General features: G+C 45.3%; 1 protein-coding gene across 1 annotated transcript; it reads left to right on the forward strand.

Annotated features, from left to right (window-relative positions):
• Positions 1–40,074: 40,074 nt before the first annotated feature.
• LOC308135744 (pituitary adenylate cyclase-activating polypeptide type I receptor-like) lies at positions 40,075–97,235 on the forward strand (the record flags this gene model as incomplete). The annotated part of the gene is made up of 13 exons (XM_080503847.1): positions 40,075–40,116; positions 51,365–51,458; positions 59,271–59,381; positions 59,456–59,556; positions 59,632–59,729; positions 61,339–61,475; positions 66,613–66,762; positions 67,054–67,114; positions 71,189–71,258; positions 71,775–71,866; positions 75,745–75,874; positions 84,867–84,908; positions 97,032–97,235. 13 exons carry the CDS (start codon positions 40,075–40,077, stop codon positions 97,233–97,235), a joined length of 1,332 nt encoding a protein of 443 aa, XP_080359973.1.
• Positions 97,236–144,179: the final 46,944 nt, after the last annotated feature.

Here is a 144,179-nt window from a genome sequence, read left to right on the forward strand (position 1 = left end):
GGTGCAGTGTGTGTGTGTGACTGCGGTAACTTGTCCGTGTGACAGGACCGGACTTCAGTGTTCGGACTTCAGCGTTTTTCACAGACGGTGTCAAGTTAGTGTCCAGAATTTGCTGGAATTTAATTGAATCCATTCTTCCTTCTACCCGTGTTCCCTGTGCCAGTGCATGCAGCACAACCCCAAAGCAAGATGGATCCACCTCCATGTTTAACAGTTGGACAGATGTTCCTTTCATGAAATTCTGTTCCCTTTCTTCTCCAAATGTACTTTTGCTCATTTTGGGAAATTCGATGCCTTTTGGAGATATTTTCAGTTCCTTTGGCTAAATTATTCACATTGATACACATTTTGACCCGGGATGCCCAAACTTTCAACCCCCACACAATATTAACTGCTCCATCTCTATACAGAATGCAGGCCAGTCAAAGTCTTCCTTCAGTGCCCCCGCAAAGCTTCTTGATCCTGTTATGTTCCTTGCATGCAGCCGCTAGGCTGTGATGTCGCTTGCCACATAAGCCTGATCTGCTGGATCGAGCAGGGAGACAAACGTCAACTTTTCATGGTCGTGAAAATAATATAATGGCAAATAATATAATCATGAATCCTGCCATGGAGTTTGTAGTGAGTGCAGTTAAATTGCACCGGATCCCATGCTCTGAGTGCTGCGGTGCGTTCAATGACCTCTTGGAAAAGTCAGTCTTCAAAATTGTTTTGACAATAAATCTGTAATCAAATGAACGTGTGTGAACGCAGGCCCAACATGACCCATGGCAGTCGGTCGACCTAGTTTCTGTCTGTGAGTGTGGCTCGGAGAGCGGCCTTCATCGTGCGATGGAAACGCTCACAAAGTCCATTGGCCTGTGGGTTGAACGCCGTTGTCCGGTGCAGCTGCACTCCCAGGCCTTCAGCCACCTCTGTCCATAGCTCAGAGGTGAAGTGGGAGCCTCTGTCCGAAGTGACGTCCAATGGCGTGCCGAACCGTGCCACCCAGGTGGCTATGAAAGCACGAGCCACCTCACCCAATGTCGTTGAAGACAGCGGGACCACCTCTGGTCACCTAGTGGTCCTGTCCACCATGGTGAGGAGGTGCGTAAAGCCTTGGGAGGGAGGCAGCGGACCCACCAAGTCCAGATGCACATGATTAAACCTCCTTTCAGGAACCAGGAACGGCTCCAAGAGGGCTTTGGTGTGACGCTGTACCTTGGACCGCTGATACGCCACACAGGAGGCTGCCCAGCTCCTGACGTCCTTCTTGAGGCCCGGCCAGACAAACTTTGCCCCCATGCCTGGATGTGATAGGGCATGAACACCATCGAAAACCTGCTGTCTCCAGTGAGCAGGTACCATGGGGCAGGGCTGACCTGGAGACACGTCACAGAGGAGTGTGGAATACCAAATCCTGCAGCTGTAGACCTGTGGTGGCTGTCCTGAAGGCCTGGATGTCAGAGTCTGCCTGCTGGTCACTGGCCATGGCAGTGGAGTCCACCCCAAGGTGCACAGAGTCCACGTGTGCCCAGGAGAGGCAGTCAGCCACAGCATTACTTTTTCCAGCCACATGCTGAATGTCTGTGGTGAACTCAAAAATGGCAGAGAGGTGGCGCTGCTGCCGCCCATACCATAGCTCCGAGGTCTTGGACATATCGAAGGTGAGGGGCTTTTGGTCCACAAAGGCAGTAAACTGCCGACCTTCCAACAGGAACCTAAAATCGCGGACGGCGAGGAAAAGAGCCAAAAGTTTTCCGTCAAACGTGCTGTACTTCCTATCGTTGTCGCGCAGTTGATTACTGAAAAACGCCAGAGGCTGCCAGGCTATTGTTCACATACCGCCCCCACTGTGTAGTCCGAGGCATCGGTGGTGAGTGCTACCGGTGCCGTGGGAAATGGGTTGGCCAGCATGGCGGTGTTGGAGAATGCAGCCTTGACCTTTTCGAAAGTCCACATCCTGCTTGGCCTTTCCGCCCCTCAGTGCTTCATACAATGGCCGCATCAGCTGAGCTGCATGTCTGATGAAGCGGTTGTAAAACTTCACCATGCCCAGGAACTCCTGCAGTGCCCTGGTGGTCTTCAGGCGCGGAAAAGCAGTGATTGCTTTCACCTTAGCCGGTAAGGGCACCACTCCCAGTACGGACACATGGTGGCCCAGAAACTCAATCTCTGAGAGTCCAAAACAACACTTAGTTGGGTTCACGATCAGTCCATGCTCTTGCAGCCTTTCAAACAGCTGACGCAGATGTAGCAGGTGCTCCGCGGGCGAGGCGCTGGCCACCAGGATGTCATCCAGGTAGACGAATAGGAAAAGCAAGCCCCTTAACACGGAGTCCATCAAGCACTGGAACGTTTGTGCTGCACCTTTCAGACCAAATGGCATCCGCAGAAACTCAAAAAGCCCAAAAGGTGTGATCACTGCAGTTTTGGTTACATCCTGTGAATGGACCGGTACCTGGTGGTAGCTTCTCACCAGATCCCCCTTGGAAAACATTACCTTCCCTGCCAGGTGGACGGAAAAGTCTTGGATGTGTGGAAAGGGGTACCGATCATGTGCCATGACCGTACTAAGGCGCTGAAAATCCCTACAAGGCCTCCCATCAGATTTCGGGACCATATGCAATGGTGATGCCCACAGGCTGTCAGAGCACCACACGATACCCAGTCTCTCCATAGTGGCAAGCTCCTCCTTAGCGATCACCAGCTTTGCTGCATCCAGTCGGCGAGGGCGAGCAAAAACCGGCAGCCTAGCCGTGGGGATATAATGTTCCACTTCGTGTTTGACGATGACGGCTGAAAAGGTGGGAACTGTCAGTTGGGGAACTCAGCCAGAAGCTGCTGGTACACATCCCCCGTAGCTAAGATATTAGCAAGGGACACCGCTTCTCCCTTCCCCAAAGTGCAGGAGAAGGAGGAGAATGATACAGCGTCCACCAGGCGGAGATTCACCATGTCCACTAAGAGTCCATGCGCACACAGAAAATCTGCTCCCAGAATGGGCACGGATACAGCAGCCATCACAAAATCCCATCCGAACTGACGGCCATTAAAACACACTTTCACAAACCTGGTGCCAAATGTGCGGATGGAAGTCCCGTTAGCCGCATCCAGAGGCAGCCCCTTTCTGCTGCTCGCGACATCGGTGAAGGAGGCGGAGATGATGCTCCGCTGGGCGCCGGTGTCCCTGAGGAAACGCCTCCTGGATACAGTGTCTTTAATAAAGAGCAGCATTCCGATGCCCACCGGCACTCATGGCTGTTAACGAGTACCGGGTCTGGCGTTTCCCTGCCCAAAGAAGGAGCAGGGCGGCGTGCAGCGCTTGGCTCTGCTCCCGAACAGCCGGTGGAAAAAACACAGCTGGCCGTCATTCTTGCGCCGATCCGTAATAGTCCCGACCGCAAACTGCGCTTCCTCCTCCGGCCAGTGTTCAGGTGGCTCCGGCAGGACTGCATGCACTCCGTACTGCCGTGACGTGAGCAGGATCTTGTCTGCCTCTTCCAGCCCCCGATAGTCCTTCGCGTGCATGAGTGGAGAGCTTGCCAGAGCCGTGCGTACCGGAGCTGGGAGTTGACGTAGAAACAGGTGGATGAACAGGAACTCCGCGTCCCCCGATCCCAGCAGTACCAACATGTTCTCCATCAGCTCCGTGGGTTTGCTGTCTCCCAAGCCATTGAGAGACAGGAGATGCTCAGCTTGCTCAGCGTCAGAAAGCTTGAACAGCCACAGGAGTTGAGTTTTGAGGGCGGCGTACTTCCCTTGCGCCGGCGGGTCCCGAAGCAGCCCCATCACTCAGCGGGTGGTGGAAGAGTCCAGAGCTACGACGATATGGAAATACTTTGTGTCATCTGCCGTGACCCCTCGGAGGTGGAACTGAGCCTCGATGTGCTGGAACCATGGGTCCGGATGATGTGGCCAAAACTCAGGTAATTTGACCGCTGCGGCATACACCACGGGCGCTCCGGCCCCCGCACCGCCGGGGATTGCACTGCTGCTGGCTTCAGTAGACATGTTCTCACGTCAGGGTCACCAATGTGGAGGCGGAGAAAGAGGAGACGGACGAAAGGAGTCGAGTCGCTTTTCTTTATTCCCTCCAACAACAATGACAGTTCACCTATCAAACCAACCGCCCTGTGTCACCGCACTTCCCTTTTAACCCCTCCCCCCTACCAACACACCACACCACGTCACCGACACATCCATTCCATTCTGTTTGGGAGAACCTCCCCCTCAGGTGCACACCACACACAACTATATTTTTGGTCGTGCAGCTAACTCGTGAGGCCTGCTAGAAGGCCCAGATCACCAATATCAAAATCTGCAGAAGCAGCCACGTGTCCGACGCCAGTTTTACACTGCAGACACCTCCAGAATTGAATCTGAAGGCGTCAGGTAGATTTCTTTCGCCTGGCAACAGATGATAGCTAGAATGTGATTGGTTAAAAGCTTTAATGTGGAAGTACGCATCTGGAAGCAGCGCAGCCGGGGAGAAGCGATGAGAAGAAGCGAAATAACCATTTGGAATTATTTAATAAGTATTCATGGACAAAATATAATCAACATCTGTGATTCAGATCTTTTTCTTAGGCCTTCTCTGCAGGCCCAAGAGGAATACATGAAGAAAGACAAAGCGAGAAGAGACGGAGAACAAATGTTAAATGTTTTTTTTTTCATGCTTGCAGAGATAGAAGACATCACAAATCAATTTTAGAATGAGTCTTTGAATTTTTGTGCATATTCACATACAGAAGCAGGATTTCCTATTTCTCTGCATTACCAAAACATATTGCTCGTAGTACCATGGAATTATTGCAAACTTTGGGCTGACTGTTTTTTTAACATTAATTGATTTCCTTCTGGGATCTTCATTAGACAGCACGCCTGGTGGACTCGCAAAATGAAATGTCAAACTGCAAATCTGGTACTGTACACATCGGTTTTGGCCTAAGCTCATTGAAGGTGGTGGAAAATCTTACCCATGTCAGTCCAGTTCGGAGGATTCACCACTGCATCGATTCTGCACTAATTGACAATACAATGTGATTTGACTGCAACAGTCACAAGGATACACAAATAATCAAGTGGTTAATTAAACTGTCTCACAGAATTTGTCATGTCCTCCAATATATCCAATAAAAGATGTTCAATGCTGATGCACTTCAAGGCTAATAACTCCAAAATAAACGCATGTTCCTCTGAAAGTGAAAGATGGTTAACCAAAGTGGATGGGAAATAGAATTTGTCTGGAACTGGAGAACTTCTTACTTATATATAAGTTGCTGTACCTCATAATTCTGCCAGAAAACTATAGTGACACTCCACAGCCCCTCTGGTGATCTGTATTGTAAACAAATGAAACTACCTTGATATAAAGCGTGTGTTTCGAAGTGATAGTTTTGAGTTTTACTGTCACAGGCTTAAGTGCTGCTCTGCCAGTATTGTAAAACATATTCACCCTCAGATGGAGCAGATATTAACCACACCCTCAGATGGAGCAGTCATCTTGTTTCCTTCACTTTATCATTGTTAATCATCAATATTTGTCTAAATCAGCAGACACTACGCTTCATTTGTTTCAATAAAATATTGATACTTATTTGAATATTAGACCACAATAAAAAGTGTAAAAGTCAGGACCCTGAACTTTAATTAGTTGCACATGTTATTTTCATTTTCAGCAACAATCTTGAAACCAGGGAATTTCTCATTTGTCTCTTTGCTGAGGGAATCAGGAAGATGTGACAAACGCATCCAAAAAAACATCTCACAGCCTTTCATCAGATTGAATCAGCAGAGAAACATCTTGGTAGAGAAGATGAAGAATCCTCTGTCTTCTTCATTTTGTCTTCATTTGTATGGACCACGCTCACACAGAGACAGACAGACACAGACAGACACAGACACACACACACACACGCACGCACACACACACACTCACACAGTCTCGAGGACCCCCTGCAGAGCCCCTGCCCCCTCGGGTGTTCGTAATCCTTTGCTCCCACACTAATCGAAGCGCTGCATTACATCATGTGTCATCTGCTGCAGAACATTCTCACTGAGCTGCTTCTGTCTCCCTGCAACACCCTGCAATTATATCAGCACGCTCACTCCCGTCCACCGCCACCATCAGTGTGGCATTAAAGGCAATCAAGGGCTTTTCAGCACATTCAGGAACAAAATGGAGGTCTGAGTCAGTGTGACAGACAGACTCCAGATCACACAAAGTACTTTTAGTTAAATATTTACTATTTAGTAGCATACCTAACTAACTACTACTAACATAACTACTGTAACTATTATCAATTTAATCCAATTCAATCATATTTGCATAGCGCCAAATATAATACCGTCATCTCGAAACACTTTTACAGTGAAAACCAACAATTAAATAAGCAGACATAGAAAATGGAGGAACGAAAAACACCCTTTAAAGAGGACTTTAAACTCTTTAAACTTTAAACAGACTCAGAGATGGAGGAGACTTTGTGCAGAACCAGACAAAGAGAACAGTCCTCCAGTGCACAGACAGCAGCAGGTGAATGGCACTGTGCTGCCCTCCGAGGCCTGCAATTAGTACTTCCAAAGAAGAAAACTACAGCTCATCCAGCCTTTTACGTGTTTAAGACAAGCTTCTAGTTTAAGAAGTTGATCAATATCATCTGGTTTCATAGATAAATATATTTGCTTATCATCTCCATAGCAGTGGAAGTTAATGGAGTGTTTCTTGATAATATTCCCAGCATGTATTATGTGAACAGTATATTGGTCTTGAGACAGAACCCTGTGGAACTCCATGTTTAACTTTAGGCTGAAGCAAAGAGTCATTAACATGATTGAAGTGGAACGTGTCTCATAAATATGATTGAAACCAGCTGAGTATCTTTTATCCTGATGAAATGTTCCAGTCTCTGTAGCAGGATGCTATGATCAATAGTATCAATGCTAGATTTAACAGGACAAGAAGTGAGACCAGTCCTTTGTCAATTCAAGGGGGAAAAAAACATTCTTACGATGGAAAAACTACCTCAAATATTATAATTATATCAAAACCTTCCAATCTGTTCACTGTGCAAAAAAGAAATATAAAAAAATAAAACTCTGTATTATATTCTTGTTGAATAATAACTATTATACTTGCCATATGGCAGAAGTAGGCCCATTGTTAGAAATATGATTGTAGTGTGGGACCAAATAAGAAATATCAGGGAGACCTCCTCTCTCTCTCTGTCTTCAGTCCAATGTGGAGAAATTCCTTTCTCAACCGGAACAAGCAGCCGGGGTTCACTGTTACTTTTATGGCAAATAGATATTTGCAGACCAATTCAGAAGTAAAGTTTGGTTGCTGGAGTGCTAAATCTGCAGCTAAACCTTTCTAAAACTGTAGGCATGTATTTCACTAAAATAAAAGAGTATCACATGACCCCGACATATATGTTAATGGAGAAAAAAATCCAAATTGTCAGCCAATATAAATATCTTGGGCTAATAATAAATTCACAGCTTTCCTTTCAAGCCCATATTGACAAACTGTGTAAAACAATCAAGTTAAATCTCGCAAACTTTCGTGCAATTCGAAATGAAATCTCAACTGAAGCACATTCGATGATTCTCAGTCACTTCAACTATTGCCTAACCAGTTGGTCCCAGGCTGGTCAGAGTGCACAAAAAGTGGAAGTCCTGTACAAACAAGTAATTAAAGCTATGGATAAAAAACCTAGGCACTCTCATCACTGTGCAATTTTTAAAAAATACAGTATTTTAAACTGGGACAGTCTTCACACATTGGCAGACTTAAAATTGATTTATAAAGTACTGCATAAATTGGCTTCTGATCCTCTGGCAGAGTTCATCAGCCGAAGAAACAGTCTTGAGAACGTGTCACTCGAGGCTCTGTCAGAGGTGACTGTTACATTCCTCTGCGCAAGAGCACTTTCAGTAAGTCGGCCTGGTCAGTAAGGAGCACGAGCACATATTGCCGCTTGGGGAGTGTCATCAGGAAGCACGGCATCACCTTTCACAGCTATGCTGATGATACACAGCTGTACATTGCCATGTTTCCTGATGACACAGGGCCATTAGATGCCCTTTTTAATTGTATTTTAGGTTTAAAATCATGGATGGTCGACAACTTCCTCCAGCTCAACAAGGACAAAACTGAACTTTATTTATTGGTCCTGAAGGCCAGAGAGAGAAGCTTTTACCATCACTGCCGGACTGGAAAACCTCACAGTGTTCAAATCTTGGGTGTTCTCTTTGACTCTGAGCTGGATTTTTTTCCCTCATATTAAAAACACAACACAAACAGGATTCTATCACTTGAAAAACATAGCCAGAGTGCACCCATTTCTCTAACTGGACAGTAGGAGGTGCTGGTACATGTTTTTATGGTCTGGGCAGTCCCTGTGACGCCCCCCATAGCTGTAGGCTGTGGCTCCTCTTGGTGTACACAGCCCCCCGAGGATGATGTTTTCTCTCCTGGATCATCAGGGCCTGGCCATTCTTACATTCTTACATCAGTTGTTATATTCTGTTAGGTAGTTGGGGTTAGTGGTGCGTGTGTGTGTGTGTGTGTGTGTGTGTGTGTGTGTGTGTGTGTGTGTGTGTGTGTGTGTGTGTGTGTGTGTGTGTGTGTGTGTGTTCTTTTGAGTTTTTTCTATTTTATGTGAAGCACTTTGTGTTGCAGTTTTTCATTGTATGAAAAATGTTCTGTAAATAAAGTTTAAATTAATTTGATTTGATAATTTGCACAAGGTACCGATGACATTTGAAGAAATAACTGAGAAATTTTAAATACCCCACAACCACTTCTTTAAATACCTACAATTCAGAAGCTTCATTAAAGCACAACATCAAAATCTAACAGAAAAACTAGAGACCATGAATGGTACGGGGAGGAGCCTGATTATAAATATATGGTGGAAATGTATAGAAGAGCTGAGGAGAGGCTGGAGGCATGGAAAAAGGACCGAGCTAAAAATATTTCTGTGGAGGAGTAGAAAGAGATATGTCTTAAAGCACATTCTAAAACTAATACTCGCCTGAGATTAATGCAGATACCTGGATGATGCAAACATACAAGTTTCCAGAAAAACTCAACAGATACAAGAAAAAATACTGGACATCTGCATCAAATCGACAGAGGGAGACTATTTCATTGTATGGCAGAGGCAAATTTTGCTATGGGCAAATTGGGCCCTGGGCGCAAACTCAACAGGGGCACACCGCACACCGGATCGGATACAGTGTTGTATATCCACCCCCCCGTATGCGCAGACAGCTGTCATCTCCTGCAGTTAAAACCAGACCAATATCGCAGCTTGGACACAAACGTTCTCTTTTATTACTGAAACAGTAAGCTGTGCAGTTGAAAAGGTGAGAGCTTCGAGTGATGCGTTCAGATGCATCACATAAAGCTGGACTCTGACATGTTAATGAGCTGCAGGGCAATTACAGTAGTGAGGGGTGGAAAACCAGCCAGGTCTGACCCTGTGTGGCAATACAATGAAATACATTGGCAAGAAGTTAAACAATGTATATAAAAGATTATTATATTAAGCATGTACCATGAGAATATGAAGACACATAGTCATTGATTTAAAAATACAGCTGGCAAAAAGGGTGAAATCACATGCTTATTGTTGAAGCTGTCAACAACTCTCCCTTTACAGAAAATTACATATGCAATAAAACAGCAGGATAAATACCATCTAATATGGAACCTTTTGTTTTGTTTTTATCAGGAACAGACTTGTCACAACCCAGTGTCACTCCAAACTGTCATACCAATGTTTGTCCACAGCACAGAACATAGTCATTTCATCAATTGGCTCAAATCGGCTTGGGAGCATTTCATCTGCCTCTTCTTTTCTGCAGACAGACTTCAGGTCACTTGACTGTTGAGTTACTCCTGACAGGAAGACAGAACATGGTGGAAATCCTTTACTTTTTCAGTGGACATTGCAATTTTTTAATATAGTTTGTGGTTTTAGCTTCAGTTTGATAGCTTTTCCTTGATACAAATATAACTTTATTTTCAAAGTATCCCTTCGGTTTTGGTATACAAGATGTGTTTAGTGTTTTATTCACCTATGTGTCGATTCAGAAGAGCACAGACTGTTTCTACCTCCAACTCATCCTCAGATGAGTGGGTCGTCTTCAGGTTGTTTGAAGTTGTTTTTGTGAAAGACTGAGCGGAAGATCTCAAGTTGCTCCTGATGTTGTCTTGAAGCTGCTTTTTCAGTTTTGAAGCACATTGAAATGAGGAAAGTACACAAAATGTACTGTGTAACATTTATCTATGTTATTAGTTTGATACATTGTCGCTTCTGCCTGCAGAAGCGACAATGTAGATTTCATTGCGAACTTTAACTTATTTTGGAACCGTCACTCTTTCTTCCGTCCTGACGGACTTCATCCCAGTATGCTCGGGAGCGAGATATTAGCTGCTAATATCCTACATAAAGTACACTCGTCCTCTCAAGATAGACTGTTTACATCCCATGGATATGTGGCACTATGAGTAAGGTTACGATGGGAAATAGTTTACCCCCCATTTTATTTTATTCCTAAGGTCACTTTATGTTCATGAATATAATTTCAAGAGCTAATCTGTGTTAATAGTAGTTAATATAGTTAGTTTCACCAGCAGAGGGCGCTCGGTGCGAATCAGTGGCGAATCACTGCTGGATCGGAAGTCAGTAGATCCAGATCAGATGCGCAGCGTTGGAATCACACCGAGCCTGTTCCGTTTGACCAATGTTTTTTCGGTTTTTACAGGTAAGCTTGGTTGTGTTGGAGCCGAAGTCCAGTGGCCACTCATCCGCATGGAAGGGGGGATGTGGGACCACGTTTTAAGAACAAAAAGACCAAATGCTCCGGCCTGGAAAATTTCGCCATTGGCCACGTGACCCTCCTTCCCGCCAGCATGTGCAACTCTGCAAGTCAACGGCAGGGGGATCCAAAACCTCCCTCACCAGCCGGAACCTCCAGGGTGGGCACCGTCAGGATTGGTCCATGTCGCCCTGAGCACAGCGGGAACCCGGAACCTCCGGAGTGGGCCCCATCAGAATTGGTCCACGTCACCCTGAGCACAGCGGAACCCGGTACACAACGCTGAGGTATGAAATCCAGCCACGAAGGCAAAACATGTCTTTCCAAGTCGAACGTGCGTCTGGACACGACGTACCTCTTCGCACGGAGACAAAGGACCACGTGTTAACGCACACCGATCGGGCCCGGAGTTCCTTCACCTCACTGGACGAGCAGAGAATAAGCCGTGGAATTATTCTTTTCTTTCTTCACCTTGTTCCTGAGTGTGTGCTGGAACCTCCACGCGAACCTCCCCTGCATGCCGACCTGAACCCGTTTCTTCTTCCCCCCTCCTCACAAGAAGCGCCTGATCACCCCGGGGAGCACCCTGTGGACTTTTCCCGGGTTCACAGACCAGTTCAGGTTTATTTCTCTGGGACGCCAGAGAAACCCGCCCACGGCCGTAAATTGACGAATTTTAACCGGCCACGGAAGCACGTTCACCCTCGCCCAACCAAGTAAGGCTCAGAGTCTGGGCAGGCAATTACAATAACGTGATTTTAATATTGCTGTGTGTTTCATTGTTGTGCTCGAGCTCTGGACGCTGATCCCGTGTTCCCAAGCAGTCTGTGTCTGCACATTGGATATATATCCATGCGAACCTCTGCACCGTGCAGCTCGCTCTCTCTCTCTCTCTCTCTCTGTCTCTCTCTCTCTCTCTCAGCTTACCCCTCTGCTCCTAGAGTCTAATCCTGCCTAACTCACAGATTTGGACTCTGTGTGCAAACTGAACACACTGCACGGGCTCCAGAGTCCTCTCTCTTTTCTCCTTTCCTCGCTAACCCGGTGCGCGGCTCTGCAACAGCTGTTCCCGTGCACTCCACTCCGCTTCTGAGACCGTGTGTTTCTTTGACAACTTACAATTTATTTGAATCAATGTAGGTTGTACGGAACCTCGGGTCTAAAAGTGTGGCCATATCCAAAAGTTCCTCTTTCTCCAAGTCACAGTATTTACGTTCGAGGTAACGCATGATGTTGGTTTTGATATTTTTTGTTCGCTCCAAATCTTCCTCCTCTGGCAGGAAGAGACTTGTTTTAAACAAATGTAGGACTGGTTTGATGCATTGACACATGATTCCTCTGACAGTGCCTCAGTGAAGTCCCCCACACTGTCCCTCAGATTTCTTGCTCACAAGACCCCAGGCGTGCTCCAGGCAGGCTCATGAGCCGTGTACGAGCCCAGTGACGTCACGCTGACCAGGTGGCTGCATGGGTGACTGCAATCTCTTGAGAGGCAGCCATTTGGTGGACGCGTCGAGTCATTACATTCTCCCTCCATGCGCCGCCGCGCGCCCCTAGTGGTCATTACGGTCACTGACCCGAACCAGACACCTGCCTCCCTCTGGCATCCGTTCGAGATCATTACACACATTCACACGGACCCTCCAAGGTCACCGCCACCTGGTGGACATTCGTGGTCATTACATCCCCACTCAGACTCTCTCTCTCTCACACACACACACACACACACACACACACACACACACACACACACACACACACACACACACACACACACACACACACACACACACATACCCTCTTTCTCTTTCTTTGTACATAGTGTTTGCTGTTTAGTAGATTAGATCTCCGTGTTTGATGACGTTTGTTGCTTCATTGTGTCGGTTTAATAAATAATTTCTGAATTATTTACGAATTAATGCATTTTTGTTAATAAATGCCATTTAGCGGAATTGATCAATTCCTGGTAATTATCGTGTATTTATTGTTAACAATTCACTGGTTTGTAACAGTCTGTGCTCGAATCTCACACCTTCCTTGTTATTTAAGATTGTTATATTTTGCACAGGAATATTAACTAGAAAATTCCCGCGGAAATTTTATTGTGCCTGCCACCTGCCGCCCCCTGCTGCCGAGCGAGGCCGCGGTCGGGTCAAAAGTACGTGGAAACCATGTTACTAGCTAGTGATTCTCGATCGCAGCGCCACCACGAGGCCACCCTCCAAATTTCAGCTCATTTAAACAAATTTGTTAGCATGCGATGCTAACACCTGCGATTTAAGTACGTGGAAACCATGTCATTAGCTAGTGATTCTCGATCGCAGCGCCACCACGAGGCCACCCTCCAAATTTCAGCTCATTTAAACAAAGTTGTTAGCATGCGATGCTAACACCTGCGATTTAAGTACGTGGAAACCATGTCATTAGCTAGTGATTCTAGATCGCAGCGCCACCACGAGGCCACCCTCCAAATTTCAGGCCATTTGAACAAACTTGTTAGCATGCGATGCTAACACCTGCGATTTGCCCAAAAAGTACAGAGGAGACCTCCCAGGTGTGGCTGACCTGGAATCTGGAGTTACGTCACATTCTGAGATGCTGAGCCAATTAACTTAGCGCGGCGGCTAAATAGCTAGTGCGCCATGATCGCAGCACCCCCATGAGGCCACCCTCCAAATTTCAGCTCAATTGAACAAACTTTGTAGCATGCTAATTGGTATGCTAACAAGTGTTGATGCTGAGTCATTGCCATCAGCATTAAAATGCATTGAAAAGTATGGTGCCTAAGCTACTGTGTGTGTGTGAGCACGGTGTGGTCAGCCATCATGTTACTGGTCCAGCCAATCAGAGGAGCCGTGTGTGTTGCCAGGCAGATTGGGAGCAGCTTGTGTGATGTCATGGAGCCGGCTCCTGATTGACAGGCTGCTGCAGGTGGCAGAGACTATGAGACCTTATCTGAGGGAAGAAGGTGTTTAAGCACAAACGCAGGTCCCGAACAACTGCTTATAGTTGGAGAACCGTGACACTTGGGTGAAAAATTCCTTCACCGTGGGCGTCGGGAGAAGTTGAAGGACGAACGGTGTGGTCTTCGTGTCCTCACGAGGTTCTGTCTCCCCGTGAGGACTTGAAACAAATGGCTGAACTTTGGGGATTTGGGGAGAAAACGTCTCCCCAAAATACATAGGAGCGGGTTACAGAAAATCCTGCGCTCCCTGTCAATTAAGTCCCCTGGAGGGAGAACCGTGTCTCTCTGAGACAAAAGTGTCCCCTCGTGAGAAGCACAACGCCTGTAGCTACATTTTGATGTATAATATGTTGAGAAAGACGAAGAAATGTGTCTGTGGTGACGAGATAAAAACTTTTTTTTGTTTGTAAAACGGCAGTTTCTCTCCCTCTGACCGAAATCTTCTCACTCTAACTTTTCACATACAAGGCTCACAATGTAAAATTGGTGAAACTTTTGGAAATTCCGAGAACAAATCTGAATAGAGGACAAGTGCGGCAACGTTTTGCGGATGTAAAAATCATCGCCGTTTTTTATGTGTTGTTCGGAAGCCGTTTGCGATATCCATAATCCAAATGGATGCACAGGATTCCCGATAATTCCCTACGTAGCGATATGCTTTTTGTCTATGTACTCCAAACGGTGCGGGACTAGTAGTCCGGCAAACTTTGTGCGGCAGAGGAAGAATAATAAAAAAAAACGGCGCTTTCCCAGGATTGTAATAATTGTGCGACGCCTCTTAAAGAGGCAGGCACAATTAATTTTAAAAAACGGCGCTTTCCCAGGATTGTTATAATTGTGCGACGCCTCTTAAAGAGGCAGGCACAATTAATTAAAAAAAACGGCGCTTTCCCAGGATTGTAATAAGTGTGCGACGCCTCTTAAAGAGGCAGGCACAATTAATAATAATTTTAAAAAACGGCGCTTTCCCAGGATTGTAATAATTGTGCGACGCCTCTTACAGAAGCAGGCACAATTAAAAACGGCGCTTTCCCAGGATTGTAATAATTGTGCGACGCCTCTTACAGAGGCAGGCACAATTAAAAAACGGCGCTTTCCCAGGATTGTAATAATTGTGCGACGCCTCTTAAAGAGGCAGGCACAATTAATAATAATTTTAAAAAACGGCGCTTTCCCAGGATTGTAATAATTGTGCGACGCCTCTTACAGAGGCAGGCACAATTAAAAACGGCGCTTTCCCAGGATTGTAATAATTGTGCGACGCCTCTTACAGAGGCAGGCACAATTAAAAAACGGCGCTTTCCCAGGATTGTAATAATTGTGCCTGCCTCTTACAGAGGCAGGCACAATTAACTAACTTAAATAACTATTTTTACAAGCCAGACTGATATTTGGTATTAGCTATCTCCAGTTTAGCTGGTGGTGCCCCAATTTCATAATTATTTGATAAATCATCAATTTATTCAAATTAATTATTTTTGATTAATAAATTATTTTTGATGATTTAACTTTTGAGTAATTACTCAATTACTCTTGGAGTTGTTAATGAGTAAATGACCATTTACTTCCATTAAATAATTTACATTTTTCATAAATTTCTTCCAGTAATCTGTTACTTTCAGTTATCTATTACTTACAGTCATTTTTAATGCTAATTACCAACCATTAATCCCAACAGTTGGAAACAGTATAAAAGTAATAGTCAACAGTCAAAATTGATTATTAGTGCCTTAGAGCAGTGTTTTTCAACCTTTTTTGAGCCAAGGCACACTTTTTTCTTTGGACAAATCTCGAGGCACACCACCATCCGAAAATGAAAACTGAAAAACCTGACTTCTTCTGGACTAGTTTGAGTAAAAATTGGTTTTACACCTTCGTCATTACGCAAGAACGTGGTGCGAAATCAAGTTAAAGCGTTAAAAAAAGAACTGAATTTCTCTATTGGGGGCAAAAAACTATGTGGCCCGTACGGGGATCGAAACTGCGACCTTGACCTTATTAGCACAACGCTCTAACCAACTGAGCTAAAAGGTCATTTTTCAGGTGTGGAAAAAAAAAAAAACAGGCATTGTTGGGTTGTCTATATTACAAGTTAATCATTTCGTCTAGTTTGGTTTGCTTTGTTGGATATTGGTGTGCAACCATGAGTGAGAAATGTGTTGTGTGGCGTCTCATCCTGTTATGGAGTTACGGTTGCATGTTTTCATGTCAAAATAAAAGCCTCTGGTGTTCAGCGGGCAGAATAGAATTCAGACTCAGAGCAATTCTTCCGCGGCACTCGCCACAGTATTTATACACGATTACTCTGCACACTGCTCTCACAGCTGACAGCGGCTGTGAGAGTAAATGTTATTTTTAGAAAAAATGTGAAATTGGATAATTTCCCACGGCACACCTGACTATATCTCGCGGAACACCAGTGTGCTGCGGCACAGTGGTTGAAAAACACTGCCTTAGAGTGTAATCGATGTCAAGTTAAACAGTGTTCTGAGAAAGTTATGAGTGTATAAAAGTTACCACGTTGCAAATTCAAGATGGTGGACCTGTACTTCGTAGCGAGTACATGAAGGAACTAAGGAACTGTTCTAAGAGGTTCATGTAAAGACAGGTGAGCTACTGATAGATACATATGACTTTTGTTGAAACATGAGTTTGTGGCCAGAACTTGTGTGAAACTGAGTCAATGTGTCAGGTCAGGAGGGGACTGTGTCTAAACTGAACTTATGAACAAACGGAGAGTACAGCAGTATATAGGTGATTCTTTATCAGTGTTAAACCACGATCAAACTGTATTTTGCACATTGGTAATTTAAGTTCAAGGTACAATGTTTTTCTTTCGTGATCAGTGGAAGGGTTAAAATGCTTTGTGTCTATTTCATTGAATTGTGATTGGGTATAAAATAACAGTTTTATTAAGTTATTAATAAAACTGAGTTTATTAAGGTATTTTGTTTATATAGTAGAATGTTTTGTGGTTTTGTTAAGAATTGTAAATATCATTGTGTTATGATTATACAAGGAATTATTTTAGTATTTGTGTTCTAGGCAGTACAAGTGTATCATGTTGTGGTTATTGTAAGTGTGGAAGTCAGTACGTGATGCGGCAGTGTTGGAATCACACTGAGCATGCTCCATTTGACCAATGTTTTTCTGTTTTTACAGTGATGCAAGCAGAAATAGAAAATAAATATGTTGCACGGGAGATGAGTAGCCCATCATTTTCACAAGTGTAACAGACACACCTTCCTCGTGGACTCCTCAGGCTGCTGTTGGCAGCACCAGCACCCCCTACTGTTCTCCTCTGTCAATTACATCACCATCTGTGTTTCCAAAACTAAACCCTCTTCTTGCTGTCTCCTCACCCTCTAACATCCAAATCTTTCATGTGGAGACTGTTTTTGTTCCACGACCATTTTACCAAAGACAAGATGAATCCCACAGGAGAGGAGTTAAACATAGTAATCTGATAAAAATCAAAACTGCTCCTATCAGTAAACAAAATCCCACAACAATTAAATGTGGACTGTTAAATACTTGTTCACTATCATCTAAATCTTTACTTATAAGTGATTTAATAACAGATCACAAATTTGATTTATTGACCCTCACTGAAACCTGGTTAAAAAGAGATGAATATCTCAGCCTCAATGAAGCAACTCCGACCACTCATATTAATCACCATATTCCTCGAGAAAGTGGACGAGGAGGAGGAGTAGCATATTTTTATAGCTCTCGTCTTCTTCTCGATTCCAGACCTAAAACTAACCAGAAATCCTTTGAAAATCTCACTCTAAATCTTATGCATTCTGACTGAAAAAAACAGCAGCCAGTTCTACTTGTCATAGTGTACCATCCTCCTGGACCATACTCTGAATTTCTGTCTGAGTTCTGTCTGTTTGAAGTCTGAATTCTCAGACTTTCTCTCTACTTTAGTACTGAGCTCAGATAAAGTCATCATAGTGGGTGACTTTAATGTTCGTGTAGATGTTGACAATAATAGCCTTAACATGGCATTTAGCTCATTACTGGACACAATTGGATTTTCACAAAAAGTGATCATATCATACACTTGATCTTGTTCTCACTTATGGTATTGACATTGATCAATTAACGGTTTTTCCCTATAACCCTCTGTTGTCAGATCACTTCCTGATATCATTCAAATTTACATTAACTGGCTTTATAGCCCCTGAAAATAAACCAAAATATAAGAGATATCTATCAGAAAATGCTGTAACCAAATTCAGAGAAGTACTCCCACCAATATTAACTTCAATACCATCTGTGGATCCAGCAGTAAACAGCTGCCACACCATCAGCCCTACTCAGGTTGATTTGGTTGTTGATGGAACAGCAACCTTACCTCGCTCCACACTTGATTCTCTTGCATCCTTGAAGATAAAAGCAACAACTCAGAGGAGGATTATTCCATGGTATAATGATAATCTGTGAACTCTAAAGAAATCGGCACAAAAATTTGAGAAAAAAATGGTACTTAACTGGATTAGAAGTATTTCGAACAGCCTGGAGAGATAGTTTGTTAATCTATTAAAAATCCCTACGCAAAACACGAAACGCCTACTATTCCTGCTTAATTGAAGAAAACAAGAACAATCCTCGATTTCTCTTCAATACGATAGCCAGACTAATAAAAAGGCACAGCTCTGTCGAACCTCATATCCTTTAACTCTGAGCAGTAATGATTTTGTAAATTTCTTTAATAACAAAATTGTAGAGTGTATCCGCAAAAGTTTCTTCACTTTTGGGGGGTCCGTTTACACAGCACCAGTGTGCGCATCCACTGTATCCACAAAGTTTTTATCCTGGCTCCCAAGGTTGAAAGTTTCTTTCACGGCTACTATTCCCTCCTGCAGAGACTGATGGAGGCTACAGAGCCTGTTACTGCGCATGTGCATCTCCCCCCTCCCTTTCCCTTCCATCCAGTTGTATACAAACATGGCGACCCACAGTGGTATTAGTCACGGTCAGTATTCTCATTTTATCATCCATATCAGTCGTTTAATAGTTGAGACTCCCCCCTGAGAGCATCCGATGCATCATTGGTCCATATAAATGTCAGGTTTTCTCTATTTTGTACACATTTATAGCGTATTGATCTCTGCACACATCTGTGTGGTTTCATTACAAAAGCAAGCAACAACACCCTCCCATGGCCCAGCATACTAACTACATCATTGTCTCTGTGTCCACTGCTGCAGTGTAAACATTCCTTTTGTTAACAGATTGGGTGTTGTCACATGAAAGCTTGTCATGCAAATGGGGCCTAAACTAAACTGGATTGTTTCACCTGTCTCTCTTCTACAGATGAATAATAAGTTAACCATAATCTGTGTCCTCTGCTGGAGTGTGAAAATTTTACATTATTTCACTATAAACTGTTTTCGAGGTACAGAGGTTTCAAATTAAAACTTGACCTTCCTGTTGGACAGTGGCGGTAAACACAGATTACTGCAATTTAACCCACAATGCAGTGTTTTCATGCAGTAATAAACATGGTGACACAACTTTAAATATCATTTTTCTAAAGTTGTTCATGGCATTGTTTTGTAATAACTTCTCCACAACTGGAGGTGTACAGAGTGGTCTCAGGAGATAATACCATCACTGTTTTGCTTGCAGTGTTTTCCAGGAGTGTGCTAAGACACAGGAGGTGATTCCAGAGTTGATTTTATTTCTAGGGGAAAACAATGTTAAGCTACAATCCCGCTGAAGGCAGAATTGAAGATTGTTTTTTATTTAAAAAAAAGGTACAACCAAGCAGGACTGCAGGAAGTATCTGACATGGTTTGAGGGTATCAGAGAGGCCGGGGGTCGGGGACGGGATTGAAGGGGGTGGTCCACAGGGGAAGCAGGAGGAAGAGGTGGGGCAAAGGGCAGAACAGGTGAGATTGGCAGGGCTCGGAGGAGGCAAAAACTATGTGATTAGAAATAGCTTTCACAAATAAGTAGACATCCAGACTGGTTGGCCCATTAGTTACCACTGGAAGGTCAACAACACTCTGTAGATGGATGGAGGCAGAGAAACAGTCTCCATGCTGCAGACGGTGAAGGTGGACATCAGAGCTGATGGTCAGCAGGTGTTTTCAGGGGCTGAACAATGAGGTCAACTCCACCAAGCCAAACACAACACAGGAGAGGGAAAAAACAGAAAAACATACCAAACCTGCCTCTAAGCTGCTCACTTAGCTTTTGTGCATCGTATTTTTCCAAAACCATTCATTGATTTTTCATCCTTCTTTGCTCATCCTCATAACTGACATGATGATCGATTGCTCACAAGGGAAATACCTCAGTGGGGGAGAACACATTGGAGTGAGGATGATGGCCTTGCTGATTCCCCACAGCGGTCTCTTCGAGTCGAGGTTGGTGAGTAGGCTCTGTGCTCAAACTACTCGATGCTTCCCTCCCATGTGCTGCCAAAAACGAGTCTCCATGGCAATTTGAAGATCTGATCAGCGTGTGATGGCAGACGAAGTGAGAGAGACTTCCTGTGAAGAACTTCATCGAGTGCTTTTCTAATGAACTAAACACACTTTCAGGAACATGACACTGTGTGTGTGTGTGTGTGTGTGTGTGTGTGTGTGTGTGTGTGTGTGTGTGTGTGTGTGTGTGTGTGTGTGTGTGTGTGTGTGTGTGTGTGTGTGTGTGTGTGTGTGTGTGTGTGTGAATGTAATTAAGCAAATCTTTGTGGTTTGGGTGAGGAGGTAGAGAAGCCAGTTACCATTTCTTCAAATGCTTTCTTTTGGACAAAATCTTTGACCCTCGTCTTTAAATGTCAAGCAACATCTTAATTTTCCTATAGAGTCTTGACAGTAGAACCCTGCTTTACCAATTACAACCAGAGAGTCATATTTTACCAACTCTCTGTTCAATTTGATTCGATTCATCTCAATTCAGTTCAGTTCAGTTTTATTTCTCCAGTACTGTGTCGAGCATCTACCTTGTAAAAGTGAAGCTTATTGCTGAGTGGCCAGACAGTCCTCACATCATACATATAAAGACTCAATTGCCTGAAGCAACTTTATTCTTTATACTCTCTAAACACTTCCCAAGACATATCGTAGAACATGTTCATAGACCTTCTCTGAGTCAACGAAACATATGTAGACTGTATTGGTACACTCCAATGACCCCTTGACAATCTCTGAGAGGGTGAAGAGCTGGTCCGTTGTTCCACGTCCAGGACACAATCTGCACAGTTCACCCTAGATCTGGGGTTCAACTATCAGACAGTCTCCTTTCCAGTACCCCGATATAGACTTTACCAGGGAGGCTGAAAAATGTGATACCATTGAAATTGGCACATACGACGGTACTTGACCCACTGTTTTAGGCTTGACGCACAGGCGTGGCGAAAATTATGTAATTTGGCAGCTCGAAGCCATTCGGAGTTTGCAGACAGCATAAAACAGCCTTTACTGTAGAGTCGTGTCTTCAAGACATTCCTACAATATCAAGAGCCCTCAGCAACTATGCGGAAATATCATCCAGTCTTGGGGCCTTACCACCAATCAGTTTTGTTGATTACCCTGGTGACCTCCACTGAGAAAATGGATGAGGACATCCCAGAAGCCCCAAGCCTGGGCCCCGCTACCCCTCAATTTTAAAGCCAACCTTTGCCACACACATTGCATCCATCTCCTCAAAACACAAAGACACACTCCTACATGCATCGATAGGGGGGGGGGGTCTTATCTGCACTCTCCGTCTAGTGCTTTCGGGGCTCGCTGGGGCCTCCCCAGTCTGTGGGCCTGCCAGGGCTAATGGCTCCGGGCCCTGATCACAAACCACATGCACACACACATTTCCGTCCATGTAGTCAGAAAAAGTTGGAAGTGCACGGAGTGGTGATGTCCATGTGAACAGGGCTGCATGGAGGAGCGTGGTGGGTAAAATTATGTAATTTGGCCGCATGGAGCTGTGTGGAGCTCGTGGACACATCAACTATCAAACAGCCTGAAGACAGCGCAGGAGTGAGTGACTTGTGCAGCCTCTCTGCCATACCAGGAAGTAGTGGTGTTGAGTTATTTGGGCTCAAAAAAGCACAAAATACTGACACTTTCAGCCTGTAGCCAAGTTCTAGTCTGTGATGGTTGCCTGATTGGATGCAGCTTGTGTGTGTTGAAATGGAGAATGCTGAGTCAGCCACACCTGCTGCTGTCACAGACTATGAGAGGCTGTCTGAGGAAAAAAGGTGAAAAAACAGAAACGCAGGTCCCGTACAACTGCTTGTAGTTGGAGAACGTGAGAAAGTGTCTTGGATGAAAAATTCCTTAATCATCAGCGTCGGAAGAGGTTGAAGGATGTATGGTGTGCTTCTCGTGTCCTCATGATGTTCCTTCTCCACGTGAGGACTTGAGACAAATGTCTCAACTTTTGGATGTGAGGGGGAAACTGTCCACCCAAAATACATGGGAGAAAATCCTGCGCTTGCTGTCAATTAAGCCCTGTGGAGGGAGAACCGTGTCTCTCTGGGACAAAAGTGTCCCCTCGTGAGAAGCACAAGGCCTGTAGCTACAGTTTGATGTATAATGTCTTGAGAAAGACGGAGAAATGTGGCTGTGGCGATGAGAGAAATATGGGTTTTTTTTGTAATCACTCTAGCAAAACCCCTGTTACACCCATGTTAAACTCAAAAAACGGGGGAAAACTTTATGACATTTGAAGGCTCACAGTTTAAAATTGGTGAAAGTTTAAAAGGGGTGACAATCTGTGGACATATCTGAATTGAGGACAAGTGCGGCAACTTTTAAGACTAAAATGGAGTCTGTAGCTGAAGATTGAGCGACATGATGTGGCGTGGAAAAAGTGTGATTTTTTTCTTTCTTTCTCGGCTCCCATTCAAAGCTGATGGGAAATTCTTTGCCGTTTTTTACGTTTTGTTCGGAAACCGTTTACAATATCCCTTATCTGATTAGAAGCACACCATCCCCGATAATTCCACACGTAACGATATGCTTTTTGTGTACGTACTCCAAACGGTGTCGGACTATCAATCAATCAATCAATCAATCAATCAATCAATCAATCTTTATTTATATAGCACTTTTTTATACAGTGAAATAACACAAAGTGCTTAAGAAGAATTAAAAACAGTGCAAAGATAAAATGGATGAATAAAAAGCAAATGAACACACACCAACACATGCAGACACACACCGTAAGTGAAGACATGCCTAGTGATATGAAGACATGGCAGGGCACCGAGGACTAAGGTAAGGAAAGGGCCGCATTTTGGGCCCTGCACACTGGGTGTGGCACAACTTTGAACCACATGGGGCACCGCCCCACAGATTTTCCCCCCAGCCGGGCAGACCAGCCAATCCCACCACATACGTGGGGGACCAGCCAGGTGCCCGGGGCAGGGAAACCCATGGGACGGCACCACCAGTGGCAAAACCGGCAGAATAAAAATTCAGTTAATAACCTAATAAAAGTAGAAAAATAGATAATTATCTAAAATAGATAAAAGTAGATAAATACACTGATAAAATATATAAACATATATACATAAATATATAAAAACATATACATACCGTATTTTCACGACCAAAAGGCGCACCGTACTGAAAGGCGCAGTCTCAGTTATGTGTGCCATTACTGCATTTAACACACACATAAGGCGCACCTGCTCATATGGCGCGGGTTTTATATACAATCCATGCCCACACTTCCCCCTTTAACGTTCTCATGGTGTCCGCCTTACAACAACATGTCAGGATGTAGGCTGAGGTCCCCTTTAAGAGTGGGCGGGCCATAGGTCTGGGCTGTCCAGCACCTCACCTGTGGCCACTTGTCTGTAATCACCCTACCCTATATATGTCCTGTCTGTGTGTTTGTTCAGTGTTGGTTTGTTTGTTATTGATGTCCTGTCCGTCCGGTCCAGTGTTCGTCGTCCATGTCTCGTCCGGTCTGTCCAGGGCGTTGGAGTCCAGTCTGCTGCACCCCGCATGTCAAGGAGCAACCGGCGGTTCATCTGTCTGTGCTGTCAGTCAATAAAAGACTTGTTTGAACTCAGCCTGTTTCCAGAGTCCTGCACTTGGGTCCTGTCCATGATCCGTGACACAACACACACACAAGCATACAAGTGTGCATATTTAAAAATAGAGCGGGAGCAAAACTGAGTTTGGTTGTGCTTTATTTAAGTATTGATTACAAAGTACTAACATTTTTTTTACCTGTAATCGTCATCAATCAAACCCATCAAAGTCCTCATCCTCTGTTTCTGAATTGAACAGCTGCGCTAAATCTTGATCAAACATACCAGGTTCACTTTCTTCACTGTCAGAGTCACTTTCCGTGCCGTGCGGCTTCTTGGAAATGATGCCGGCTTTTGCGAAAGCTGGAACAACAGTGCCAGCAGACACGTTAGCCCAAGCATCTACAATCCATTTGCAAATTGTGGCGTAACTCGCCCGGCGCTGCCTTCCACTCTTAGTGAAACTGTGGTCTCCATCGGTCATCCATCGCTCCCACGCCGCTCGCAGCCTTACTTTGAACGGCCGGTTCACACCGATGTCCAGCGGTTGGAGTTCCTTTGTCAGGCCTCCCGGAATGACAGCAAGCTCAGAGTTCATTTGCTTCACTCGTTTTTTCACATCGGCTGTGAGATGAGCACGCATAGTCACAGATCAACAGCGATGGTGATGCGTGGAAAAAACCACCTGTTCTCCTTACATACACCTCCCTCAGCCACTCTTTCATCATTTCCTCATCCATCCAGCCCTTTTCATTTGCCTTAATGATGACTCCTGATGGAAACTTCTCTTTAGGCAAAGGCTTTCTCTTAAAAATCACCATAGGCGGCAGTTTCTGTCCATTAGCATGGCAGCCAAGCACAACAGTAAAAGAAGACTTTTCGTGCCCCGTTGTGCGTATTGCTGGTCCCCTTCTTCTCCACAGTGTGACTCACCGGGATGTCGAAAGCACCTCGTCCATGTTAGTGATGTGGCTGGGCTGGATGTGTTACTGCAGTAGGAGCGGAAGATGGCCAGCTTTTCATTATAATCCGCTGGAAGTTGCTGCGCTACCGTCGTCCTGGTCCGGATGGAAAAATGGCACCGTTTCATGAAACGAAAGCACCAAGACGGACTTCCTTGGAAATGTTCCATTTTCATTTCTTCTGCTAGCGTTACTGCTTTTAGTTGAATGGTGACCGTCGAAACGCTTCTCCCACTCGTTCTTCGCGCGATGATCCACTGCTCGAGTCTTTCCTCCAACTCGGGCCACCTCGCCTTATGTCCGCGGAAACTCAGCTGCATCTTCTTCACCTGTCGGAACTCGTTTTCCATCTTCCTCCGCGTAGCTGATGGCCTTCAGTTTAAACTGCTTCATAAGCGTGTCTCTTTGCCATTTTCAGGGTTGTTAAAACAACGATGTTCTGCATAACGCACATACCCGTTCATTTATATACCTGGTACAATCCACGCCCACACTTCCCCCTTTAACGTTCTCATGGTGTTCCCTACTACGTCCGCCTTACAACAACAACACACACATAGGGCGCACTGCACCATAGGGCATGCCGCACATATTGAAGAAAATCTAAGACTTTTATGTGCGCCTTATAGTCGTGAAAATACGGTAAATAAAATCAGTTAAAAGCCTGTATTAAAAAGGTGAGTTTTTAACCCTTTTTTAAAAACCTCAACAGACTCTGCAGCCCTGAGGTTCCCCAGCAGGCTGTTCCACAAACGGGGGCCATAGGAGCTAAATGCAGCCTCCCTGTGTGTCTTGGTCCTCGTTTGAGGGACAATTAAAAGGTCGGTGCCGGAGGACCTCAGGGCGCGCAAGGGTTGATATGATAAAAGTAGTTCAGATAAATAAGAGGGTGCAAAACCATTAAGACACTTAAAAACTAGTAAAATACTTTTAAAATCGATCCTGAAGCGAAGGGGGAGCCAATGCAGCGATTTTAAAATAGGCGCGATGTGGGCCTGCCCTCTGGTCCTCGTCAGCACTCGTGCCACAGAGTTTTGTAAAAGTTGGAGTGGTGGTAAAGTTTTCTTAGGGAGACCAGAGAGCAGGGCGTTGCAATAGTCAATACGACATGAGATGAAATCTAGTTAGTTGCCGAAGTTTTGCGGCAGAATAATAAGGAAATTTGATTGTGCCTGCCACCTGCTGCCAAGCGAGGCCCCCCTCTGTTGTACTCGTGAGCCCGAGGCAGGGTCAAAAGTACGTGGAAACCATCTAATTAGCTAGTGATTCTTGATCGCAGGGGATTAGGCCACCCTCCAAATTTCAGCTCATTTGAACAAACTTGTTAGCATGTTGTGCTAATTCCTGTGATTTACCTGAAAATCACAGAGGATGCCTCCTAGGTGTTGCTGACCTGGAATCTGGTGTTATCTCACATGCTGACATGCTAAGCTAACTAGGTTAGCAGGCTGGCTAATGAGCTAGTGATTCGAGATCGCAGCACCCCCATGAGGCATAGCATGCCAACAATTGTTGATGCTGAGGCATTAGCATCAGCCTTAAAAGGCATTGAAAATGCTACCTAAGATACTGTATGTGTGTGAGCACTGTGTGGTCAACCATCAGGTTACTGGTCCACCCAATCAAAGGAGCCGTGTGTGTTGCCAGGCAGATTGGCTGCTTCAGTCTGTGATGGCAGCCTGATTGGGTGCAGCTTGTGTGTGTTAAAATGGAGGATGCTCACAACTGCAGGTGTCATAGACTGAGAGGCTGCAGGAGGAAAAAAGGTGAAAAAGGCAAAATGCTGGTCCAGAACAACTGCATACAGTTGGAGAACCGTGACACTTGGATAAAAAATTCCTTCACCGTTAGCGTCGGAAGAAGTTGAAAGACGTATGGTGTGCTTCTCGTGTCCTCACAATGTTCCGTCTCCGCGTGAGGACTTGAGACAAATGTCTCAACTTTTGGCTGTGAGGCTTAAAGTGTCCCCCAAAAATACATTGGAGCGGATGGGAGAAAATCCTGCGCTTGCTGTCAATTAAGCCCCATGGAGGGAGAACTGTGTCTCTGTGAGACAAAAGTGTCCCCTCGTGAGAAGCACAAGGCCTGTAGCTACAGTTTGATGTATCATATGTTGAGAAAGACGAAGAAATGGCGATGAGAGAAAGACGTTTTTTTTTTGTAATCCGGCAGCTTCTCCCACTCTAGTGAAACACTCTAAGACTTTCCAATACACACCCATGTTAAACTCAAAAAACGGGGGAAAACTTGAACATTGGAAGGCTTACAGTTTAAAATTGGTGAATGTTTGAAAAAATCTGTGGACATATCTGAATAGAGGACAAGTGCAGCAACTTTTTAAGACTAAAATGGAGTCTTTAGCTGAATATTTCGCGACGTGATGTGGCATAGAAAAAGTGTGATTTTTTCCCCGTTTTTTTTCTCGGCTCCCATTCAAAGCGGATGGGAAATTCTTTGCCGTTTTTTATGTTTTGTTTGGAAACTGTAAGTCATGGTGCTTATAAAAGTTTTTTCACAAATAAAAAACTGAAAAGTGTAGCGTGCAAAAGTATCCAGCCCCCCTGAGCCAAAACCTTGTGGAACCGTCTTTTGCTGCAATTACAGCTGCAAGTCTTTTGGGGTATGTCTCTACCAGCTTTGCACATCAAGAGACTGAGATTTTTGTCCATTCTTCTTTGCAAAACAGCTCAAGCTCAGTCAAATTAGATGGAGAGCGTTTGTGAACGGTGGTTTTCAGATCTTGCCACAGATTCTCGATGGGATTTAGGTCGGGACTTTGACTGGGCCATTCTAACATATGACTATGTTTTGTTTTAAACCATTCCATTGTAGCCCTGGCTTTATGTTTAGGATCGTTGTCCTGCTAGAACGTGAATCTCCGCCCCAGTCTCAAGTCTTTTGCAGACTCCAACAGGTTTTCTTCCCAGATTGCTCTGTATTTGGCTCCATCCATCTTCCCATCAACTCTGACCAACTTCCCTGTCCCTGCTGAAGAGAAGCACCACCACCATGTTTGACAGTGGGGATGGTGTGTTCAGGGTGATGTGCCGTGTTCGGTTTCCGCCACACATAACGTTTTGCATTTAGGCCAAAAAGTTCAACTTTGGTCTCATCTGACCAGAGCACCTTCTTCCACATGTTTGCTATGTCCCCCACATGGTTTCTGGCAAACTGCAAACGGGACTTCTTATGGTTTCTTTGAACAATGGCTTTCTTCTGGCCACTCTTCCATAAAGGCCAGATTTGTGGAGTGCACGCCCAATAGTTGTCCTGTGGACAGATTCCCCCACCTGAGCTGTGGATGTCTGCAGTTGGTCCAGAGTCACCATGGGCCTCTTGGCTGCATCTCTGGTCACTGCTCTCCTTGTTCGGCCTGGAAGTTTAGCTGGACGGCCGTGTCTTGGTAGGTTTGCAGTCATACTCTTTCCATTTCAGGATGATGGATTGAACAGTGCTCCGTGAGATGTTCAAAGCTTGTGAAATCTTTTTATAGCCTAACCCTGCTTTAAACTTCTCCACTACTTTGTCTCTGGCCTGTCTGGTGTGTTCCTTGGACTTCATGGTGATGTTTGCTCCCCAATATTCTCTTAACAAACCTCTGAGGCGTCACAGAACAGCTGTATTGGTACTGAGATTAGATTACACACAGGTGGACTTTATTTAGTCATTAGGTCAACATTCAATCATTCAGCAGTCATCAGGCAACTTCTGAAGGTAATTGGTTGGTTGCACTCAGAGAAAAGGAGGCTGAATACTTTTGCACGCTGCACTTTTTAGTGTTTTATTTGTGAAAAAAAATGAAAGTCATGTATAATTTTCTTTGTACTTCACAATTGTGTGACACTTTGTGTTGGTCTTTCACATAAAATTCCAATAAAATATATTTATGCTTGTGGCATGTAATGTGACAAAATGTGGAAAAGTTCAAGGGGAATGAATACTTTTGCAAGCCACTGTAATTAAAAAAAACGGCCCTTTCCTGGGATAGTAATAATCGTGCGATGCCTCTTAAAGAGGCAGGAATAAATAATTAATACAAAAAAAAACGCGCTTTCCTGGGATAGTAATATTTGTGCGATGCCTCTTAAAGAGGCAGGCACAAATAATAATACCAAAAAACACTGGCTTTCCTGGGATAGTAATAATTGTGCAATGCCTCTTTAAGAGGAGGCACAATTAATAATACAAAAAAACGGGGCTTTCCTGGGATAGTATTATTTGTGGGATGCCTCTTAAACAGGCAGGCACAAACAATGAACTTAAATGAACTATTCAGTAGCAGAATCCTCACGATTACGTTTGAACCCATGAATCTGCATTATTTAACTGAAAATCCTTCTGCTTCACTCAACTCACAGAGTGTGTGTGTTTTGACATCAGGAGGCGTTTAATAGCTGAAGATCGTTGCTTTGACCTTTGACATGAGCAGATTCCTCGATTAAGCATCAGTGTAATCTTGTCCTTGAGCAAACACTGGGAACCTCAAACTGATGCTGTGCTGTGACCATCAAACAGACGCAGCAGTGGAGATAATAAAAAGAAAATGAATCCACGCATTTGTGAGTCACATGGTCATCATTTGATGTTGTGCTCGCACACATTGGTCAGATTGTCTGTAGAAAGCTTGAACACTGGAAGCCTCTTGAACATGAAGCTGTTTGCCATGGAAACAAAGCTCTAGCTGTCACAGTCACCTGCTATTTTGCTACAGAAATAGTCTACAAACTACTGACTGCAAATTGTACAAGTCTGTTTCTGTACACGTCCTTGAGACCGATCTGGTAGCAGCTTTAAAATGCTCAGGATTAGCTGCAAACATACGTTGCTCCTGCCCAGCCCCTGTTTCAGATCATGTGATAAGGCAAGTATCGTCACTCCTGTGATCCTTTATCTGTGGGTTTAACACTTTTTATGGTCCATTGATGTATATCAGCTGGACAATCAGTCACAGACTCGGCGCTGTTCATGTACCTGCTCCTGCAAACAAAATAGCTTCAGGATGAATGAAAAGAATCACTCGTTTAATGAATGTTTTAACAATTCACACCAGTCAGTTTCTCCTCATTACCTGCAGACCTCCAGCTCCGCCCACACAGGAGCTGCTGATGAAAAGTCCTGCACACCTACAGTTTCATTAAATCATTTTGTTTGTGTTTCTTGTTGGTTTCTCTGTGAAATCCTGTCCTTCACCAGTTTGAGATCATCTGTATTTGTCTTCTGCACAGTTTATCATCAGTTTGTGATCTCAGGTCTTCCTCAGTGTGATTTCACATCCACTTTCAGCTGTTTGTGGTTATTTATGATGGTTTTATAGGGTTCTTTTCTGTTACATATTTCTGTAACGATTTTTGTTTGTTTGCAATTACTTTGTATTTGTGTATTTTCTCTTTGGTGTTTTGCATCGATTAGCATCGCTGCTGCTTTTTTGTGTGTGTTTTTCCATTACAGTATCATGTTAGATCATTGTTCATCATATGTTTGGTCCGTATTATGTTTGATTTTAAAACTTTTTTTAATTATTATTCGTTTTGGACTATGATCACAGAGAGTGACACAAGAGGAAGATTATTTTCCTATATTTAAATATTCAAACATTGTACACCAAACAGAATTTCAGACGTTATTGTGACTAAGCACTGATTGTTCTGATGTATTTGTTTTTCTGTTCAGTGTAACCGATGCTGCTCATGTGATTGTTTTTTCTCAGTCATAGTGGCATGATAACCAGGACCCTATGGAGTTGAGGTGAATTGGGCTTAAACATGTCTGAAGTCTGTGTAGATACTCGAGCCTCCTCGGAATCTTTCTCACGTAGCAGGGGGTCGGACGGAGCGGCTTCAGGCGCTCAAGCTCACAAAGCTCAGAGCTTTGAACACGTTTCTATTTGGAACAAAGATCCATCTCAACACAAAACATCTCTACTTCCTGTTAGTTTGAACATTTCCGTTGCTTCTGGTGCGACTCCAACCCACGAAGGACCGGCCATCTTTATCTCCCCCCTTCTCCCTCTCCTCCTCATCTTTCTCTTCTACCCGTGCTCTTCCCTCTTCTCCTTCTCCGCTTCCTCCTCTCCTCCTCCACCAAATCCCCCCTCCTCCTCATCCTCTTCCTCGCGGTGCGGCAGCAGCGGCATCGCAGTGAGTCCTGCAGCAGCAGCAGCATTAACGACCGACCCGGGTTGAAACGACACTTGTCGTGTCCAGGAAAAGGCAGAAGTGTTTCAGAAGTGGCATCAGGGAGAAGCTATGCGGGCGATGCGGGGATGGCTTCACGCGTAATTTGCGCTTCTGGGAAAAATTACGCATCGGTAAGTTGCTTTGACTTGTTCTTTTTCACGGGGTGCTGCGCTCTTCTCTTTGCATGTCGGAGCGTTCCTTTAGGCATTCCTTTATAAGTCCAGTTAAAATCCCGTCACGGTTTCCTCTGAGACGCTTAAACATAAAATGGGAGAGAGAAAAGACGCATGGACAGGCGAGGAGACGCGAAGGTCACCCAGAGGCGTGATGACTGGAGGAAGAGGATGATTCTGCACCACCAAGGCGGCAAACCAGCCCTGGCTTATTGATTACATTCATTAGACGTTACATAAATCAGATGTGATTGGCTTTGTTCTGTGATGGACGTATCAGCGGGGAGCGGATCCAGCACCCCGACACCCCGCTGGGCTGGATGAAGCGGTGTCGATCATGGAGGGCTGAAAGAGCCACCCTGGACTGAAGCAAAGGAACAAGAGAACAACAACCGAGCGGCTCTGGACGGCCGCGGTGCACCGACACCCACACGCGCTCAGTTTGTGGCTGATTGGAGGCGCGCGCTTGCGTCTCACCGCAACCGCTTCAATCGTGGATGAATATTAATGCAAGGCAATGTGGAGAGATTCGGCGCAGCACTCAGAAGGAAGAGGAGGAGGCTGTGTGGAGACACATCTTTAAAATTCACTTCACAGCCGACATGAGTCATTGAGGAATCGACTCGCACCTCTCATTTCTTATTTTCTCTTTATCTGCGCGCGCGCGCAAACACGTACGTATGTTGTAAAATCTGAAATGTTGCTTTGCAGAATAAACCATGTCATCAATTCATTAGCATGAGCATGACTTCATGTTTTCTTCTAAAATAACCACACTGGAGTACAATATAGGATGACAATGTTTGTCGACTTATCCACATAGGTGTTATTTTTGTACTATTTCTCATAATCGCCGAAACAGAAATGAAATGACTCACTTGCTATAACAAATCACCCCCATTTCTCAGCTTGTGACCTGATTAATGCAGTCAGTCACGTTAGTGTTTTCTCAGATGTCACATTGCATAAACAATACCATTCAACACTATATAGCCCATTTAAAGTTATTTTAATGTTGAAATATATGAAGGAAATAAGTTTTACATCACTTTGAAAAAGATTGTTGTATGTAATATGTAATGTATATTTAGACAGACTTTAAGCTTTTCAGCACAGACATATCCTTGAACAAAACCTTGAAGTGACTTGAAATGTTCAGTACACGTTTCACATGGACTGCTCACCTGCCCAGGTGAAACTACCTTCGATCACTGTTCGCGAGATCAGATTACATGAAGATCAATCTGACCTCCAGTGGGTCTTACCAGTGAATGAGAGCATAATAACCTCCTGATACCAGGAGAAGCTGCAGACCTGCTCTGTGATTTGTGATGCGCTTCAACATCACAGTGAAGCTGAACATCAGTGGACGCTTCCACAAAGCATTACTCTTCACAATGAAAGCAAATTCTGTTTTCCCAGATCTGCTTGACATGCGACAAAACCTTAATTGTATTGTTTTATTTTTCATGTTTAGATGCTCCAATGTACCACAATACTTGTATTTGAGAACCTTTCATCAATCCCCTAACCAGAAGTCTGGATTTCAGCTGTGAGTCCTGGATCAAACCAGGGTACTCCAGTGGAGTGCTGAGCTCTCTCCACACTGCATGGATGCAAAATATAATTGCTTTAAGGTTCCTTTTTTTTTTTTAATTGTGCTGCTGATAATTTATCATCTGTCCTGCGGAAACACTTTTCAATTGAAGAGATTTTGATAATCCTTTGACTCCCTCAAACTCAGGAATGTTTAATTCAGGGGCCACATTCGGCTTAATTTCATCTTGAGTCAGCTGGACTGGTAAAAGAGTGTCATAGTAACCATTGGATTTAAACGTTAAAGGTTTTCTTTGTTGTGGTGCAGGGTATACTCATATATAATATATATATAGTATTCACCTTTTAAATAGTGTCTGCTGTGTTGTTTGTTAGGCTCACTCTGCTCTGCTACAGCATCACTGCTGACCTTAACTCTATATATGGGCAGTTACCTTAATATTACTTAAATAAAAGGATTTCAGCTTTCTGTTTAATTCTATGTGGAGCCATGTCATAGAATTTCCCCCAAGGATTAATAAAGTGCTTCTGATTCTGATATATGTGATGAATCTTTTGATATTTACAAAATATTACTTCAGAAAATGACTCTAATCGCAACAGAAGTCAATTTTAATGAAACCTTCTGGTGTAAAATAGAGTGAAAGATCAAAAATCTTCCTTTAGATTTTACATTATGCATGTTTTTACAAACTCACCCTGACAGCATGGTTTTGAGGCTGATGCTCGTTTCATGGCAGCATCACCCATAACTTAGCTGAGTCTCAGCGTTGGGTTGTCTCTGCAACTCATAAGAAATGTAATAAAATATCCATGTTTTATTGGAAATTTTACCATTTGCTTGGTGGATTGGCCCAATTGGAGCCTCTTGTTGGCTGGTTTTGGCCCATGGACCTGATGTTTGACACCCCTGTTCTAACTGACACACAGCGCCACCACAGGGCCTGAGTCTGTGTTGCCCTCGAGGAAGGGGTTTCCTGCCCCACTGCTTTTTCACTATGGAACCATATGGATGTGTTGTGTGTGTGTGTGTGTGTGTGTGTGTGTGTGTGTGTGTGTGTGTGTGTGTGTGTGTGTGTGTGTGTGTGTGTGTGTGTGTGTGTGTGTGTGTGTGTGTGTGTGTGTGCGTGCGTGCGTGCGTGCGTGTGTTCTTTTAACATTTAAGAATCCATCCTGACAGTTGAGTCTCAGTCCTTCTCGAACTGTGTCGTGGATGTGTGAGCTTTTCCTCTGAGCTGCGACTCTAAAACAACCGTCAGCAGCTTCATTCAGATACAGTCACAACTTTTTAATCTCTTAAATTTAAATTAGATTATTGGCTTCACAAATTAATGCCACATGATTATTTTAACCACATTTTAAACCAGATATCAGTTGAAATGACTCCAAATTACTGAGTTACTCTGTGTATTTCAAGGTTAAAAAACCAAAAAATCTCTCAAATGCAGGCATGTTGTTTAAATTAGAAAGAAAAAAATCAATCTTTCCATGAAATGAGCCATGATTCTCATGAGTCTTGTGGTAGATGTGTAATCAGGATAAAGTTTTATTCAGTTGCTAATCAAGTTACCTCTACTTGCCATACTTGAAATTCTTTTCATTTTTGAAAAAAAAAGGCTCTTTATCTCTTGAAGATGCTTCACCTCCACATGTTTGTCTGAAACAGAGAGACCAGTCGTGACCATTAGTGAGTGAAGTGATATAAAATGTTTAACATGAGGTGGGAATCTAAACAAGCGAATTGTGCTGCTTTTGAAAGCAGTACAATAATGTCATGAAGGCACCATATCTGGTCAAAGATGTTTCAGTATTCAATATTTGAATGTTTCATTTCAATTCAGTCAGAGGTTTTTTCTTATTGTCAGCAGACCTGTGTGTGTGTGTGTGTGTGTGTGTGTGTGTGTGTGTGTGTGTGTGTGTGTGTGTGTGTGTGTGTGTGTGTGTGTGTGTGTGTGTGTGTGTGTGTGTGTGTGTGTGTGTGTGTGAGAGAGAGAGAGAGAGTGAGTGATAGTGTATAATGGGTTTGTGTTACTTTGTGTATTATGCAGTAGTTGGGTCAATATACTGCCAGAGTACCCCTACCCCAAAAATGTTTTTATTTTTGGTGGTTTTGTGCTAGGTTGGGTCTAGTCTATAACATACTAAAAGTTGGACAAAATCGGAGTATGGGAAAGTGTCAAATTTCGAAGATTACTTTTTTCGGTTTACAAGTCATTTTCCATTTACGTGTGAAGCACTGACTTGGTCAGTTTTCATGATGAATCAATAAATCTTGGATTTTTAGCCAGGTTTTCAGGGTCAATCTTTCACATGAAAGGGTTACCAGTGATGCCAAATCACCCCTTATACCACATCTAGGGGTACCCCTACCTCTAACACCTTATTGCACGCGCAGGGGTACCCCTAACCCTAAACTCGTTATTGCACCCACCCAGGTTTGAAGGCAAAGACTCTAGCATCGAGCAAGAATGTAAAAGTTTCTGCAGATCGTAGCATTGACCCAGTGCTCCTATTCCAGAGGTTTCTCGTGGTCTCACAGACGGGTGATCTAAGGCTGGATGATGTCATGTCCTATGAACTCTGTCTCTACCCGATGTCTTTGTTCGAAGGAAAGAGCATCTTACGTCAAGCGGACAAACCGCAGCTGGCAGAGGCTCTCAGAAATTATGTTGGAACAAAATCGGACAGTGCTGTGACACAAACCATTCCAATCACAGAGCACAATGTACTAGACGGAGGATCTCTTCTTCACCGTCTGAAATGGAAGGAGGGGAGTACCTACAGCTCGATTGCAAACGATTATGCCTCATTTACTGTCGAACACTATGGGAGAGCAACTGTCATGTTTGATGGTTAAGAAGTTGGACCAAGTATAAAGGACTGTACTCATTAGCGGCGAAGTCGAAAGCTGAATCCAAAAAAGGTGAACATTAACGCGGTGACAAAATTTGCTGGGAAAAAGGAGGACTTCTTGTCGAATGCGGCAAACAAGCAGGCGCTTATCCAGCTGATCATGGAATGCGGCAGAAAGGCTGTGACGTTATTCTAGCGGAAGGAGATGCCGACGTTGAGATTGCAAAGGCAGCCATCAATATGTCTGCTTTCAAATCGACCGCCCTCATTGGAGAAGACATGGATCTTCTTGTTCTATTGCTGTTCCATGCATATGTTTCCAAATGTACTGCACTTTATTTCTGCTCTGACAAGGTGAAATCCTACGTCTACAATATCAAGGTTCTCAAGCAGGTGCTTGGCGAAGCAGCTTGTAATGATCTGTTGTTCCTGCATGCCTTTACGGCAGGGGTGGGCAATCCTGGTCCTCGAGGGCCGCAGTCCTGCACGTTTTAGATGTTTCCCTGTTCAAACACACCTGTTATCATGATGAGGCTCTGCAGAAAGCTTGATATGGAGCCACTAATTGCTGTCAGCTGTATTGATGTGAGGAGACATCTAAAACGTGCAGCGCTGCGGCCCTCGAGGACCAGGATTGCCCACCCCTGCTTTACGGGATGCGATTCGGTGTCCAGGGTATTCGGAATAGGAAAGAAGTTGGGGTTCCAACGAATTGTCAAGAGAGAAAAGACAATTGCAGACTGTTCAAAAGCATTCTCTCTACCAAAGCAAAGCCAGGATGTTGTGGAAACCAATGGTTGTAAGGCAATGGTAGCTTTGTTCAATGCGGATCAGAAGGACTCCCTGACATCTATTAGATACAATATGCTCTGCAAGAAAGTTGCGAGAGCAAAGACGTTCGTCACACCAGAACGACTCCCACCAACGCCCTCTGCCTGTAAATTTCATTCTTTGCGGACTTACTACCAGGTTATGGAGTGGATGGGATGTAGTGATGAAATGGTGCCATCTAAGTGGGGGTGGAAGGTGGAAGGGGACAAAATTGTTCCAGTGATGACGGACAAAAGCCCTGCTCCAGATGCACTGATTAAGATAATTTATTGCAACTGTTCGGAAGGATGCAATACCCTCAGGCAGGGGTAGGGAACCCTGGTCCTCGAGAGCCATAGTCCTGCACGTTTTCCACGTCTCCCTCCACTGAACGTCCTGATGGTTCATCACCATGTTCAGCACAAAGCCAGATAACGAGCTGCTCATTGCCATCAGCTGTGTTGAAGCAGGGAGACATGGAGAACATGCAGGACTATGGCTCTCGAGGATCAGGGTTCCCTACCCCTGTTCTAAGGTGTACCTGCAGGAGGTATGGACTAGAACAGAGGTGGGCAACCCTGGTCCTCGAGGGCCGCAGCCCTGCACGTTTTAGATGTCTCCTCACATCAATACAGCTGACAGCAATTAGTGGTTCCTTGTCAAGCTTTCTGCAGAGCCTCATCATGATAACAGGTGTGTTTGAGCAGGGAAACATCTAAAACGTGCAGGACTGCGGCTCTCGAGGACCAGGATTGCCCACCCCTGGACTAGAATGTACCAGTGCAGGTGGACATTGCCAAGGTGGAAATTGTGACAATATGAAAAATGATCCAGTGATAGATGATGATGAGGTGTGAAAAGTTTTGAAAAAGTACTGTGACGTAAGTGAATCAGGGTGGGTGCAACAAGGGTAATGGGGGTAGGAGTACCCCTTGATATGGTATAAGGGTTTATTTGGCATCACTGGTAACCCTTTCATGGGTCAATCAGTATATTGACCCTACTACAGTGAAGACTGGTCATTAGTGGCAGGTGGGCCTGAGCCCCACCTGGTGTCATCAGAAAGAACTGCATGTAAAATATGCTATTAATTATTTAAGATTATCTACAATATTTTTTTGTCTGTGAATAAAACTTCCTCTCACATAGTACATAATTACTGTGTGAGGACTGCGCTCCCTGGTTATTGGTGTCCTCTTGCTGCTTCAGGCTTTGTTTTCTCCTGATCCACACCGATGGTGAATGAGTGGAAACTAGCTCCCGCTTGCCCCTCCCTCACTATGCAGTGTGTATTGCGCACAGTAAAGTGTAAGTGCGCATGCTCAGGTTGTGGCTCCATTCATTCAGATCACGTGATTTTGATGCTTCGTGGGGCTTGAAGCCTGAGAGCCCCACAAACATTGTCATTAGAGCTGACTGGCTGGCGCTGATTGAGACACTGCTTTACAGAACCAGAACGAATTGTCACAAACTTGTTCGCAGCTAAAGCTAACAAATGCTTTAGAATCAAAATTGATTAGGTTGATTATTTACGAGTACGAATTTCAAACTTATTTTAGCTGAGAAACTGAAGGTTGAATTAACTGAAGCGGTGATGAAGACTTTGTAAGATTCCCACTAGTCAGCAGTTTTACTGGTGGTGGTCTAGTGGTATAACCTTTACCTTTGAAACTGCATGACCTGGTTTGAATCATGTCAAAGCCTCTTTTTTTTTTTTCAATTGATTTTATTTTTTTGCTGTTGCTTTTTTTTTTAATCAGATATCTCCAAGGCTCAATATTGTTACTGGATAAGTGCCTATATGGTTGTTATAATGTTGTGCTAAAAGGTGGTGCACCCACTTTACTTTGGAATTCAGTGCTGTCACTAAACCTGAAATTAAATATGGCCCACCAAGTATTTACATCTAGAAACGCCACTGGTGGAGTGTAATATTTGTCATTAAAAATGTTTTTTTCGGACATGCTCGAAATCAAATATCAAAGTCAGCAGTGCACCAATCACCCAAAGATATTTCACCAAACAAACAGTGAGTAAGAACAGCAGAACAATATAATCATGTTGCACGTCTGAAAAAGAGTGGGAAGAATTATTGTAAGAATTATTTGTGTATGCTGTATTACATTGTGTTCCGGTGTATTATGATGTATTATGGTGTGTTATAGGGTATAACACCCCATAACACACTGGTGTTATGCTATTGTATGTTGTGTTACACTTTGTTACAGTGTGTTTTGATGTTATGGTGTGTTACGGTGTATTATAGTGTGTTACACTGTCATGGTGTGTTATGGTGTTGCAATGTGTTATGGTGTATCATGCTGTGTTACACTGGGTTATGATGTTATGGTGTTATATGGTGTGTGACACTGTTATGATGTTATTGTGTATTACGGTGTGTTATGGTGTGTTACGGTGTTATGGTGTATTATGGTGTGTTATAGTGTTAAGGTGTATTATGGTGCTGCAGTGTTATGGTGTGTTATGGTTGTACTATGATGTGTTATACTGTGTTACACTGTAATGATGTTATGGTGTATTATGGTGGGTTACATTGTGTCATGGTGTTACGGTGTATTATGGTGTATTACACACACACACACACACACACACACACACACACACACACACACACACACACACACACACACACACACACACACACACACACACACACACTTTACTCCACATTTGTTAAAACCTGCTCATATCTTTGTGTTGGTGTTACAGTAGTTTTTATTTGTGTCTGTTGTAAGTAAAAATAGATACATATAAAAACAACTGTGGTCTAAAACTACTGATGGTCTTGTTACTACATGTAACAAGACCATCAGTGTTACTGTTCAGCTCGACTCCAGTTTGAAATGGTAAAACTTTTTTTGTGTATTTCTTGTTACACACTACAGGCACAAACACAAAGTACAGATGCGTCTCATACAAGTAGAAAAATTAGAAAACATTATTTTCAAGTAATTCAATCTGCTATGTTTTAATGACTTTATCCATCAATATGAAAAGTTCCTAACTAAAAATGAATCTACTGAAAAAAATGGAATTATGTGAAAATAATGGCAAATGTGACTGTGGTTGACAAACAATTAAACATGTTTTACCATCTGATGATATTCTTGCTTTTATGAATAAATTGTGATTTTATTTTATTAACTCACTAAAGAGCTGCAACAGTAATTTGATTTGATTTACGAGACGTCGGGTCCCACCAGAGAAAACAAATCATTCACTGACCTTTATTTATCCTATCGCCTTTTAAAGCACATCTCAAACAAACAATGACACAATGATAATATAAGATAATTACTGTTTAAAGCAAAATAATCAATATATCAATGACAGAATTGTGGAAAAAAGTTTTGAACATTCATTTTAATTGTGACTTCTGTATGGAGGTGAGCTGGATTACATGTTGTAAACATGAGTAAAATTACATTTCTAAAAAAAGATTAAAAATACTATCAGCAGCATTTGTTAGTGACACCCTATTGTGCATTATATAAAACAACCAAACATTAATGCTTCTACAGAACATCATGTTTATTAAAATTATTAAAGAGGATTTTCAGTGTTTTTAATTCTAATATGAAGAAAGTATGTTTCCTGTGTCGCTCTTGTTTCTGTCTGACCTTCTTGCTGATGTTGAATTTCGCTGCTTGGAGTTCAGGCCAGGAGACGCTGAGCTGAGCGGAGCCACTGTGAACAAACCCCAACGTTCTGGAGCTTTGTGGGTCTGAGCGCCTCGCTGGAGATGATGAGAAGCTTCTTGCTGTCCGCGCTGCTTCTGCTGCCTCTGGTGAGTCTGGACACTGAACTGGCCCTGCAGCCTGGATGGACACTCCTCACCTACATGGATGTTTTACACTTCACATTTTAATTCATGCTCATATTATTTATGTGGTCTATACATTTCCTGTCTTTTCCCAAAGTGAGAGGCTCCAAACTTCTTCACTGCATCATTAAATGCAAACAAAGAATCTGGAAAATAAATGTTTAGATTCTGCTCTGCATCATCTGCACGCATTTGAGTAGAACTTATCTCCTATGGTGACCGCTGATATTCCCACATTCTTCACAATCAGACGATCTTCTCCAGTTGGTTGAGGCAACGTGGTGGTGTAGTGGTTAGCACTCACAGTGAGAAGACCTGAGCTCTTTATTGTTTGTGTATTGGTGAGGCTTTTAGAGAGTCTCCATGTTCTTCCTGAGGGGAAAATGCGATATCCAGGCTGGGTTTGGTCCTTCCACATGTTTTTTTTTTTATTGTGAGCACACTTTCCATGGAAACTGATGTATGTTCGAACAAGACAGCAGCATATGCTAGTGATCCTGCCTCTCCATGTGTTGTGAGTCACTTCTGTCGGGTCTCATTGGAACCAGAAAGCAGAGTGGAGCAGTTGTTCGAGCTGCGTGGGAGGAGTGATATTGAGCATAGCAGCATATCACAGCAGCACTCTCCTCAGAGAAGACATGCACGCACACACACACACGAGAAAATAAAACATGGTTGGCTATCTGAAATGTCCAATTGGAGCATTTATCTGCAGTGCAGCATTGATTTCTTCACACTTTGATAACTGCCAGAGGAAAGAGGCAGCAGCAGCTGCTGATGACTGTGGCGGAGGTGGAGTGACCTTGTCGTCACAAACATCCTGTAAACCTTTTAACAGCTTTGCTGTGAATATACGTGGCACTCTGACGTGGAGCACTGACCTTCAGAGGCTGATGGGCTGATATGTCTGTGATGTATTTATTGTGGGATGGTGGCGTGTGTTCCGGCGGTTTGTCACATCAAATGGGAGTTTTATCTTCTTCTGCAGCCGCCGTGTGCAGAGGGAGTGACTGAGTTATCTGCTTCTTGAAAATTGCCTTGGGGAGAGTGACAGTGTGCAGCCTCGGAGTCTGGCCATCTCTTGCAGGGCAGAGCATGCTGGACATTGTTTTTTATTGATCTGCTCTGCGTTCCCCTCAGTGTTGTCATGGTGCCCGTTTTTATGCTGCAGCTCTTCAGCGACACTTTCTGCAAAGTCTGATGACACTGAATCTGTTTTCACCACATTCAGTCGTTCACTGATCTCAGGTCTGGTCCACACGAGACATACTGATGTTTTCTCCATGTGGTTCTTAAAAAGTATCTGCACCCACACGGCATGAAAACTACTGCAAAATATGTAGTATATATGCAGGGGTGCCTTAGAAATACACTAGACGTGGACGAAGACATGGAGCATGTAAAAATCCTCTTATTCCATAAAGCCAACATAGCCTCATTAAAATGAATAACATCTGTAACTTCTGTTGCTCCATCTACAGTAGGTAGTCGCCATTGTTAAGTGATGTCATGGCAAGAGGTGGGGCGATGACATCACTTTCAGCAAATGTACATCCACACGTCAACACCGAGACAGCGTTTTAAAATATCCCGACTCTGGAACACCCCACATGGAAAGAACCTATATGAGGATATATGCACATATATGAAACCTATATGCAGCATATATGCACATATATGACAATATATATGCTGCATATATGCACATAAATGCTGCATATATGCACATATATGACCATATATATGCTGCATATATGCACATATATGCACATATATGCAGCATATATGCACATAAATGCTGCATATATGCACATAAATGCTGCATATATGACCATATATATGCTGCATATATGCACATATATGCACATATATGACAATATATATGCTGCATATGTGCACATATATGCACATATATGACAATATATATGCTGCATATATGGAAAGTCCCACATGGACAGAACCTATATAAACATATATGTTTTAATATAGGTTTTGATATAGGTTTTGAATATATGTGACATATATGAAATTGGCCATTTTCCTATATTTTATGCACATATATGGACCTATATGCACAGATAGGTACATATTTATATATATATAGCTCAGGTGGCAAGGCAATGGACTGGTGCACGGGAGACCCTGGTTCGATTCCCGCTAGGGTTACTGAGCAAATAACAGCATCCAGTATGGGCCCACATGGAAAGAACCTATATAAAGGTTAGGATATATGTGGCATATATAAAATTGGCCATTTTCCTATATTTTATGCACATATGTGTGCATACATGGGCACATATATGGGCCGTTTTCCTATATGTTATATACATATATGTGCGCATGTATGCACACATATGTACATAACATATAGGAAAACGGCCAATTTTATATATGTCACATATATGCCAAACCTATATTAAAACATATATGTTTATATAGGTTCTTTCCATGTGGGACATTCTCAAAACAATCCGTTTTCAGACTCTCAAAGCGCAGTGCCATGTGGATGATCAGCCAAAAACAAAAGAGTACATGAAACAACGTTCTCCTGTGGACAGATTGTCAGTCTGGGTTGGTGCAGAACATGAGCAGCAAGCTGGAGGGCTGTGACGTTGGCGTGGATGTGGTCAGGCATCGAGACAGCAGAGAAAGAAGATTTAAAGAACAAACAAAAGCTTTATTGAGCTGAGAAAGATCTCTGGTGAAGGGAACAAAGCTGGTGAGGACACAGCCTGTGAGATTTAGACAAAAGGATGTAATCACATATCTGTTGTGGACATGGAGACAGGAGTTACACACCAAGTGGACTCCAAGTGGACCAAGATGTTTCAAGAGGAACCAAACAGAAAACAGGAAGATGCAGAAGGATGGCTGACCTGGTGATCCTTCCAGGCCAACTTCGTAAGAAAATGTTGCACCCGATGCTCCTGATCCTTCAAAAGGAGGAGCACTGCACAGAAGAGCAGGACCAAAATGAGCGATGAGACAGAAGGACAAACAGATTAAGAACACAGAACTCATTCCATTGTTTGACATTTTTACCTGCTTCTTATTGTTAGGGCTGAGAGCCGGTTCATGGAGTGTCTGGAACCCAAAAGCAGCCCAGGAGGCAGAGCAGGTACAATTAGCAATAATTTATTTATATTGCAAGACCTGGGAGACTCTGGGATGCAGAGTGCGCAGGCGAAGAGACTGCAGCAGAGAAGCACGCTGCACAGCGAGGGGGGGTGGCCGAGGACACTAGAAGCAGGGAGTCGTGGAGCGCATGAGAGGAGCCGGTGACTCGGTACATAGACACAATTTTCTGGCACCGGAGCCACCTCACTGCAGGGCTTAAGGGGTGGGAGCAATCAATTAGCTGATTACCTGCAGGAGTGTCAGTGAGGGAGGATGTGGTGCTGGAGCGAGGTGTGAATCCTCACACTTATTTCTTTATCACAATCAGATTTTCTTCCTGGGGTTTTGTCTGTTTATCAGTCTGTCGTCATCCTATATGCTCTTTTCCAGGTCAGACTCGTCACTCACTACGCTACCTAGTGGTGTACTGAACAGCAGGCTCTTTACCAATGTATGCTGTAACGACACTCTACATTCAACACTTTAAGGAGAACACTATTTCCACATATGAAGAGCTTGCACAAGGTTGTCATTTTAAAAGTATTTATTGGAAAGTGTTATTGTTGCTGTAGGTCCAGTCGAGGAGCGACAACAGTCTGTGGAGGCAACAAGACAATGACTTCATTGAATGTGGCATATTATATGCGATATGAGAGTAGCCATTTGTTTTAGGTGTTGATGGGCATGAACTGAATGTTTTAAAGTGTGAGTGGAAGTGTTTTGCAGTGTGTGAATGAAATGTTTGAACTTGGCTTCGCCTCTTGTGCTGAACAAACGCCTTTAAAATGGTTCTGGGCTGAACCAAGAGGAAGAGCATACTGGGAGCCGGTGCGTGGAGACACGGGGACCCTCGGGCTTCTTGGGACAGGAACGGGGACTCGGGCTTCTTGGGACAGGAACGGGGACACGGGGACTCTCCAATCGGGCATCTTGGAACGGGACCCACCCCGGGTAGGGCAACACAGACTCACCTGCGACAGCAGTCAACAGGAGACTAACAGCACGGACTGGAGACCAACAATCCTCTGGCCCCGAACCCACCTCACTGCAGGGCTTAAGTGCTTGGAGCAATCAATTGCTTGATTGCCTGCAGGAGCGTCAATCAGGGCGGGTCCGGAGCTGGAGTGAGGTGTGGATCCTCACATCCTAATTGTTTTTGTTTTTTCCGTGTGGATTCTGGGAGAGCAGCTTTAAAAAGATTGTCTCTTGTAGATTGAACATTATGATGTGTGATTGAGAAGATGACTTTGCTTTATTTTAAACCATTTACATACAGTATATTACAGAGGTGCGAAGAGGTGCGTCCGGCTTGGACCACGTTCGACTTGGAAGAGAAAGTTTTTACCTTTGCGGGTTTTTTTTATACCTCTTTGTTGTGGTTTCGGGTTTCCGTTGGGCCCAGGGCCATGTGGACCAATCCTGAAGGAGGGCCCGCCCCAGACCTTCCAGCTGGTGAGGGAGCTCTCGTGCTCCCCCTGCCGTTGGCCTCCAGTATTGCACCTTAGAGGGGGGGGATCCGGGGGGGGTGATCACATGACCAATGGCGAACTTTTCCAGTTCTGACCATGTGATCTCTTTGTTCTCAAAACGTGGTCCCCCCTCCCCCCTTCCATGAGGTTGCGTGGCCCAACACCAGTATTAAGATTAAAGTTCCTTCTCCAAGGACGACATTCTTCTCTGTAAAGCTGCTTAATTACTGAACAGAACCGAGCCGCTCCTTCATTCTCCTCCAACAGGACACACACGTACGTACACACACACACACACACACACACACACACACACACACACACACACACACACACACACACACACACACATACACACCCTCTTTCTTTGTACATAGTGTTTGCTGTTTTAATAGATTAGATCTCCGTGTTTGATGTTTATTACTTAATTGTGTTGTTTTAATAAATAATTTATGAATTATTTTTTAATAAATACATTTTTGTTAATAAACGCATTTTAACTGAATTGATCGATTCTTGGTAATCATCGTGTATTTATTGTTGACAATTCACTGGTTTGTAACAGTCTGTGCTCGAATCTCACACCTTCCTTGTTATTTAATATTGTTATATTTACACAGAAATATTAACTTTACTTAAATAACCCTTTTTGACAAACGAGACTGAAATTTGGTATTAGCTATTTCCAGCTTAGCTGGTGGTGCCCCGATTTAATTATTATTTGATAAATAACCAATTTATGCAAATTAATAATTTTCCATTAATACATTATTTTTGATAATTTATTAACTTTTGAGTAATTACTCAATTACTCTAGGAGTTGCTGATGAGTAACTAACCGTTTACTTTATTAGTAATTCCAATTTTTCCTAAATTACTTTCAGTAATCTATTACTTTCAGTAATCCATTACTTACAGTAATTATTAATGCTAATTACCAACCATAAATCCCAACACTGGTTTGGAAATAGTAAAGCGTTTGACTACTAGTTACTGAAAAAAGTGTTAATAGAGTAACTCCCAGCATCACTGCTCTTTCCTGAGGACGTCAACGCTCGTCTTCTCATAAAACTTCTCATAAAACTTCTCATCATATTTAAGAAAACTAAAGACAGAGAACCGCTTTGCTGAAATCTAATCATCAGTAGTTCCCCTCAGTCCCTCACCCCACTCACTCTCCTCACCCTCCTCACGGTCCTTACCCTCCTTACCCTCCTCACCCCCTCACTTTCCTCACCCTCCTCACCCCCTCACCTTCTTCACTCTCCTCACCTTCCTCACGGTCCTCACCTTCCTCACTCTCCTCACCTTCCTCACTCTTCTCACCCCCTCACCTTTTTTCTCCTCACCTTCCTCATTCTCTTCACCTTCCTCACTCCTCACCTTCCTCACCAGCCTCACCTTCCTCACTCTCCTCACCCTCCTCACCTTCCTCACTGTCCTCACCCTCCTCACTCTCCTCACCCTCCTCACCCCCTCACCTTCTTCACTCTCCTCACTCTCCTCACTCTCCTCACCTTCCCCACCCTCCCCACCCCTCACCCTCCTCACCCTTCTCACTCCCCTCACCCCCCTCACCTTCCTCACTCCCCTCACCCTCCTCACCCCCTCACCTTCCTCACCGTCCTCACCCTCTTCACCCCCTCACCTTCATCACTCTCCTCCCCTTCCTCACCCCCTCACTCTCCTCACCTACTCACCTCCTTTGCCCTCCTCACTCTCCTCACCCTCCTCACTCCCTCACCTTCTTCACTCCTCACTTTTCCTCACTCTCCTCACCCCCTCACCCTCCTCACCCTTCTCACTCTCCTCACCTTCCTCACTCTCCTCACCCTCCTCACCATCCTCACCCCCTCACTCTCCTCACCCTTCACCTTCCTCACCATCCACTCTCCTCACCCTCCTCACCTTCCTCACCTTCCTCACCCTCCTCACCCTCCTCACCTTCCTCACGCTCACCCTCCTCACCCCTGACCTTACTCAATCTCCTCATCTTCACTCTCCTCACCCCCTCACCTTCTTCTTTCTCCTCATCTTCCTCACTCTCCTCACCCTTCTCACCTTCCTCACCCTCCTCACTCTCCTCACCTTCCTCACCCTCTTCACCCTCCTCTACTTCCTCATCTTCTTCACTCTCCTCACCCTCCTCACTCTCCTCACCCCCTCACCTTCTTTCTCTTCACCTTCATCACTCCTCACCTTCCTCACCTTCCTCTACTTTACTCTCCTCACTCTCCTCACCCCCTCACCTTCTTTCTCCCCACCTTCCTCACTCTCTTCACCTTCCTCACTCCTCACCTTCCTCACCAGCCTCACCTTCCTCACCCTCCTCATTCTCCTCATCTTCCTCACTTCCTCACCCTCCTCACCCCTCTTTGTAGCAGCAGGCTGCTGGTAACAGATTATTCTACATCACAGCGTTGTGTGTAAAAGCTGAGGAATTATTTATTAACATTAGATATTAAAAAAAACCTCCTAATATTTGCAGCTTTTTCCATATCTTTGATGGAATCATGATGCTAAAATGAGATGATGAAGTAATGTATCTACCAAAGTAAAAAAAAAACTGAAAAAAATTTATGAACCAATGACAGTTCTGGTTGAAGTTGATTTATAACAGATATTTTTGCCTCCAAATGTTCCCTCATGTTTTAATGTTTCTTTCTTGATTCATTTATCCAAGAATGCTGCTTTATGTCATTCATGTGCTAATATGCTGCAGACCTGAGGAAGTGACTCATGATGAATAAATAAATATTGTTCAATGTAAAACTCTCACAAGCTGATTTCAGATCAACAAAATGAAACTCATTGGATCTGGAGAAGAGGTGAAAATTAAAAACGAACATCTAATTATAGAATAAAATCAATACGTAAAACTAAGTGAATGAATCACTAGTCTCTTCCTGTCATATTCCAGGCTGTCTGCATTCACGTCAAACAAATATTATTCATCCGCATCCAATTATGTTCTCTTTTCTGGGACGCTTTGGCGACTGACTCCTGGCTGCTTACCTGCTGCTTAGCAACATGGATCCTCACTGCTCCCACAAAAGATGCTTTTCTTTCAAACAATGCCAGCACTGCTCGTATCAAACAGTGCCTGCAAAATCATGGAGATGAAGAGGAGGAGGAGGAGCTGCTGTGGTCCAGACACTCTCATGATGTCTCACATGATTCGTGTTTTAAAATTAATTTCATGTCCGGCCAGAAAGAGAAAGGAAGTTAATCCCAGGATGTCTCTGCTGTCCTTCCGCGCTCCATTTGATCTTTTGAACTCAATTCATATCAGGATGATCGGAGTGATGAGTCAGACAAAGCCTGGAATACATTAGACGGTGGAGCAGTGGTTAGCATGCTCCAATCACAACCAGAAGGTTCCCCTGCAGGTTCCCTGTGGGTTCTCCGCTTACCTCACGCTGTCCAGAAACATGTAAGGTTCATTGGTGACAGTAAATTGCCCATGCACATGACCATGTGTTTGTGCATCTCTCCGTGTTTCCACTGCACACGACAGAGCCCTGCAGATGATGGATGGACACTGAGCAGGGTGCAGGAATTCTCAGGGTGCAAACATTCAGGCAGGCTTGGAGTAACTCCATTACCTCCAGAGTAACTGCACCCTGCAACCAGGCGGCTCTTCAAATTTAATTCAATTTCATGTCTACTGCACCAAATACAACACAGTCCTCTCAAGGCACTTTTACAGAGGAAAACCACTCATATGAACAAGCAGAGGAGCCGCTGGAAAGAAGAAAATGTCCCTTTAACAGGAAGAAACCTGCAGAACCAGGCTCAGAAAGAGACAGAGTGTCAGTGACATGTAATAGTGAAACAGTCTGCGGACTGAGAAAGGAAAGAAGCTGGTGGGCTGGGAGACCTTCACTGCACCAAGCTTATTTCTCTTAGGTTCAGACTGCTGGGAGTCCCAGCAGTCTGAACCTACAGCAGCTACACCAGAAAATGGTCCAGAATGGCCTGAACCAACTCGAACCATAAGCTTTATTAAATTAACCCTTGATTAAATTAAACAGAAATGTCTCTAGTATTGCCTTCAAAGTAGAGACTGTCAGCCTCCCTAAAGGTGCAGTTCCACCACACTTTCTGTTACGGAGCGTGGCGGGGCGGGATGGGTTTTCATGTGGTCAGACTTAAAAGTCAATGGTATGGAAAGAACCCGCGACCACCAGGTATGATTTTCCCCCTACCCCTCCGCTGAGGTACCGGGCACCAAGTAACGAGTCTGTAAGGAGGAGCGACGGCTATTAATAATATTTAATTATTTCATCGGCCATTACCCTCCGTTGTTGTTTATATGTGCTGCTTTGCTCACTGGTTGATTTGTTAACTGGTTCATTGAAACATGCAACACAACATCACAGTTAACGCGGTCGTTAAAAGACCGCAGTGTTGTGTCACTCCTTTCAGGAACAGGGGGAGGAGATGCAACTGCTGGACACTGCTGTTCACAATGAGAAAGTTTAACCTGAGTCACAAGAGAACGACTTGACAGCCGTCGGTCGCTTCCGTGTTCTTCGCTGGAGCGTCTCCGAGTCGTTCACAACCCCGCCTATATTTTGACCGTACTTCCTGTTGTGGGACCAGAGACAGAGTTTGTCCTGGGTGCGCTTTGTCATACTGTAACCTCCCGCTCTGCCCCACTCCGCCATGCACTGTGCGGTGGAACAGCGGCTTAACTGAAACTAGGAGCTGGTTCCACATGAGATGAGCCTGAGCGCTGAAGCGCTGCCTCCATTCTACTTGTAGAAAACCTAGGAACCCCCCAGTAAGCCAGGACCCTGAGAACCAAGTGTACCTCTGGGTTGATATGGAACTCACAAGTGATGGAGTCTGGTTGTTAAGAGCTTTACAGGTTAAAATAAGTTGATTTAACAGGAAGCCAATGGAGAGAAGCTCATATTGGAGTGATGTGATCTCTTCTGCAAGTTCCTGTCAGGACTCTCTGCAGCATTTTGAATTAGTAAAAGACTTTTCAGGCAATTATTGGGACACCCTGATAATAGTGAGTTACAATAATAACAAATGCATGGATTAGTTCTTAAGCATCACTCTGAGTCTGTTTCTATTTTTAAAAATATAAAAAAAAAAAAACCTTGGTCCTGGAGATTTGTTTAATGGGTTCAATGATTTAATGGAGTTGAAGGATAAATCCTAGTCAAAAATAACTCCCAGGTTCCTCACTGTGGTACTGGAGGTCAAAGTAAAACCATCCAGTGTGACTATATCTTTAGATAATTTCTCTTTCAAGTGTTGGGAACAATATAATAGCGTCTGTTTTATCTGAGTTCAGAAGCAGAATATTACAGCTCACCCAGGATCTATGTCTATAAGACAAACTTCTAATTTGACATGTTGATCAGCATCATCAAACCAGCAAACAAAGATCAACAGCATGTGAGAAAACATGGTGTAATTTCAGACAATGGTCAATTAGAGATATGTACTGCAGTTAAGTGAACAGCCCTGATCTGGTGATACCAATTTGATGCTGTCGTCACTCGATACTCAAGGTTTTTTCAAGCTAAAAAAGATGCCGTGTGAAGAGGTGGACAAACTGGATCAGAAACATCCACCAGAGAGATCAGTGGAAAAAAAAAACTTGTACCATGAGAAAAAAGGTTCTGAGGAACAAAAAGCTTTCAGTCACATTAGTTTGAAGATGGTTAAAGTGGCTGCCAGTTCACATTTTGGTGTTATTCACAAAGGTTGGACAAACTACATTTAAAAATGGCATTGACTCAAAGTTCCTATAGATTATTGTGTTTCGCTGGTCCGAGTATCAAGGGACAGGAAGAAGTATAGGAACTAAAGTGTCTCATAAGTCAGGCTTTGAATATCCCAACCTTTATGAAATAAATCATACCATTACTGAAAAGAAAAAAATTGGACAGTGTGAGATCGGTCTATTTGGAAACGGTGAGGAAAATTACACTTTTTTAGACCGGAGCGTATGTAAATCATGACATTTTATTGTATCAACACAAATCTTCACATTACTGATATAATGTAAGGAAATAACATCTATGTATTAGGTTTTACAAATAATCAGTACAACTGCAAGTCCAGATCTGTAGTAGCAAGTCTCTCCACAAGGTGGTGCATTGACTCGGAGTTACCAGTTAGTCCTGAACAAAAAGTATTAAAATACTTATTACTTCTGTGCTTACTGTTTAATGTTTGTATTCTCACGTTATTTCTTTATTTACAATATTTATTGACAACATTTTCATATCAGAAAATAACAAAAGATAGCAATTTAAACAAAAACAGAAAGAAATATTAGACTAGTTACAATTTAAGATTATTTTTCATTCAGTACAAAAAACAATAATAATAATAATAATAATAATTTGATCAATATTAATAATATTCAATAAATATGAATAATATGAAATATTCCACATGGTTTAGTTTTATATATTTTATTTATATTACATAGAATTATTGATCTTTCATGTAGTATTGTCTTTCTGTCTTTTCTATCGTGTTGTGTTATTTAAGGGTTAATTTTATTGTGTTCTGCAGATGTTTCTGTGTTTATGTTGAACACCGTTTTTGGCTTCAATCAGAGTTTCTCATCATTGTTTTGTTTGTGTTTTCCACAGGCGACTTCGGAGCCTGAACACTGCCTCATAAAGCGAGAACACGAGAAATGTATGGAGAAGATCTCCACACACAACCCTGAGGAGGAGGAATTCAGTAAGTGTGTGTGTGTGTGTGTGTGTGTGTGTGTGTGTGTGTGTGTGTGTGTGTGTGTGTGTGTGTGTGTGTGTGTGTGTGTGTGTGTGTGTGTGTGTGTGTGTGTGTGTGTGTGTGTGTGTGTGTGTGTGTGTGTGTGTGTGTGCGTGTGTGTGCGCGCGTGTATGCGTGAAGCTGCATTTCATGGCTCATCTGCAGACTGTGATCATTAAACAGGTTGGCTGATGGGAGTCGTACATCATGTAAAACTGAACAAACGACTGACCTGTTTTTACACCCGATATTCCTGAGACTTTTCGGCTTTGATGAAGCTTGTAGTGTTATGCTGTGCCATGCGTTTGCATCTATCCCAAAACGCAGGAAAGCCGCAGTGTGGTTTCTTGGAAGTGGTGATTTTCTTGGCCGGGGACTGTGGTGTTCATTAGTGGCTGCTACAGGACTCCTGCTGCTCACATTCACTCACACTGGAGGTGACTCACTGCTGATGGAGGAAAACAACTGGAAGATGAGTGCAGCTCAGATCTTGCTCTTGAAATGTGTCTTTAGCCTCCTCTGCCCCAGAGTGACTTAAGAGAAACTGCTCCAGACATAAGGATTATCATGCTTTCTGTGGTAAAATTCACACAAATTCTGTCAAAATACATTTTATCAGTTGATACAGTCAAACTTAAAAAAATCTCTTCTGGAAGGGAAACATTTATGTGTGTGAGGTAACTTTAAATCAGAGAGAGAAGACTGATATTCCCCTTATTTGAGAGAATAAATTGTGGTGAATAACTTTCCAATGGGTGTTTGTGGTCAAATTTACTCATGTAGTTTTTTTTTTTTTTCTTTCTCTTTCATTTTAGAGATGATACTAATAGAGAATAAATCAGACAAATCAATGAATCATGGTGTGCATTTAATGTCTAAATGTGCGTGTGTTCATGCAAAGCTACATTCATGACAGTCGAACAAATATACTGTCATCACAAATGTCTCTGCAGAGATGAAATATCTGTCATACGTTTAGGTGGGGTTTTTTTTAATTAAAATTAAAAAAAGTTTCCAGGAACATTTATTTTTCTTGCAATCCACACTTTGTCTAAACATTGTTATGTAAGTTCCCAATTTTGAACAATCTATTCAGGGTTGTGAAGTCGCTTGTTTGTAATGTGATATAAAAAAGATCATGCTAAAAGGAAATCTGTCCCTGAGGCAGATGAGCCAGCCTTTGAAAATGTGAAATGAGATGAGCGCAAGAGGAGTCATCTCTTAATCCCAAACTCTTTTTCTTAAACACTTAACTCTCAGGGTACATCTCACTTATTTCTGAGATAGGGCTGCTGCTGAAAGTTTTATCAAAGACATTTTCCTTTTAAGAATACTAGGTTTTAAAAAATTTTAATGTAGATTCCAGTAGTCAGCCTCTGGTAATTCATCTTTGGTTGAGCATTTCTAAACCATTCGTGTATTTTGTTTTTTAGATTATATTTTGATATTTTGTTTGTCAGTGAGAAAAGGGCACCACACAATTAGAATACAAAAAACCCCCAAAACAATTGTTTAGCTTGCAGATAACATACATATTTACTTATTTTGCTGTGTAAGTTATTGTAAATTGAATTGTAATATCATTCCATTGTCTTACCAATGATTACGAAAACATTATGAAACATTGTAATCCATGCCTGGATGTGGTCAAGCACTTTGTTTGAAGGAGACTGACGACTGACACCTTTAGGATGAAGCTGTTTTCCAAGGGTATGGAGTTTGTGAATTTACCACCATAACATGACTCTCAACCCATCTTTTCCCACTTCTTGTGTGTGTGTGTGTGTGTGTGTGTGCGCGCGCGCGTGCGTGTTCAAGAGTGTATATTCTGAAGCAAGATAGATGAAGCTGTCAGAAGGCAGTAATTCTGACCTCTTTGCTTCTGTCAGGTGGCTGACAACTTAATAATATGCCTTGCCAAAGGACACACACACACACACACACGCACGCACACACACACACACACACACACACACACGCACGCACGCACGCACGCACGCGCGCGCACGCACGCACGCACGCACGCACGCACACACACACACACACACACACACACACACACACACACACACACACACACACACACACACACACACACACACAGAGCAGAAGGAGTAACAGGTCCACTCTTCTTGTTGCTTCTGATTGTCCCTGCTTCTATCTGTCTGACTTTATGACATGCCTGTTCAGTCTGACCAGACTCGCAATACATTTTACACTTTTGTGTCATTCCCAAACTGACTTGTGAGCTTGAGTGTAAATGTGTTGTTGGGTATATCCAGCAGCTCTGCAACAGAGAAAAACCCACACCTCAGCCCTCTATCGCTCATGCTGTTCAGTACACTGGAGTTATTTGAAGTCATTGTAGGACATCCCAGTCTGTCTTCCCAGTGACAGTGTGCAGACCGGTGGAGTTGTGGTGCTGCGTTGATTCAGCCGGAGGCTGTAATGGAAGCCAGGGAGATTGGATGCAAGCCCTCTGATCCAAGCTACATTATAGGACACGCTCACACTATACAAGAAAGTTTTAGATAAGCCACAAAGTGTTTTCTTTTATTTAGTCCAGAGGTTCTCTGATCCAAGCTGTGGTGCAGTGTACTGCCACATTGCATTGCAAATTGTTTGTGAAACTGAGGACCATGTTTTTGCAAAACTCTAAACTTTTAAAACAGAAATGACTACTCAAGATTTAGGGTTGCGTGTTATTTTACAGTTTTTACATTTGACCCAGACTTGTGTTTAGAATCTTTCTGTTTCTGTTTCTGTTTTCTGTTTGAGGCTAGAAGTACTGTCAACATAGTGGATGTTGAGAGAACTGATGAAATAATCTACTATACTGCTCACTCATGTAGTTTTAAGAGTCATGATGCAACATCAACTTCCTTCTGGCTCATTGTTAATAGCATTTGTAGCAACGCCATAGAAACCACAAAGAAACTCAGTTTGTTGAAAAAACTGAATGAATGTATGTTGAAACGAGAAAAAATATGAATCGTATACATGAACCTAATACATACTATGAAAATAAAGTTAGATTTGTTGCTAGAAAAGCTATTGAAATGAACCTAAAGCCACAATCTCTCTGAAAATGTAGTAATTATCACTGAAAATCGAAGGAATGGCTGTCACGTTTTGTCTTCCTGTCGGAGGAACTCGTCAGTCACGTGACCTGGGAAGAGGATCTGCAGATGAAACATTCCCATGTTTCATTTTCAGAGCCGGTTTGTGTCATTTTATGAAACGACTATGTTTTTCTGCTGTGGACAAACATAATATGGTGTGAGACTGGGTGTATATGAGGTTATTCACTGTTCCATGATGTAGTAATGTTCAGCATTGTGTAAGCAACCACAAAGGCCGGTGTGGTGGGGAATATGAGCTTAGAGTCAAATCAAAGTCTGTGTTTGAGCTGGTTTGTTTAGCTGTTTTGGCCATTTTTACCAATATATTGTTAACTGTATTATTATTATTATTATTTTTTTTAATTAAGTTTCGTATTTTTCAGCTGAAGATGTGGAGTAAACACTTGGAGAGGGTTCGTGTTCACGTCCCTTCATAGGGATTTGGGCTGGTGGGAAATTAAAAAAAAAAGCCTTGTCTGCACAAATCTGACAAGAAGAGGCAAAAAAAAGAGAAATGTGAAAAATGAAAAGAAGAATATAACAATTTCAACACAGGATAAATAAACTGTTTGTGGTTTAGGGTTAGGGTTGCTTCTGCTTTTGACTGATGAACATCCAGTCCAGATCTGAGAGCATTTTGTGATTTATTTCCTCAGATCAGTTTCTCTTCCTGTGAATCTGTTTTATGATGAATTACTGTGATCCTCACACCAGCTGACTTCATCTTACTCAGATTGAACGTGTCTCATCAGTTCATGTCTGAATCACCTCCCTGCAGCAGATTCTACGGGATGAATGAGGATAAAGTCGACTGGAATTAGTGGCTGAGATTAAACACTTGACCAGTCTGTCACACAACATGAAATAGCCTTTTATCATCTCAAAGTGGGTTTTTATGTCAGCTTCAGTAAACTGAATTCTTTACATTGTAATATCCATTCACTCCATACTGGATGGTGGTAAACTACGTATGTAGCCACAACTGCTCTGGGGCAGCTGATGGAAGTGAGGCTGCACCATCGGCCCCTCCGACCACCACCAACAACTCCTCACTCTCACACTTCATACACACATAGGTACTTCAGGGTTCAGTGTCTTGCCCAAAGACACTTCGGCCTGTAAAGCAGGGATGGGAATTAAACCTGCAGCCTTCTGATTGTGAAATAACCACTGTACCAACCGAGCCATGAGGTGTCCCTCAAGGCCAGTGTGGGATAAAAGTAGATCTGCACATGTCTGAAAGAATGTGCAAAGGACACTAGGAAAATAAATATTTTTTTCTCAGTTAATGTTACTGGGATACATCAAGTTAAGCATGTTTTCCAACCTCAAATTACTACTTAATTAATTAAAATCAGTGTTCTCAACAGGTTGGTAAAAACTGAGTTTGGTTAAATAATCTTTTTTCATTCATTTGTATGTTAGAATTTACAGTGTACTAATTAATTGTTGGGATTTATTGTTGATTATTAGCATTAAAATTACTGTAAGTAATAGACTACTGAAAGTCATGGATCACTGGAAGTAATTTATGAAACATTTAAATTATTAATGGAAGTAAATGGTCATTTACTCATCAACAACTCCTACAGTAATTGAGTAATTACTTAAAAGTTAGTAAATTATCAAAAATATTTTTGCTATCTTAAATAACAAGGAAGGTGTGAGATTCGAGTGCAGACTGTTAGAAACTAGTGAATTGTCAACAATAAATACATAATAATTACCAGCAATCAATCAATTCAGCTAACAGGCGTTCATTGACAAAAATGCATTAATTCATAAATCATTTAGAAATTATTTCATAAACCAACACAATCAAGTAACAAACGTCATGTAACACAGAGATCTAATCTACTAAACAGCAAACACTGTACAAAGAAAGAGTGTGTGTGTGTCTTGGGAGTCTGAGTGGGGATGTAATGACCATGAGTGTCCACCAGGTGGTGGCAGAGCTTGGAGGGTCAGCGTGAGTGGGTGTAACGATCTCGAACGGACGACAGAGGGAGGCAGGCGTCTGAGGCAGTGACTGTGACGACCACTAGGGGGGGCGTGGCGACGTACCACCTGGTGACTCGATGCGACCACCAGGTGGGCATCAAGAGAGATTGCGATGACACACGTAAACATTAGAGGCTCTGTCTGGGGACGTGGCGGTTGCTCGGCAACGCTCGGAGCAAGCGGTCTCACGGGCCGAATCATTACTGTAACGCCAGAGTTTAACTGAATGTTGAGATATACAGTCAAACTCCGGTGACGATACGGAGGTATCACGGCGGCACAAGTTAGTGGTTCGGATGCTAAATGTGGCTATGTGGAGAGCTTATCTCAGTCAGTTAACACACGGCGGCGCGCACGAGAGGTTAATGAAGGAGAGAGAGAGAGAGAGAGAGAGAGAGAGAGAGAGAGAGAAAGAGAGAGAGAGAGGAGGAAAGAGGGGGGCTGCTTGAAGGAGAGCATGGATTCCGGGCCCAACATAATGATAGTGTTTGTCACTGCCTCGTACTGTGATCGCTCAGAGGTTTTAGATTAAAGAAAATTTTAATTTCTTTAAGATTTGAAAATATTGAAGATGATGCCCTGACTGTAGTTTTGAAATGAGGTGGCAGAGGCAAGTTTTATTGTCTATTCATGCAAAACGCCAATGAAAACATGAGATCCTAAAATCTTAAAAAAATGTACCTGAAAAGAGATGATCCATCCATGCATCTATCCATCCACCCATGGAGAGCACTGAGGAATGTGCACAGAATTTGAATTCTAAAAATTAATCACAATTAATTAAACTGAAACTCTAATCTCAGCCCTAAATGATCTATCATGTTCAGTGTTCAGTGTGATTCCTGGTGAGGTTCGCGTCTCTGGGATAAGTGTGTGATGCAGCTTTATTAGGTTGGTTGCTCTGCAGCTCGCTGAGGCTCATTTAGCTCCGATTTGCCCTTTAAAAGGTAATTATTGTCCTGGTGTCCAGCTGGCCAGACAGAACCAAAACAGATTAGAGAGTCCAGCACAACACACACAGACACACACGCACGCACACACACACACACACACACACACACACACACACACACACACACACACACACACACACACACACACACACACACACACACACACACACACACACACACACACACACACACACACACACACAGCTCTATAAAACCTCCTGTGCAGAAACAATGACGTAAGCCTGGGGGAAGGTGGGGATGGGGTGTGTGATTTCCAGCTGCCACAGATGAAAGATTACAATATTGGGGGAGTCGTGGCAGAATGTTTGGTCATGGCTCTAATCGGTGGTCGTTTGTTGCAGCATAGAGCCGTGGTCCAGGACGGACGACGTCGCAGTCGTAAGTCTGCGACCAAATTCAGACAGTGTCAGATATTTGAGGCGGTGTAGCTGCTGCTGCAACCTGCTTTTGTTTCTTTTACATGAAGTGTGTCTTGATGTGAAATGAAAGACCACAACAGCAAATGCTAACATTATATGCTAATAGATGCTAACAAGTATGAACGTCAAGCTTTCTTTGCAAAACTATCATTCTAGGCTGTCCTCTCTCTCAGCCATGCCTGCAATCATATTGTCCTCCTTTTTCTTTATTTGGGATTTGTCTCAAAACAAGTAAATGCCACAACGACGAGGCTGTTCACTTTTTAAACATCGCCTTTTAACACTTTTTAACACACATTTTATGAACTATGAATTTATTTGTGACTTTTTAACTAACTTATAAATCTCCTAAACTTTAAATGTCTTTGAACTAAAGACATGACACTATCCATCCATTCATCTATCATCCATCCATCATCCATCCATCCATCCATCCATCCTTGTGAGTTTTTATGAAGTTAAAACAGGTTTAAAAGTTGAATTTCAAGAATAATTTAATTAGATGATACTTGACAGGCCGATTGCTCTGCTGTTACGTTACGACCTGTACAGTATGGATGAACTGTTGTCTGACGACAATCTGCAGTAAACTTCTTTCCTCTGACCCTGTGTTGCTTTGTCCCTTGTGTTGCTTTGTATCTCATGTTGCTTTGTGTCCCGTGTTGCTTTGTATCCCATGTTGCTTTGTATCCCGTGTTGTCTTGTAGCCCGTGTTGCTTTGTGTCTCGTGTTGCTTTGTATTCCATGTTGCTTTGGAACCCGTGTTGCTTTGTATCCCATGTTGCTTTGTGTTCTGTGTTTCTTTGTATCCCGTGTTGCTTTGTGTCCCGTGTTCCTTTGTATCATGTGTTGCTTTGTATCCTGTGTTGCTTTGTATCCCATGTTGCTTTGTGTTCTGTGTTTCTTTGTATCCCGTGTTGCTTTGTGTCCCGTGTTCCTTTGTATCATGTGTTGCTTTGTATCCTGTGTTGCTTTGTATCCCATGTTGCTTTGTGTTCTGTGTTTCTTTGTATCCCGTGTTGCTTTGTGTCCCGTGTTCCTTTGTATCATGTGTTGCTTTGTATCCTGTGTTGCTTTGTATCCCATGTTGCTTTGTATCCCGTGTCGCTTTGTATCCCATGTTGCTTTGTATCCCGTGTTGCTTTGCACCCCGTGTTGCTTTGTGTCTCGTGTTGCTTTGTGCCCCTTGTTCGTTTGTATCCCGTGTTGCTTTGTATCCCGTGTTGCTTCATGACCTCTTGCTGCTTGGTGTCCATCTCGCAGGCTGTGGTTGGATGTGGGACAACCTGACGTGCTGGCAGGCGGCGGAAGTGGGCGAGGTGGTGGTGGTGAACTGCCCGGATCTGTTTCATGAGGTCATGACTCCAGATGATGGTGAGCGAACGAATCAGGTGACGGCTGAACTTGGTGTTTCGGGTCAGTTAATTGATGTCGGTTTTCTCTTCCAGAAATGGGTAAAGTGAGTCGTAACTGCACGGAGTACGGCTGGTCGGAGCCGTTCCCGCACTATGTGGACGTCTGCTTCTTCTACGACAACACCACCAAACCCGTATGAGCTCTTGGTCACTTCATGTTCTGCTAACACATGTTTGCTGATGACTGACTGTGTGTCTCTGAACGTCAGGACATGTACTTTGCATCAGTCAAAGCTCTGTACACAGTGGGCTACAGCACGTCGCTGGTGTCTCTGACCACTGCTATGGTCATCCTCTGCAGGTTCAGGTGAGTTCTCCTCCGTTCAGGATCTACTCACTCCAAAAACACTGCGATACAAAGACATTTGTTCTGCCAACAACAAATGAATCTGGTTTTAACCTTCACACAGCAGCAGGTCTTCAAATGATCAACTTTAATAAGAATCAGAATCAGCTTGGAGGTTAGAAGAGCTAGCAGACTTGGGATTGGAGATTGGCAAGTTTGAATCCCAGATCTGACCACTGCGACTGTTGGAGAAAGACTCTTGAGCCTCAGCATGAAGGGATGAATGCAGAGAAACAATTGAGAAATTCCCCAACAGGAACTAAAATAATTAAGCGCTGCTGACTGAGAATAACAGCCATTGGATGGAAACTCGAGGTCTGCAGACTTTCAGGGGAACTTGCAAACCACACAACGTCAATTTTTATGAACTTTGTATGTAATACAGGTGTCCTTCTCTAAGCAAAATATATGGGTATAGCCCAGTAGTGGGTGCTATAATACCAATAGCTTAATGAAAATGGTCATGTTTCATTTTTACATAACCGAGCAAAACAAAACTAACTTTTGTTAGTTATAACTATATTCTATCCTGTTAGACAGTAACCTATGTATAAAAAGCACACGAGCTGTACTTTCTATTGATATGCTGGTTGTTGTTACTTTGAAAGTCCCGTATATGTTCCTGATGTCTGCCACAATATTACAGACATCATGGTAGCTTGTTTCCATGGCAACCCAAATATGTTGTGACGAAAAAGTATTTATTTTTGTCTGAATTAATCAAAAGAAACACAGATGCAAAGTTTCATTGAAATCTGCCAGATGTCACTTCTATGGTTTATGGCTGGTTTTCTCAGGCAGCAGCTCTGAAGATGGAAGCAAATGTAATTGTCCTGTGTATTAATGTGACTGTGTGGCTGCGATCAGAAACAGAATGGATTCATTTTCAAGAAAAAAATTCATAAAGGGAACAAAAAATGAAACAGCAGCTATACTGGAATCAAGCATAAAATAAAGCTGTTAGTTCAGTAATGAATTATTTACAATAATTATATCTTCTGGAGGTTTTGGGGATTCTGGGATTTTTGGAGGTTCTGGAGTTTTTGAGTTTTGAAACACTGATAAAAAAAATATTTTACAACTGAAAGAAAAAATGTATTCATGTTGATCAAGCAAGATGGTTCTTTGTTTGAACAACTTCTTTTTTTAAAAAAGAAAAAGAAAATCCAAGTAAAGTGAACTTTGTGTTTTTTCTCCCTAAGATACTGAGATAAACTGGAGTGTATGTTTGATAGATTGTTCGAAGTCCATCTTCCACTAATACAGCAATATCCTGCCTCTCATTAGTATTTAGGGTATTGTAGTATTTGGTGTTTCGAAATACTGAATGAAACAATCAAGATAACAAGATTTTGCTTTGTTGTGTGGATGAATTTAAAAAGAATTGGTCACATTACTGAAATATTCATGATCAGAAAATCAGCCCCTCAAATTGTTTTCTATTTTGAACATTTATACTCGATATATTTGGATAAAGATACAAACTAAAATTTTGGTTGTTGCTACCACAGATTCAATGAAGTTGAAGGAGTAAATTTGATGTGACGTCTGCTCTCTGTGATCTCTGCAGGAAGCTCCACTGCACCAGGAACTTCATCCACATGAATCTGTTTGTATCCTTCATCCTGAGAGCCATCTCTGTCTTCATCAAGGACGGAGTACTGTATGCCCAGGAGGACAGCGACCACTGCTTCACACACACAGTCAGTAACCACAGAGTCTCATTGTGTTGCATCTGTGGGTGTGAGCTCACTTCTCACGGCATTTCACACTTTCACACCATCAACCTTTTATGAAACTTGGTTTGAAAAAACTTGGTTGCAAGTTATATTTCAGAGATTTTTTTTATACTTACAGTCACATTAAGAAAGTTTAGGACATAGTAGATGTAAGTACTTCTTTTTAAAAAACAATTTAAATTGAAATTTTGCATTGTGTTTCAGTATCAACTGTGCTTTATTTGAATAGCCATGTTTGCCTGTAATGGGTCAGCTGTACATGTTGAGTTATGAATACTTGTAAACCATCCATCCATCCATCCATTTTCTGCCACTTATCTGGGGCCAGGTCGCGGAGGCAGCAGTCCGAGCAGAGTTGCCCAGACTTTCCTCGCTCCAGACACTTCCTCCAGCTCCTCCGGTGGCACCCCAAGACGTTCCCAGGCCAGCCGAAAGACATAGTCCCTCCAGCATGTCCTACGTCTGCCCTAAGGCCTCCTACTGGAGGGACATGCCCAGAACACCTCCATGGGGAGGCATCTGGGGGACATCCGAAACAGATGCCCGAGCCACCTCAGCTGGCTCCTCTCAATGTTGAGGAGCAGCCTTGTCGGGGTGGGTGTTGGTCCCCGTGCTCCAAGCCGGCCACTTGGGGGTGGGGTGGGGCGGTGCGGGGGGTCCAGCTGGGCCAAATCCTAGCGACGGGGGGACCTTCTCCCTCTCAGCCCCCTCTACCTTACCTCACCTTACCTCATTCAACAATAGGGGCCAGTGGACGGGGCCTAGGGTGGGGGGTCCAGGACATTTAACTGTGGTCTGCCCCTCCCCCGACTTTGCACCGCCCACAATTTTAACTACACTTAGTCACGCAGGGTCTTGAGGGGATTAGCTGGCTTTTGGGGTTCTTCAGCTTGGCAGTTCTGCGACAATTGCTCCAATTGTGGCAAGATTTTAGCTTCCCAACCGAGTTCAAATATCCTCCAAGATCAATCCAATTTCGCGTAAACGTTCAAGAGTCGTACTCTTGAGTTCGTTGATCACATGAGTCTGAGCGTTCAAAGCTCGGCACAGTCCTTCAGTGACGATAGGCAGCCTTCCCAATGCGGCTGTCCGCGTCTTCTCAACTTTGCGATAGATCAGAAAGCCGCCAGTTCCAATCAGCAGCATACCTGCTATCATGAATCCCAATATGTAGAGGTCTTCCACATCCTCGATGGAAAGAATGGCCAAACACAGGGACCTGCCGGTACCTGTCGACTGCCTTGGGAGTCCTATGAGCTAACAATGCCCGATAGGACTCCTTCTTCAGCTTGACGGCATCCCTTACTTCCGGTTTCCACCACCACGACAGGCGCCAGAGACCCTGCGGCCACAGCTCCGTGCAGCAGCTTCGACAATAGAAGTGGAGAACATGGTCCACTCGGACTCAATGTCTCCAGCCTCCAGGGATAGAAGAGAAGAGAAGCTCTCCCGGAGGTGGGAGTTGAAAACTGCATGGACTGAGGGCTCGGCCAGCCGTTCCCAAAAGGCTCTCATAAAACGTTTGGGCCTGTCTGTCTGGCCTCCTCCCGGTCCAGCGCATCCAACTCACCACCAGGTGGTGATCAGTTGACAGCTCTGCTCCTCTCTTTACCTGAGTGTCCAAGACACGTGGCCGGAGATCAGATGACATGACCACAAAGTATATCATTGACCTCCAGCCTAGGGTGTCCTGGTGCCACATGCACTTATGGACACCCCTGTGCTCGAACATGGTGTTCATTATGGACAAACTGTGACGAGCACAGAAGTCCAATAACAGAACACCGGTCGGGTTCAGATCGGGGAGGCCGTTCCTCCCAATCACCCCCTTCCCAGTCTCGCTGTCATTGCCCACGTGGGTGTTGAAGTCCTCCAGTAGAACAATGGAGTCCCCAGTTGGAGCACTATCCAACACCCCTCCCAGGGACTCCAAGAAGGTCGGTACTCTGAACTGCTCTTCGGTCCAAGGCCAAGACAACAGTCAGAGACCTGTCCCCTAATCGAAGGCATAGGTACGTGACCCTCTCGTTCACCGGGGTGAACTCCAATACATGGCAGCTGAAGTGTGGGGCAATAAGCAAGCCCACGCCAGCGGGCAACTCCAGGAAAGTGGAGTGTCCAGCCCCTGTCGAGGAGCTGGGTTCCAGAGCCCAAGCCGTGCGTGGAGGTGAGCCCGACTATATCTAGACAGTATTTCTCAACCTCCCTCACAAGCTCGGGCTCCTTCCTCCCCAGCGAGGTCACATTCCATGTCCCAAAAACCAGATTCTGTGTCCAGGGATTGGGTCGTCGAGGCCCCTGTCATCGACTGCCACCCAGTCCACACTGCATCCGACACCTACGGTAGCCTCTGTGGGTGGTGGGTACACAGAAGGAAGAGGAGGAAACATGCTAGCAAACATGCTATTGATGACAAATATGCCCTGATTACAAAGCAGAGCCAGCTCTTGGCCTTCATCTCTGCTCCCGTCATCAGGCACCCATGATAAATAAACCTTATCAGAAATGGACATGCCTCCAGCGAGGCCATTGAAATCCCCTCGTACAGGCCCATTAACATTTCAATGGGGACGTTGGCCTTTTCGGTGGTGACCGCTGACAGGCCACCGTCAGCACGCTGATCACAGCTCTTTGTCCCAGCAGCTCAGAGGACGAGATCACTGCTGTCCCCGATGTGGACGCTGCTCATTAGCATCAAGTAATTTGAATACATTCACCTGACATGAAGGTGGCGGCAGCTCCTGTACGTTTGTCACACTCAGCTGAACTTTTCCGGTAATTAGAATATGATCCATAGACGTTGTCACAACCCCGTGACACCTGTTCACATCCCGGACAACCAGACGACGAGACAAAGGACGTAGATATGCTGTCTCAATCCCTCAAATTTGTATTTGTTTCATCAATCCAAATCCAAAATGTAAAAAACGTATTTAAAGTGCATTAGATTTAAGAAGCATATTGGCTGAGCAGTGAGTATCTGTGGTGTCTAGGCTTTTCTGCTGTGTTCATCTTGTGTCTGATTACACCACGTTGTGGCAAGAAGTGGAATTACAAGTCAAGACATGATGGGTCAGATCTGTTAGCATTGTAATCTTTGTAAATCTCTCCACAGCACAATTAGACCCTTCATAAGATTTGGTTGTTTTCTGTGGCGAGCCATAAAGAGCATTGTGAACAGGCCCAAAGCGATTTCACTCAAACCACTTCCTGAGGCGGTCTGGGGATCTGACCACAGAAGCTTTGTAGTGTGAACAGAGTGCATCACAAATGCGTCCCAGGATGGTGGCATCACAGGAAAATACGTCAAACGTTAACAGCATCAGTATGCATCGTATTTTGGTTTAAGAAACTGCACCAGTCTGAGTTTTACAGTCTGTCAAACTTTCCAAAGATGCTATGGAAAAGAACTTGGATGCCTGTGCCTAGAGGTCTGCAGAGACACAATGCCATATTGTGGCCTGGGCATACGATCTGTCTTAACCTGTGCCTGCAGACAGACTGAGGTCATATCTACATCTGCATGACGATGGTTTTTGCGGAAGTAACGTAGATGTAAACAGTCAGGACTCTCCACATGTGATTAGATCAGCGAAACTCAAGTGAATGCCAGTAACGGGCCCTGGAAGGAGCATGCAGACTAGATGATAGAGTGATTCACCACGTCATCCTGTGGTACAGGGCTGGTATGACGCTAGACATTAAAGGGAGTCACTCACTGTAACATCTTGTCTCACAAATGATGAGAGACAGCAGTCACCAATCCGTCACACGTCCTGACAGTTTTATTGACTCTAATTGTTCCACTGCCCATGTTGATGCAGGACAGAAGACTCATAATGAAATCTTGTTTGTTGGGTGGATCCAGAATCTGGATCAAAACCTTCTACTCTACTCATTCAGTTGACTTTTGGCTCTGGTTTAGAGGAGACGTGTGCTCTGAAATACATTCCTGGGTCTTTGACATGAAATATGTTTCAAACATGTTTCTCAGAAGAATCAGCAAAATCATTTTCTCATTTGTTGGGAGTTTGAAGCAGCTCAGACAAGCTGCATCCTGATATTTTGCAATCGTGAATTTCAAGCATTCGTAGATCACATGAAAGAAAAAGAGGAAGTCTCAGGGTGTAAGTGGCCGTACAGCAGTCTAACAACACCAACCATACCTCTAAACAGTAAACATTACTACATTACAAACATTGCAAACTACACTTCGTCACGCAGGGTCTTAAGGGGATAATCTGGCTTTCGGGTTTCTGCCGCTTGGCAGCGGTAGAACGCCCGGGCCCCCGCGACCCCTCAATTTTAAAACCGCACCTTAGACACATACATTGCATCCACCTTATCAAATCACAAATACACACCTCTGCATGTATCCAACACCCCATTGAAATCAGGGTGTGGCGGGTACATGGGGGTTGGTGGGTATTGAGGCTCCTGGGGGTGGGTGGGTGGCTCTTATCCAGCCAGGCCCAACTGGGCCGTTGCTCTTCCTGGTCAGGGGGGGTTGGTCCCGGCTCGGCGGCTGCGGCCTTCTCTGTCCCGCCAGCTTGGGGTGGTGGTGGTGGGGTCGGCCTGGGGCTCTGCACCCTTTATCCTTCTCTTGTGGGCGCCTCTTTCCTCTTACCTCTTGTACTCTCCGTCTGGTGCCTTCCGGGTTGGGGCGTGGCTCTCCATCTGAAGGGGGATGTGTGGGGCACCCCCACTGGTTACAAGTTCTGCCACCCCCAGTGTGGACAGCCTAAAATGTGGCCCTTTCCTCACCTTAGTCCTCGGTGCCCTGCCATGTCTTCATATCACTAGGCATGTCTTCATTTATTTGTGTGTGTCTGCATATGTGGGTGTGTGTTCATTTGCTTTTTAATTATCTGTTTTATCTTTGCACTGTTTTTAAATCTTATTAAAGCACTTTGTATTATTTTATTGTCACATATCATATTGTCTGCCCAAGCTGCCAAACAGATCAAGGGTTAAAAATAAAAAGAAAGAAAGAAAAAACCCAGTAAACAATTAAATACAGTAAACTGCGTTAAAGGTCAGTGTTCCAGATGTGAAATCACAGAATAAGCCCTGATGGGTTGATTCCTCCTCTTGCCTGCAGGTAGCGTGCAAAGCAGTGATGGTCTTCTTCCATTACTGCGTCATGTCCAACTATTTCTGGCTCTTCATTGAAGGTCTGTACCTCTTCACTCTGCTGGTGGAGACTTTCTTTCCAGAGCGACGTTACTTCTACTGGTACACCATCGTGGGATGGGGTGAGTAACTTCTGCATCAGACTGTGTTTTCGAAAGAGTATTCAGCAGATATTTGTCAACACATGTAATCCATAAAGAAGAATAAAATGAGTATGTCACAGTCTCTATACAGAACGTCTTCATGGTGTCAGTTAAATATTTTGTCTGTTTGAGTATTTTTAATATAAAGTATTTTTAATATAAAGGCTACAACCACTAAAATATCAATACTTTTTAAATAAGAGGTCAACATTCTGTACACTCTGTTTTAATTCATTTCTATTGCTTACTGTTTTAATTTGCTTGTTACAGGAACTCCCACGATCTGTGTGACTGTCTGGGCCGTTCTGAGGCTCCATTTTCATGACACTGGGTATGTATACTCAAAATTCTTTAAAAAATACCATCCACTCTTAGAATATATACCCAGGTCTTTAAATATTCTCCCAAATCTATAAATATCCCCAACCCTCTAATACGCCCTAAATTATTTATTTATCATCAAATATATGAGCACACATTAGAAATACTCCATTGAGGATAAGCTGGCTTTCGGGGTTCTGCTGCTGGGCAGCGGTAGAACACCCGGGACCCCGCTGCCACTCAATTTTAAACCGCGCTTTAGATACCGTATTTTCCGCCCTATAAGGCGCACCTAAATACCTCAAATTTTCTCAAAAGCTGCCAGTGCGCCTTATAGCCCGGTGCGCCATATATATGGACGATTGTTCTACTCAAGACTGCTATTTGACAGCTGAACAACCAGAAGCTTTTATTTTGACAACTCTAACTTCGCAACCGGATCTTCAGAGCGGACGACACTCCGCACAACACCTTAATCACTCATGGTTGCACACCAACATTCTAACAAACCAAAATAAACTAGATGAAATAATTACTCCCTAAACTGGGGAACAAAAACACAGCATAAACACAATCAACACAACATTCACGGTTGAATTGGTGGAGGATGAGATCTTGTAGTGGCCTGGTGGGGGCCTGGCTGGCGGCCCGGGGAGTAGGGGGCTTCCCCCTCCCCACCAAGTAAATGTAAGTGTGTGCGTATGTGTGTCTGTGTGTGTATGCGCATGCTTAGGTGTGGGTTGGGATTAGGGGATGGGACGGGGCGGTGGGTGGGGGTGGGGGGTGGGGGGGGTGTTGGTTTTGTTGGCGTCTAGCCCTGGTGGCCTCGGACCTCAGGCACCTGGGTGGTACTGTGGGCCCCTCCCCCACAACAGTTCCATTCACACCCAGTGGACAAACCACACACACACACACTCTCACACTCACACACACACACACACACACACACACACACACACACACACACACACACACACACACACACACACACACACACACACACACACATACACACACACACTTCCGCTCCTCATTGATGAGATTTGCTGCTGATTTTTCTTATTTTCTGCTATTGTTCTTTCAATTATCAAAATCATGTTTTTTGTTCTTTGTTTTGTGTCATTTTGTTTTTGCATATGTTATCATTGTTGTTTTGCTTTTTGTTTGTTGTTGTTTTGTTTTTTTTGCCTTCCTGCTAATTTATACTCTTACTAGAAAATAATTTTAATATCTAGATAGTACTGCTCAGGCTGCTTTAATCTCATGATAGTTGCGCACGTCGCTTAGACGCGGAGAAGCTAGCTATAGCTAAAGAGGAGTTTGCCTATATGGAGCGTTTGGGCATCGTGAGGCGTTCCAACAGCCCGTGGGCCTCGCTGCTTCACATGGTGCCGAAGGCAGACGGGTCATGGCGGCCATGTGGAGATTTTCGCCGCCTTAACAATATCACTGTGCATTATTGCTACCCCATTCGGGCTTTCTGAGTTCCTGCGCAGTCCTTTTGGCCTTAAAGGGGCAGCACAGACTTTTCAGAGGTTGATGGACTCGGTGCTGCGCGACCTTGCTTTCGTGTTTGTTTACCTGGACGACATCTTGGTGGCTAGTTCTTCAGCTGAGGAACATTTGTCACACCTAAAGCAAGTTTTTCAGCGCCTTGGGGAACACGGCCTTATTGTCAATCCTGCTAAGGGCCAGTTTGGTCTGCCTGTGATTGACTGTTTGGGTCATGGTATTTCAGCTCAGGGTGCCATTCCGTTGCCTTCTAAGGTGCAAGCGGTGACAGATTTCCCTCGTCCAGCCTCGGTTAAGGCCCTGCAGGAGTTTTTGGGCATGATTAATTTCTACAACCGCTTTCTTCCGCGTGCCGCCCACCTTCTGCAGCCACTTTATGGGGCTCTGCGATTGAAGAAGGGCTCCGACCCAGTTGACTGGACACCGGATCGTGTCCAGGCCTTTGAAAGCGCCAAGTCTGCTCTTGCTGATGCAGCTCTTTTAGCCCATCCAGCACCTTCAGCACCCATCTCTTTAATGACTGATGTGTCTTATATAGCGATGGGGGCTGTGGTAGAACAGCAGGTGGCTGGAGTTTGGCAGCCTCTACCATTTTTCAGCCGCAAGTTACGGGATAGCGAACGCAATTATAGTGTTTTTGACCGTGAGTTGTTGGCGTTATATCTTGCAACTCGTCATTTCCGTTTCCTTTTGGAGGGCCGTTCATTCACAGCTTATGTGGATCACAAACCGTTGACCTTTGCGATGTCTAAGGTGACGGAGCTGTGGTCTGCTCGCCAGCAGCGCCATTTGGCATCCATCTCCGTGTTTACGACCAATATTTGGCATGTTGCTGGTAAGGCGGAGTGTGTCGCTGATTGTCCGTCTCGTGTGCTTGTGTGTCCCGTGCATCTGGGGGAATTTTTGCCTGTGAGTTCTGCGCCGCGACCCCGGTCAGACGTCGGTCCATTTTCCTCCAGCAGTTTTTCAGCTCCGGGCCCCCATTCACCACTGTTTTCCACGGTCGTTTGTTCCGGCGGAGCTCAATTCGGCCCGTCTTGTGTTTGTGCGACATGACGCTCACTGCTCGCCCTTACAACCCCTGTATGATGGCCCCTTTAGGGTCCTGGAGAAGGGTCCTAAGGTTTTTGTGCTGGATATGGGTGGGCGTAGGGAGTGCATTTCGTTAGACAGGCTGAAGCCCGCTCATATGATGGCTGATGAGGTCATGTGTCCGGCCCAGGTTCCCCGTCGTGGTCGCCCTCCTTCAAGATCCCCAGTGTTTTCTCCTCCTCATGGACGCCCTGCTCGCCGAGTTTCGCCTGTGGTTTTGCATGAGGGACAACGCAGCTGTTTTGGCCGACCGTTACAGCCTCCAGTGAGGTATTGACTGGTTTCCCAGATTTGCCTTCTGGGTGAGAACTCATCTCTCTCACCCAGTAGCATGATGGGAAAAGGGGCTGTTGCCGTACTGTTCAGTCGAGTTTTGGCGGTTGCTAAATAAAGACGTGTTCCTACCTTCAGCTCTGACTCATCCTTCGTCCTGCCACACTCCATTGCTTTATGTCTTAAGCCTTTTGAGTATTCTGTATACTTATATTTAAGGTACAGTATTTACACAGCAGAACACTATGTTAGTCGACACCCTGCAAACACAGATGTTCTGCCGTGATTTTAAATCATGGTAACCACTGGCTTCGTTCCATGTAAGTTAAAGATGCACTGACACCAGTGTCTTAAAAGACAAGTACGAGTACAAACCTTTAGTTACTTGCTGATACTGAGTGGCAATATGTACTAATTGTTTTCTAAGTGTTTCAAGTCAAGTACTTTTTTTGTCACAAACAACAATTATACATACTCTATATGTAGTGAAATGATTTAAGTCACCTGTTCTCCACCAAATCAAGAGTTTTTTGGAGATGATATTAATAGTAATTAATTAAGAAAAGAAAAAAGAAGTTTCGAACTTTGATCTGATTAAACTAAATTCTCCATAGCATATACAGTGGTTTGCAAAAGTATTGATCCCCCCTTTTCTACATTCAGCCACATTACAACCACAAATGTAAATTAATGTTGTTGATTTTATGTGATAGACTAACACAAGGTGAAGTGGTAGGAAAATGATACGTGGTTTTCACATTCAGTTGACTTAGCTTCACCTCATGTTTATACTTTGTTTATGTGTAAAGTCATCAATACTCAATACTACTGATCTGTGTCCATAAAAATTATCTGCTTCATACCATCATGTTTCTGTACTTGCTTCAACATATTTCTCTTTTAGATGGATAAATAAGTTCAATTAAAAAGTTACATGGAGCTGTTGCTCCTTTTTTCAAAATATGGAACATGATTTTAGCGATAGTAAGCACACCGATATTATATTAGAATAGATATCAAATACAGACTACATTACAGTAACCAAGTGAAATATATATAATTTGATATGAAACAGAAGGGTAAACTCTGTATTACTGCAGTATTGAGTTGCAAATCTGTTTCATGTGTTCAAACCTGTCCTTGACAAATAGTGAGTAACTGTATTGCTCTCCTGTGATTATTAAAAGTCCCTTTTGTCCTCCGGCAGATGCTGGGATACCAATGAGCACACTGCCCTCTGGTGGGTGATCAAAGGACCTGTTGTGGCCTCCATCATGGTAACTGGAACACGTCACTGTGCAAAACAACAGACTGAAACAAACAAACACACACACACACACACACACACACACACACACACACACACACACACACACACACACACACACACACACACACACACACACACTTACTGAATTCCTCCTCTTCATGGTTGTGTGTGGAGATCTTCTCCATACATTTCTTGTGTTCTCGCTTTATGATTTATGATTTATGTTGGCTGAAGTAGTTGTTAAAGGATTTATTTCTTTATTTATTCCTTTATTTATTGGAAATTAATTATTTAAAATGGTGTGGATTGTTGTTTTCCAGTCAATTTTCCATTCTTATATTGCCCACCTTTAAAAGAAAAAAAAATGTATTGCTGGTACAATTAACTGCTGCTAAATATGTTTGGCTGAGGAAGATTTCCTACAATTGAATTCTGAGACACTTTACACAAAGTCTGATTCAGTGGCAGATCTCGAAAACTGCAGAGGAGATGGTAACTGTAAATACTACTTTGTTTTGTACAGATAAACTTTGTCCTCTTCATCGGAATCATCATCATCCTGGTGCAGAAGCTGCAGTCTCCGGATATTGGAGGAAACGAATCCAGCATCTATCTGTAAGTGAGTGTCGGCTCGTTCAGTGTCACGACACTTCAGTCTGTGTGTGACAAGTTCAGGGGTGCTTTCCTTTATGTTCGGCTCAAGAATTAATGTCTTTTTATGTATTGTCAACAGTTCCCCTCAAAATACTAGAATACTCAGGTACACACACACTGCAGATTCTCTGCTTTAGATTATATTGGTCAAAATACTGTGAGAGCTCGATTTGTAACAACAACCTAAAATATTATAATAAAACAACCAAAATTGTTATAAAACATAATGTAATAAACCCAAAATGTTATAACTGGTTGACAATTAAATAATAGTACTGAGCCTGATATGCAATAAAAAAAATTACAAAAAGATTGAATAAGAATTTAAAGTCCTAGTGAAATAAAAATTCGACCTCCAAAACACTCTGGCTATCGCTTCTAGGGACGTTTTTATGCTAACTGGCCCAAGGGTAAAATGTTAAAACACGGCAATCTGCGAGAAAATCGCAGATAAAAAGCGCTATTTTCGCTGCTCGGCGGAGCTTCTGACAATAATAGAGTGACATCACTAGTTGTGCACACGCCCAAGTTGTGTTTACATTATGGCGGATCAGCGTTTTGACCACGAAGAGGCTGAATTTAACGATATTTCATCATCATCGGGCATTTCAAATGCAGTGATTGATGAAGAAGACACAGAATGGGTCGTTCTGCCATTGGTGACCCCGTTTTGAACATGTTTGAGGAAGAAGACTGTTTGTCCTCGTCTCCTCGCCTCAGCAGCCGCCAGTTTTCACCTTTGAGGCTTTGAGGCTCCTGACTTTTGGCAGAACGACCCGGCTTCGTGGATCATGTCGAAGCGCTTTTCCGACTGCGCGGAATCACCGAAGATGAGTCCAGGTATTACTTGATCGTCTACTAGCCGCCCGAGCTAGCGGCTCCCGCTAGCCGCCCGAGCTAGCGGCTCCCGCTAGCCGCCTGTGCTCCTTTTCTCCTCTCTCGGGTCTCTTCCAGGCTCAATCTTTCGTCAAGGCTCATAAAACACCGACTATAACTTCAAACCACTGTAAAAACGTCGATATTTAAGAGGGAAACAATGCAAGCCAATATAAACACAACAGATCAAGATCTGCACAACTCTTGATGTCACGCCCACAAAGAAGGATTCCCCCGATTTCGTCGGCTGGAGATTCAAAATTCAAATAACTTTGTTATGCGACAACAGTGGTGGGGCAGAGTCGGAGGAACCTTATAAGTAGTACCCCAACTATCGTTTTTTGCAAAGTAGTGTTTTACATTTCACTAGGCCTTTAAATGTAACCTAAATATGTTTAATGGTTCTACATTATTCTATACTGATGATTGGAGAAATAGATTACAGATTATAAAGAACAGAAGGTAAATAAGAATATAAATGACTTGGGAAACAGTAATCTTACAGAAATACCATAAACTGTACATAGATATATGTATAAACAAATAGTCCAAACTTTTACAACTTTCAGTGTTTTTCAAATTGAAGTAGGTCAAATTCAAGTCCAAACCATAAATCAGTGACTCCCTTTATGATGTAATAATTTTATTACGCTGTTATTTTTTCCTGCCCCACAACGTAATAAGAGTTTTGTTACATGATGGACCACCGATTACATTTCAGATTTTATTACATAATTTTTTATAACAATTCCGGTTGTTGTTACATTTCAGGCTCTAACAAGCCCTCATGATAAACCACATTATATTGAATTTGTCTGGGAACAAATGTCTTTTTGGAGATTTTTAAATGAAGCATTTGAAGCTAAAAAGCTTTAAAAGAAAAGCGTGTTTTCAGAGATAAATCTTAATCCTGCTCCATTACATGAGGGAGTCACTTCAGCTGAATGTTGCTGGCTGAGCGTCGCAGACTTTCCTCCTGCAGGGTGGCGACGTCCAGCAGATGATCTCAATCTGATGTTCAGACCGAGTGTGTGCACAAGAATGAAGCTGTGTGTGAAGCTGTGTGTGTCTGTGTCCCTAAAGGCGTTGTCTCTGTTGTGTTGTGTGTTGTCTTTTTGTCGTGTAGCAGCTGTGCTCAGAAATGCTTCAGTGAGCCCACTCAGGCTGTTCAGCATTCGTGCAGGATGTCAGAGTTATCCACCATCACACTGTAAGTGTGTGTTTGTGTGTGTGTGTGTGTGTGTGTGTGTGTGTGTGTGTGTGTGTGTGTGTGTGTTTGTCCCATGACACACTTGTTTTGTGTGTCTGTCTTTTGTGTTTTGAGGTATTTTTTTATTAATATCAATGGTTCAAGCTCCCAAATGACAGTAAAACCACAACATTTAATTTGGACAGTTTTTAAATGATTTACCAGCAGAATTCTTCATTTGGTTTGTTTGTGTCTCTTGTAGGTGAAGTGTTTCCACAAGTGTTGGTACAGTCGAACTCTTCTTCTCTAGTTTGAAAAAAGGCTTGAGTGACGCACCACACAAACTTATAGGACAAATGACGCTGCCGCAATGGATAATGGATAGTTTAAATATATTTAAAGAATTTCCCTTTGGGATTAATACGCTATTCTATTCTGTTCTGTTCTGTTCTGTTCTGTTCTGTTCTGTTCTGTTCTGTTCTGTTCTGTTCTGTTCTGTTCTGTTCTGTTCTGTTCTGTTCTGTTCTGTTCTATTCTATTCTATTCTATTCTATTCTATTCTATTCTATTCTATTCTATTTTATTTTATTTTATTTTATTTTATTTTATTTTATTTTATTTTATTTTATTTTATTTTATTTTATTTTATTTTATTTTATTTTATTTTATTTTATTTTATTTTATTTTATTTTATTTTAATTTAATTTAATTTAATTTAATTTAATTTATTCTATTCTATTATCTTTTAATTTCAGGAGGTCTACTGTGCTCAAAAATGTATTTCAGATTCTGATGGGTTTGTCTGTGAAGAGTACAGTTTATTCTTTTTTCAAAGACTTCTCTGATTATGTTGTTTATTACTTGTGGCTCATGAGTGATTTTTACCATTTAAGAGTTTTAATGGAGGATATTGTGCCATTATCAGAAATAAATAGTAGCTGACTAGCGAGATATTTCAGTCATTTGAACCTGTCGGAAAAGAGCAAAGTTTCATGTGTTTACGAAAACCTAATGTATTTCTATATTTACTCAGCATTTCCTCAAAGTTTTTGGGATCAAACTGAAAGTTTGTTCACAAAGTTCTTCAACTTTATGAGATAAGTTGCAGTGACCAAAACAATTTTTTTTTTTTTTAAAGATGCCATTGATGTCATTGAAGTTCTGGCCGTGTGTGTGTGTGTGTGTGTGTGTGTGTGTGTGTGTGTGTGTGTGTGTGTGTGTGTGTGTGTGTGTGTGTGTGTGTGTGTGTGTGTGTGTGTGTGTGTGTGTGTGTGTGTGTGTGTGAGTGCAAAAAATAAAAGTTAACAAAACAACTAGTGCAAAGTGGAGGATGTAAACGACAACAACAGAGAATTGTAACGTCACATATCTGCATAGCTCTAAGCCCCGCCTACTTTTTAAGCTCCTCTCTGCAGTGGAAACGAGTACCGGACTTGGCTCCGGTTACGCTTTGCCGTACCGCTCCGTAACGCTCTGTTCCGTCCCTGCACTTTTTGTGCGGTGGAAGCACAGCTATAATGGCCGTCTGATCAGTGCAGCTTTTTTCTAGAAAATCTTCCTCATGAATTGACGTTTAAGGTTTGAGGATTGATTCAAACTAAACCAGTGTCCAGGTTGAAGAAGGACTTCATGGGCAACAATAAGGAAAAAATGTGTCATTTCAACAGCCTGCTCCTTGACAAATTGATGTTTGACCCACATTGATTCCAAACTGTGAGGAAGAGTGTTGAAGCTGCGTCTTTTTAAAATTATTAAAATGTTGTCTTGTGTGCAGGCGTCTGGCTCGCTCCACCCTGCTGCTCATCCCGCTGTTTGGGATCCACTATACCGTGTTTGCCTTCTCGCCCGAGGACGTCAGGCAGAGGGAGCGGCTGGTGTTCGAGCTGGGACTCGGATCCTTCCAGGTACGCTCAATCCACAGCCCTGTTCCACATCCAGGTCCAGGACCAGATCCAGATCCAGATCCAGACCCAGACTACAAGTCTTTCAACTGGATCCAGGTTCTCTGAACTTGTTTCAAAAAACAAAATTCAGTTGCCTGTCCACACCTGGACTCATTAGACTGGATCCAGACTCTTTAGATCAGCGGTCCCCAACCCCCAGGCGGCGGACCAATACCGGTCTGTGGGTCGTTTGGTACAGGACCACACAGAAAGAATAAATAACTTATATAATTTCTGTTTTATTTATTATCCGAGTCTGAACAATCTTTTATTTTGAAAAATTACCGAATTCTCTCCATTACAACCGTCTATGACTCACATCTGTGTTGGTCACATATAGCACTGATATTAAACTAATATTAAACCCACAAGCAGAAAAATTAGTAAATACCAGTCTTATTTGGAAAGTTTCTTTGCAAAGGGAAAAAGGTCCAGTGAGGAGACAGAAGAATAATACACAAGTAAGTAGAAAGACATACAAGTACACAGTGGATTCAATTTTATTATTGTGGCAGTACGAAGGATGAGTCAGAGCTGAAGGTCTTTGAGGCCCCAGGGAGCCTCAAAACTACACCCCTTTTCTCATCATCCTGCTGGGTGAGAGGCCTGAGTCCTAACGGCCACCACACAGCCCCCCCCACCCGAACACCCAGAAGGCAAATCTGGGAAACCAGTCAGTATCTCACAGGAGGCTTTAACGGTTGGCCAAAACAACTGCGTTGTCCCTCATGCAAAACCGCGGAAGAAACTCGGCGAGCAGGGCGTCCACGAGGAGGAGAAAACACTGGGGGTCTTGAAGGAGGGCGACCACGACGGGGAACCTGGGCTGGACACATGACCTCATCAGCCATCATACAGGGGTTGTAAGGGCGAGCGGTGAGCGTCATGTCGCACGAACACAAGACGGGCCGAATTGAGCTCCGCCGGAACAAACGACCGTGGAAAACAGTGGTGAATGGGGGCCCGGAGCCGAAAAACTACTGGAGGAAAATGGACCGACGTCTGCCCGGGGTCGCGGCACAGAACTCACAGGCAAAAATTCCCCCAGATGCACGGGACACACAAGCACACGAGACAGACAATCAGCGACACAATCCGCCTTACCAGCCACATGCCGAATATCGGTCGTAAACTCGGAGATGGATGCCAAATGGCGCTGCTGGCGAGCAGACCACAGCTCCGCCCTCTGAGACATCGCAAAGGTCAACGGTTTGTGATCCACATAAGCTGTGAATGAACGGCCCTCCAAAAGGAAACGGAAATGACGAGTTGCAAGACATAACGCCAACAACTCACGGTCAAAAACACTATACTTGCGTTCGCTATCTCGTAACCTGCGGCTGAAAAATGGTAGAGGCTGCCAAACTCCAGCCACCTGCTGTTCTACCACAGCCCCCATCGCTATATAAGACACATCAGTCATTAAAGAGATGGGTGCTGAAGGTGCTGGATGGGTTAAACGCTTATATACGATGACCGAAAAAGTCAATCACAGGCAGACCAAACTGGCACTTAGCAGGATTGACAATAAGGCCGTGTTCCCCAAGGCGCTGAAAAACTTGCTTTAGGTGTGACAAATGTTCCTCAGCTGAAGAACTAGCCACCAAGATGTCGTCCAGGTAAACAAACACGAAAGCAAGGTCGCGCAGCACCGAGTCCATCAACCTCTGAAAAGTCTGTGCTGCCCCTTTAAGGCCAAAAGGCATGTGCAGGAACTCAAAAAGCCCGAACGGGGTAATCACTGCAGTTTTAGGCACATCATCTGCACGCACAGGAAAGTCTTGAATATGCGGAACGGGATAGCGATCATGCACAGTGATATTGTTAAGGTGGCAAAAATCACCACATGGCCGCCATAACCCGTCTGCCTTCGTCACCATGTGAAGCGGCGAGGCCCACGGGCTATTAGAACGTCTCACGATGCCCAAACGCTCCATATTGGCAAACTCCTCTTTAGCTATAGCTAGCTTCTCTGCGTCTAAGCGACGTGCTGCCGCAAATACCGGCAGGCCCGTGTTAGAAATGAAATGCTCAACACCATGCTTTGTCACCATGGTGGAAAATACAGGCTTGGTCAAAGACGGATACTCCCCCAACAAACGCTGAAACACATTCTCTGGTGCTAAAAAATTAGCGCAGGTTAACAGCTCAGGTCCCCCGGTCTCACACGGATAGGTAGCAAATGACACTACATCGATCAACTGGCGGTTCGCGACATCAACCAGCAAATCATGAGCAAAGAGAAAATCAGCACCAATAATGGGAACAGTAATGGAGGTGATCACAACGTCCCTCTTAAACTGGCGTCCGTGGAAACATACAGTTGCTGACCTACTGCCAAAAGATGAGATGGGGGAACTGTTGGCCGCGCTCAACGGAAGTCCTGTGTCCCCGGCCGACAAATCCGTGCCGGCTGGAGGGAGGAGGCTCAGCTGCGAGCCGGAGTCCACCAGAAAACGTGTCCCTGACACCAATTCTTTGACGAAAAGGAGCTCACTCCGTCCACCAGCACCCACAGCTGCTACTGAGTGCTGGCCCTGGCGTTTCCCGGCGCCTCGAACGTGCAAGGAGGGACGCAGCGTCGCGCCTTGGCGCCAAACCGCTGATGAAAAAAACACAGGCGGGTCCCGCGTCGTCTCCGGGCGGAGACTCCGGCCACCACCGCAGGGTCTGCGTCCTCCGTCACCAGCTGGGGGGGCTCCGCTTTCACACCTTGTACCGCAAATCTCCTTGTCGCCAGCAGAACTCGATCCGCCTCCTCGGCTAAACCACGGCAGTACTCCTCGGCCAAGCAGCGGGAGTTAGCCAAAACTGCGCGCGCTGGTGGCGGAAGCTGGCGCAGAAACAAGTGGGGGGAAAAGAATCCACCCTCATCCATGCCCAACAGCGACAGCATGTTGTTCATCAAGTCCACGGCCGATGCTGTCCACTAAACTAGGCAGGGAGAGGAGTTTGTCCGCCCTCTCGGCGACAGAAAGACAGAATCTCCGAAGCGGTAGTTTGCGGTGTTTGAGCATGGTGAATTTTCCGAGCCGCAGGGTAGCGCGCAGGAGTTGCATTACCCGCCTGGTGGCCTGCTGGTCCAAGGCGGCGATGATCAAGTAGTACCTCTGCTCATCCTCAGTGATTCTTCGCAGTCGGAAAAGCGCTTCGACATGCACAAACCACGAAGCCGGGTAATTTTGCCAGAAGTCGGGAAGCCTCAGAGCCGTGGTGAAAACTGCCGTCTTGGGCGGCTGAGGAGAGGTGGACGAATCAACGTCACAGTCTTCTGCTCCCTCGAACATGTCCATAACGGGGTCACCAATGTGGCAGGATGAAGGATGAGTCAGAGCTGAAGGTATGAACACGTCTTTATTCAGCAACTGCCAAAACTCGACTGAATAATATGGCAACAGCCCCAGGCGCAGGAGCCTCAAAGCCCCGCCCCTTTTCCTATCATCCTGCTGGGTGAGAGGCCTGAGTCCTAACGGCCGCCACATTATTATATTTACAAAATACCACAATTTTTGTGTTGGTCATATCATTTTATTTTGTTGTATTTTTCTACCACCCTTTAAGGCCGGTCTGTGAAAATATTGTCTGACATTAAACCGGTCCATGGTGCAAAGAAGGTTGGGGACCGCTGCTTTAGATTAAAAAAAAGAAAAGAAAAGAAAAGAAAAAAATTTACTATAAAAACAGCAGTTTTTATAGATAACTAAAAAAAAAAAAAGAACAAATGGAGTTAAAAACTGTGTTGGGATTTATGGTTGGTAATTAGCATTTATAATTACTGTGAGTAATGGATTACTGAAAGTAATTGATTACTGAAAGTAATTTGGGAAAAATTGGAAGTACTAATGAAGTAAACGGTCATTTACTCATCAGCAATTCCTAGAGTAATTGAGTAATTACTTTTTAAATAAATTATCAAAAAGTATGTATTAATGAAAAATTATTAATTTGAATAAATTGATTATTTATCAAATAATAATTGAATTGGGGCACCACCAGCTAAGCTGGAAATAGCTAATACCAAATTCCAGTCTCGTTTGTCAAAAGGTTATTTAAGTTAGCTAATATTTCTGTGTAAATATAACAATCTTGAATAACAAGGAAGGTGTGAGATTCGAGCACAGACTGTTACAAACCAGTGAATTGTCAACAATAAATACACAATGATTACCAAGAATCGATCAATTCAGTTAAAATGCGTTTATTAACAAAAATGTATTCATTAAAGAATAATTCAGGAATTATTCATTAAAACAACACAATCAAGCAATAAACATCAAACACGGAGATCTAATCTATTAAACAGCAAACACTATGTACAAAGAAAGAGGGTGTGTGTGTGTGTGTGTGTGTGTGTGTGTGTGTGTGTGTGTGTGTGTGTGCGTGTGTGTGTGTGTGTGTGTGTGTGTGTGTGTGTGTGTGTGTGTGTGTGTGTGTGTGTGTGTGTAAGCCTGAGTGGGGATGTAATGACCACGAGTGTCCACCAGGTGGCGGCGGACCTTGGAGGGTCAGTGTGAGTGGGTGCAATGACCTCGAACGGACACCAGGTGGCGGCAGGCGTCTGGTTCAAGGCAGTGACCGTAACGACCACTAGGGGTGCGGCGGCGCACGAAGGGAGAATGCAATGACTCGACTTGTCCACCGAGTGGCGGCCTCTCGAGAGATTGCAATCACCCACGCGGCCACCAGAGGCGCTCGGCGCACTCTTTCTGGACGGCGTGACGTCACTGTGCTCGTGCACGGCTCGTGAGCCTGCTTGGAGCTGCTTGGGAATTCCCAGGGACAGTGAACTACACACGGTCTCAGACACGCATGGAGGACAGCTGTTGCCGAGTTGCGCGATCGTTTGTGAGGAGAGGAGAAGAGAGAACGGAGGGGGAGAAAGGATCTACTGTGTGTCCAGCTCTGCACACTGTCTCGGTTTGCACACGGAGTCTAAAAATGAGAGTGAGACAAGATCCAGGCTCCAGGAGCAGAGGGGCAGACAGAGAGAGCCTCCCTCTGCACAGTGCGGGAGGTTCGCGTGGATGTGAATCCAACGACCAGGCACAGATTGGTTGAAAATACGGGATCGGCGTCCCTGAGTTCAAACACAATAATAAAACACACAGCAATATTAAAGTCACGTTATTCTAATTGCCTGCCCAGACTCTAAAGCCCCGTCTCCACCGCACACAAGTGCCGGGCCGGAGCGGAGCGGTTTGGAGCAGTTCGGAAGCACTAACCCCGACCGAAATTTTGGATCGCGTCTCCACTGCAGAGAGGAGCGTAAAAAGTGGGCGGGATGTTGAGCGCCGCGTAACGACGCAGGGGGTGACGTCATCACGCAAGAACACGCAAAGGATTGTGGGAAAAGCTCGGAGCAACATGGAGGATAAGTGGTGGTCGTTGCTGTGCTTGCATGGTTGTTGTTTTACGTGCAAGAACACGTTTTGCTCGAGGAAGCAGTGCTGCGCGCACACAGGAGAAGAATGACATTGTTGCGGTCGATAGCGTTCCCGACGCACGCGGTGGACAGGAGAAGAAGGAGACGCAACAGGGTAAGCAGCCTCACGACAAACAAACATTCTCTGTGACTTTCCAACAATGTAACTGGTGCTATAATACATGTTTAACCTTTAATGTGAGCCAGACACAGCTTATGAAGTGTAATATGACCTCGTGATAAACGTAGTGAGTTCATAGAGTTGACGCTACAATTCACAAAAGTGAAATATTCATGACATGTGACTAGTTTCATTACCTGATTATAGCACGTTGGCTCCTGTTTTTACAGTCATTACCTGACAATCTAAAGAATGAGGTTGTTATGACCATTGTGGCTCGTCCACAAGTTGTGCATGTTTGTTGTTCCATGTTTCTTTGTAGTCATGTCCGTGCATCAGCGTCATTTTCACGTGTTTTGTCCATTGCGCGTGTTGTCCTCCACATCATTCGACCAAGTGTTTGTTGTATTGTAATTGTACAAAGCAAATTGGAGTAGTTGTGTATTCAAACATGTAGCATGTGTGTACAGCTTATAATATGTTGTTATGATATGAAAATATGTGCTCTGTATGTGTTTCAGCTCATGTTGTTGCTGCCTTCTTAAGAGGAACGACAGTGACATCAGCCTGGTGAAGTCGATGGTGGTGGTGTGTTGTGCTCTGCACAACCTGTGAGTCCCATGGAGACTACAGCGACCAGTGGGACACACCAGTAGCTGCAGCAGACCAACCTGCAGAGGCACTGGCTCCGGGTGCAGATGAGGATGGCAGGACGTCAGAGAGGCTGTAATGCAGTATTTAAATGCATAAAGACCTCCTGCAATGTACATAGTTCCTGTAAATAGTTCCTGTATATATATGTTCCAAACACAGTTGCCTCCTTGTTGTCCCTCCTTATTTAAAGTGTTTATCCTTTCTGAAGACAGCTTGTAATATTTCAGCTTATAGTTACTACACAGAATACTCCAATATTTACATTGACACTGGCTAACACCATGCTCAGGAGCCATTATAAGGGCATTCGTTTCATTCTGCACATATGGACTTGGTATGTATAGTCAATATAATTATAATAAATGTGTTTCACATAATGGGGGGGGGGGGAACAATATCCTATGGAGCAAAGTGCAAGATTTGATTAAATTAATACACTTACCTTTACTTAACATATTCAGCATCACAAATAAATGACATGTCAGTTTCACTGTTGGCACAGTGCCATATCTGTATTGATGGCATGATATGGAAAGTTGCTACTTCTGTGCTGGTATTGATTCAATGAACACAAACACGTATGGAAAATCAAAATTGTATTAACAACACAATAACAACTATTTACATTCACAACTATGTACACTATTTGGAGCAGACGGGGAGGGGGATGGAGCAGACGGGGAGGCTGATGGAACGGCCGGCGAGGGGGATGGAACGGCCGGCGAGGGGGATGGAACGGCCGGCGAGGGGGATGGAGCTGACGGCGTCGGGGACAGATGGCGGGCGGCTCCGGCGTCACTGATGCCGGAGGAGGTGGACGCTGGCTCTCCCATACTCCCACTTCCTGAAATGTAGCATAGCCCACATGCTAAATACACGACAGGCTAGCGTAAAGACCGCGCTAGCGGCTGAAGCTAACCAAAACAAACAGCATTTGGCATTGTTTTCAATGCAATTGTTAAAAGAAAGGCTCTGAGGAAAGCCGCGGATGAATGCATAGTCACACGGGTTTATTAATTACAGTGAGCAGAGGTTGTCAGCACATTTTGGAGCATTCAACTCACCATTCTCCTCCATCAGTGACTCCAGCAGCGCCGTTGCCGTGTCCACGCCGTCTTCACGTCCCTGACTCGCCGGTCGGTGGCCATAAATGGCGTCCATGGCTTCATACCACCGCCAGTGCTTCCGCTGGGATCCACTCCTGCCGTTGTGGTCCTTCACCCGGCGCAGCTTCTTTAGCTTGCAGCAACATTGCGCTGGCGTGCGGACGAAGCCATGTGCCGCCATCCGTTCCACCACCACTCGAAATATATTTTCATTCCGCACCGCCCCGTCAAGCTCCTGCTGGACCCCCTCCTCTCCTATAATGGAGAGGAAGAGCTGGACCACCGGTCCACGTATTTTCTTTCGCCATCTTGTGAAATGAAACCCGTGTGTTGCCGTGTGTAGAGGCGGGACTTCCGAGAATGACGTAAATCACTGACCAATCAGCAGACAGCAGCTCAAGCTCAGACCCGTTCCATGGTCCCCGGCACCCCAACGGATGGGTAGCGAAAAAGCGGTCGCCTTTGGAGCGGTCTGGAGCGGTTTAGACTGCATTACATGTCGTGAGACGCGAGCCGGAGCGGTTTAAACCCGTCTAGGCCGGTACTTTTTGTGCGGTGGAGACGGGGCTTTTGCCTTACTCAGTTGGACGAGGGTGAACGTGCTTCGTGGCCGGGGAAAGTCCGTTGATTTCCCGGCTGCGGGCTGGTTTCTCTGGCGTCCCAGGGAAACAAGCTGAACTGGTCTGTGGACAAGGAAAAGTCCACAGGATGATCCCAGGAGCGCTTCTTGTGAGGAGGGGGTAGAAGAAACGGCTTCAGGTCTGCATGCGTGAGGAGTGTGCGCTGCCACTGCACACTCGGGATCCGGTGAAGAAGGAAAAAAGGAAAAAAAAGAAAAAGAAAAGTAGTTCCACGGTGGTTCTCGGCTCGTCCAGCGAGGTGAAGAACTCCGGCCCGGTCAGCGTTAATACATGCGGTACTTTGTCTCCGTGCGAAGAGGTGCATCCGTCTTGGAGCACTTTCGACTTGGAAGAGGCAGAAGTTACCTTTGCGGGTGTTTTTATACCTCTTGTTTTGGTTCCGGGTTCCCGCTGTGCTCTGGGCAATGTGGACCAATCCTGAGGGAGGGCCCGCCCCGGACATTCCAGCTGGTGAGGGAGCTCTCGGGCTCCCCTGCTGTTGGCCTGCAGTGTTGCACCTTGGACGGGGGAGATCCGGGGGGATCACATGACCAATGGCGAACTTTTCAAGTCCTGGGCATGTGGTCTCTTTGTTCTCAAAACGTGGTCCCCCCTCCCCCCTTCCATGCGGTTGAGTGGCCCAACAACTGAAACTGATTTTCCCAGAAAGAAATGTGTTGAAGATGTTTAAAATAAAGATTGATAATGACAATCATTACTGTTTATGTTTAAAATAATCCATGTTCCTATAGATAAACTCAAATTTAACAACAACATAAATAAACAAACTGTTTCTCTTGTTTAAACGTTCCTACTGTGAAGCTGCTTCATTCTGTCTGACAGAAACAAGTTAGTTGATATTTGATATTTAAAGTGTTTATCTGGTGAAACTTTTGACATATTTTATAAATTATCCTCTGATCAGTTTTGGATTGAAGGAGTCAGACCTTCTCTAATGTGTTGTTCTGCCTGTGTCCCCCTTCTCGTCCTCGTCCTCTTCCTCCTCCTCCTCCTCCTTTCTCATCCTCAGGGTTTTGTGGTCGCTGTCCTCTACTGTTTCCTCAACGGAGAGGTAAGTCTCTGATCTCTTTTCTTTAAATCACTTTTATTATTCATGTTGTGACATAAACCTAAATCAACTCAGAATCCAAGAATCTCTAAACCTTTGAAATGACAAATAAAACAATATCCTTCACTCTGACGTTGTATTTTATGATAATTTTTCAAGTTCTAGTAAATTAACTGGCTGAATCCTACTGGTTCAGAAAGAACAATAAATATTAAGCCGGTTTCTATTTTTTTTCTAGTTCTGCTTTGCATTTGCCAGATTGCGCGAACTTGCCCAGAAGCTGGAAAAAAAGTGATTTAAAAAAAAAAAAAAAATACACATAAGATTTGTCCAGAACTGATGACCCCTGTGAAATTATTCAAAATTTCACGATTTCATGATGAGCAAAAGGCTTTTAAATAAAAAAAATTTAGTTACAGATGATTTGGCTTATTTTAAAAGTTTACTTATTTTCCCTGATTTTACAATATAATCCTAAATCTAGATTTAAAAATCTTATTTCAAGATTCTGTATCAAATACCCCTTGAACTTTTCCACATTTTGTCACATTACACGCCACAAACATAAATATATTTTATTGGAATTTTATGTGAAAGACCAACACAAAGTGTCACACAATTGTGAAGTACAAAGAAAATTATACATGACTTTAAATTTTTTTCATAAATAAAAAAGTGAAAAGTGCAGTGTGCAAAGTATTCAGCCTCCCTGAGTCAATACTTTGTGGAATCGCCTTTTGCTACAATTACAGCTGCAAGTCTTTTGGGGTATGTCTCTACCAGCTTTGCACATCAAGAGACTGAGATTTTTGTCCATTCTTCTTTGCAAAACAGCTCAAGCTCAGTCAAATTAGATGGAGAGCGTTTGTGAACGGCGGTTTTCAGATCTTGCCACAGATTCTCAATGGGATTTAGGTCGGGACTTTGACTGGGCCATTCTAGCATGAATATGTTTTGTTTTAAACCATTCCATTAAAGCCACTCCCCTGGCTTTATGTTTAGGATGGTTGTCCTGCTGGAAGGTGAACCTCCGCCCCAGTCTCAAGTCTTTTGCAGACTCCAACAGGTTTTCTTCCAAGATTGCCTTGTATTTGGCTCCATCCATCTTCCCATCAACTCTGACCAACTTCCCTGTCCCTGCTGAAGAGAAGCACCACCACCATGTTTGACAGTGGGGATGGTGTGTTCAGGGTGATGTGCCGTGTTCGGTTTCCGCCACACATAACGTTTTGCATTTAGGCCAAAAAGTTCAACTTTGGTCTCATCTGACCAGAGCACCTTCTTCCACATGTTTGCTATGTCCCCCACATGGTTTCTGGCAAACTGCAAACGGGACTTCTTATGGCTTTCTTTTAACAATGGCTTTCTTCTGGCCACTCTTCCATAAAGGCCAGATTTGTGGAGTGCAGCCCAATAGTTGTCCTGTGGACAGATTCCCCCACCTGAGCTGTGGATGTCTGCAGTTGGTCCAGAGTCACCATGGGCCTCTTGGCTGCATCTCTGGTCACTGCTCTCCTTGTTCGGCCTGGAAGTTTAGCTGGACGGCCGTGTCTTGGTAGGTTTGCAGTCATACTCTTTCCATTTCAGGATGATGGATTGAACAGTGCTCCGTGAGATGTTCAAAGCTTGGGAAATCTTTTTATAGCCTAACCCTGCTTTAAACTTCTCCACGACTTTATCTCTGACCTGTCTGGCGTGTTCCTTGGACTTCATGGTCCTGTTTGCTCCCCAATATTCTCTTAACAAACCTCTGGGGCGGTCACAGAACAGCTGTATTTGTACTGAGATTAGATTACAGGTGGACTCTATTTAGTCATTAGGTCAACATTCAATCATTCAGCAGCCATCAGGCAACTTCTGAATGCAATTGGTTGCACTCAGAGAAAAGGGTCTGAATACTTTTGCACGCTGCCCTTTTCAGTTTTTTATTTGTGAAACAAATTTAAAGTCATATATAATTTTCTTTATACTTCACAATTGTGTGACACTTATTCACATAAAATTCCAATGAAATATATTTATGTTTGTGGCGTGTAATGTGACAAAATGTGGAAAAGTTCAAGGGGTATGAATATTTTTGTAAGCCACTGTATATATATATATATATATATATATTGTGGTGTGCACCTGAGGGGGAGGTTCTCCCAAACAGAATGGAGTGGGTGTGTCGGTGACGTAGTGTGGTGTTGGTAGTGGGGAGGTATTTATAAGGGCAAGTATGGGGTTGGTTTTGACATGTGAACTGTCAGTGCTGTTGGAGGAAATAAAAAGAAAGCGACTGCCGCGGCCGTCAAATTACCTGAGTTTTGGCCACATCATCCGGAACCGTGGTTCAAGCACATCGAGGCTCAGTTCCACCTCCAGTACGCACGGCTCTGGCGAGTTCTCCACTTGTGCGCACAAAGGATTATCGGGGGCTGGCTGAAGAGGCAGACAAGATCCTGCTCGCGTCACGGCAGTAGGGAGTGCATGCAGTCCTGCCGGAGCCACCTGAACACCTGCCGGAGGAGGAAGCGCAGTTTGCGGTCGGGACAATTACGGATCGGCGCAATTATGACAGCCAGCTGTGTTTTTTCCACCGGCGGTTCGGGAGCAGAGCCAAGCACTGCATGCCGCCCTGCTCCTTCTCTGGGCAGGGAAATGCCAAACCCGGCGCTCGTTAGCAGCCATGACCGCTGGGGACATCGGAACGCTGCTCTTTATAAAGACACTGTATCCGAGGCGTTTCCTCGTGGATAACGGCGCCCAGCGGAGCATCATCCCCGCCTCCTTCACCGACGTCGCGAGCGGTAACGGAACTTCCATCCGCACATTTGGCACCCGGTTCGTGGATGTGTGTTTTAATGGCCGTCAGTTCGGATGGGATTTTGTGATGGCTGCTGTATTCGTGCCCATCTTGGGAGCAGATTTTCTGTGTGCGCATGGACTTTTAGTGGACATGGTGAATCTCCGCCTGGTGGACGCTGTATCATTCTCCTCCTTCTCCTGCACTTTGGGGAAGGGAGAAGCGGTGTCCCTCGCTAATATCTTAGCTACGGGGGATGTGTACCAGCGGCTCCTGGCTGAGTTTCCCGAACTGACAGTCCCCACTTTTTCAGCCGCCGTCGTCAAACACGGCGTGGAACATTATATCCCCACGGCTGGGCCACCGGTTTTTGCTGGATCCAGTCGGCGAGGGCGTGCAAAAATCGGTGGCCCAGCCGTGGGGATATAAAGCTGGTGATCGCTAAGGAGGAGTTTGCCACTATGGAGAGACTGGGTATCGTGCGGCGCTCTGACAGCCCGTGGGCGTCACCATTGCATATGGTCCCGAAATCTGATGGGAGTTGGAGGCCTTGTGGTGATTTTCGATGCCTTAATACAGTCACGGCACATGATCGGTACCCTGTTCCGCACATACAAGACTTTTCCGTCCACCTGGCAGGGAAGGTAATGTTTTCCAAGGTGGATCTGGTGAGAGGCTACCACCAGGTACCAGTCCATCCACAGGATGTAGCCAAAACTGCAGTGATCACACCTTTTGGACTGTTTGAGTTTCTGCGGATGCCATTCGGTCTGAAAGGTGCAGCACAAACATTCCAGCGCTTGATGGACTCTGTGTTAAGGGGCTTACCTTTCCTATTCGTCTATATGGATGACATCCTGGTGGCCAGCGCCTCACCTGCGGAGCACCTGCTACACCTGCGTCAGCTTTTTGAAAGACTGCAGGAGCATGGACTGATCGTGAACCCAGCTAAGTGTTGTTTTGGACTCTCAGAGATTGAGTTTCTGGGAGTGTGTCAGCACTGGGAGTGGTGCCCTTACCGGCTAAGGTGAAAGCAATCACTGCTTTTCCACGCCCGAAGACCATCAGGGCACTGCAGGAGTTCTTGGGCATGGTGAATTTTTGCAACCGCTTCATCAGACAGGCACCTCAGCTGATGCGGCCGCTGTATGAAGCACTGAGGGGTGGAAAGGCCAAGGCGCCTTTATTTCTGCCATGGCCAGCGACCAGCAGGTGGACATCGACATGCAGGCCTTCAGGACAGCCGCCACAGGTCTACAGCTGCAGGATTTGCGGTTCCACGGCAATGGTGCCACACTCCTCTGCGACATGTCTACAGGTTTGCCCCACCCCATGGTACCTGCTGCATCAGTGAAGCTGGTGGGGGCAAAGTTTGTCTGGCCGGGCCTCAAGAAGGACGTCAGGAGCTGGGCAGCCTCCTGTGGGGTGTGTCAGCGGTCCAAGGTACAGCGTCACACCAAAGCCGTTCCTGGTCCCGGAAAGGAGGTTTGACCATGTGCATCTGGACTTGGTGGGTCCGCTGCCTCCATCCCAAGTCTTTACGCACCTCCTCACCATGGTGGACAGGACCACAAGGTGGCCAGAGGTGGTCCCGCTGGCTTCGACGTCGGCAGAGGTGGCTCGCGCTTTCATAGCCACCTGGGTGGCATGGTTCGGCACGCCATTGGACGTCACTTCGGACAGAGGCTCCCAGTTCACCTCTGAGCTGTGGACAGAGGTGGCTAAAGGCCTGGGAGTGCAGCTGCACTGGACAACGGCGTTCAACCCACAGGCCAATGCACTTTGTGAGTGTTTCCATCGCACGATGAAGGCCGCTCTCCGAGCCACACTCACAGACAACAACTGGGTTGACCGACTGCCATGGGTCATGTTGGGCCTGCGTTCGGCTTCGAAAGAAGATGTCCAGTCGTCATCTGCGGAGCTGGTGTTGGGGCAGCCACTCCGGGTCCCCGGGGAGTTCCTGCCAGAGCCATCAGAACCCTGGGGGGTCGCAGCGGGACGCCCAGTGTTCAACGGGGCAGTCCACACCTTCGACCTGGTTCCAGTTCATCACTGCCTTCCCCGGTCATATGTCTTTATTCGACATGACGCTCACCGTTCCCCACTTCAACCGTCGTATAACAGCCCCTTTCATCTCCTGGAGGCAGGGACAAAGAACTTTGTGGTGGACATGGGGGGTAAACGGGACAGGGTTTCAGTGGACCGCCCGAAGCCGGCCCACACCATGCTGGAGCAGCCGGTGAAGATGCCACAGCCCCCAAGACGTGGGCACCCCCCCAAGTCGTCAGCTGCCACAGCACCTGCACCTGCATTGACCCCGGTGCCGGTACCTGCACCTCCTCCTGACTGAGCTTATGTTTCTCCTTATGTGACCCCTGCTTGTTTACTTACCAGATCAGTGTGCTAAGCGCAAGTCATCCCAAAACCCAGATGAAAAGTAAAATTGTTGGGAGCTCCAGGTGGCTGTAGATGTGTGTGGACACACTGTGGGGCTGACGCTGGAATGCTTCGGCCTCAGTCTCTCTGTACTGACCCTTGCTTGTGTTGAATAAACTCTCAGATGTGCATTGCTTAGGATAAAAAGTGTCTGTTGAATGACATTGCAACACTGCCGGTTTCTCCCCACCTATTAAATAAATACTCACAATAGAAGGATTCTTCGTTCAGTTTATGAGGCGTTAAGTGAAAAACTTTAATTGCTGTGACGTGGGCGTGTGAGGACAACTGACCCGTCTGCTTCAGCCTGAAATAGGGACAGTGAAATAGAACATAAAGTTAAAGCAACAAGTTCAAAATACAGACACACATGTAGCCAACCATCAGCACGCCAGGTTGTTGTAGCATTGCATATAATTAGGGCTGCAGCTACCTAATATATTTTAAAGTATCAAAAAACATTAATAAACACTGCTTTTTAAATTGTACACTGTCACATTCAGAATGTGATAAAAGTCACAAGCCCTGTCTCAATCAGACAACGTAATGGTTTACAAACAGAGTACAATGTTTACTTACCAGATCAGTGTGCTAAGCGCAAGTCATCCCAAAGCCCAGATGAAAAGTAAAATTGTTGGGAGCTCCAGGTGGCTGTAGATGTGTGTGGACACACTGTGGGGCCGACGCTGGAATGCTTCGGCCTCTGTCTATCTGTACGGAGTCTTTCTACAGATTCAGATCCGAGTAACGTCGGGTGTTGTAAGCAGTGAATATATCTCCACAATGTTGTTTTCAGTGTACGGTTAAATCCTTCAAACACGGAGGCCTTTAGATTGGTGGCTGTGGAGAAATGTGTGATACTGTGTTTCTTGTAGAGAAGTTACTCCTTCAGTAGAGTGTACCATGTTTGGGGAGGGGTAGACTAATTGACAGCTATCCGTGAACCACCCCCCCCCCCCGCAGCTCAGTGGCCTGGGCCAGCTCCACTTGAGCGAGTGTTGTTTTAACCAGGGACAGGGTGACATAAACCCCTGGTGACCAATCTGCTCTGCATACGTGGGAATGCTCAGGCCTCTGTCTGTCTGTACGGCTTGTCTTCAGTCAGTTCCACTTTTTGTAGCTCTGCCTCGTAGAACGAACCGTCGCTAAGTTCTCTGTCATAATCTTTGACATTGTATACGGCGGGAGTACGGAGCGACGCATTCTGACATGGTAAATACTTTGTCCGTAAAACTCTGCTCAGATTTCTTTATCTAATGTTCCTCTCACTCTGGATATTCTGGCGAGGTGGCCCTCCTTAAATCTAAACTTTCTTTTCCGACCATTGCGAGCTGTCGGTACACCATACAGATTCCGAAAAAGTTGGCGTGTATTTCAGACGTCACCTCCGTGAGGGTCATCTTTATGCCTCGGTGAAAATGTTGTTGTAACTTCTAACCAAGCCTTGCAAAACTTCGAGGTAATGCCTGGTGTTGTGAGCCCCGAAATATCTCCACATCCTCGTTTTACCGTACTGTTAAATCTTTCAACCATTGAGGCCTTTAGATCGTTGGCTGTGGAGAAATGTGTGATGCCGTGTTTCTTCATCAGAATCTCAAATTTATTGTTAAAAATTCCTTCCCCCCGACATCATTTTGTAGTTTTTCTGCTTTCTGGCTATCGCAAAAGATAGCCAGAAAGCATCTTGTTTTGAGTCTGTCTACACCCCATAGCTGCCAGGATTTGGAGTTGTAATATTGCTGTTTCACAGACTTATCTTCAACAGTTACAAGGTTTAACTGGTCTTCTGTGGGAGAAATAAGTACTTTATTTAATTTCATCTAAAATCCTAAGTTTAGGCTGTAAGCTGTCGTTGTTGCTTTTTGATGTTAAAGTTAAATCTAACGTTAAACCCCGTATTCAGAGAATCAAACAATTAAAAAAAAAAAACCTACTACCCCTGAATTAAACATTTAAACTAAACCTTCCACTAGAAGCCCGCATCTGTTCACTTACATACGCGGAGGTTGTATTTAAGATTTAAATGTAAGTTCTTCAAAGTAACCGTTCAAAGGTCGACTATAACATCTAACTGTTTAAGACCATGTATACAGAGAATTAAACAATAGACTGTTTAAAAACATCGCCTAATACAGCTATTAAACATTTGAAACCATCCTTAATACAGCTATTAAACATTTAAATTAGACCTTACATTAAATGTCCACATCTGTTCAGTTAGAAAGTAGTATTTAAGAGTTAAATTTAAACTCTTTAAAGTAACCTTTGGACAGTAAAAACAAAACAAAACAAAAAACTCTTTGAAATTGTCTTCAGAGCCTTATAAACTAATTTAGGAAGTTGTAACGTACCTGTTAAGTTCTTCAAAATAACCGTTCTATGGTCGGCATAGACGTCTGCTTAAGGCCCTGTATCCAGTGAATTAAACATTAAACATTAAAACGTTTCTCAGCTATGTTATCTTCAACAGTTACGAGCTTTAACTAGCCTTATGTGTGAGTGAGAAGTATTTTATTTAATTTCTTCTAAATCCTAAGTCGAGGCTGTAAGCTGTCATTGTTGTTAGAATGAAATCTAACATTAAATCCTGTATTCAGAGAATTAAACAGTTAAAAACCCCTCCTCCTACTACTACTACTACTACCCGTGAATTGAACATTTAAACTAAACCTTACATTAAAAGCCCGCGTATGTTCACTTAGGAAACTGAGTTCAAGAGTTAAATTTTAATTCTTCAAAGTAACCTTTAAACAGTAAAACTCTCCAGCACGCCTGCTCATTTCTGTAAAGAATCCATTCAGCGGTCGGCTCAGACACCTGTTTAAGGCTCTGTATACTGTGAATTAAACGTTAAAACGCTTCTCAACCATGTTATCTTCAACAGTTACAAGGATTAACTAACCTTATGTGTGAGAGAGAAGTATTTATTTAATTTCGTCTAAAATCCTAAGACTAGCATGTAAGCTGCAATTGTTGTTGTTGTTGTTGTTGTTGTTGTTGTCATTTGACGTTAGATCGAAATCTAACATTAAATCCTGTAATCAGAGAATTAAACAGTTACAAACCTCACCGTCTACTATTATCTCTGTTAGTACTACTACACTTTGTGAATTAAACATTTAAACTAAACCCCAATTAAAAGGTTGTGTATTCTTCAATTCTTCAAAGTATCTTAAAACAGGATTTGGTGCTGCTGATGTTAACAAACCAGTGGTCCCCCTTCCGAAGCTCTGGGCCGATCCAGCTGGAGTAACAGTCATAAATGGGGGTGTCGAATCTTCAGACACTTTGCACAAAGACAGAATGTTTTAAGACTATGTCTGCCGAGAATTAAACATTAAACTGTTTTTAAATACTCCTATCCCTCGTATTAAACATTTAAATTAACCCCCTAACACAGCCTTTAACTAATAAAGCCTTCAGGATTAAACGTTATAACCTTAATTCTGTTTAAACCCTCTTTATTCAGAGCATGATCTTCCCACGACCCTAAACAAATGTTTCTTCAGAACAACAACAACATTGATTACACCTGTTGCAAACACCTGTTGCAAACACCTGTTGTAAACAGTCATAAAAAAGCCATAAAACCATAAAAGAACAACTTTACGACCTCCTCCCCCCTCAGAAAGGGGGATTTCCGGCTCTACTTCAAAGGCTTAGGGGTCATAAATTTAGAATCTGACATATAGCACCTTGATACTTCTCTCTGGCTGCTAAAGAGAGGGAGGCGGCGTGGATGAAGATTGCTGCTCAAGTGAATGCGTAAGTTCAAATGTCTTTGTCATCGCAACATTATTGCAAGGGAATACTGCTTGGATGGTAGCTTATTAATTTATTTCTTTTGGGTGCAATTCCGCGGGGGAGAAGCCTCTTGGCAGCAGCTGAAAATGAATATAAAAACATTGTCCAATCGGGTAAGACCGCTGCTAGTGTAATTGTTAATCAATACATTTCTTAACGTAATTTCGATCATGTGTGACATTGTACAGTAAATATCAAGTGGCCATTTGACTGTGCAGGTGTTTTATTCCCAACATAATGCTGTTTTCAAACACATAAATGTCTTCTCACCCATATCATGTGCTGTCAAATAATTAAGGCTAAACTAACGCAGACTTTACTCAGCCAACAGAAAGAAGGCAGATGTAAAACGGGTGGTGGCCCAGCACCTCCACCTTTAACAGAGGCAGAGGAGCCCTAAGCCAGAATGTTGGGAGGCCAGTGGCTGAGGGAATCCCTGGAGGAGCTCCTCTTCAGAGCTCACCCCTCAAGATACCACTTCCTTCATAATATATAATATTCCGAGGCCTATATATCTCTTTAAGCCTATTTTTGTTCATCTTTATTTCCCCATCATGTCTTTTTTTTTGTCACCCAACAGATTGTGATGGTGCTCTCTGCCTGCTGGACCCCCTCATGCCACAACGGACCTTGTAAGTAGGCAACACTCCAAAGATCTTGCAAAATGGTAGTTTAAATATACTGAAACTTATTCATCTAGAATGAAGAGTACGAGGAAATCCTGTCTGCTGCCTTTACAGAGGAGGATCCACAAAGGCCTATAGAGGTATGATAGTTCTCATCCTGTTTACATTTCTGAAACATTGTGGTGGAATAAAGAGTGATATTTTGTCTACACTGAAGTATTGACACATTATTTTTAACAGGGCCTGGCTGGGCAGCAGCAGGAGGGCCCCTCAACATCCACTGCAAGGACTGACAGTGAGACAGATGTTCAGTAAACACCAGAGGTTCATTCTGTGGAATTCATGTCCAACTGTAATAATTGAATGTCCTCCTTATGTCCTCCCAGTTATCTGTAAAACAGATCTATAGATCTTCTGCTCCAGAAGATGGAAAACACTGCTAAGGAAATGCAGATCTGTAAATGGAACTACTGGAGCACAAGTTAAGGGTGGGTGTACAGTCCCAGGTGAATTATGCTAACTACTAACTACATTAACTAAACTAGCTCTTGTATTTGTAGGAAATAAAGAAGACCAAATGAATTGTGCATCATGTCTTTATTTGGTGGTGGTGGTGGTGATCAGACCCTGAAGTGATGATGGCATATGGTGTCTCTGACAGCTCTGCCATTTGCGAGGAAACTCAGCGCAACTTACAATATCTGCTATGACGTCAGGGCAAGGCTCAGCTGGTGATGTTGCTAATGTACAGAGCGATTAAACTGTGGATGTACATAATGGTCTCGGCAGTAAAACGGTACCGCTCAAAAAGGAAGGTGTCTGCAAATGCCAGTACATCTATGGTCTGATGATGCGAATATTATCTGCGAATATTAAATTCTCGGCGAAGTAATACTGCGCCTTCATCAATCGGATTATTATCAAAAGCACATTCCATAATGAGGGAATAAAGTTCACGTCTAATTTGCCTCGGGAATAAGGCACTGCAGAACTGTTTCGCCAAAACTCCCCCGCTGAATGAGGAAATGAAATCACGTGTCCGTCTGAAAGGGGGCGGAGCCAGAGCAAAACTCCATGTTCACTGACAAAAACCTGCTCCCGACCAGGTTATTTCTAGAGCGTCTGTTGCCCCGGTAACTGACCGGGAGTTGACGTTACACCGCTTCGTGAAACAGGCTTGAGTTACCCCGCTTCCTCTGGTTGGAGTTACCTCCCTTTGTGAAACGGAAAATCCCGCATTTCCCTCAACTCGGTGTTCATTAACCTGGAGTACCGTATTTTCTGCCCTATAAGGCACACCTACATTGATTGAGATAATTTACAACTTCATTCATATGTAAGGTGCACCACATTATAAGGCACATGGAATAGACCAGTGGTCAGCAACATTTATAGTCAAAGCCATTAGGTTACATTTTCCACTGATTCTAACACCCAGAGAGGTGCATATGCTTTATTTTGATAGTCCTACCTGCAGCCTATGCCAGGAGGACACTACACACAAAACCTTCTTCACTACTGGTTGACAACTTACAACTACCGGTAATAATAATAATAATAATAAACTAAACTACATGAACTAAGCAACAAAAACACAACACAACACAATTATTACCGACACCACAAACCAAATATAACCCCCAATAATTGCATTTAAAACACCACAAACAGCTGCAATGAATTATGGGAGTTTCTATCGGCTGCACTGAGGAGCTCAGGTTGAATTTGTCGCTGCAAGGCATGATGTCCCATCATGCCTTGCAGCGACAAATTCATGTTTTGTGTTGTTGGAGGTTATTGTGGGTTGTTGTTGGGCTTGGTGTTGTGTTGATTGTGTTTATGCTGTGTTTTTGTTCCCCAGTTTAGGGAGTAATTATTTCATCTAGTTTATTTTGGTTTGTTAGAATGTTGGTGTGCAACCATGAGTGATTAAGGTGTTGTGTGGAGTGTCGTCCGCTCTGAAGATCCAGTTGCGAAATTAGAGTTGTCAAAATAAAAGCTTTTGGTTCTTCAGCTGTCAAATAGCAGTCTCGAGTAGAACAATCGTCCATATATAAGGCGCACTGGGCTATAAGGCGCACTGGCAGCTTTTGAGAAAATTTGAGGTATTTAGGTGCCTTATAGGGCGGAAAATACGGTAATCCTTAAACCTGCTTCGTGAAACGGACCTCTGGCCTCTTTACCTGGAGCCTTACTTCCTCCTGACAATGACCCAAGCTCCACCTAGTGGCTAAATATAGGAATTGCACATGTGACCAGTCTATGGTAAACAAAGAAAATAGGGATAAGCAGTAGATTTAATGGGCTCTCCAGCTGTTTGCATGATGTGTGGATTTATTCGTGACCGTTGGTATGCTAATTCTGTCTCTTTCTACAGTGGTCCGTTGTCCGTGTGTGAATTACACGTTACCTTTTGGAGGAGCTTGCGCAGCTGAAAGTACATTAAAAATGACCTTGTGAAGTTTCTCCCTGAAGGTGCAGTCGGAGATCAAGAGGAAATGGCGCAGCTGGACGGTGAACCGGTACTTTGCGGTGGACCTGAAGCAGCAGAGGCATCCGTCGCTGGCGAGCAGCGGCGTGAACGGCGGCACTCAGCTGTCCATCCTGAGCAAGAGCAGTTCCCAGATCCGCATGTCCAGCCCGCTGGCGGAGAGCGCCAACATCAGCCTGCCGACCTAAGCGTGTGAGAGCGCCGCTCCACTCCACTGCGCCGTCCTTCACATCAGACTCGGCGAGCAGGCCAGCAGCATTCCATCCTTCAGCAAACCTCTCTGAGAGCATTTAGTGCACATTCATAGATGTCAGTTATTTCATCACTTTAGTGTTGCAGTTGATCTTGTAGGTCACAGATGTTGTGAATGAATGAATGACAGCACTTGTAGAACATTTAAACTCCCTCTATGTTACTGTGAATCATCTTCAGAATGAGCCGGTGCCAAAAGCATCGACGCTGCTGGCGGAAGAGTCAACCCGTGGGGTCACGTTTGGTCACATTTGGTCCTTGGTGTCAGTCAATGTGCTTCAGAGTGTGTGCCTGCAGCTGAGTGCAGCCCAAAGCCCACATCCAACATCCAACATCCAACATCCAACATCCAACATCCAACATCCAGCAGTCCGCTGACGCCTGTACAAACGCTCATCTGTGTGTGTGTGTGTGTGTGTGTGTGTGTGTGTGTGTGTGTGTGTGCGTGCGTGCGCGTGTGCCTGTTCCTGTGCCTGTGCATGTGCGTGTGCGTGTGCGTGTGTGTGTGTGTAAAACAGCTCACGGATTGTGTAAATATGGTGTCTTCTTCAGTATAACGCAGCGTTGCAACAACCTTTTTCAAACAAAAGGAACTGGAGCCCAAATCTGTAGATTTCATCACAGAACATCCTGGATAATGCGTTATGATAGATAGATAGATAGATAGATAGATAGATAGATAGATAGATAGATAGATAGATAGATAGATAGATAGATAGATAGATAGATAGATAGATAGATAGATAGATAGATAGATAGATAGATAGATAGGATGACTTCTGTAGATGTGTGAGGATCAGTTAAACTTTGTTTCCTATGAATTAAAAACTTTGCAGTGGTTTTCTCCTTAAAGAAATCTTGACAATTTGGAAGTGCCACTGTGTAGAAAAAGGAAAAAGCTCCAAACTTTTCTGGTTTCTAACTTGTTTTGCAGACTGTGAAAAGAATGGCGGCACCTGGGCTCCTCCTGACCGGCCCTCAGCAAGTCAATGAAAACCAACCAATCAGTGTACATGATGCATGCAGCGCCACTTCCTTCAGTTTTTCATTTGAATGTGTAAACATTATTTCCTCATGTGTGCACTTTGTTTCTTAGCAATGGAAAGGTGCACTATAGAGATGAAGGATTTTTCCACTGCACTCCAACATACAGATGTGTGTTTATCTAGTGGAGAGAAGGATTTAAATCTGAGCCCTCAGACTGAAGCGGGGAGATTAATTTATATAAAGAGTGAACTCCAATTGAGACACCGTCAGTCGCTCCTCATCCTTTCTTTTGAACAATTCATCTCCTGTGCTCATTCCCAAAGTGCCTTGTCCGTCAACAGCCTCACTCCATGTCCATCCAGTCAGCAGCTGTGAAAATATACAGTGTGTTCATCATGTGACAGCTGACTTCTTCTTCACGCAGTGTTTGTAATATTTAAAAGATATTTGTGCATTATTGCTTTTAATTTTTTGTTGTTGTTTTTTCTTAAATCTTTTTGGTTCTGTAACACCTGATGTAAAATTGTGACAGCTCTTGACAATCCCAACTGTTGTTTGCTTTTCTCTTTTCTTTTGCGGCAGTTAATAGAAAGTGTAAAGTGAATTTACTAAACAAGCTGTAATGCTGTGTATTCGTCTGAGAATGTAGCGTCTTAAAACAATGAACTCGGATGAGCAGAAAAGGATGTAAACATATTTATTCTGAAACAGTGCCATGTGTACAGCGGACGTGGTTTTTCCTTTCTCTGTGTAACTTTGTGGTGCCATTTCATTGATGTTGAATTTCTTGGTGAAGTGCCCAAAAAAAAAAAAAAAACTGGTGTTGTGAGAAGCTGTGGTGCATTTTGTAACTCTCAGGAAAGATGGAAAACAGTAACTGCTGAGTGGCTGAAACACTGAAAAAATAAGAAAAGCCCAATATGGAAGCAGAATTTGTTCTCAGCTTATGGTGTTTTGGAAGAAACACCAAAATATCAAAATGGTTTCTATCACCACCCGCTTAGATGGAAACAGAGCTGTTTGTCTGTGATCAGAAGAGAAGGAACTTCATACCTGATCCTCTCTCTTTATTTCTCCCACAAGGAGGCAGCGAGGGTTGATTGGAGGGTGAAGCCTCGGTTTGGACTCTTGGTTAAAACCCTCGCTCATCCCAGCTTGACGGGATGGTTCATCAGAGGCACTTAAACGTTTTTTTTTAAAGATTTTATTACATATTAGTTGGGTTTTTTAAACAAATCCCAGCTCAGATATTCAAATTTTGACAAGGACCAGCTAGATTCAGTCACTTTACACTTCAGTCAGAGAATTAAAACTGTGAATTTTCCAAAAATTGACTGTGGAGTTGAGAGGAAATTTAAGGAGTCGTTGCACTTTGTGGCACTAAATGACTCTGTCGTCTCTCTTCACAAGTACCTCTGGCACTTATTGGAGTATCACGGGAACATCTTCATTAACCTCAAAGGCAAAATGGGATAAATTACTGATAACTATATTTATTTACTTTCCTGCTGAGATTCATGTGGAAGGTTTGATCTGTGCTGGACTTGTTGGCTTGAGAAGCAGCCGCTGATCTTGCAATGAGAACAATTCCTCAAACTGATTCATGCAGTTTGTTCCTCGTGAGTTTGTTGGTGTGAATGTTGGTTTCCAGTCTCCTCAGTGATTCTGAACCTTTATTGAAACAAACCACCGCTTCACGTGTTGAGATGATAAATGATATTAGCGCACGACCATCAAACTTGCAGTGAAAAATACCAGAAATTATTCCACTGCAGTTTTGTTTTAATGTGCTGGAGGATGCCACATGATTCCTTCAGTTTTTACAGATTCTCCTTCACAGTTTGACTGGCGGTCAAAGCTGCATCGCTGTTTTGCTCAGTGTGTTTGACTAAATAAATCACAAACAGCAGTAACATTCAGAGAGAAATTAAATACGATGGTTATTTTGTCACTATTCAACCTGTGGAGCAGAATGGACCTTGTTGGAGGGTCACATCTTTAACTCCCCATTGTTAGTAGAAGTGTTTTAATGTGTACGTATAGCTGCGCGAACAGCATGTATGTATGAAACCAATCTGATGTGAAATGAAGGCGATCTTTTGATTTGTAAACACTGAAAGCAAAGTTTTATTGGACACAATCAGGATGTTAAGGTATCAGCTTCACCATCTCTCCCTCATGTCCGGGATTACAGATTACCTTTACATCTGGATCCCAGTAGGAAGAGTCAATGGATCTGTTCATGAGCCTGTCTTGTTCCCAGGGGGCTTGTCTCTGTGGTTAGGTTCCCGTAGCTGTGCCTGCTACATTGGGTTTGAATCCCTTTTCCTTGTGTGTGACTTCTATTTATTGCCAATGAATCTCTGGACGTATCGTCGTTCGCTCAGCTGCTCCTAAGTGTTGCCTGCAATGGATTTGCCATGATGTACAAAATGATGTCTTTCCTTGATCATATATGAAGTATTTTCTGCACACAGGCAGACCTCTTGACGACGACCTGTAATGTTTTGTGACTGTGTTTTTGTATCTTCATGTTTCTGTACCAGTCTTCAGCGTGGGGAAGCTTGAGAGTGGGTTTTGTATGCATGTGTTTGCATTCATGAGGATAGAACTTAGTTGGTTGTTATGAGAAAAATGTATAAAGTTTAATCTGAACCTCGTCCTGTGTGTGACCATGTGTCATGTGCGACAAGTGTCCCGGTGTTCAACATTCATGTGGGGAAAAAAATAAATAAATCTATCTGTGCTGAATTGTACTTTGTGGACACTGATTATATTTAAAACATTTTTATGGATAAAAAGTTAAAGAAATTTATTTGTAGGCATTTCTCAGTTAATTCACCAATTGAACCTGCATTGATTTGTTCTAAGTTCAATGTATATTCTGCTGCTTCATCAAATGAGCACAAGAACAAAAGAAATAATATTTATGACTCAAATACTATTTAAAAATTTTTTTAATCTCCTGCAAATATGAGATAAATCTTGTGCCAGCAGGAAGGAATTAAATCCGAGTTTCAATATGTATCGTAATGCATTTGAAACTGTATTTCATTGAATTGAAAAATACAGCTTCCGAATTCATTCATTATAAAGAACCCCAGGTCAGACCCCAATGACAATCACCCCCATTCAATTTCTAATCTATCCCTCTAGAATTCTAGAAAAAAAGTGTAGCATTACAAACTCACTCTCACCTCTCCAACAACAATTTCATTCATTTCATTTATGAATTTGTTTGAATGGGACAATGTATATTGATGAAGAGAGACCAAGTGCTATAAATATGCCTGATTAAGTTCAGAGATCATTTCTATCTGCAGTCTCATGGGGTAAAACCAAACCACTAAACACAAACATACATACTTTAATACACGTAAAAATTACCACATATACATCTAAAGATGGTTTGTAGGACATCTTCTCTGTTTAGTGTTACTTATTTGTTGTACATCTGAGATGGGTGGGCATATGCCTGAAACTCTTCGAACAGGTTCAGTCTGGTTTCTGTCCTCACCACATCACAGAAATACCTCTCATTAAAGTCAGCAATGACCTTCTGGTGGCAGCTGACTCTGCACTCTTCCATCCTCCTCCTCCTTGAGCTGAGTGCAGTGTTTGAGACCATCTCTCCTCCACCCTCTTCCACAGTTTGGCAACCATTGGCTTATCTCACAGACCTACGGTAAATGGATTCAGATCACACCTCTCTGGCCGCACTCAGTTCGTTCAATTGAAATCTTTCAAATCCCAGCTGTCTCTCTCTCTCCTCTGGCTCCACATGGGGCCCCATCCACTTCATCAATTACCTCCTCCCACTTGGACATATTCTTCAGACATAGAATGTTCAATTACACTGTTATACGGATGACATCCAGCTTTACTAATATGTATAGTAAATACGACATGTCCAATGGTGAACTGGCCAGCTGCAAACTGGGAAAAACCCCAGTGGGACAATGCCCAGTTTTGGGTTACAGTAACTGGTTTCCCTGTTAACCGACTTCTTCTAGCATCAGTCATTGATGCTAGTAACGGCAGCAGTTAAAGTAAGACTCACAAAAGGTAACTACAGCAAACTGAACATTGTTCTTTGTTCTCAGAGTGCTGGTGAGGTTTTCTAAAAGTAGAATGGGAGGCAGAGCTTTCAGTTTTCAGGCTCCTCTTATGGGTAACTAGATGCCAGTTTCAGTAAGGGAGACTTATGCAGCCAGCCTAGAATACAAATGAAAAAAATCCAAGTTCACGTCTCTTCTCCTGCTGCAGCTTAATAAAAAAGCGGCTGCTTTTCCCAAAACTTCTGGTGGTGGAGGAGGGTGATAAATGTCAGCTTTTCATGGTCTTGAAAATAATATAATGGCAAATAATATAATCCTGAATGGATTATATTATTTGCCATTATGTGGAAGGCCATGGTGTGTGCAGTGAGCACTAGTAAATTGCATCGGACCACCGAGCACTCTGAGTGCTGTGGTGCGTTCACAGACCTCTTGGAAAAGTCCTCTTTAAAACTGTTTTGACAATAAATCTGCAACTCTTAATCTTTATCTTCTTTATCTTCTCCTTTAATCATTGTAGGTTGACAAAACTACTATTAAATAAACACAACTATATTTTTGTTTGTGCAGCAGATGCAGCCAGCTGGCACTGGAGAGTGAACTCTCTGACCATCCAATCAGAGGGCTTGAATACACTGACTTCATGCCTTTTGGAAGGTCCAGCCTCCCCAATATCAAAATCTGATTGGTTGAAGCAGCCACGTGACCGACACAAGTTTTACACTGCAGATACCTACAGGCCAAAGGCAGATTTCTTTACCCGGCAACAGGGGATGGCTGAAATGTGATTGGTTTAAAGCTTTAATATGGAAGTGTATCTGCAAGCAGCACAGCTGGGGAGAAGCAATGAGAAAAAGCAGAATGGCCATTTGGAATCACAGCGGCCATGGCATACACAGTATAAGCAAATGGTAGGGGCACTGCCGTCATAGGGGGCAGCAGCAGTGCCCCCCCTATGATGGTAGGGGCACTGCCGTCATAGGGGGCAGCAGCAGTGCCCCCCCTATGATGGCAGGGCCCCCATGAGTAATTAAGATCAATGGAAAAAAAGAAGAAAAATAAGGAAACGTGTGTTTTAATTACTTATTAGGGTCATCCTAATAAGTAATTGACCAATCCGAATGATTGTAATTGTAGTAATTGATCAGAATTTGCTTTATTTATTGTTTATTTGAAAACTATTTACATGAACAGCCATATACATTAAACATATTCATATAGGCTACTTTGTGTGTTCAGCTATATGTTTGAATGTGTGTAAGTGGTCTGTAAGACTATTTATTTTTTAATGATCTGTGTGAACCTGGTGATTCATGTAAACACCCAGTGGGGGCAAACAGGGAGATAATGTCAGCCTTGTTCACTGTATTCTTGTCAAATGCACCGCGTACGTTACAAAACAAGTTCACCAAGTAACATTCTTTAAATATCCTTGTGTAATCTGTTACACAAAAAGTATTTTTTAGTTTTGTGAGCTTGTTCGGGTTTACAGTGTACTTTAAGGCCAGGCTCAAGAATTTTCTCTTTAGTAGAGCTTACAGTTAGTGCTGTTTTAAGACACTAACCCCCACCCCTCTCTTTACCTCCCCTACTCCAACTATCTGTCCTATCCTTTGCTGTCTTTTGTCATCTCTTCCCCCACCTCTTTCTCCACTTCTCTCTCTACATCCCCCTACCCGAACCAGTCTGTTTCTTGCCCCCGACCTCTACTCAAGGTTTGTAACCCCCCCAATCTATCTATCTGTCCGATCCTTTCTTCTCGTCACCCCGCCTCTCTCTACCTCTCTCTCTGCCTCCCCCTACCCGAACCAGGGTCTATATCCCTCCCCCAATCTATCTATCTGTCCTATCCTTTACTCTCTTCTGCTTCTCATCCCCTACCCAAATCAAGGTTTGTATTCCTCCCCCAATCTATCTCTCTGTCTACCATGTCCTCTCCTCTCCTCTATCCCCTGTTGGAATTCGTACCTGTGTTATCCTGAATTCCTGCATGTTCGTTTGATCCGGGAGAGGCAGAAAGAGAGCGTTAATTTCTTCAATAATGTATTTAATAATCACACAAACAAGAGATTACAAAAATGCATATCAGATTATATAATGCTACAAAATTCCATATATCAGAGATTACATCTATACGAGCTCGGACCATTCTTCTCTGCAGACCCAAGAATACAGACCAGGTTTACAGTGAAGAAGGGCCCCGTTGCAACGTGGGGTTCATATTTATACATTTGTATATGACACCTCAGCCTCACATCGGTCAGTTCCTCGTGATGTATGCGTTGCTATGGTGAAGTTGCTATTCCTTTGTCTCCAAAACTGCTTGAAACTGATTTTACTCAGAGCTTGTCGTTCTGTGGGACCAAAGTGACCTCTGACCTCTTATCTGTTCCAATCTTACCTTAACCATAAAATGTGCAGAATGGAGCACTGAGAGACATCGCCAACCAACTTGGGATGTCCCTGAACATTAATTTACAGCTTTGTTTTTCCCAACTTTAGCAGTGGGAGAAATCCCAGCTGTGTAGGAAGATAACAATACAATGTGTTCAGTTGTCTCACAGAAATCAAATGTTTAACTTGTATATTCCTTCACCCCTCACCCCAACCAGTCAGCAGAATGCTGCCACCTCTGAGTCTGGTTTCTGCAAAGGTTTCTTCCTGTGAGAAGGAGTTGTTTTTTTTCCACAGTCACAAATAAACCTGCTTGCTCATGTGGATCCATTGGGTTTTTCTCTTTTCTCTGTTAAAAGCACCTAGAAATAACTGTGTTGTATTTGGTGCTGTATAAATAAATATGAATTGAATTGAATTGAATTGTTCCCCGACACATTTATGGATTTCTGTCAGGTTTTCAACATCTGCTCTTACTGGCCATAACAACACTGAAAGAATTTGGTCACCAGTTAACAGGGAAAAAGTTGATCCAGAACACTGGTCTCCGGTGCCAAAAGACTAAAATCCAACCAAGTTCTCCTCTTGTAAAACCATCATTCAGTCAAATGCTCATGAACTGAAAAGTTGCTCTGTGTGTCATTATTTTTGACAGCTTGCAACTGCAGCTGGATGTCTCTGGGTCAGTAGGCACTGCAGGTAGGTGAAGATACTTATCAGGTGCCTTGCTGCCATGGCAACCTCAGAGCTGTCGCTCTGTCATACCTAAAAATAAAACAATGCATTTGAAAAGAAAGAGTGCAGCTAATTGCTCTGCCTGCCTGCAGGGATTTGTCCCAGTAAATGAACTCGCCAATACACCACTGGAACCTTGTATTTCCAATGAATAGTTGTATCAGAGGTGCACCAGGTAAAGAACATAAAGTGGGTTGCTGTTGTAAAATCATCTTCCATCTGCAATTGACATGTTTTGTCTGACACAATTTAAATGAAGAGAATTAAACTGAAAAGGGAAAATGAATTAGGAAGCTGAATTTTTTTAATTCAATAAAATACATTTTGGATTTTATAGGTTTTTATTCTGGTTTTTTTAATTTAAAAAAGACATTTTTAAAAACAATACAGTCATTCCAATGTGCTTTTATAGAGAAAACAGAAAAGCCCAACATATCCACATGAGCATGATGCAATACTCTTGTTAGTGCTGCATATATTTCTTTTTTTTTAATACAGTAATCACAGTGATCCAAATATTTTCCAACTACCATGAGATTAAACCAGCCTGAGCAACAACAGAGCAAAAAGCAAAACAATCACAACAATGATAACAAAAGCAAAAACAGCGAAGGCGGACGCTTTTTTTCTCCTCTCCTCTCCCACTCGCCCTCCCCGCTTGCTGCTTCGTCCTGTACTGTCTTGTGTCTGATCTATCAAGAGAATCTCTTCAGACCCGCATCCGAATTTAACCGGAACCATGGAATTGATCAGCTGGTCTCTCAATGCCATCGACCAAATTTTTACGACACGACGACCGGGCAAAGGAGAGCCCACATGTCCCGATGGGACGTTTGCAGCTGGATACATGCTGGATTCCTGGGGTTCCTGGAGGCAACTGTGTTTGGCCATTCTTTCCATCGAGGATGTGGAAGACCTCTACATATTTGGATTAACGATAGCAGGGATGCTGCTGATTGGAGCTGGCAGTTTTCTGATCTATCGCAAAGTGGAGAAGACGAGGGCAGCCGCATTGGGAAGGGTGCCTATCGTCACTGAAGGACTGTGCCGAGCTTTGAAGGCTCAGACTCATGCGATAAACGAACTTAAGAGTACGACTCTTGAACGTTTACGCGAAATTGGATCGATCTTGGAGGATATTTGAACTCGGTTGGGAAGCTAAATCTTGCCACAAGTGGAGCAGCATTGGAGACCATAGACACTCAAGGTCGACAGATAAAGCTGAAGTACCTGAACGAAAACAATCCTAATCTACATTTGGACTCCCAAGACAACCAGTCGCCAAGGCTGTGTTTTGTCTTCACCTCTCCTGGATGTGTGTGTGGAAAGAAGCCCTGCCCCCCTCCCGCCCCTGGCCTTCCTAACCTCCTCCCACCCTCCCTCCCCAGACATTTTTGCCTCTGGAATTTTACCAGGACCTTCACCACATTCGCCATGCCCCTCCCCCCAACAACCAGCAGAGGCCGCTGGAGAAGGCGTTGCGCCTGGAAAAACCTTCTCCTAGTGGCGGGCTGCAAAACTACCCTTCACGTATCCCAAATGCTGTCTGGAGAAATGTTGCAACCTGTTTGTTTTGATGCTAAATGTGCCTGAGGTGGGTTTTTTCCCCCAATTACAGACTGCACTCCTCAGAACACAGTCTTTAATCTGCCTTTTTTTCCCTCCTCTCCTCACCTCATGTGTCCTTCTTTCCCCAAAACTTTCTATGTGAATGTAATTTTGTTGTACCTGTACCTGTACCTGTACAATGACAATAAATGATTCAAATTCAAAATTCAAAATTCAAAGAACAAAAAAAAACATGATTTTGATAATTGAAAGAACAATAGCAGAAAATAAGAAAAATCTGCAGCAAATCTCATCAATGAGGAGTGGAAGTGCGTGCGTGCGCGCGCGTGTGTGTGTGTGTGTGTGTGTGTGTGTGTGTGTGCATGTGGTTTGTCCACTGGATGTGAATGGAACTGTTGTGGGGGGGCCCGCAGTGCCACCCCGGGGCCCGAGGTCACCAGGGCCGGACACCGCCACTCCGGCACCCAGCAGTCCACCGGACCCGGGGAGGCCCCAACAAACCACCACGGAGAGCCACGTCCCAACCCGGAAGGCACCAGATGGAGCGCACAGAGAGGACCCCCCCCAGGCCAGAGGGGCCCACAAGAGAAGGATAAAGGGCCCAAGGCCCAGACCCGAGCCGCCCGGACCCGAGCCGCCAAGCCGGGACCGGCCAGTGCAGAGTCCCCAGGCCACGCGGGCAGGGAGCACCCCCAATCCCGGCAGCGGAGCCCGCCGCACCCCCGGGGGCCATTCCTCCCATCCCGACAGAGAGGGGCCCAGCCGCCGAGCCCCTGACCAGTCCCCCCCCCCCCCCTCCCCCAAGACCAGGAAGAAAGAAGGCCCAGCCCGGCCCGGCCAGAGGACAGCCTCCAACCCCCAGGAGCCCCAATACCACCGCCCCATCCCCTAAACCCAACCCACGCACACACCCATACCAAAGCACCCTCCAACCCCCAGAAGCCCCAATACCACCCCCCCACCGCCCCATCCCCTAATCCCAACCCCCACACACACCCCAAAGCATACACATACACACACAGACACAAAGACACACATGAACACATACACACATACACACATATACACATACACACACGTATATATTTATTTGTATATATATATCAGGCCGCCAGCCAGGCCCCCACCAGGCCACTACGAGATCTCATCCTCCACCAATCCAACTGTGAATAGGGAGGGAGAACCACTACCCGGCCCCCCCGGGAGCGCCACACCCAAGCGAGCGTGCCGCGCGTACTCAACCGCACTCACCCCGTAACACGGTGGGACCACAGCGGGAGGTGTTGTGGGGAGCCCCCCCCTCCACCCTGTGGGGTGTTGGATGTATGTAGAAAGTGCGGTTTAAAATTGAGGGGTAGCGGGGTCCCGGGCATTCTACCGATGCCCAGCGGCAGAACCCCGAAAGCCAGCTTATCCCCTCAAGACCCTGCGCGACTAAGTGTAGTTAAAATTGTGGGCAGTGCAAAAATCGGGCCCCGCACACTGGCCCCTATTGTTGAATGAGGTAAGGTGAGGTAAGGTAGAGGGGGCTGAGAGAGAGAAGGTCCCCCCTCGCTAGGACTTGGCCCAGCTGGACTCCCCGCGCCACCCCATCCCACCCCCAAGTGGCCGCCTTGGAACACAGGGACCAACACCCACTCTGACAAGGCACCGCAATAGGACCCGGGCAGGAAGCCCCCCCACCCCATCCGACGGCCGAAGAGCAGAGTCCAAGACCTGCATGGCCCAGCACGAGCCTGGCTGGAGGCAAGTGGCTAGGGAACATAGATCCCCCCACACCCTCACATACTCACACAAGACGACACCCATACTTATGCACACCCCCACACACATACACCCACACACACTCATCCACACTCACACCCCCCCCCCACACACACACACACACACACACAAACACACGCAGAGACTTAAGCCCCGTTTCCACCGCACAAAAAGTACCGGCCTAGACCAGTCTAAACCGCTCCGGTTCGCGTGTCACGACAGGAATGCGGTCTAAACTGCTCCAGACCGCTCCAAAGGCGACCGCTTTTCCGCTACCCTTCCGTTGGGGTGCCGGGGACCATGGAACGGGTCTGAGTTTGAGCTGCTGTCTGCTAATTGGTCAGTGTAGGGATTTACTACCTCATATGGATCACTATTTATGTTTTGGTTGGCTATCGATAATGATTAATAATTATCAAAGATAGTTATTAATAATGTTATTGAAATTTAATCTGATCTGTATCAGATACCTCGGAGCACCACCTGTCTTAACAGGAAATTATAGCCCATTCAGTTATATCAGTCTCATAAGATATACTAAACAGTTAATCAGGAATTTGAATTAATAGTTAAATTAATTACAATTACCAGAATTAACAGTCAAGGTTGAAGGATTTTGGAGTTCTTGACACAGAAGTGTCAGGGTGCAGGTTGAGGTCCCCTTTAAGAGTGGGCGGGCCAAAGGTCTGGGCGTTCCAGCACCGCACCTGTGGCCACTTTCCTGTTATCACCCTGCCCTATATATATGTCTGTCTGTGTTTAGTCATTGTTGGTTTGTTAGTCTTCCATGTCCCGTCTGTCCTGTCCAGTGATTGAGCTAAGTACTGTCAACATGAAATAAAAGACTTGTTCGAACCCAGCCTGCCTCCAGAGTCCTGCACTTGGGTCCTGTCCGTGATCCGTGACAGAACAAACCAACCAACATGGACCCAGCGGACTCTGGTCACCAGCTGCTAGGAGCAGTTGGTCAGCAGGGAGACCGGCTCACGGCACACGACGAGCAGTTGTCTGGTTTAACGGCGGGTCTCCACGATCTTTCTCATCGACACACGTCAGTGGAGATTCAACTGAACCAACTCACCGGTCAGCTCCAGCAGCTCATCACTCGCCTCTCGGTCCCAGAGGCTCGGGCTGCCGCTGCCGCTGCCGCCGCAGTGCCACCAGCTGCCGCTGCCGCCGCAGTGCCGCCAGCTACTGCTGCCCCCACCGTGATGCCGCCGTCACCGCTCTCAAGCCCAGCGCGCTTCTCGGGGGACTCCGAGGATTCGCGACCCTTCCTGGTCCAGTGTGGTCTCCACTTCGAAATGCAGCCGGGCGCATTTCCAACAGAGAGGTCCAGAGTCGCGTACATCATCTCCCACCTGTCCGGCAGAGCGGAGGCTTGGGCCACCGCTGAGTGGAACCGCCAATCCCGGCTGTGTGACTCGGTGGACGAGTTCGCAGAGGCGCTGTCGAAGATCTTCGATCGGCGTCCCGGCGGGCAGGAGGCGGCTCGAGTGCTGGCAGCGCTGCGTCAAGGCAGGAGGTCGGTGATCGACTATGCGATTGAGTTCCGCACTCTCTCCGCGGACTGCACCTGGAACGATGCGTCACTGTGGGACACCTTCCTCTACGGGCTGGCCAGCCTGGTTCGCGACCAGCTCTTCCTGGTGGATCTCCCCGATGACTTGGACTCCCTCATTGCCCTGGCGGTCAAGATGGAGAATCGTCTGACGGTCCGTGATCGCCTGAGGCAGACTGACCAGCAGGGAGGAGAATCCAGGAGCGTGCGGGAGGAGCACGCCCCTCTCCGCCCCGCCTACCAGCAGGAGCAAGTTCCGAGTGCTGCACAACCTCCGGAGGAGCCGATGCAGCTTGGCCGCACCAGCATGTCCACGCAGGAGCGGCATCGGCGCCTGACCGGCGGCCTGTGTCTGTACTGTGGTCAGCATGGGCACAGAGCTGCAGCGTGTCCTCTTAAAGGTACAGGCGCACCTGGGTTAAGGAGGGCCCCGGTGAGTCTTAAGAACTCCTCCACTGCGCCTTTAAGAAGACTCACGCCGGCTAAACTGAGGTATGCCGACACCACCTTGGACATTGAGGTTTTCATTGACTCTGGTGCAGATGAGAACTTTATGGACCTTAAGTGGGCTGAGAGACAAAATATCCCCACTGAACTGTTGTCATTGCCCCTAAAGGCTTTTGCTTTAGATGGACGCAAAATATTTTCTATTGATAAAAAGACTTTCTGTTCAGTTATTGTTTGGTCCCTCCCATTTTGAGGAGATTTCATTTCATTTAGGTTTAAGTCCGTCCTACCCAGTTATCCTGGGCCTCCCTTGGTTATGTTTGCACAAGCCCCATATTGACTGGGAGTCGGGGGTTATTTTGAGTTGGGGAGGGGATTGTTCCGAGCATTGTCGGTCAGTGTCGGGAGTTAAGGTGGCAGCTGTGGAGGTTCCTGTGTATCCGGATCTCGAGCGAGTTCCCAGCTGCTACCATGATCTAAAGGAGGTGTTCAATAAGGGGAAAGCAACATCTCTGCCACCGCATCGTCCGTATGACTGTGCCATTGACTTATTGCCAGGTACCACTCCCCCCAAGGGTCGCATTTACTCGCTGTCACAACCCGAGAATCAGGCCATGAAGGATTATATCGAGTCCGCCTTAAAGGCTGGGATAATCAGACCCTCGTCCTCCCCTGCTGGGGCAGGGTTTTTCTTTGTAGCCAAGAAGGACAAGACCCTTCGACCGTGCATTGATTATAGGGGCCTCAATGCGATAACCGTTAAGAACCGCTACCCACTATCTCTCATGACTTCGGCCTTTGAACGCCTGCAGGGAGCCAAGCTTTTTACTAAGCTGGACTTGCGCAATGCTTACCACCTGGTCCGGATTAGGCACGGGGACGATTGGAAGACGGCGTGTAACACACCTTCTGGCCACTACGAGTATCTGGTGATGCCTTTCGGGTTATGTAATGCTCCTGCAGTTTTCCAAGGTCTAGTCCAGTGATTCCCAACCGGGGGTACGCGGACCCCTAGGGGTACGCGAGGGTATTGCAGGGGGTAGGCAGAAAGATTATAAATTAGCCTACAGTATCCACACACAAAAAAAAATTATACTATATTATATTGTATTATATCATGAATTTTAGTAAGGCCATACGTTTATTTTCCATGAGTAGCAGTTCGTCCACAGTGATTGTAACATTACAATGCACATAATATGAAAAGACTATAAAGTGGCGCGCTTTAAAAAAAAAAAAAAAAAAGGTTCACGTTCTTGCTGCGGCCGCGCACGATTCGCGAAGCTAGCTAACTCTAGCTGCATACCGACTGTAAACATGGATGCATGGCTAGGCAGGAGTAAACGTCCAGCTACCGCTACTGCTACCGTCGCCTCGGACACAGGCACAGGGGAGCCCAGTGAAAAAAGGAATTATGAAAGACTTATGAAAGACAAGCAAGCGCAAGTGTCTCATTAAAAGGTATGTTTTTATACTCACAATAATTGTTTTATTTAAATGAGCAGTTGGATAGATAGAAAGACAAAGGGTTAAATATAAGTACACATTAAGGCGAATAATCACACACGAGAGAGGGGGTACTTTTCACATGGAAACCAGCTCAAGGGGTACACTGGTCAAAAAAGGTTGGGAACCACTGGTCTAGTCAATGACGTGCTGAGAGACGCATTGAATAAGTTTCTGTTCGTGTACCTCGATGACATTTTGATTTTTTCGTCAGATCTAGCCAGTCATGTCAGTCATGTTCCTTATGTTTTGGAGCGTCTTCTGAGCAACAACTTGTTTGTCAAAGCCGAGAAATGTGTTTTTCATGCTCCCACAGTTTCTTTTCTCGGACACGTCATCTCAGAGGGGAGGGTGGAGATGGACAGAGAGAAGGTCAGGGCTGTAGCTGATTGGCCAACCCCGGGTAACCGCAAACAACTGCTCCGTTTTTTGGGGTTTGCTAACTTCTACCGGCGGTTTATCAGGGGATTCAGTTCCATCGCGGCGCCACTACATACCTTGACTTCCCCCAAGGTCCCGTTTTCTTGGGGTCCCTCAGCTGAGCAGGCGTTTTCGGAGCTCAGGGCCAGGTTCACCTCGTCTCCCGTGCTTGGTGTCGCAGACCCTGGACGGCAGTTTGTGGTGGAGGTGGACGCATCAGATGTCGGGGTCGGGGCAGTGCTCTCTCAGCGCAGCAGTAAGGATGAGAAGCTGCACCCTTGTGCCTTTTTCTCCAGGCGGCTGACCCCGGCTGAGGAGAACTATGACATCGGCAATCGAGAGCTCCTGGCCATCAAGGCTGCGTTGGAGGAGTGGAGGCACTATCTGGAGGGCGCAGAGCACCCGTTTGTGGTATGGACTGACCATAGAAACCTCGAGTACATCAAGTCTGCCAAACGGTTAAATTCTTGGCAGGCACGGTGGGCTCTGTTCTTCACCCGGTTCGACTTTGTGGTGTCGTATCGCCCTGGGTCTAAGAACGTGAAGCCTGACGCCCTTTCCCGGGTCTTTGAGCCGGATCCTGCTCCTCGTTCCCCCACGCCAATTTTACTTCCGACCTGTGTGGTGGGGGCGGTGACGTGGGAGATTGAGGAGCAGGTTCGGCGGGCTCTGGAGGGAGTGACGGTGCCGCCAGGTTGTCCTCCCAATTGCCTGTTTGTGTGTCCCCCGGTACGGTCTAGTGTTATTGAAGGGGCCCACACTAACCTGCTGTCATGTCACCCAGGAACTCAGCACACACTGTTTGTGGCAAGACAGCGTTTCTGGTGGCCAGAGATGAGCAGGGAAATCCGGGAGTATGTCCGGGCTTGCCCTGTCTGCGCGCGTAACAAGACCTCACCGTCTCGCCCCTCTGGTCTGTTGCAGCCGCTCCCAGTACCCACCCGACCATGGGCAGACCTGTCCATTCATTTTGTCACTGGTCTCCCGAACGCGGAAGGGTTTACCACCATCCTCACCGTAGTGGACCGGTTCTCCAAAATGGCCCACTTCGTGCCCCTAGCGAAACTCCCATCGGCCAAGGAGCTGGCAGAGGTCATGCTCACGCAGGTGTTCCGCCTTCACGGGTTTCCGCGGGACATTGTCTCTGACAGGGGGCCTCAGTTTGTGTCTCGGTTTTGGAGGGAGTTTTGCAGGCTGTTGGGTACTACGGTGAGCCTTTCGTCCGGGTACCACCCAGAGTCTAACGGCCAGACAGAGAGGGTGAACCAGGAGCTGGAGTCCATCCTTCGTTGCCTGGTCTCTGACAGCCCAGCTGCTTGGTACAGGCAGTTAGTCTGGGTGGAATACGCACACAATTCCCTTCCCTGTTCGTCCACTGGGCTGTCTCCCTTTGAGTGTGTGTATGGTTACCAACCTCCCCTGTTCCCTGCCCTGGAGTCGGAGGTTAGTGTCCCGTCAGCTCTGGCGATGATGCGGCGATGCAAGCGCGCTTGGCTCAAGGCCAGAAACAAGCTCTTGCAGTGTTCTGCTGCAAGCGGCTTGCAGACCGGCGCCGGGTTCCCGCACCAACTTACGATGTTGGTCAGTGTGTGTGGCTCTCCACCCGGGACCTGCCTATCCGCTCAGACGCGAAGAAGCTGGCGTCAAGGTTTATTGGACCTTATCCCATAGTGAAGCTGGTTGGTCCCTCTGCAGTCCGCCTTCGTTTGCCCCGCTCGCTTCGCGTCCACCCCACCTTTCATATGTCGAAGGTTAAGCCTGCCCGGGAAAGCCCCCTGGTGCCCTCCTCAAGAGCCCCTCCTCCCCCCCGTATTGTAGAGGGTGAGGAGGTTTTTACTGTCAGGCGGCTCCTGGCAGCTCGCCGGCGTGGACGGGGTTGTCAATACCTGGTGGATTGGGAGGGTTATGGCCCTGAGGAACGTGCCTGGGTACCTGCTAGGGACATCTTGGACCCAGACATGATCCGGGATTTCCACAGGCAGCATCCTGAGATGCCTGGGCCGTCTGGAGCCGGTCGTGGAGGGGGGGGTACTGTCAGGGTGTAGGTTGAGGTCCCCTTTAAGAGTGGGCGGGCCATAGGTCTGGGTGTTCCAGCACCGCACCTGTGGCCACTTTCCTGTTATCACCCTGCCCTATATATATGTCTGTCTGTGTTTAGTCATTGTTGGTTTGTTAGTCTTCCATGTCCCGTCTGTCCTGTCCAGTGATTGAGTTAAGTACTGTCAACATGAAATAAAAGACTTGTTCGAACCCAGCCTGCCTCCAGAGTCCTGCACTTGGGTCCTGTCCGTGATCCGTGACAAGAAGAGGTCGACATTTCATTCACCGTTGTGCACATTAATAAAACAGCAAGTATGATTCCAAAAATTATATTTATTAACAATGAAAACAAATAAAACACAGATGCTAACTACCTATATACAGCTGGGTGTGTGTAGGTGCATGTGTGTGTGTGGAGAGAGAAAGAGAGAGAGAGAGATTTGGAGGGAGTGTGTGTGTGTGACGTGTGATGGAACTACAAAACAAGATGGCGGATCACAAGAAACTACATTCCAAATGGAGGTTGTCAGAGAACAGGAGGTCTGTCCCTTGTCTCGGCCATGTGCTGATAGCAATGGAACAATAGAAGCTAGCCACAGCATCTGCTTCTGGTGTGTCTCTGCTCAAGGACCATTTCTAGAATGAGTTGATGTGAATGAGATTTGTCTTGTAAAACGTCAGGAGTCGTCAGATGGTGTTCAGTTACTGTGTGATGTTGTCTTTGATGTGATATGTGTAGGGTTGTGAGTTAACAAGTTAGTAAAGCAAAGATTAGCATGCAGACCCTGTGTCTGTGGCAGAGCTAACGTTGGTTTACAAGTTGATAACTGCTCCTAATATCATTATCAACAGAACGCGATCACTGTAACAGAATCAACACATCTTCATAAAGTTAAACAGTTCTATCATAGCATCAGGTTTAACTAATCTCAGGTAAAGCCCAGTTGTTGTTACCACTTCCTTGAAGGAGTTCAGTTGTTGTCCTGCTGGAGGGAAGCTGGTGTCTTCTCCTGTAGTTAGCACCTCCTGCTAACTGTGGTTGCTGGTTCTGCAGGCTGAGGAGAAGAAGATGAAGTTGATGTTTCAGGAGTCCTTCTTTGCAGCTCCTGGTTGTTCCTTTTGTCCAGACTGAGGAGCTGGTCGCTCAGGTCTGTGATGGTTTTCCTGCTTGTTCAGGAAAAACACAAAGAAGTTCTGTGAGGCGTCTTTTCCCTGGTTCCGTCCTGGAGGAACCGGGTGGTTCTCCTTGGAGATCAGACTCTGGGTGCTGGTCTCTGGATCAGGGGAAGGTCTGACCCTCGTGGTCGGATCAGCAGATGAGTTGAGGAGTGGAGGCCCCTGGTTTGCAGGCCTCTGGTGTTAGCTGTGTGCTAACGCTGGATGAGCTGCTCTCCAGCAACTCACCTTCTTGGAGTTTGTTTTGCAAGAGAGCGAGAATGGAGGCTGGCCTTTTGTTGAACGTGTGAATTCAGAGGTGTCAAAGCCTGAGCGCTTCAACCAATCAGTGACTGGCTGATTGCATGGGGGAAGAGTCTTGTGAGCAGAAAGGGGGGGGGGGGGGTGAAGGTCCTGCGGAAGCCCTCCACCCCTACTGGGTGTGATGGTCAATCACATTCCTGGGTCAGAATTCATGTCATGACTGCGTCTCATGACAAATGAATATTGTCTCTCACCAGAAATGAACAAACTTTCTGTGGTCCTGTGAAATCCCAACATCAGTGATTTACTACACGCCCTCAATATTTTAATGTGTCTGTCTGCTGATTGGTCAGTGATTTACTACACGCCCTCAATATGTTAATGTGCCGGCTGAATCCTCTGCTGTCAGTGTGGCCAGCTGTGCACTGGTTGTTTTTATTTTCATTTTATTTTCTTTGCTGCTCAACTTTAGTGTTTGTTGTGAAAGAGCGGACTTGAGACAGGGGGAGACCGGGGCTCAGGACTTTGCATCGCGTTGTAGTTTTCTGTTTGCAGCATAGCGCTCGCCGTGGCATGGATGCGCGTCCGGGACACCGGAGTCTGGAGCTCTCGTCTCCGGCGCTCCGGCAGCTCCGCTTTCCAGAGGCGGTCAGCGTTCTGTTCAGCCACGGTCAATGGCGCTTTATCGCGGGGACGGACCGCGGAAGCGATGAAAAGGAGCTCAGAGCTCGGCGCCTCCGTATGGAGAACCTCCTGCATTTGAGCAGAAAGCTCAGACTCCCGTTCAGAAATAGTTCAGCAAAATGCATTTTTGACAGCACAGGAGTTGAGAAATAAAATGTGCAGTTGAAAAATGAAAATGCTGCTTCATAGACGTATGGATGCTGTCAAGGGGCGTGGCCTCTGTGTTCAGCAGCGTCTTGCAATCACCTCTTCTTCATTTCATCCGCCAGAGCATTCTTCTTCCTCCTTCCTTTGAACATCTGTCTTTCTTCATCCTCTTCCTCTCTCATCAACTCGAAAACTACTCTCTCCACCATTGTCGCACTCTATCGCTGTCTCATCCAAATGTCTGACTTGTCAAGATGGGTACATGCCAAAAGAGTCGTGGTCTGCGAGTTTGGCAGCGTCTTGTGGAGTATGAACAGCCCTGCCGAACAAACGTTTTTTTTTTTTCTTTCGTCTTGCTCTTATGGCTTCAAAAAGGGAGTATGCAGGGGCCTTTAAGGTACTAATAGAGGTTATATTACAATACAAAGAGGAAAATGATAACGGGGAAGATGATCCAACAATCTTATGGGACACCTTGAAAGCAGTACTGAGGAGGAGGCTGATTTCATCACAACAGTCACAAGGAAAGCCAAGTCTGAAAAATACCACAACCAAACAGAAAAACTAAAAGAATTGGAGCAACAATACAAACGTACAAAAGACCCAGACACTTTAAACCAAATTGAAGAAGTTTGGAAAAAATAGACGAGATCTTATGAGAAGAGGTATAAAGGAAAACAAGATTTAGTTAAACAGACCAATTTACGAGGGAGCAGCCAAAGCCACTAAATCCTTGGCCAGAGACATTAACAAACAACAAGCATTACGTAATATGTGAATAAAATAAGAGACCCAATAAGCAATACAATCCTATATGAACCTGAAGAAATAGAAAAGGTGTTTGCGGACTATTACACTACACACACAGCCTTTCTCAATCGGAGAACAGGAAATGAGAACCTTTTTGGACAAATTTGATGTACCAACAATAGGTTTAAACCAGAACACAATACTGACACTGAGATTCTTCAAACCCACTGTCTGTTAAATTGCAGTTGTTAAAATTCAATGAGTTAGTAGATTTCAAAATGTTGCAGATTATGTATAAAGCTCATAAGAACATTTTACAAACCAACATCCAGAAAAAAAAAAAGAGGAAGTTAATTTAAAAGGATTTGAAATATTTAAAAAGCCAAGATTCTGAACTCGACTTGAGGAGCAATGTGTTACAGTGAGATGAATCAGTTTATGGAATAATCTGAACAAAGAAACTAAAGAAATAAAATTGTGAAAAAAAAACAACCTTAAAATTGAAGTTCATGGCTGCTGTGGCGCAGCAGCGGGGAGCAGTCACTACAGCAGTGGTTCTCAATTATTTTCTGTCATGCCCCCCCGAGAGGACAGAATTTTTGTTCAGCCCCCCCCCCCCCCGAATTGTACTACCATTGAGAACCTGATAATATTTATTTGTTTATCTGTATAAACCACTGTATGAGTTGCTGCACCAGCATTCTGCATACAATCGCCTGATTGTCAAAATAAATTAATAAAATGAGCTGGAGGCCCTTTTTTTTATCATTCAAGCATGAATAAAGACACTAATACTGAAAGTCGCGCCCACCTCACGCCACCCCTGACACCCCACCACGCCCCCCCAGGGGGGCTCGCTCCACCATTTGAGAAGCACTGCACTACAGGGTTGAGCGAAGGGCTGGGTTATGGTGGTTGTGGGTGGATCAGGCCCAAGATGTCAATCCAAAAGCAATTGGTGCTTTAAAAAGGCAGCCCTGGTGTCTGTGGAGGGTTGGGACCCTCAGTCTTGGTGGGACCTCTCATTACTCATCTTTTTATCGCCTGAAAACAGAAAATACTTTAATAAGTAAGCTGATTAAAAAAAAACAAAAAAACAACAACAACAACAACTAGACACCTTTTGAGCAGTTTTAGTGAGGTCTTGTGAACATTTGTGAGGGGCATAGCACGCAGTGTCTTTATTTTTATTTATTTATCTTTATTATTTATTCGGGACAGTACCTCTGGACTGGCAGACTGGGGTGGTGGTCCCTGTTTTTAAGAAGAGGGATCGGCGGGTGTGTACAGAGGGATCACACTCCTCAGCCTCCCCAGGAAAGTCTATTCCAGGGTACTGGAGAGGAGGGTCCGGCCGTTAGTCGAACCTCGGATCCAAAAGGAACAATTCGGTTTTCGTCCTGGTCGTGGAACACTGGACCAGCTCTTTACCCTCCACCAGCTGCTTGAGGGTTCATGGGAGTTCGCCCAACCAGTCCACATGTGCTTTTTGGATCTGGAGAAGGCGTTCGACCGCGTCTCTCGAGACGTCCTGTGTGTGGGGGGGAGGGGGGGTTGTGCTCCGGGGGTATGGAGTCCCTTTGTTAAGGGCTGTTCAGTCCTCATATTCCCAAAGCAGGAGTTTGGTTCGCATTGCCGGCAGTAAGTCGGACCTGTTCCCAGTGCACGTTGGCCTCCGGCAGGGCTTTCTCACCGATTCTGTTCCTCATATATATGGACAGAATTTCTAGGCACAGCCAGGGGCCAGAGCGGGTCCAGTTTGGGGACCACAGGATCTCATCTCTGCTATTTGCGGATGATGTGGTTATGTTGGCTCCATCAATCATGGACCTTCAGCCTACAATGACACAGTTCGCAGCCGAGTGTGAAGCAGCTGGGATGAAGATCAGCACCTCTAAATCCGAGGCCATGGTTCTCGACCGTAAAAAGGTGGCTTGCCCCCTCCAGGTCGGTGGAGTGCCCTTGTCACAGGTGGAGGAGTTCAAGTATCTTGGGGTCTTGTTCACGAGTGTGTGGGGGGGGGGGGGGGTGGAGCGTGAGATCAACAGGTGGATCAGCACGGCATCTGCAGTTATGCAGACGTTGTATCGGTCTGCTGTGGTGAAGAAGGAGCTGAGCCAAAAAGCGAAGCTCTCAATTTACCGGTCGATCTTCGTTCCTACCCTCACCTATGGTCATGACCGAAAGAACAAGATCCCGGATACAAGCGGCTGAAATGAGTTTCTTTCATAGGGTCGCTGGGCGCACCCTTAGAGATAGGGTGAGGAGCTCAGTCACCAGGGAGGAGCTCGGAGCAGAGCCGCTGCTCCTCCACATCGAGAGGCGCCAGCTGAGGTGGCTCGGGCATCTATTTCGGCTGCTCCCCGGACGCCTCCCAAGGGAGGTGTTCCGGGCATGTCCCTCTGGTAGCAGGCCTCGGGGCAGACCCAGGACATGCTGGAGGGACTATGTCTCTCGGCTGGCCTGGGAACGCCTTGGGGTGCCACCGGAAAAGCTGGAGGAAGTGTCTGGGGTGAGGGAAGTCTGGGCAACTCTGCTCGGACTGCTGCCTCCGCGACCCGGCCCCGGATAAGCGGCAGACAATGGATGGATGGATGGATCTTGAGGACATGGGCCAGGATACTCCGGGTCTTGGGTGTCTTTGGTCCCTCCCAGGATTCTCTCAGCACATCCAGAGGACCCCTCACCTGTCTTCGATAAAGCAGTTCAAGTGGTGAGAAGCCCGTGGAAGCCTGAGGAACCTCTCTGTAAAGCAAAGAGCAGGTAAGGCAGCCAGCAGTCCCAATCTTTTCCCTTAGCAGCCACGAACTTCCTTAACATGCTCTTCAACGTTTGGTCATATCTTTCGACAAGGCCGTCGGACTGGGGGTGGTGCGGAGTGGTTCAGATGCCCTTGATACCTAACCATCTATAAACCTGTTTCAGGGTTTTGGACAGGAAAGCAAAATCTGATCAGTCAGGATTTCTTCTGGAAAACAACTGCAACAGGGCCTGAGCTATGGGGCGAGCATAGATCTTCCAAAGCTTCTATGTAGCGCGTGGCATAGTCACATATCACCAAAATATATTTAGAACCATTTTGGGATCTCTCCAGGGGTCCTACCAAGTCCATAGCTATGCGAGAGAAGGGGGTCTCAATAATGGGCAGTGTCTGAAGGGGATAAGGGCTGGTCTTCTTCCTGCTGGTCAGCTGGCACTTGGGGAAACTCTTACAAAACTCCTGCACCTCCCTATAGAGACCTGGCCAAAAAAACCTGGCTGTTATCCGGGTCTTGGAATTGCTCAGATGCCCCGACCACGGGATCTCATGGCCTAATACTAGCACCTTTTCCCTGAGCTGCCTTGGAACAACCAGCTGCTCTGCTCTGCCCTCAGCTGGCTGATGGTAAAGCAGACCCTCCCTCACAAAAAAGCTTTAGAAATCAAGTCCTAGATAAATCAAGATTAAACATGATGGAATTAACAGGTGCAAGCAGTATCAACCTGTTTTTTATTTATTGGATTGATTGCTATTATCATTTCATCAGTTGTGACCGAAAAGATGCTCCATCTTTTGAAATAAAGTTTTTTTTTCATTACACAAACTCGTACTTTCTCAATTCAAGTTTAAACATGTTAGAATTAACAGTTCAAAGCAGTTTGAACCTGTTTTATTTATTGATATTGACTGCTATTATCATCTCATCAGTTGTGGCCGAAACGATGCTCCACACGAGATACAGTGTGATTTTGGAAAAAACGTTTTTCTTTAACGAGAACAAACTCCTACTTTCTCAATTCAAGTTTAAACATGATAGAATTAACAGTTGCAAGCAGTTTCAGCCAGTTTTATTTGTTGGATTGACTGCTATTATCAATTCACCAGTTGTGGCCGAAACGATGCTCCACACGAGATACAGTGTGATCTTGGAAAAAACGTTTTTCTTTAACGAGAACAAACTCCTACATTCTCACTTCAAGTATAAACATGATGAAATTAACAGGTTCAAGCAGTTTAAACCTGATTTATTTATTGGATTTACATCTATTATCACTTCATCAGTTCTGACCAAAGGATGCTCCACACGAGATACAGTGTAATTTTGGAATAAAGTTTATATTTAACGAGAACACACTCGTACTTTCTCAATTTAACATGATGGAATTAACACGTTCAAGCAGTTTAAACCTGTTTTATTTATTGGATTGACTGCTATTATCATCTCATCAGTTATGGCCGAAAGTTTGAGTTTGTTTTTAGAATAAAGTTTGTACATGCTCGTGCTTTCACTATTCAATTAGAAACATGATGGATTTAAATAAGTTTCATTGATTTGACATTTTTAACTTTAATTAATTTGAGACTAAAACGTGTTCCGCAGGAGAAACTTTAGTGTGATTTTAGATTGAAATGTTGAAAAAAAACGTTGAAATGTTTTAATTGCAATGGCACATATGTCTCATTCAAGCATAAACATGAAACATGAGTTAAAATTGTTGGCGGGGAGGGGCCAGACTACAGTTAAATAGTCCAACAAGGCACTGCAAGAGGACCTGGGGCCTCATTTATAAAACTGTGCGTAGGATTGACATCAAAATTGGCGTACGCACGAAACACAGAAAGTGCGTACGCACAAAAATATCCTGATTTATAAAACAGTGCGCACGCACGTCCTACGCCGATTTCCCTTTATAAATCACAATCCACTCTAAATGTGGCGCACCTGTGTGCGGGTCATACCACGCCCATATTTGCCTATAAATATTCAGAGAAACGCCTCTCATGAATATTGATTCACGACTGACAGCATGCCGAAAGCAGAAAGAAAAGCCAAGAAACGCAATTTGACCCAGTGTGAGGTGGAAGTTCTCGTCGGGGAGGTGGAGAAGAGGAAGGCGATATTATTTGGTGGACACAGTGTTGGGGTCACCAACGCCAAAAAAGCTCTAGAGTGGCAGCATGTGGCGGATGGTGTCAATGCTGTGGCCTCAGAAGGTCGGAGTGTGGCTGAGGTGAAAAAAAGTGGTCCGACATCAAAGTAGACACAAAAAAGCGCCTGGCGTCACACAGGCAGAGCGTCTGTGCCCCGGGCGGGGGAACGGGCCCTCCGGAGCTCACCCCACTGGAGGAAACACTGGCGGGGGTCATCGGGGAATCCCTCCTGAGTGGAGTGGTGACGGAGGTGGAGGGGGACACCCAGGCCCGCCCCTCCCTACACGCAGAACACGCGCTGTGCGTCGGGCCCCGCGATCCATGGGGGCCCCATTTTGCGCAAGTGAACTGAATTTCCCTCGGGATCAATAAAGTATCATCATTCTCTGCAAATGCGCAAAGGATGCGCTGCATTTTGCCGAGAGGCGCGTAGAACACCGCCACCAAGTCAGCCCGAGGCCGGAGAGAGAGAGAGAGAGAGAGAGAGAGAGAGAGACAGCTTCCAAACGTCAATACGATTCAGGAGCTAGCAAAAGAAAGAAACAGTCCAAACAAGAAGAGGCTCGTGCTTCACTTGAAGGTGGGATGTTGTTGAAATAAAAAAGATTGTTCCACTTTTGATCTATAAAGTTCTTGTTCCACTGTTGATAGAGGCTGTTCATTTGATTCGTTAGTAATTAAATGTATTGTTATTATTATTATTATTATTATTAGTAGTAGTATTATTATTAGTATTATTAGTATTATTAGTATTATTAGTATTATTATGTTATTGGAAGGGGGGCCCCAAAATAAAATCCTGCTTAGGGCCCCCACTTGGCCAGGGGCGGCCCTGGGGACACCGCCGCCTGCCCTTCAGGAGCCCGATGGTGCGCTCCACAATACTGCGCGCCTGGCTGTGGCGCAGATTCTAGGTCCTCTCCTCTGCGCCTTGTGGGTTAGGAAAAGGGGTGAGCAGCCACCGCTTGAGGGGGTCTCCACTGTCGCCTGCAAGGTCGGTGAACGGGTTAAACACTCCTACAAAATTGCAAGTCTCAGGATTTCCACATGAATTCTCCGTACCTAGAAGCCACCCATCACGTACAGCGCCGGCCTCCAGTCTGCGCCCAACACTGCTATATGGGCTATATGATATAGGATGTTACACTGCATTCATATCAGTGTAAACATAATTTACCCTACTGTTGTCTTACTATTGTCTTAATCATATGTTTCCCGTGTGCACTCCAGGGAGTATGTTTGTTTATTCATTGTAGAAATTTTATTTTTTACTATCCACTTCTTGCAAATAAACTGTCCATATATGAGAGGTCATATAACTATTTATTTTACACGATCGGTTTCACACAGTTTCTCCCGTTTCTTTCTTCTGCCATCGGTGGCGCAGTTTCTCCTTCACCCAGTTATGTGCGTACGCATGGGTCAGAGTTGGCGTGGAGGACCGCACATTTTCCCGTCAAGTTCTCTTTTTATAAATCCCACGGTTTGCGTAGAGAGTGGCGTACGCATTCTTTTGTGCGTACGCAACGTTTATAAATGAGGCCCCTGGACAGGAACCAGACTATTCAGCAGCTGTCCATCCAGAACCCCGAGCCCCACCATCCCCCAACCCTCTGTGATATGGGAGAGAGGCCCACCAGAAAGGGGAGGGCACCCAGCCCCCAGCTTTGAATGATACCATATGTTTCTATTAGATATTCTAAATTGTGACATGAGGTCATTACTTTTAAGAAATTGCAGGTTTTGTATCGCCACCCCACTCTTCCACAAATGGGGTCAAAAATGATCCCAAGCAGTTCCTATGGAATCTTCTATGAACCTTAACTTAAAGCCGCCTGTGTGAGGCTCTTTTGAAACCAGTATTGTCACAATATCTGCATAATTTATCCAGAATGGTATGGACACACTCATGAGGAGCAAGGTGACGTCGCCCGGTTTGGCGCAGCCGGGGCCACACCCTGGAGCCAGGCCCGGGGTGGAGGCTCGCACGCGAGCGCCTGGTGGCCGCGTTCTTGCCCGCGGGACTCGGCCGGGCTCAGCCCAAAGGGACGACGCGGGCCCCTCCTCCTCATCCTCCTGTGGACCCACCACCAACAGAGGCTGCCGTAGGGGTCGGGTGCAATGTGGATTGGGCGGCAGTCGACGGCAGGGGCCTCGACGACCCGATCCCCGGACACGGACTCTGGCTTTTGGGACATGGAATGTGACCTCGCTGGGGGGGAAGGAGCCCGAGCTTGTGAGGGAGGCTGAGAGATACCGTCTAGATATAGTCGGGCTCACCTCCACTCACAGCTTGGACTCTGGAACCCAGCTCCTCGACAGGGGCTGGATGCTCCACTTCTCTGGAGTTGCCCGCGGTGTAAGGCGGTGGGCTGGAGTGGGCTTGCTTATTGCCCCACAGCTCAGCTGCCATGTGTTGGAGTTCACCCCGGTGAACGAGAGGGTTGCGTCCCTACGCCTACAAGTAGGGGACAGGTCTCTGACTGTTGTCTCGGCCTATGCACCGAACAGCAGTTCAGAGTACCCAACCTTCTTGGAGTCCCTGGGAGGGGTGCTGGATAGTGCCCCAACTGGGGACTCCATTGTTCTCCTGGGGGACTTCAACGCCCACGTGGGCAATGACAGCGAGACTTGGAAGGGGGTGATTGGGAGGAACGGCCTCCCCGATCTGAACCCGAGTGGTGTTCTGTTATTGGACTTCTGTGCCAGTCACAGTTTGACGATAACGAACACCATGTTCGAGCACAGGGGTGTCCATAAGTGCACGTGGCACCAGGAAACCCTAGGCCGGAGGTCAATGATAGACTTTGTGGTCGTGTCATCTGATCTCTGGCCGCGTGTCTTGGACACTCGGGTAAAGAGAGGGGCAGAGCTGTCAACTGATCACCACCTGGTAGTGAGTTGGATGCGCTGGACTGGGAGGAGGCCGGATAGACTCGGCAGGCCCAAACGTGTTATAAGGGTCTGCTGGGAACATCTGGCCGAGCCCTCCGTCTGCACAGCCTTCAACTCCCACCTCCGGGAGAGCTTCTCACAGATCCCGAGGGAGGTTGGAGACATTGAGTCCGAGTGGACCATGTTCTCCACTTCCATTGTCGAAGCTGCTGCTCGGAGCTGTGGCCGCAGGGTCTCTGGTGCCTGTCGTGGTGGCAATCCCCGAACCCGGTGGTGGCAACCGGAAGTAAGGGATACCGTCAAGCTGAAGAAGGAGTCCTACCGGGCTTTGTTAGCTCATAGGACTCCCGAGGCAATCGACAGGTACCGGCAGGCCAAGCGAGCTGCAGCCCGGGCTGTGGTGGAGGCAAAAACTCGGGTCTGGGAGGAGTTCAGAGAGGCCATGGAGGAGGACTTTCGGTCGGCCTCGAGGAAATTCTGGCAAACCGTCCGGCGCCTCAGGCGGGGGAAGCAGTTCTCCACCAACACTGTTTACAGTGGAAGTGGGGAGCTGTTGACCTCAACTGGGGACATTGTAAGGCGGTGGAAGGAATACTTCGAGGACCTCCTCAATCCCACCACCACGTCTTCCTTTGAGGAAGCAGAGGTTGGGTTCTCAGAGGTGGACTCGTCCATTACCCAAGCTGAAGTCACCGAGGTTGTTGTGAAGCTCCTCGGAGGCAAGGCACCGGGAGTGGATGAGATTCGCCCAGAGTTCCTTAAGTCTCTGGATGTGCAGGGACTGTCGTGGCTGACTCGTCTCTGCAACATCGCGTGGTGGGCAGGGACAGTACCTCTGGACTGGCAGACCGGGGTGGTGGTCCCTCTCTTTAAGAAGGGGGATCGGAGGGTGTGTTCCAACTACAGAGGGATCACACTCCTCAGCCTCCCCGGGAAAGTCTATTCCAGGGTACTGGAGAGGAGGGTCCGGCCGTTAGTCGAACCTCGGATTCAAGAGGAACAATGCGGTTTTCGTCCTGGTCGTGGAACACTGGACCAGCTCTATACCCTCCACCAGGTGCTTGAGGGTTCGTGGGAGTTCGCCCAACCAGTCCACATGTGTTTTGTGGATCTGGAGAAGGCGTTCGACCGCATCCCCCGAGATGTCCTGTGGGGGGTGCTCCAGGAGTACGGAGTCCGTGGTCCCTTGTTGAGGGCTGTTCAGTCCTTGTATTCCGGAGCAGGAGTCTGGTTCGCATTGGCGGCAGTAAGTCGGACCTGTTCCCTGTGCACGTTGGCCTCCGGCAGGGGTGTCCTTTATCACCGGTTCTGTTCATCACATATATGGACAGAATTTCTAGGCACAGCCGGGGGCCGGAGGGGATCCGGCTTGGGGACCACAGAATCTCATCTCTGCTATTTGCGGATGATGTGGTTCTGTTGGCCCCATCAAGCCTGGACCTTCAGCGTGCACTGACACGGTTCGCAGCCGAGTGTGAAGCAGCTGGGATGAGGATCAGCACCTCTAAATCCGAGGCCATGGTTCTCGACCGGAAAAAGGTGGCTTGCCCCCTCCAGGTCGGTGGAGTGCCCTTGTCCCAAGTGGAGGAGTTCAAGTATCTTGGGGTCTTGTTCACGAGTGGGGGAAAGATGGAGCGTGAGATCGACAGGCGGATCGGTGCAGCGTCTGCAGTCATGCCTGACATCTGTGGCAGAGCGACGGACACTGAACAGACTCCTGTCCATAATAGACAATCCACAGCATCCACTCCACAACACCATCTCCAGGCAGAGGAGCAGCTTCAGTGACAGACTGCTGTCACAGTCCTGCTCCACTGACAGACTGAGGAGATCCTTCCTCCCCCACGCCATCAGACTCTTCAACACCTCTCGGGGGAGGCCTTAGCGGACACAAAGCCCTGGACTTACTACACACACACCACGCACCTTGAGATACACACACACACACACACACACACACACACACACACACACACACACACACACACACACACACACACACACACACACACTACTTATCTTAATTATTGTTTATTGCTTAATTATTTGCTTAATTAATGTATATACTGAAGGTATAGTCGTCTATTTTACCTATTGCTTTTTTTTTTTAACCCTGCATGCCCCTGTCTTTCCATGTTGCTGCTGCTGGAACTGTGAATTTCTCTTGGAGATCATTAAAGTATTTATCTATCTATCTATCTATCTATGCGGACGTTGTATCGGTCCGTCGTGGTGAAGAAGGAGCTGAGCCAAAAAGCGAAGCTCTCGATTTACTGGTCGATCTTCGTTCCTACCCTCACCTATGGTCATGAACTATGGGTCATGACCGAAAGAACGAGATCCCGGATACAAGCGGCTGAAATGAGCTTCCTCCGTAGGGTGGCTGGGCGTACCCTTAGAGATAGGGTGAGGAGCTCAGCCACCAGAGAGGAGCTCGGAGTAGAGCCGCTGCTCCTCCACATCGAGAGGAGCCAGCTGAGGTGGCTCGGGCATCTACTTCGGATGCCCCCCGGACGCCTCCCGAGGGAGGTGTTCCGGGCATGTCCCTCCGGTAGGAGGCCTCGGGGCAGACCCAGGACACGCTGGAGGGACTATATCTCTCGGCTGGCCTGGGAACGCCTTGGGGTGCCCCTGGAGGAGCTGGAGGAAGTGTCTGGGGCGAGGGAAGTCTGGGCAACTCTGCTCGGACTGCTGCCTCCGCGACCCGGCCCCGGATAAAGCGGTACAAAATGGATGGATGGATGGATGGTATTAAAGAGAGAACTTAGTACAAAAAACTAAAAAGTTGTCCAACCGATTGTTTCTGGCGTAGAGATAAATGTACACTAACACAGCTATTGCGGACCCAAGGTGCTAAAAACACTGTGTTACAGTTGAGAGCTTACAGTTAGACCAATTTACATAGACTACAGGAGTGTAAGTCACAGGTTCAGCTCTCACCTGTGCATCAGCAGCAACCTAACGAGTTGTAAGCCACACCTGTGCATTAACAACATTTTCGCACTTTTCAGAACACAGCTTTCACATGACTCCTACCATGATATCAAAATAAAGACACTGCGTGCTATGAGCAGAGATTCCTCGGGAGCCACATGACCCAGTCCTGCAGACTGTAGTCGCCAATCTTCTATGCCTCTCCACACAGTAGAGAAGAAATCTCAACAGCGAGTTGGTCCCGGCGTGCTATGACACACATCCATCAGTGCTCAGCCGCACCACCATCCGCTCTCACAGCTCTTTCACTCCTTTTCAGCACAAGGAAAAGAGTACTTTTCCAGCATCTCAGAATGCAATCAGCTTTGGTCCTCCACTCACTGGAGGTCATTCTCTCCATCGGATGGAACCAGGCCCTGCTCAGCTCAGATGACTCGGACCATTCCGGTCCCCCAATGGAACGTGGTCTTCGGACCCGGCAACTGGAGTCCCTTGCCGAGGACATAGAGCAGTTCGACCCAAGCAACCCGGAGATTCATATAGAGGACTACTTCGGGGAGGTTGAACACTGCCTCCTCGACTTCCTCATCTTTCGTCCCGAGAGAAGCTGAAGCTTCTCTGGAAGACAACATCCAGGAGCGTCCATGTTTACATAAGAGTCCCTCCCATCTGCCATCAGAGACCATTACACAGCCCTCTGTCATGCACTTAGGTAAGAGTATGCTCTGTACAATGATCCTGCCTCTGCAAACTTTGGTGCATTTGCAATCACTCAAAAGGGGGTTGAGCCTCCCAGAGAGTATTTGCGCGCAGATGGCGTGGGAGCTGCACCACCATTCAGGTGAAAACTATGATGGTGATGCAGGTGTCCTGAGATCGCAGGTGACTGGAAACACGATCCTGGTACCTGTAGGCCACGAGGTCCCCTCCTCCGCACCTTTTGCATATGGGGGACCCGTTAGATGTTTACAACCTTGACCACGAGGTTGGACAACCGCACAGAGGTAAGCGATCAAGCAAACCAAGATCTCACCACTCCCAAAGGAGAGGTAAGTCTAACAACTGAGACTGAAGTCAGACTCAACCACTGGTTTTTTAGTTTGTAATATAATTACTATTGCAAAAACCACATCATCAGTAGGGTTGACAGGATGGACTGGATGGCAGCGACTCTACTGTTAGAAGCTGGGTGGCCTGGTTCTGAGCCAAGGGCAGTCAGGCTGATGACTTGGGACCAAAGGCGCCGTTGGTGGCAGTGAGTCGGTTCAGGAGGTCCTGACCAACAAGCAGTTCCTCCGTGACCAGATCAGTGACGTTGATGGGATGCGTCACTGACATGTCCTGGAAAGCTTGTCGACCCAGACACGTTGAGCGATGGCGTGCGAGTCCCGAGTGAATCTTCGGATGTTTATGCTACACTCTTCCACCTGCAGTGGCTTTCCTGTAGTGGCATGTTTAAGCATGGTTCTGGCAACTGTGCGAAGGTGTCTGAACACATGAGGGTGATTTCTGACCCAGTACCAAGCCGGGAGGGAGTGTCAACACCCACTACCACCACTGAAGTGTATCTGTGGGTGGCATCGCAATCGCGCACAAGATTACCCAGGAATGTCAAAGGGGGCCTCTTTGTTGGTTCTGGGGGCCTCTTTGACCTCCTGGATCTTCTCCTCCTGCCAAAATGAACTGTGTGTGCGGAGGGGAGGGGCCAAGTCATGCGGTCAGGGGCTGGGAGTCCGGTTCCTCGGGGGAGCCGGGTCCCTTCTGACCAGGCGGGTTCAGGTCCTGCGTCACCTCTTTGATGCAGGTTTTAATCCACCGTGGGACGTCTAAAGTTGGGTTTTAAGCAGGAGGTGTCAGAAAAGTTACCACAGGGATAACTGGCTTGTGGCGTCCAAGCGTTCATAGCGACGTCACTTTTTGATCCTTCGATGTCGGCTCTTCCTATCATTGTGAAGCAGAATTCACCAAGCGTTGGATTGTTCACCCACTAATAGGGAACGTAAGCTGGGTCCCTTCTATTCTCCATCCCCAGCTTATCCACCTCAGCTGGAAACTGCTGCAGGCGACGATCCAAGACCCATTTCAAGCACACCACTCTTTACTCATGTCACTGAAGGACGTGAGTTTGCACGCCCAACACACCGTGGGGGCTTCACACATGAATGGATCCTCGTTTCCAGAGACACCGTTGTCGGCCTGGTCAAAGAGATCTGCCACCGACACCGATCTGCTCAAGGGTCTGAGACACCGCTCACTCTCAGCAGAGTCACCTCAGACCTTAACCCTCTGGGGCCGACGGACGCTCTGGAGCGTCCTCGTCACATGACCGTTTGAAAAGGCAGTAACGTCACAGCACAGCGTCATCTGGTCCAGTGTTTCAATCCGTGTCGAAAGTGCAGATATAAAACTACAAGCTCGTTTTTAAATTATGTTGATAGCCCAAATAAAAGCGGAGATATGAGGAAGACTGTGGCCGTGTTTTTCCGCAACATTTTAGTGCGTCAGGTGCAGAAGACCGGTCAGGAGTGAAAGTGAAAGTAACTGAGCAGCAAAAAAAAAAACAACACTTGTAATGTGCCAGTATACCTTTCACTCATTGGTTGAGAAGAAGAGCCCATGTCCAATCAAAAGTTTCCATAGTGGGAGGTGTCATTTTGTTTAGTTCACCCGTGAAAAAGTAAACAGAGAGACGGAGACAGCGAGAGTGAGTTGAGATTCATATCAGAGAAAAAGCGATTATTATCATGATTTGACTATGGAGCTAGTGTGTAGTGAGTGTGTAGTGAGTGTGTAGTGAGTCAGATTAGTGTTTTTTAGTTTCAAGTGAACTCTTTTTTTTTTCTCCTATCAAAACAATGACGCGCCTTATGAACGTCGATCAGGCGCTCCGACTTTTTTATTTCTTTTTTTTGAAGGAGAAGAGCATCGAGTCTGACACTGAGTTTGAGAGTGATTCTGATGACAATATTGAAGACCTCAGCTTATTTTTGTTAGAGGGGAGAGAGGTGTCCCCCAGACCAGGACAGCTGTCCCCCACCCCTGTCCCCATCATTCCAGCCAAACCACAACAGCCAAAGGCTAAAATGTAAACATTGCCTGCAGGAACACAAGAAAAGGAAAAACACTTCATGGAAATGCCATGTGTGATGTGTTGTGTTGGACAGAGTCTGTTTTTTTGAGTGGCACAAATAATTTGTCTTCACCTGACATTTTATATGTGACCTTTTGTAAATGGTTTTATAAAAACGCCTGAGGCAGTGCTTCTATTTCACTGTGAATATCTGTATAGAACTGTTTTTTTCAGTCCTGTTTTGATACATTTTAGTTAATTATAGTATAGATTTACTATACAAGTAAACAAAATGATTCGTTAACCATGTCTGTGAATTTTAGAGTCAATAAATCTATGTTTTTACCACCCGAATTTGTAATTTTATGGTGTTTTTAGATCCACTGTTTTAATACAGTATGCCAAAGTGATGAAAATACTTCAGAAATGCATTTATGAGGTTGTCCTGAACAAAATGACACCAAAAAAGGCAAGGTTTAAGGATTTTATATCTGAGATATTAAGGAAAAATCAATTGTAGTGAAAAACGGCACAAAATGCTTCAGGCCCCAGAGGGTTAAACCAAGGTCCCTGGCTCACGCGCCTCCTCGACTCACCATCCAGATCTCGACCCAGCTCTGTGACACAGCCCTTCTTGAGCTGAACAATCGTTCAGCCAACCCACGGGTCCAAAATCGGACACACGGTCAGATTAAACTGACCACTTTTCTACCTTGAGAGAGGTTAACTGACAGTCCATTCCACAATCTTGAACTAATTCTCATGTCATTGACAATCTGCCTTCGTCCCTCACCAATGACGATGTGCATGACACCGCTCTCCTCATTTCCACAACCAAAACCATCACCAGCACTCACCATGTTAACCTCGAACAGGTTCTTCATGGTACAAAACAGAGTCCTGAAGGTGACATGGTTGTGCACGCTCCGATTATTCAACATGAGAATACCGACACTTCAGGTAAACAGACCATGTCTGTACCAGAAGAACCTTATTCATGTTTCGAGTCAAAGACCAAGCAACACTCTGCTCAAGCTCATGCTTTACCACAGCAGAAACAATGAGATGCATTTGCATGAGGAGGTCTCCCACGATTATCACACGATCTTCGCGCAGGACTCGCACGAAAGGGGAGAAGTCACAGACCTCCACCCGGTTGCGCGTCCCCACTGACCTAGAGGCACCGCCATCCCCAGTACATACCCTTTCAAGCTGCATACACGATAAAGCGGTCCTGGACCTGGATTCACTGGTTTGAAAATGGCCTACGCTCGAATCTCACACCTTCCCGGTTATTTAAGATTGTTATTGGTATTATCTATGTCAAGTTTAGCTGGTGGTGGCCCAATTTCATTATTATTTGATAAATAACCAATTTATTCTAATGAATACGTTTTCATAAATAAATATTTTTGGATAATTTATTCAAATTAATAATTTTTCAGAAATACATTTTTTTGATAATATATTCACTTTTAAGTAATTACTCAATTACTTTAGGAGTTGTTAATGTGTAAATGGTCATTTACTTCCATTGATAATTTTGATTTTTCATAAATTACTTCTAGTGATCTGTTACTTTCAGTAATCTATTACTTACAGTAATTGTAATGCTAATAACCAACCATAAATCCCAACATAAGAATTAAAGGTTCATAGAAGATTCCATAGGAATTGCTTGGGGTCATTTCTGACGTAAACATACAAAAGACCCAGATACTTTAAACCAAATTGAAGAAGTTAGGAAAAAAATAGACGAGATCCTATGAGAAGAGGTATAAAGGAAAACAAGATTTAGTTAAACAGACCAATTTACGAGGGAGCAGCCAAAGCCACTAAATCCTTGGCCAGAGACATTAACAAACAACAAGCAAGTACTATGTGAATAAAATAAGAGACCCAATAAGCAATACAATCCTATATAAACCTGAAGAAATAGAAAAGGTGTTTGTGGACTATTACACTACACACACAGCCTTTCTCAATCGGAGAACAGGAAATGACAACCTTTTTGGACAAATTTGATCTACCAACAAAAGGTTTAAACCAGAACACAATACTGACACTGACATACAAAGATCCAGAGATCCTTCAAACCCACTATTTGTTAAATTGCAGTTGTTAAAATTCAATGAGTAAGTAGATTTCAAAATGTTGCAGATTATGTATAAAGCTCATAAGAACATTTTACAAACCAACATCCAGAAAAAAAAGAGGAAGTTAATTTAAAAGGATTTGAAATATTTAAAAAGCCAAGATTCTGAACTCGACTTGAGGAGCAATGTGTTACAGTGAAATGAATCAGTTTATGGACTAATCTGAACAAAGAAACTTAAGAAATAAAATTGTGAAAAAAAAACAACCTTAAAATTGAAGTTCATGGCTGCTGTGGCGCAGCAGCGGGGAGCAGTCACTACAGGGTTGAGCGAAGGGCTGGGTTATGGTGGGTGTGGGTGGATCAGGCCCAAGATGGCCCAAAAGCAATTGGTGCTTTAAAAAGGCAGCCCTGGTGTCTGTGGAGGGTTGGGACCCTCAGTCTTGGTGGGACCTCTCATTCCTCATCTTTTTATCGCCTAAAAACAGAAAATATGTAAGTAAAATAAGTAAGCTGATTAAGAAAAGAACAAAAAAAAAACAACTACAAGTTGACACCTTTTGAGCAGTTTTAGTGAGGTCTTGTAGTGGCTGATCCACAGCACTCTGTGGAGGACGTTCTCCTCGCTGTTGGAGATGTGGTGGGTCATATTAATATACTGTATGGCTCCAGGATGAACAAGGCCGTGTTGGCTTTTCTCTGTGAGGAGAAGATGGTTCACTCACTTGTGGAGCAGGGAATTGTACTAGAAGATCAATATTTACCGGTGTCACCGCTGTTTGTCCCGTCCACCCGGGTCACTGTGCCCCGGGTTCCCCTGTTCATCCCCAACCAGCTGCTGGAGAACCAACTCACCCGTTTCGGGAAGTTCTCCAGCGGCTTCAGAGAAATTAAATTAAATCGTAAAAACAACAAACTGAAGCACGTCCAGTCCCTCCGCCGACAGGCGTTTATGTACCTGAATGACCCGGAACAGACGCTGGAGGTGTCATTTAAAGTAAAGTACTTAGACGGGTACTACACGCTAGCTCGGGGAGCATGAAATGTTTTGACTGTGGGGATGTCCGACATAAACGTCTGACGTGTCCACACGGAGAGTAGCCTGCACGCTGCGCCGGCCGCCACTCCACGGGCAGCGCCATGGGGTGTGCCGTGGCCTGGGCCGGAGTCTGCGAGTCCTGGGTCTCCCGGTGGACTACGGTCGGAATGGCCGACCCCTGGTGCCAGCGCTCCCACTCCGTTTTTTCTGCCTGCGGCTCTGGCGCCGATACAGCGCCAAAGCCGGAGGAAGAAAAAACCGAGGTCGAGGAGGTCGAGGAGATACAGGAGGTGGAGGAAGCTGTAAACAGCTCTCCACAACAAGAGAAAAGTACCAAGAGAAAGTTACAGGATGACAGGGAAATAAACACAGGCAAGAAAAATAAAGAGAAGACAATGGACTGATAGAGACTGAAACACACACTGAGCAAACTGACATCCCCAGCACACACACACATACACACACACCCCACACTGACACCCCCAGCACACACACACATACACACACACCCCACACTGACACCCACAGCACACACACACATACACACACACCTCACACTGACACCAGTGACCTGACAGGCAAAAAAACACCTGGATGACGACATGGAAGACGACGACTCCCTCTCCCAGTTCTCTGACTCTCCCTGTCAGGACGACTCAGCTTCATACACATTACAAGAAATAAACGACTTTCTGGACGAGACTTACGGACGACAATCAGTGGATGTGAAGGACTTTTTTTCGGACGTGGACAAATGTATTAATTCTGTTTTAAAAATTAAAAACAAGGCCAGCACTGAGCAACTAAGTAGACAGAAACAATTCCGGTTAAAGAAACTCCTGACAAAACTGAGGAAGGAAAGGAGAGGGAAGACTCCTTGAAATACAAAAACAACATGGCTCTTATTCTGAAGGTGTTTTTGTCTCATTGGTGGTGGTTCACTGTTCTGCTTTTCTTCTCTCTTTTCATGGAGACTCTCAGAGTGTCTACTCTTAATATGAATGGAGAGCTGCTTTTATTAGGATTTACAGCTATAATGTACACAGGGTTGGGTAGTAACGGATTACTTGTAAGGGCGTTATGTAATTAGGATACAAAAACTGTAATCTGTTACAGTACATTAAAAAAAATTGTATTCTCATTACATGTATATTCAAAAAATACTGGGATTACTGAGCAGGATTAAAATTGCAGTTGTCACGTGCGCCGTCCACTGGCATTGCGACACTTCCCGATGCTTTCAGGCTGGTCGGCACTGGCGCGTTGCCATGGATACTGCAGCCAATGGCTCTCATCACTATGTTTAAAAGTCGGAGAAGTCTCTTAACCTCTCTGTACAAGGCTATTGAGGCCTCCCAGTTGTGAAAGTGCTGTGAACATCCAGGAACTCGACGACTCACCTGAAGAAACATCTCATTAGGATAAAACTTGCTCACTTTCACTGATACACACTTGGACTCTGTCAACTTGTCTTATTAGCTTATAACCTGCCAGTAACCTGCCAATACCAGCACTGGTGCTGCTGGTAGGAAGCCATTCTCAATATGTTTAGAGCAGTCATTCTACCAGTGGTACTTGGGACTTCCTCTAGTGGTATGCCAAAGAATCACTGAAATAAATATATATGCGCTGACTACAACAGTTATTCACAGAAGATGCCTTATGACCTGAAGTATGTGCTGGACTCTGCTGTAAAAACTGTGAACTTCATCGAGGCCAGACCATTGAATGCTCACTTATTTCATGTGCTCTGCGAAGAGATGGGTAGTGAGCATGTCCAACTCTTGCTCCATACTGAAGGAAAAGGTGCTTTCGAGGCTATTCAAATTGCACAGATAGGTCCAGATGTTCTTTCAGGACACAAATTCCCCCTTGTCAGACATTTTTGAGGATGCCATGTGGCTCAGTCAGCTGCCATTCGTGTCTGATATTTTTTCACGTTCAAAGGAACTGAATTTGGGACTGCAGGGACTCTCCATCAATGTTTTTGATGTGCGGGAGAAAATGTATGCTCTGCTGAAAAAGTTGGAGTTATTTGAAATCAAAGTCAAGACAGGTGATGTTTCAGCTTTCCCTGCTTTGGAGAGTTTTCTGTCTGATGCTTGGTGCTTGATGATGGAGTCAGGGAGAACATCGCTGCACACCTCGCATCAACAGTTCAACAGTTATTCCCAGTGATGCTTGAAGCTCAAGCTAGCAGCTGGATGAGAAACCCTTTCAACATTGACACCTCTCACATGGCCTCAATGGATTTAACTGTTGTTTCATCACAGGAGTCATTAATGCATCATTGGAGATCAAATCAAAAGCACAGAGAATCCAGACAATCGCTAAAATGGCAGCAAATCTCTTTAAAGTTGGCTAACTTAACTGGGAGGAAATCAGAGATGAACTTGATGCATAGGCCGATCGAGACTCAGTGGGATAGGAAACTGGTCTGTTGATTAGAAAATCCTACACTGGAACGCAAGAAGTTTAATCGCTCATGGACAAGAATTTAAAAGTGTTATTGCACAGCTCCCAGAGGCTCCAGTTGTCATTTGCGTGCAAGAGACATGTCTTAAAACCCAGATAGATTACAAAATTATTAATTATACTGCAATTGTATGTGATAGAGTGGAAGGTAGTGGAGGTTGGTGTGTAACCTTTATTAGGAAGGTGCATCTTTCAGAGTAGTTAAGAAGTGGAAAGAGGAGGAATGTATTGTGCTTGAGGTTTGGATAAACGCGCGGGCTGTGACCATTATTAACTTCTATAAGCCATGCCAGAGGCTCCAATTAGAGAAGTTGATGGAGATTCAGGGACAGAACAACAATAGCATAGTTTGGTGTGGAGATTTCAATATATACAGCACCTAATGGGAAGGTTCATATGAGAGGTCGTGGAAGAACTATTAGAGGATAGTCACTTGGTGTGCATTGTTGGGATCTCACAAGACCACAGAAAGTTTGTTTATTTCTAGGGAAAGACAATTTTTATTTCTCATGATACACAGTCATGACATATGAAGTCGGACCTAGGAATGTGATTAACCATCACACCCAGTAGGGGGGACCATTTGCCACAGCAGACCCATGCAAATCCTCATTCCTCAACAAGCAGGAAAACCACCACAGACCTGAGCGACCAGCTCCTCAGTCTGGACAAAAGGAACAACCAGGGGGCTGCAAAGTACGGCTCCCGAATCGTCAACTTCATCTTCTTCTCCTCAACCTGCAGAACCAACCAACCACAGTTAGTCGGAGGTGCTTAACGACAGGAGAAGACATGAACTTCCCTCCAGCCAGGACCGAACTCCTTCTTTAAAGACACCAAGGAAGTGGTAACAAACAACTGGTCATAATTATATACAAGATATATACATTACATTACAGTGATATGTCACCAATTCCCACTATACATATTTACACCCAAAAATACAACAGTGCACCCCTACACCCAGTGGACCTTTCCACCTGCCGTCTGCCCACTGAAACACCGCTCCTTCAGCTGCGCGCGCTCCGCCGAGGAATAGGCTGATGGGCCGTAGCAGGAAGTGCGGTAGGTGAGCTGTGTGGGGAGTTTTTGACTTAACAAAATACTGTGTGCCACGGATACAAGGTGTAGTGGGTACCGCACTACTGACCTGAGCTATTGTTGTCCAGTGTCCACATTTATGGCAATGCGCACTCTGTCCCAGCCACGTCAGTGTTGCTGACGCGACACCACCACTCATCCCCAACACAATCTCCAAATGTTCACAAGCACCCCCTCCCTCATCAACACTGGGTGCTGGTGTCCTACAGTTTTTGTGTTAAGGTGAGAAAGGGATATCACTTTCTCACATTTCCAATCCCTTCTGGAGTCTCGCAAACTGAGACAAAAAGTCTGCAACAATGTTCTGTTTGCCAGCTCTGTACCGGACTGTAAAGTGGTACGGCTGCAGAGCTAAGAACCAGCGGGTGCGCCCTCGCCCCTGCAAGGCGCGGTGATCAGTCTCTAGGGTGAAGTCTCTGCTCTGCAAGTAGTATTTCAAGCTGTCCAGCGCCCACTGGACAGCTTGGCATTCCAGCTCGACCGCTGCATACCGAGTGTCTCTTGGAAATAATATCCGGCTGATGTATGCCACCGGTTTCTGGTCCTCCCCTTTTCCCTGGAGGAGCACTGCCCCAAGACCAACCCCAGAGGCGTCAGTCTGGACAGTGAAGGAGTGAAGGGCTGTTCAAAGTCAGGGCTCTGCAGCACAGGGTCTTTGCAAAGAGCCTCCTTCAGATCTTGGAACACCAATTCCTGCTCCTCTCTCCACTGGATCCGAGTCAGGTCAGACAAGGGGGCTGCTCTCCAAGCAAAGTCTGGCACAAATCGACGATACCAACCCACCAGGCCCAGGAAAGACCAGACCTCCTTCTGGGTTTGGGGCCTTGGGCAGTCAAGTACCGCCTGCACCTTGTCCTTTTGTGGCCGGATCACACCTCGGCCTAAAACAAGAGCGAGTTACTACACTTCCTCTTTGGCCAGGGCACACTTGAGCGGGTGGATGGTCAGACCCGTTTATTGGATGCATTGCAGTACTGCACCTAGGTGACGCAGGTGTTCCTCCCAGGTGGTGCTGTACACTACGATGTCATCCAGGTATGCTGCTGCGAAGGAGTCCGTGTCAGCCAAAACAATGTCCATTAATCTCTGGAGACTGGCTGGTGCACCCTGCAGGCCAAAGGGCATTACTACAAATTAAAAAAGTCCCTGGGGCTGTGTACGGCCTGGCCTCCTTGGCCAGGGGCACCTGCCAATAGCCTTTGCACAAGTCCAGTGTCGTAATATAGGCCGCTTTCCCCAACCTCTCGATCAGGTCCTCGAGCCGAGGCATGGGATATGCGTCAAAATGGGACTGGGCGTTCACCCGGCGAAAGTCAATACAAAAGCGCATGGTTCCATCTTTCTTTGGCACCAGCACCACTGGGCTGCTCAACTCACTCGATGACCTCTCAATCACCCCGAGTGCCAACATCTCCTCCACCTCGGTCTTCGGGTGCGGCAAGAGACTTTCGGGCACCCGATGCATCCGCTGGTACACAGGGGCTGTGTCCTTGAGAGGGATGGTGTGCTCCACCACCTGTTTAAGGTGTCTGTTTGAAAAGGTTTGGCAGAATGATCACTGTCAGGTCCTTCTGCTGGTGGGAGGATAGGTGGGATAAATCCATGGAAACCGTCTGCTGCTGGGTTTGGAAGAACTGTCCCGGACACTCCTCCTTTTCCTCCACTGCCTGCTCTCGGAGCTGTAGACCTGGCTACCTCTCATGCCACTCCTTCAAGAGGTTCATGTGGAAGGTCTGTTGTGGTTTCCTCTTACCTGTGCACCTCATAGGTAGCTGGACCCATCTTCCGCACAACTTCGTACGGTCCCTGCCACCTGGCCAGGAGCTTGTTACCAGGTCTTTTGGTGTGACTGGGCCTGCTCCGGGTTTGCCTGCACCAGTTCAGTCATTTCTTCCATTTTGTCCCGCATCTTGAGGTGGATTGGGTGGCAGTCGACGGCAGGGGCCTCGACAACCCGATCCCCGGACACAGAATCTGGTTTTCGGGACATGGAATCTGACCTCGCTGGGGGGGAAGGAGCCCGAGCTTGTGTGGGAGGCTGAGAGATACCGTCGAGATATAGTCGGGCTCACCTCCACTCACAGCTTGGACTCTGGAACCCAGCTCCTCGACAGGGGCTGGATACTCCACTTCTCTGGAGTTTCCCGTGGTGTCTTTTGTCTCTTGCCGCACCTTCGTCCCGAGAGAAGCTTACGCTTCTCTGGAAGATGACATCCAGGAGTGTCCATGTTTACATAGAGTCCCGCCCATCTGCCATCAGAGACCATTACTCAGCCCTCTGTCATGCACTTAGGGAAGCAGGATCATCTGCACAATGATCCTGCATCTACAAACTTTGGTGCATTTACAATCACTCAAAAGGGGGCGGAGACTCCCAGATAGTATTTATAGGTGCCTAAGGGCTGACTACTTCCAAGGCCACAATGCACCAGGATTGGACAAAGACCAGACTTTTAAGTCCCTCTTCGTTAACAACCTCCACAACAGTGTGAGGATCGATGTCGCCCTTTTCTGCAGGACCAAAAATCCCACCATGAAAGACCTCCGCAAACATGCGCAGATGGTGTGGGAGCTGCACCACCGTTCAGGTGAAAACTATGATGGTGATGCAGGTGTCCTGAGGTCTCAGGTGAGGAGAGGTAAGTCTAAAAACCGAGGCTGAGGTCAGACTCAAAACAACTGGGATGCAGATGTCCCACAGTGGATTAAAACCTGCATCAGAGAGGTGAAGCAGCACCTGAACCCGCCTGGTAAGAAGGGACCTGGCTCCCCCTGACCGCATGACTTGGCCCCTCCCCTCTGCACACAAAGTTCATTTTGGCAGGAGGAGGAGATCCAGGAGGTGAAAGAGGCCCATTTGACATTCTTGGGTAATCTTGGCTATGCCAACCACAGATACACTTCAGTGGTGGTAGGGATTGTTTACACTCTCTCACTGCTTGGTACTGGGTCAGAAATCCCCCTCATGTGTTCAGACACCTTCACACGGGTTGCTAGAACCACGCTTACGCATGCCACTTAAGGAAAGCCACTTCAGGTGGAAGAGTGTAGCATAAACATCCGAGGCTTCACTCAGGACTTGCACCACATCACTCAATGTGTATGGGTCAACAGCTTTCCAGGACATGTCAGCGACGCATCCCATCCACGTCACTGATCTGGACACAGAAGAACTGCTTATTGGTCAGGACATCCTAAACCGACTCGCTGCCACCAAACGGCGCCTTTGGTCCCAATTCGTCAGCCCGACTCCCATTGGCTAAGAACTAGGCCACCCAGCTTCTAACAGCAATCGTTCAGCCAACCAACGGGTCCAAAATCTGACACCTGGTCAGATTAAAGTGACCGCATTTCCACCTTTAGAGATGTTAACTGACAGTTCATTCCACAATCTTGAACTAATTCTCATCTCATTGACAATCTGCCTTCGTCCCTCACCAGCGACGACACGCATGACACAACTCTCCTCATTTCCACAACCAAAACCATCACCAGCACTCACCATGTTAACCTTGAACAGGTTCTTCATGGTACAAAACCGAGCACCGAAGGTGACATGGTTGTGCACGCTCCAATGACTCAACCAGAGAATACAGACATTTCAGGTAAACAGACCATGTCTGTACCAGAAGAACCTTATTCAGGCTTCGAGTCAAAGACCGAGCAACGCTCTGCTGAGGCTCGCGCTTTACCACAACAGAAACAAGGAGATGCATTTGTATGAGGAGGTCTCCCGCGATTATCACACGATCTTCGCAAGGGACTCGCACAAAAGGGGGGGGGGAGTCACAGACTCACTCCCCCCCCACCCAGTGCGCGTCCCCACTGACCTCGAGGCACTGCCATCTTCTGAAACCCAGTACATACCCTTTCTAGCTGACGGGGTCAAGCGGTCCTGGGCCTGAATTCACTGGTTTGAAACAGCCTGCGCTCGAATCTCACACCTTCCCTGTTATTCAAAATTGTTATATCTAAAGAGAAACATTAATCAATTTAAATAACACTTTTTTTGGCATTAACTATTTCCAGTTTAGCTGGTGGTGGCCCAATGTCATTATTATTTGATAAATAACCAATTTATTCTAATGAATAATTTTTCATAAATAAATTATTTTTGATAAAATGTTGCTCCGTGCTCTTGTTTATCTTCCAACATGTGAGATGTTGTTGATGAATACACAGCACAGTTCCACAGTAACCAATGTGTTTTACACAGCCACAAAAGAAACAGAACACGTCATCAGTCTGCCACGGGACATACACAGAGAGTCAGTTTAGTATTACCATTAGCATGCATTTAATTGGACTGTGGAAGAAAACCAGAGAACCCTGAGGAAACACATGCACACACAAGTTAATTCCACAAACACCTCCAGGTGGATTTAAACCCACGATTTTCTGTATGTAGCCATTGAGACAATTTGACCATTGTAATTGATAGAGCTGATAAAACATTTATTTGGTATATAGTTGTAATCTCAATATGAAAGGTTGTAGAAATTAATCATGCCCAAAAACTCCTGCAGGGCCTTAACCGAGGCTGGACGAGGAAAATCTGTCACCGCTTGCACCTTAGAAGGCAACGGAATGGCACCCTGAGTTGAAATACGATGACCCAAAAAGTCAATCACAGGCAGACCAAACTGGCACTTAGCAGGGTTGGCAAGAAGGCCATGTTCCTCAAGGCCAGACCTGGGCATTTTAAGGTCCGCGGGACCCGATTCTGACCGGCCCGCGAAAGATTGCTTAAAATTAAGAAAACAAAAGCTTCTTTCGAATTTTAATGCGTGGACTAAAACCATCGGCTGTATAAACTAAAACGGAAATGCTTTTACTTTGAAGCCTGTTTATTTATGAACAGTGTACGTAACCTACGTACGTCGTATACGTACCCCGTAAAACAAGTCAATCAGTGCATGTGATTAGCGGTCATTGTCGCCCCTCAATGATGTACGGGCACGTCAAGAAAAGAAAGGTGGATGCTGAAGGCCGAAATTTCAAGAAGATTTGGAGCACTAAATATTTGTTTACTGAAGTCGGTGGTAAACCCGTCTGTTTAGTTTGTGGTGAGCATGTCGCCGTGTTTAAGGAGTATAATGTGAGTCGGCATTATGAGACAAAACACGCGGAGAAATACAGACACTTGGTGGAGGCTGAGAGAGTGCGAATATCAGAAGACTTGCTAGCAAAGCTAGCAAAACAACAAGGCTGTTTTAGCAAGCTACACACAGCCCGGGATGCAGCGACCAAGACCAGCTTCGTCATATCCCACAAAATCGCTAAAAACAGCAAGCCGTTCTCGGATGGCGAGTTTGTGAAAGAGTGCTTGGTGGACTCTGCCGCGCTAATATGCCCTGAGAATAAAGAAGCATTTGAAAAAGTCCCGCTGTCCAGGCGAACCGTCACCAGAAGGGTGGAAGGAATCGCGGAGAATCTCGAATGTCAGCTCAAAAGTGGAGTTGACAGTTTTGACTTTTTCTCTTTGGCTTTGGATGAGAGCTGTGATGTCCGTGACACTGCCCAGTTACTGGTGTTTCTCCGGGGAATAAGGCAGGACTTCAAGATTACGGAGGAGCTGGCAGCATTGAGGTCAATAAAAGGAACGACAACGGGAAGCGATCTGTTCAAGGAGGTCGATGCATGCATGGTCAAGCTTGGACTGAAATGGGACAAACTGGTAGGCGTCACTACTGATGGTTGTCCGAATATGACAGGAAAACATGTCGGACTTTTGAAACAGATCCAAGATAAAGTGACTGAACTCGGCACAGAGCATCATTTAGTGTTGATACATTGTATTATACATCAGCATGTACTGTGCAGGTCTGTGCTAAAACTTAACCATGTTATTGATGTTGTAACAAAAACGGTTAACTTT

This window comes from Blennius ocellaris, assembly GCF_963422515.1.
Source record: "Blennius ocellaris genome assembly, chromosome: 10".
Lineage (NCBI taxonomy): Eukaryota > Metazoa > Chordata > Actinopteri > Blenniiformes > Blenniidae > Blennius > Blennius ocellaris.